A 144,179-nucleotide genomic window follows, 5' to 3' on the forward strand; every position below is an offset into this window, starting at 1 on the left:
GACCTTTCAACTAACAGGCTTCTGCCTTTATTCTTTCAAAATTGTGAGGTGAAAAAAGTAGGTGAATTAGTTCTCTTGGTAACAATCATTCTTATCCTGCTCTGGTTACATGTCTAGAAAATAATTAACAGGTTTTCTCTAATGCTTCCTAAAGATGTTGAAACTATAGAACAAATATTGACTGAGAGGCAGCAAAACTTGCCTGGACAGGAGAAAACAATAATGGTTTATATAACTGAAAACAGTTTGCCAAAAACAGAATAGAAATTCTGGAAGTTCTGATTTAAAATTAACGTCGAAAGGGCTAGATGTTGTGTGTACATGCACTCAAGTATTTGCAGGCCACACATATGTTCTGCCACCTTTGCAGTACCACACAAAAGCACTCTTTTGCCATCCTGAAGATTTGCAGGGCCCCAGTTCCTGCCCCTGGGAGCTGATCATGAGATTGTTTAGCACCCGAGCCAGCCTTTGGGAAGCAAGAGGGAACCAGTTATGAGGACCTGAAGAGGTTCTGGCATGACCAGGCTTTCAGAAACATTAGCAGAAACTTGCAAAGTATGATGTTTGCCATTGTTTATCAGGAGAAGAGAGGAAAGGAATTTGGAGAGGAGGTGGAGGAAACAAGTCTGCACCTTGTAACTGGGTTGAGCACATTGGGTAAGAGGGACTCGGGACTGCAGTGTGTAAAATCACAGAGGAGGTCGAAGCAGCTCACTCTCTCCCATGCAAAGATGGGGTGCCTCTCTTCTCTTTTGTTCTCCCCACACGTGCACACCCCTTTGCCCAGGTGTGAGCTCTGCCTTCGGGTTAGGAAAACCAAAGAGAGACATTTGCTCCTAGCCCCTGCTTGGCTGCAGGTCAGGGTCAAAGACCACCTGAACCCATGGGTGTTACGCAAGAGGCTGTTGTGAAGGGGCCCCAGCCTGCCGCATGCATCAGCCCGCCTCCCTACTCCCCCTCCAATGCTGGCTTTGTACCTCAGGGGGTTGCGAAAGCCCCAGGACTACATAAAGCATTCCCTGTCTGCACGCCCCATCACTGCCATCAACACTTGGGCTCTCAAGAGGCTACAGGGACCGGCACTGTCTGTAAGGGACCCTGCTGCGGTGGGCTGGGGACAACTGGGTGCTTTGCCTGCATATGCATCAGGGAAAGCTGCACGATGCCCTGGGGACGGACCTGTCAGGGCAGCCTTCCTCCCTTCCCCGCTTGTGCGGTAGAGCCTGTTTCTGATGCTATTCTCTGTTTGCTGTTGCTGCAGGGACAGGATGGCCCACACGGAGAGAGCTCTGCCCTGGCTGCTGCTGCTGGCACTGGCCTTGCTAGGCAGCAGCACCGCAGAGCGGGACTGCCGAGTAAGCAGCTTCAAAGTCAAGGAGAACTTCGACAAGACCAGGGTAAATCTTCTTTCTCTCCTGGATCTGTGATGTCTTGCCTAGCTCCTCTTCCCAGGCTACAAAATCTGGCATTCAGTAGCACCAGTGTGTTCATGTTTTCAGTCAAAGTCGCAGACTGCAATACTGAGAAACAGCAGAAGCGTGTGATGTTGCCCACACCTCCACAGATGCTGGATCCTGATGCATCTGGTAAAGGAATACTGCAGAAACTGAGGTTTAGCAGACTGGTCTCAAACTGTATGGTCTAAACAAAAGTGTAGTGACTTGGTTGTTTCTATGAAAAATTAATACTCTGGTGTTTTCAGACATCATTGCAAGGAAAAAACCATTTATACATAGATCCGTCAAGATCTGCCAGCTGTTACCCTCTTCCCACCAAATTTTGTATTCTAAATACTGGAGAACTGCAGATACAAATAAGATACCAAAAAATGTCAATTCTTTCACAAACCCTGGCTGCACTAGGACATATTGGTGGGTTTATGCTGTTGGAACAGCTAGATTTGTTTCTTAGGTACAACTTTAAGGCATGGTGTCAAAGATCTGCATGTCCTCCCCTCTGTCACCTCCCCTAGTTTGTAATGTCTGTTTGTAATTTTTTCCATACTTCTGGGTCTAACTGCAGCCTTTCTTATTTCCTTGCAGTACAGTGGCACCTGGTATGCCATGGCAAAAAAAGATCCTGAGGGGCTGTTTCTGCAGGACAACGTGGTAGCCCAGTTCACCGTAGATGAGAATGGACAAATGAGTGCCACTGCAAAGGGCAGAGTCAGACTCTTCAAGTAAGTTGTTTGCAGTCTTCCTCTTGTTCCATTTCACTAGGCTTCTGCTACGCTTACTGGTGCTCTAATCCTACCTGCTATCCCTGTGCTAGTCACACAGTCACACTGAATCTGTGGTGTTAGGTTTGAATGTGATGTTTTCTTTCTCTCTGGCTACAGTAACTGGGATGTCTGTGCTGACATGATTGGCTCTTTCACTGACACAGAGGATCCTGCCAAGTTCAGGATGAAGTACTGGGGCGTTGCCTCTTTTCTGCAGAAAGGAAGTGAGTACTTAGCTATAGAAGATGCAGAACTACTTGGAGCTTAGTTATGTTCTATGTCTATGCTGGGGAAGGAAAAAGTAGTGTTGGATTTCTTAAACACACTTAAAACACATAAAGCCTTAATGTGAACAAGGTAATCACTATTTTTCATATGGAACAGACGGTTGGCTGTCTTCAAACAAGTGAAGACCAGGCCTTTGTATGTCTTTGTATTTCTTTTGTTTGTTACCCAACAATATAATCAAAGGTCACTGTCTGGAAAGAAATGAAAGGCAGATGAAGTATTTTAAGTCTTGTTTTAGTTCAGAACTCAGTTACTGGATGCTTCTGTTCTCTCTGAAAAGCCTAATGTCAGACTTGGTCGAGCAGGGAAGCGGATTTTGCAATTGTTATTTTGCTTGGTCTCATGTCTGCAAATGTAGAGATTTATCTGTTTTAAGAAACAAATATGATCCAGTATATATATATATATATTCATATTTTCCTGTCATCTGTCACTGCAAAATTAGTTATTGACCCAAGTAGAGATTCAGACACTTGTAGCTCAAGACATTTCCATGGATTATTTCCAAGAGAAGCAGGTGGAATTTGGAAGCGATTGGACCTCCGTTCTCTCCAAAAACACAGTTACAAAGAATGCTTTGACTGCCAATTACTCTTGAATTGTTGCCGAACCTCTGCGCAGCATGCTGCTGAATCATGTTTTCATGGATACTTCAGATTGCTGGCTGACCCCAGACTCTACCCTTCTAAAAACTGTGGTCCCCACCCACAGGAGAGATGGGGAACAGAACATAGTCTTGCCTTCATCAGCGCAGACTTAGTGCAAGGGAGGATCTTTTGCTCCAGGAGAGGAAGGTGCAGAGATGACACGTTTTACTGCAAACACCTAGGTTCACTTCTGTTAGCATAGGGTGTCTGTGTGACCAGATTTTTTATCAGATTACCTGGCTAAATAGTAATTGTAACTGTGAAAAATTGTGAAATTGTAACTGTGTTTTGAGAAGAGGGTTTATGATAGAGCTTGTAGCATATACACTTCTAACACACATGGCAACTGCATGATAATCTTTTTCCTTAAAAATACAGTTTAAGTAACATCCCTGGTAGGAAAATAGTTATGGTTTTGAGTAACCTGGAGCATGACTAGCATGACCAAGAGCACATTTAGCTTCTCTATTTATTTTTTAAACTATTTTCTGTCTGACTGTTCCCCTTTTTTGGTTAAAATAAGAAAACTTTCTTTGTACTTTATGGTAGCTACCGTAATACATGGTTCTTTTTTGTGTTTGTTGCCACATTTTATAATGATATTCAGGCATGGATTTACAAGACATTTATTAAACATTCAAGGTCAGATTTCACGGGGCTCTGAGCAACCTGATCTAGTTGAAGATGTCCCTGCCCGCAGCAGGGGGGTTGGACTAGATGACCTTTAAAGGTCCCTTCTAACCCAAACTATTCTATGATTCTATGACTTCATGCTGCTCTTGTTCTGTGCCCATGTTAGAGGAGAAGCAGTGGTGCCAACCATTTCCTGTTCTCTCCACCACTGTCCCTGATAAATATGCTTATTTTCTTTTTTAAAAAAAAAACCTCCACCAAAGTGTGGAATTAAATACTGGACACAGGAATAAACTAAGAGCTAATCTGTTATCATTTATACCAATCTTCATCGTATTATTTTCTTTGCAGAGTTATGGCAGCAATCTCTTTAGATTTACTAGATTTTACTTGTGTCTCTAACACATTTGCTTCTTTGCTATGGTTTCTTCCAGATGATGATCACTGGGTGGTGGACACAGATTATGATACGTATGCTCTTCATTACTCCTGCCGCCAACTAAATGAAGACGGCACTTGTGCTGATAGCTATTCCTTTGTGTTCTCCCGGGACCCCAAGGGATTGCCTCCAGAGGCACAGAAAATTGTCAGGCAAAGGCAGATAGACCTCTGCTTGGACAGAAAATACAGAGTTATCGTTCATAATGGTAAGAACATTTTTTTCTGAATAATTTTATTTCAGGGTTTAATGACTAAAGCACTGGGAGTCTCTTGCTCATTAAATAGCAAATGCATGAAATCTTTTACTTAGTGGCTATAACATTGTCTTTTGAAAACTGAAACTTGTAGTAAGTTATTTCCAACCTTTACTTCCCTCATCCGAAGGAAAGCTAAGGTGTATAGCTTTTTATGTGGCGTATCACATCAGCTGAAACAATAATTACAGGAAGTTGCAAAACAATTAAATCAATGTAGTATGAGTAAATATAGTAAGGATAAACTTCATAGTTCCTGTAAAGAGAAAATTTGTCTCTTTAATCAGAACTCTTTGCCTTTCTCAACAAAATAGTTGTTGAAGGGAATAGAATGTATTTTCAAAAACTTCTTTGAAAAATTCTTCACAAAACGCTTTTAAGGAAAACCAGAAGTCTTGGAAAGGGTGCCTTATAGCAGACCCTTTCTCACAGGCCCTCATGCCAACCGTTTCATGAAGGGTTGTGGAAGAGGGACATATCCCTCATACTGGAAGTATGACTCTATCTTGAGTCATAAGTCAGGCTGAGCTTGCAACACAGGGAAGGAGACAGATTAGTTCACTTGTGCTCAAGTATATTAGAAAAGGTCAAATTGTAATTTATGCTACTTTAATCAATGATCTGGAAGAAAACGTAATATACTTACTGGTAAAGATTACACCCAGGTGGGGAATAGTAAAGAATGAAGAAGACAGATCAGAATATTTAGAACGAATAAAATAGTAGCGTACTTGTCCCTACCCCGCCTTGCATTCTGGAAGACACGATATCTACAGAAGACTTGACTGGTGAATCAGCTGAATGTGAACTCCCAATGTAATGCTGTAGCCAAAAGAGTTAATGTGATTCTTGGATGCATAAACCAAGGATGCAAAAGATGAATTTACAGACTCATATGAGACTGTTGTGCTTGGCATAGGTCTGCTTGCTATGTCACGTTTGATGATAATCATAACTGGAAAGGGTACCAAGGATGAATTGAAAGTTTCAAAGAAGAGCAGAGAAAATGACTGAAAGTTTGTAAAAATGTGTCCTCTAGTGAGTGCTTCAAAGACCTTGATCTTTTCTCATCAGAAAGAGGTTAAAGGCTGACCTGAGCAAAGTCTGTGCTTGCCCACACAAACAATGGGAATTGGATAATAAAGGACTTGCAAACATAGGAATAATAAATTAAAATGGATGGAACTTTAAACTGGACACATTCAGAGCAGAAATAAATAGCCATTTGTTTAAGTCCAAAGGTCATTAACCTTTGGAACAGTTTACCAAGAGCTGTTGTATGTTCTTCATCACTGAAATCTGTAAATCAAGATTAAAGGCTTTTCTAAATGACATGTTAGAATAAACTGGGATTGACTGAAGGAACTTTTGTGTATTATAAAGAAAGTCAGAACAGATGAGCACAGTCAGCTCTTGTGGCTCTATTACCTGTTCATCTGATTTATAAACAGAGAGTAATATATTGCCATGTTGTAAAGTAGGTATGCTGATAACAGGGTGCCTGAAAGATCTGCTAAGGTGGGTGGTGTTTAGAATACTGATTAGTGACCTGGAAAAAGTGCCTGACAACAATGAAAATAAAGATTTTGTCTTGAATGAGAATTTGGAGACAACATAAGAGACAGTTAAGATTTAAGGTAGTCAAGACTAAGAGACAGCATAAATGCAAATGAAATTGGCTTTTGTGAATGATGTGTATGATTGCATAAAGGGTAGGATAGAAAAGAAACAATGTCATATAAATTGATGATACTTTCTTGGTTTGAATGCTGCATTCACTGCTCTTCAAATGAAGTACAGCAAGAATAAAAATTTCTGAAGATGAGAAAACAAAATAATGAGATGATTAGGGATGTTTTTGTATTAAATCTAAGATAAAGTGTAGATATACAGCTGTTGTGCTGTGACTTTGAGAGGGGTGTGTTACGGTGGTTCCTTGCATTTCTGTCAAACCCAGAGAAAGTACTCTCCCACTGTAAAATCAGGATATTGGGCTAGTCCAAGTACTGGTCTGATTCAGCATGGTGGAACCTGTGTTTCTATTATTTCTACACTATATGAGGCTTGCAAGGTGATAAATGTATTGTCAATCTTTGCAAGAAAGTATAAACCAAAAAGAAAAATTGAATATATTCATTAATTCATAATTTGTGATATAACTTCTTCAAATATCTCAGAACTTCTATATAATAGAATGCTTGTATTTTTTCACAGAACATAGAACCAATAGTGTCATTTAAAAATAAAAGCTTGGAATGTCTTTTGAAAGTTCAGCCTTAAATATTCTTTGACTTCCCAACCTTAATTTAAAAGCTGATCATGCTGCCTCTAGTTTGTTATAGAAATATCAAATCTACCAAGCTGCACCAAGTGCTGCATTCTTTGTCTGCTACCCTAATTTATATTCAGATGTTAGGTGTTGAGTGCAGTGTCTGATAAGACTATGCAAGTTCCATACTGTTTGTAAATGAAAAATAGTGGCCTGGGTCCTGAATGCTGTCTGCTTTTTATTGAGGATTATGCCAGAGTTAATCTTTATGAGCCTAGCACCAAAGTATAAATGAAACTTAAAGCCAGCAATTTGCATTCTCCTCTCACTGTGATCAGGACCTGTAATTACCACAGTGTTAGTTGATTCTGAATTCTCCAGTATCATTAAGCCAAAGTTCCTGCAAAGCAAGTACATTTGGGAATGAGAAAATGATTGTGAGCTGAACTGAAAAAAAACATTTATTGAAAGCTTTATATCAGAAACTCTTAGAAAATTCACTTAATTCCTTATGAGTGGGATTGGAAGCCTTGCTACTTTAGTTTTAATTCTGCTATTAAGAGCTACAGAATTAGTAGCAAAAAAAAAGCCAACTTCAATTGCCTGTACTGACCTGCATTCAGTTGTTATTGTGCTAAAATTCTGACTGATGTTAATAGGTGGCTGCAAGAATAGGCTCTAATTGTGCATACTCTGCCGATGTCTTGAAGCTAATTTTTTCCCCAAAGATTTTTCATTAGCTTTTTAAATTAATACTGTACTCAAATTAAGTTCTCAAAAAAAACCCCTAATAGATGTGCAAAACTTACCTTGATGGAAATAAAAATCTAAAATATCTGTTCTTTTTATACTGGCTCTTTAAGGCAAAAGAGAAGCCTAGGAAATTATGAGGTTTTTGGTTGTAACTTGCATTGCATTTCTGATGGTAGCTCCTTTCCAAATATGGATCAGGCTGTGATACACTTCGTCTCTCAGAGTAATAGCTCAAGTTCCTTTAAGTTATGCAATGTGAGTGTGGATATCACAGTGGGACCGCTTGTAAATACAATACGACATCATGTTAGTAGAGTTGAAAGATGAATCTGCTGTTAGCATTTACTAGAAGCAAAAGTTGTGAATTAAAGAGTGGTATATTCCTTCAGCTAATTTACTATTGCCATTAGAAGTTTTGGAGGTCAGGAGATTCTTATGTTGTTGAAAGACATTCTTAAACTAATAATTTTTAAAAGGCAAATAATTGAAGCTTGTTAAAGTAAATAAGTAACTCTTTATCACTGATCTATGGAGTACCTTGTTTGCCAAAGTATTAAAATGCTCAGGACAGGTGTACCAAATTGGATGAATTCCTGTTTTGTTCCGAGTTGAAAATTTTTTTGAATTATAAACTGCAGAGCAAGGTACTGGCAGTATCATTACAAGTAAGAGACTGCCGGGCTCAAGAGCATTTTAAAGAAATTTGATATGTATGCATTTTAAATTTGGTGAAAGCTTGTGTATTTTAATTTTGTCTAGTGTGGTTGAAAAATGCAATTTTGGTTTTTGTGTGTTTCAGGATTTTGCTCTTAAGGAGATCCAAAACTATGGAAAGAAACCATGTAACAGCACCACGGATGTAAAGTTAACACACTGATCGGGTGTTCTCTTGAAAACCTTTTAAACGGCTTCATTTAGATTTTGAGTATATTTATCTGAGCTGTGTAGCTCACCTTGTTAATAAACCAATGAAACATTTTAATAAACTTGGATTACAGGGGATGCAAATTGTTTGTATGCACTTCTGTACATATGTAGACATTGGTTTTATTAGTAAACCGTTATCTTAATGCACTATTTTGAATTGGTGACAGATGGCGATAATGAAGAATTTAATCTTTCTTTTTTTAGTGGTTTCAATTTCTGACTAAAAGAGTTTTAATTAAAAAAAAACCAAATACATGTATTTGCTTTCTAAAACTTTTAATTTCTTTTCAAATACAATGTCACCTTTTTTCTAGGAAATACTGGAAATCGTTCCAAATGGAATTTCATAAAGGAGGAAGGAATTTCAGTGACCCTATATATCACTGGTTAACTTTGTTATATGACTACTGAAGACATAAAAAATATGCATCTTTTTTAAAGAACTATTTTACACACAAGTAAACATTTATTTATTTATTCTTTATTTATAAATTAACAGGCGTTGTGTCCATATTTTTAATTTGAGATGGAACTAAATTGGTCATTCACTTGGTGATAATACATGTTTATCATCTTGTTTCCTACACGAAATTGGTTAGTCTGCCCAAACCTATGTTCAGGCAGTCAGTTATCTAAGTGTATAATCAAGTGCATTTTTAAAATGGGATTGGAAAAAAGAGCAGATACTTTCTGAGGATGTACATTTTCACTAGAAAGTTGATCTCTCTTACTCAGTAGAAAATAGAGTAAAAGTGGATCAGGTGCCCTCTTGATATAGATTCACTATAACTTTATTAAAGTTAATGACACTTATGCCAACTGAAAATGTACCCTCATAGAAATTAATTCATCTGGTAAATACTTATTTCAACTATTTTACATTCGCCAAGTTCACTACCATATTCCTATTTATTTCAGTTTAAGTGGAGAATTCAATCCATTCGATTAAATTGTCCAGATCTTACTGGGGCAAAGCAGTGAAGTCAAGAGAATTTTACCTGCAGGAATTAAAAATACAGATTTAGGGGGTTTTTTTCCTTCTCTGGCATATAATACTATAACATAGTGACCTATTCCACCTGGGATAGTGTAGACACTAACATCCAATCTGGCACAGCTCAGACTTCAAATAATTATCTGGTAATGAAAGACAAATTTGGTTGTTCATGGTTACTTCTTCTTGCAGTGGTTTCTGTACCAGCCCCATGCCTTACAGGGTTCCCTGTACAACAGAGAAGAATCTCCCGACATTTACGTCTGAAATGGGCAAGGTTATACAAAATTGGATTGACAGCAGAGTTGGCAAAAGTGAATAACACTATCCAGAAGAAAACTGATGGCAAAATATTTAAATCTTTTTTGTAGTTCTGAACTAAAATTAAAAGAATAATTATTATAATTGGGCTCCACATGATGAAGAAAGAGATCATCAACACAAAGAGGGCTCGGAATAGTTTGTAGTCTTGCTGGGAAACACGAATCTGATGATTTTCTGAGTAGGCTAAACCAGCATTTAAACTCTGTCTTGATGCTTTTGTAATCTGCAGTAAAAGAGAAGAAAGTAACTTTCACTGAAACCTAGAAGAATTATTAACACATTTTTACAAGTGCAAAAGTAAATCTTGGCACATGATGTTTCTGTTTTGAAAAGTGACTACAAAAAAGGCATTGCAGAATTAGATTCCTCCTTTTTGTCAGTGGTTCCATTTCAAACATTCACACTTCACTAGCATTTTTTTTCCCTCTCAGCTATGAACTCACCTCAATACTAGTCAAGCTGGTTGTTCTCCTCACGGCTCTCTACCAGCCATAAATACTTTTCAGCATAAAATAGTCTTAATTACTCATGAAACCCCATTAACTTCAAATTATGACCTAATTTGTTCTATCTAAATAAACCCATTGATTTTTTTTCACAAATGCAAACTGGAACATAGTTAACAATCCTGTTGATGCGCAAGAAGGAATGCAATCCAATTCTCTTATGGCCATGCTGATATTGTAAGGTAGGTATTAGAAGGAGCATGAATTTATTACGGTAACTAAATCATGATACATTTTAAATTTGAATGGGATTTTACGTTTTTTTGTGTACACTTTTAGTTTTTCAGTCAGTAATCAGAATTTCTTTCTATGAACTAACCTGAAATCTTACAGATCCTTTTGTCACTATGAAAATCCGTGTCTCGTAAAAGTACTGTCTGATGTAATAAACCAGACTATGGGTAGTTTGGGAATCTAGTATTCATGGGTGTGAATCACGTGTCATTAGGCAGAATACTGAATCCCAAAGGCTTGCAGAAAACTCTCAATCTCATGCTCTACATCCCTGTCTTCACTGAAGTTGGCATAGCACAGTAAGTCTCTTACATTCACATATCTGATGCAAATAAAACAAAATTGAAATATTTAGCAAACAAACATTTAGGCTGAATAATTGGGATGCCATTTTACCCCCTGCGTGGGTAAAGAAGGAGTATTTTCAAAAGCCTCCATCAATTTGGTGTCTAAGTAGGAAAGTCAAAAGGCGTAAGGCTCTTCCTGCGAACACTAGTAATACTTAATAGCTTCCTAGTTCAGGTAAGGATGAAAATGGTTATATATATATCGAGTAACTTGTCATTCTTTCTGCAGTTTTCAGAATTTGTCACAGAGATAGATGTGTCACAGAGACAGATGGCCTAGAATAAATATTCATTAAGAAGCTAGACATCTACCAAAGTTTTCAACAGAATGTAGGTGTATGAATCAAAACCCGTGACCCAAAAATGGGCTTCTCAGCATCTACTGAGCCTGAGAAGGGGACAGTCTCACTAGCTGCTGCCCTGACTTAAAAGGGGCAGAGAATTCTGATGTTTTGAACGTGTAAAACTCTTCCAGCCTGATGATCTTCTGCTGTATCCATTTGGAATCCAGAAACTAGGCTAACTCCTCCAAACAATCCGATCCAAGAGTTGTTCTCAGAGACCACCTAACCTGTCTTAGGAAGAATGAGGGTTTCAGGAAACACAAAGGACTAATGTCCACTTCTAATATAAAAGTGGGAAAACCAAGTTCTGTACCCTCCTCAGCCTCCACTGTTCAAAACGGCTACAGAATGTCCTCATCAGATACCGTTGTATCTGTCCCATATAAGCACCCTCCATCTTTCCTGCTGGAGCTGCACAGCCTAGAACTAAGAATGCGGGAATCACCAGGACTGCAGTAAATAAGACGCAACTGCATCTTAAGGAAGTGCTCAACTGAAATGGGGTGGCAGTGATATGTTTTGGATCTCTTTTTGGTCTGCCTAGTATAAGGAATCTAGATACCCATAGTGGGCATCTGGAGCACGCTCTGAGAACCAGGAACTTAGCAGTCCTGTATATACAAGTACGTAACTTCCAGAACATGAACATCTTTACTAGTTCTAGCCTCTTATCCAAGTCTTGCCTGAGAGGGAGAACAACACAAAAACAAATAACTTAATTACAAATCATGGCTTCTAATCTGTCATTTTTGTCAGGGTTCTGGGAAGTGTTACGTAAAAATAATACTTAGTTTCAGATTAAATTGTAAAGTATACATTTGTAGAGTATATTTGTTAACAAATTTGAGGTCTTATATCTGTAGTGAATCATCACCATCATAGATGCTCTGTTATTTGAATACACGAATGCTTTGAACTGCTTCCAGTAACACTGAGCATTGTACTCTGTGTGCACTGGCATCACGGAGCGTTCTCACGAAGTGAGAGTGAATCAGCTCTTGGGAATGACTCAGGGATTAAGACATTCTCCAGCCGAGTTCTGGTTGCTTCCTGGAGAGCTGCGTGAGAGAGAAGATTCAGTTACAACAGATGGGATCCTGCTATGGGCCTCGTTTCTTTTTCAGTTCAGGAAAAATGCCAACGCATCTTAGCATCTGTGTTTTCCAGCTTATCAAGCTGGAAAAGAAACGTGAGCACGGCAGCATGGGGCTGTCTTGTAATCCAGTATTCCAAACACCTTTTTGGAGCTTGTAGCCCCCAAATACATGCCACTGTGTTTTCTGAATTTACCTGTTGTCATCTGGAGTCTGCATGGACAAGAGGAACGCCATTACTGTCCCGGTCTCTGACCAAGGACTGTGGCATTCCTTGGCCTGCAGCTTTTGTAGTTCTTTCAAAGGGCTCAGGCTCCCCGCCCAGTTACTGCATGTTCTTTGCCTACAGCCAATACGAGGTTGCAAAAGGCAAGTGCTTTACTTCGCTAGAAGATGTTTACCCAATGCATTTACCTCAAGGTTGTAATGAGCTTATAGAGTGTACAGAAACTAAGAGCTGATGATTTTGACTACGAGTTTAAGCCTGATCAATAGGCAAGTACATGTAGAGCCCAGATTCTAGGTCCTAGGTTCATGGAAACATCTATGTGCAGCTCTGGTGCATGCACCCACAGCCCCTTGGTGCTCAGCATTCCATCAGTTAATTCCCTGCTCAATAATCTGTGTATTTTGAAGTTCCTTTCCAAAACCTGTAATTTCCTTATATATGAGAAGTTTAATTACCTAATACAGGAATCAAGAATCTTTTGGGGGCAGTTGCTAAAAACTAGGCATTGCAGCGCCTAGTTTGAAGATTTCTAGCTCTTTCTCACTCTGTTTTTGGAAGAGGAAGGGCTACGAAATCAGATGTTTTAAAAGGAATTTAGATAACTAATATCATGCTTGCTAGAACATAGATTAAAACTCTGTGGTGCCTGGTGTCTTGGCCTATATTTCAGCAGTTAAACCACATCCACTCAGAAAGAAAATGGAAGCAGAGTGTTTAATTTACAGTTTTTGTTCACAAAGTTTGAAATTGTGGAGGAATTAGTGTAATCTAACGAGATCTGTGTACTAAAAATACATGCAGAAAATCAGCAGATCTAAAAGGGGATGGATTTTTTCTAGTCCTGCCTCTCTTTGCTTTCTTACAAATCCCTTGTGACTCTGGAGTTTAGGCTCAAGGAAAGCAAAATCTAGTTTTTAGTTATTTCAAATGCTTGACACTTTTAGCATTTAGCAGATTGACAGACTTTCAATATGAACAGCGCATAAATGGGGAAGTGTATTAAATACTACATATAAATGAAGACAAACTTTGTGTTGGGCTTCTGGTAATGTGCTGTTCAAGCACGTTCTTAGTTGAAACATATAGGCTGTACAGGTTGAAGTACCTCATTTTATATCACATACTTACCATTTACTGAGCAAATGAAGTCTATTCCCTTTAGGTGTATTTGTATTCAGTGACAACATGTTGATGCCTAGTGAGTTACTGTTTACTTCCCTTTGTTCTACAACAAAATGTAAAGGAAAAACATACCTGTAAGATTTTGGAATAACTGATGACAATGACTAAACCTGGTATTAGAAAGAAAACAATGGCAAAGGTCACATCCCAAACTATTTCTCCTGCAATGCTGGGCCAAACCAAGGTGCAAATCTGAATCTCCTGTTTACAAAGAATAAAGAAGAAAATCAACGTTGTACAGTTATTTTTACTACACAGTTGTCCTTATCTCCCTCTATGCCTACGGAGAAAACAGCTGCAGGCTAAATCAAGTCTGTGAAAGCTTTCTACTCAAGCAGAGCAGTCAATTAATGTATTACTCCATGGTTTTAAAAGCCCATACAATTACCAATAGATGTGTTGTCCACAAACTAAATATTGCCATAAATTTCGTATCAAATGCTAATGACAACTTTAAAATTGAAACTTATAGAACTTAATCATGTATTCGAGTGTCATGTTGGGTGTACTTCTGTACGCATTTCAAAATACTAGGCAGAAAAATCCGTGCATGGCCACTTCGTACAGAGGCTGCCGCATGTGCTGGGCAGCTCTCCCAGGATGCTGACCCCTCGGTAAGGGGGAAGTGTGCTGAAAAGGGGACTTCCGAGCCGCGCTGGGGAACGCAAAAAAAATTGCAGCCGATGCGCATTTCGCATCTAATGGGAGGGCCCGCCGGGAGAGCGGGACGGGAGGGGACGGCGCCGTTGCCGACGGCGACAGCGGGCGCGGGCCTGCCGGGCTGCCCTGCCGGGGGGAGCTCCGGCCGCTCCTCGGGGACAACCTCGGCACGTGCCCGGAGCACCGAGCCCTGCCCGCTCCCCAGAAGTAGTCTCCCCTCCGTGACAGAGGCGGACGAGCCTCCCTCGCCGTCCGGCCCCGCGCCCGCCGCCCCCGCCTGACTCCTGCCGCCTCCCGACGCCCGCTCTCCCCCGGCGCCCACCGCCCCGGCCCGGCCCGGCCCCGGCCGCCCAGCGTCCTGCTCCTGCGGGGGCGGCCGCCCTGCGGGCCCTCCCCGGCGGCGCCCGCCCTCACCTCGCCGTCGGCGGCGGGCAGCCGCACCACGGTGAAGAAGCAGCAGAGCGGGAGGGTGGCGAGGGCGGCGAAGCCCCAGATGAGGAGGAGGGCGGCGGCCAGCGCCTTGCGGCGGCGGAAGGCGGCGTGGCGCAGCCGGGCGATGCTGACGACGCGCTCCAGGCTGACGGCCGAGAGGGAGAGGATGACGACGGTGCCGCTGAGGGTCACCACGTAGAAGAACATGTGGCAGACGACGTCGCCCAGCACCCAGGACTCGGTCCAGCGCACGACGGCGATGAAGGGCGCGGCGGTGATGAAGAGCAGGTCAGCGCAGAAGAGGTTGAGGACGAGGCAGTTGGCGGCGCACAGCCGGTGCCGCCGCCGCACCAGCAGGCAGATGCCCCAGACATTTCCCGCCAAGGCCAGCAGGAAGATGGAGGCCAGGGCGGACGACTCACCGATACGCAGGGCCGTCACATTGCGGCCCCTGAAGTCTGAGAAGAAGGGGAAGTAGGTCCTGTTCCCCCCTGGCACGCCCCCAGACCCCGGCATGAGGGTGGCCAGTGGGCATGAGGCACCCACTGCAGGCAATGGCACCAGCCCTAGGGGAAGGGCTCTGCTCCCAACCACCACGGTGGCACCCGAGGTGCCCTCCCGGCACGAAGCAGGGGCCTGGCCGCCATCCCCCTCCCTCCTCTTCCTCCTGCCCGTGCTGCCGAGGGCTCGGCCGTGCCAGCTGGGCGGTTTATGGCCCTCGCACTGGAGTGGAACAAGGAAGTGGGAGGGTAAACACGGCGCAGCTCACACAAAGGCGAGGCCGCCATGCATGGGGAGGCAGCAAGGGGCTGGGGGCGAGCGGGGCCGTCTGGCGCCTCCCCGGGGAGGGTGCGGGTCAGTGCGCTGGCACCTCCATGCTGAGGGTCCCAGGCCCGGCCACCTCCTCCAGGTCTGGCCCTGGTCTGCCCTGCCTTACAGGCAGGCCCCCAGGGCACTGGTGACCCGGGGAGGCCACCCAGGCTGCTCCCCTCAGCTGGGTATGTGTGCATGGCTTAAAACAGAGGGATGGCTGTCAGACTGCTCCGAGAGCTCTTGGGAGCCCGGGATAACCAGCCCGGCTCTAAGGTAAAAAAAGAGGAATTTACCCATCGCCTTGTGTCTTGACAGTGGCATTTGGAAACAGCAGTCCTGTGCCTTGCTTGTGCTAACCATGGTGCTGTGTGAAGTGGAAGTGTCACTGTCGTGATTTTTGGGATCTGTTTACTAAGTTGATCCAGAGTCTTACCCGCTTGTGTTATTCTTCTCCTTGCTGGAGAAGCCTGGTAAATTAAGACATACCTAGAAGATACCATCAGGACTTCAATTTCTGAAAGCAGTTGCTCAAATTGTAAATGAAAGTAGGCCTTTCTACTTATGTTCTTCATTCCAGGTGATTTAGAAATGGACTACGAGTGAAGTGCATAAATCGTCACAGACGAGCAGATAACATCTCATAAAAGAAGATAAAGTATGTAAACAGTTGTATAGCTTTAGATGGCTCTGGATGGATTCGTTTGACTCGGTGGCAGTGTAGGTGCTTGAGGGTGCGGTTTACAGGCTTGTCCGTATGGAGCTACACCTTCTGATCAGGTGAGAGTTACCTGAAACCGGTGTGCCAATGGGACCGGGTGACCGGGCAGTGCTTCCGTGGTACCCTGGCTGTGACCCTGCCATCAACCGCTTACGCAATGGCATTAGTGGGAATTCCAGATTAATGGGGATTCCAGAAACTCAGTCCTTCTAAGGGACGATCTCCTAAGGAGGAATGACAAGACTGAGATCTTTCCTGGACCACTTCCCACGTCTTTGCCAGTGCAGAATTTACATTGATACTAATTAGCGTGTTTTCTCTTGAGCTATAAGTGGTTCCAACTATCTATGCTGTCTCATCAAACAGGGAGTTTGCAGGGCAGCTTAAACAGGTGGATGAGATGCTCCTACTAATTCCTGCTAATTTCTTTGATGGTATGAAATGTGGGCAGATTTGCTGTTAAGTGGGTGGCTGCTATGAACTATGAACTCAAATGAAAACAATAAGAAAACTTGCAAAGATTTTTTTTTTGGCAGCCAGCAACACAAGTGTCTGGCAAGTGTCTCGAAACACATATTTTATTCTACATCATTTGCTGGGAGAAAAAACTGTGCACCCGTATTGCAAAAGTTTCAGCAAATTTATTAGAACTACTGAGGATGATTATTCCTATTTATGATCAAAGCTTGACATATCTAGCTACAATTTATGTTGGCTTTGCTATGGACTGATTCTGTAAAATGCTTAGCAAATCTTGAAATATAGCAAATACCTTCCAGTTGCCAACCTCACAGGTCTGGGATTATACAAGCTGACAAACTAGCCCCGAAGTTTTGGGCAGCTGGCAGTAGTGGTGATGTGGTCAGCTCTGAATAGAGGCTGGGATTTGGGAAAGAGCCATCATTAGAAGTCTGGTTGTACCTGTGTGAAAACTTGGAAGGCATTAACAGGACAGGTGGGAGGCAGCTGGAAATGGTAGCACAGATAAATGCAAATTATGTTATGAATGAAATCTTTAGCCCCTTTGGCATTAGTGGAAGATGAAATCAGAAACTGGTCCTATCAATTCAGGGTAAAGGAAACACATCTGAAACAGAATGGGGGAAGGAAAATAGGGAGACAAACATCCGAAGCAGTATTACTGAAGAAATGGAGATATTTTCAGTCGGGGAGGAAAGGAATGCCATGGAGGAGCAGAACATTTGAAAATGAGACGATGCCTGGAAGTATCTGGGTAGACCCTTGGTCTTCTTTAGAAAGGATCACCTTTAGCTTTGGTCCTTAGGTGTGAATGAGAACCTTACTTACTTGGCATAAGCCTGTTGTTTGCTCAGGAGAACCAAAGCAAAATGCTGCTTTTAGTATGCTATTAGTGAGTGAGCTTCACACTGACCTGTGTACAAAATCCTGTGCCTGGGGACAGCAGAGGTGTGAAGAGACGTGCACATTTCCGTGGGGTTTAATCAAATGAGTGGGAGCTCCTTGCAGGAACAAAACCAGTCTGATTACTCATGGGTCTAATGGATCCATTATCTAAAAAAATAGTTTTCTTTTCCCTCCCATGAAGTACAAAAGCTGTATTTGCTGTCGGGTACAACATGGTTGCTACAATCATAGCAACCGTCACAACGTGCAATCTGAGGAAGGGAGGAATCATAACCTCGATGGAGCTACTCTGGCATTACTGTAATAGGTGGATGCTGTGTGCGGTATATGCTCCGCATGTGCTTATGACAAGGAAGTGATTAACAGAATGCTTGGAAACCTGTTACGGTTGCTTAACCTATATTATTTCTTGAACCTATGTGCTCTTCTATGCTCAGAAGTGGTGAAGCATGCAGTCAACTCAGATTTCATTCTCCTAGGTTAAACGAAAGTTGCGGGGACCTCTGTGGCACTGGTTAGCTAGCCTAGCGGGGAAAAATCGTTTCTTTTTTTGTCGGTTTTTTTCGTCCTCAGTGAAAGCCTGAGTTCTTGCCTTCTCTATGGCAGATAAGGGCTGTATTACCTGATACCGTAAGTCAAGCTCTCTTTTTCAGATTGTTCCCCTGACAATCATGAACTGTCAACGACAGATGGGGATAGTTCAGCTTATTTATTTCTTGGGCATAAAAAATACTCCCAGAGAGAGCGACCTCTTGGGCTAGGTGATTCTGGGAGATGGGGATTCTTGTTCCATTTGGACATGACCTAGTAAAGGTTTTTGCCTTACTTATGCATCCTCTTGCATGTAGATTGGTGTTTAAGTCTTTGGGTCTATTTCCGTGCACCTCTATTACAATAAGTAAATAGTACTGACTTCTGTAACAGATGTATTGCATATTTAATGTTTGCTAAGTGATTTAAATTCATTGCATTAGAAATGTTGACTCTTCGTTCTTCACAGAAGAGGTTCCAAGCTTGTAGGTGACTTAACCTGTGTCTGTGTAATAAGGGTTTTAGCATAAGTTGCAACCAGGGTTAGCTTTCTATTTTCATTTTTGCTTTTACATACCCTACTGCAGTTGTTCTGCTTCTAGAGACTATTAATTCTGTGCTTAGAAGAAGTTATGCCATTTTAAGGTTTGTTTCAAATACAAATCTGTTTTGATTTATTTTGCTTTTTAGGAAGTTTTCTAACTGCTCACCCATTGTATACTTTTGTATCAGTGAGCTGTAGCATTTACACCAATGTGCAAGGGACAATTTTAAACTTGTAGTGCAAATACAAATGCATCTGTTTGTCTTCATACAGTAGCAAGCTCACCCACTCCAGTGTCCACTGAAAATACCAGATGCTTCTATGGATCTGTATGATCATGTCAAGAACTAGTCCCTGTTTCTTTTGGGGAGTGAGCAAGTCACTGTTTCTCCTGGGGAGTCTCATTTTCTTGTGGTCAGTATCCATAGGAAGCTGGCATGCTTCCTGGGATATGTGCCAGTGGCACTGCAGTTTCAAGCTGTAGCAGCAGCATTACTGACCAGTGCCTCAGTCAAAAGCAGAGCTGCTGATAATACTCTCAGTAGATGTGCTTTCTAATAAGAGCTGGATCAGTTTTTTGTCGTCAAGACCACCAGAAGTTTTGCCAACCACAACGTTGAACAATTTCCTCATGACTTGCAGTAAGGGAGGGATTTCTCTCTGAACCAAATGCAAATGTAAGTACATTATCCATGTAACAGAGAATTGCCCTGGAGCGTCATGATCTCTTATGCTGCACGCCAACCAAGTTTCACCAGGGTCACTCAGCTCCACCTAGAAAGTTCTAACTAAATGAGGTTGTTTCTTAACAGTTTTAGATACTGTATTACACTTACTCATCTAGCCCATGGATTTAGGGAGTTTATCAGTGAATATAGGGTATCAGAATGGTTCATTTGGACATTGCAGCATCTGGTGGAACACTCACCAAGGAACTGAGACCCTGAGTGAGATTTACATGGAGAATTATAGTCTGATATTTAAGTGCCACTGGGCCTTTGCTAACTTACAGGTGTGCATAAAGTTACACTCCTGCTGATGAGCTTTGATGCAGAGCCATCAAAGCAAATACTACGGTGTGCCTCTGAAGGATTTACGAACAAAACTTGTCACCAATCTCTCTTGCTCATGAGACGTACTCAGACGTTCCCTGAACACATTGGTCCGCTGGGTTGCACGCAGTGCAGAGGTCACAGATGTCATCGCTTTCCCTCATAGTCAAGAACCCAGTGATTAGAGAATGCTCTTATTCATGAGGTTTAAGGAGAATCGGCTTGCTTTCTTTCCCTTTTGTCACATCTTAGTAAGTGGTTGGGAGCAACAGGGGTTCTTCAGGTCAGAATCGGGATAAAAGCTTTACTTTTAAAAGTCAGGTATTTCTGAAATTAGGTTATAGAGGGCCTGTCTGCTGCAAAGAAAATCTGACCGTGTTGGAAGGCAAGGCTTGTGCTTAGCTAGCATTAACGGGCTGGAGAAACAGAAAAATCATTCTTGCAACACCTATGAGAGAAAGTACAGATAACGCTTTAAATTCTGCTGTAAGCCCTTCTGACTTCCCAAGTGTAATGCTAAATCATGTTATTTCCCACACTGTTCATGTTTTTCATTATCAGTGGCTGTTTGGCGTCTGGTTGCATTATAATTTAATATGAGATGATTAAAGAGATGTGACTTAGAGCTTCTCATAAACCGTGTCCAGAAAGCCTGGATGTCTAAATTAGGCTGTACAGTTTTCTGTCTAGTTGAATGAGATTATACTGACCAGATGACACTTGTTACATTGATAAAACTTGCGCTTTTGCTGATGCAGTGTGCTCGTTCACCAGTTTTGAGTTAGCAGGGAAGTTAAACCTGGTTGCACTTCTGTCAAGAAGCCTGCCGGATATCACTATGATAAGGTCCCAGGCTTGTTTCTTACAGGATATTCTGAGGTACCTTATCTTGCTGTCTCTTTTTTAAACCATTAATTCAGTATGAAATACTTAAACTTTTGGTTGGTCAGAGAGACAGCAAAATGAGTATATGTCCGTGACTACTGGTGGGGAGCTCTGTTCCAGGTCTGAAGGGGGACTGGGTGTAAGGGGAGGTCTCACTTCATGGATACGTGTCCTGTTTGAAATCAGCTTTTTTTGCAAGAAGAGACTCATTTGTCATAGGCAGCCAATACTAGAAGAGAATTTACATCTCTGAATCCTCAACAGCACCTGCTTTCTGCGCACCTAGCCTTTCTTGAGGAGTCATGTTTGTCACTGGCTGGCTTGGGTAGCTCCCATTCAATATGCTGGCTTCTTGAATCCTGTTCCTGGGCACCCAATGGAGGGGAGCCCAAACTCCCCAAATGCCAAAGAACTGGACACCACAGCGCTGTTCGTTAAAACAACGTGGGAACGAGGCACTTCCCAACATGAGGGAATTAAGTGACATCAGGTTGCACTTGTGTTGTTTATCTTGTTTTCCAGCGGGGTTGAGATGCATGAGTGCAAATATTGATTCTAAATTACTTTGTCTGCTCAGACTAAAAGTTTATACAGACATAGGAATGCCAATAATTTTCCAGTTGAGAAACAAGGTGAGGTTAAACTGTTATATTGACTTCTGGTGCGGTAGCTACCAATTTTGCATGGAGTGAAATAACATGAAGAGTCAGTGCAGAACAACCATTGTGTTACCTGCTTTTTTTTAATTTAAATCTTACAGTGTGCTGTTTGCAGGTCTATACATGTCATTAAACATAGGGCTTCAAGGGACTGTGAGAAATCACCTGGCTGATGTCCCTGACTCAAGGCAGACTCACCTGTCAGGAATGGTTTAGACAGTTATATGTGTCGCTGTAAATCTACAATGGTGGAGATTTTGCAGCCTCCGTAAGCGACACGTTTCACTGCTAGTCTATTCCAACCACCGGAAAGATTTTCCTTATCTCAAAATTTCTCCTGTTGCAATTTTAAGCTTGTTACTCTTCTCTCACTGAGCATAGGAAGACTTTATTTCTTTCCTCTGTATGAAATTTTGTCATTTTTCTTCATGGTCTTTTCTAGACTGCATAACCCTGATTCTTTCATGAATTTGACCAGAAATCTGAGAGACTTCTACTACATTCACATTAGTCTAAATTGTTCTTGAGGTACAATACTCAAAACTGGATACAGTATTCCAGCTAAAAGTCTCGTCTGTATTGACTAGAAATGAAAGCTTATGTGTAAAACATGTAAGAGTCTGTTTATTCATCATGTTGTAAAACTGTTGCAAAATCATGCAGGTGGGATATTGAGTCATGATCAAGTTTCTGTTTACTGTAATGCCAAGAAACTTACTGGAGGACCTGATACACTGTCATACTATTTATTTTGGGGTTTGGTAGTTGATTGTTCCTACATGTAATACTTAATCCTATTTATTTCAAATCGTTGGTGTTGATAAATTGAAAATTCCTGCTGTCTTCTAAAGAGCTCTCAGTTCCTACCTTGGAGTGTCTCAGATTTTATGTGTACTCTAGTAGCATCTGCATCACCTATGAAAATATAAATAGTTTTGGAATCAGACTACCATGGAATTGTCTAATACTTTATTCTTAGTTAATCATTTCGTGTTTTAAAATAGGCTTAAGGGGAGGCTAGGAGAGAAATCCATTGAGAGGTACTAACACATGGGAACCACATCTGGCTCTTAAAGCTTGAGATTATTAGAAGGTCCCACATATGCACCCCCTATCCTTAGGCTATACCCTAGGCATCCACTTTAGGCTGCTTGTCAGAAACACTGTATGTTCTGGCCATGTGGGTCAGAACAAAGATCCATTTTTCGCTGCACTTACGTTCTTAGGGCTATAAATTATTGATACTTACTTATGTAATGCCGCTTTTCAGCCAGTTGTGCCACCCATTGTATAGACTAGAGGAAATAATTGTATTTCCCTACATTGTTATGAAACTGGCATTTGAAACAAAAGGTCCACGTTAGCACATCTTTTGCTTTTTCCCTATGCACAGCACTTGCTCAGTTAAGAAAACTGGGGACATGTGACATGATTCCCACTGCCGGTTCTATGCCAGTGGGATTTTTCCAGGAATTGAAGTTAGGTTGGTCTAAAATTCTTTGGCTTCTCTTCTTCCTTGTTAGGCACCACACTTTTATTTCCTTCCCCACCTTTTAAAATCCCACCTACACTGCAGAATTCTCCAACACAATCACTCGCTGTGCAGGTGGCTTCAGAGAGGTCCTGCACTGCCCTTCCGTGGGAGATAAGCAACTGCCTTGCTCCAGATGGCTGCCTTGAAAATAACCCGGACAGACCCCCGTACTGACAATATGGCCATTTTTTTAACACCCGGAGACTTTCAGCAGGACCATCCCTTACTGCAGGGAGTACCACTTGGCTACCTAATTGTGTCAAGTTTTCCAAATTAGAGAAAGGAAAAGATTTAGAAATGCTGCAAGTAGTATTCTGAGTTGCATAATCCCACTGTATGTATGTAGCTTGTATTACTACGTATACTGTATCATTCATGTACGATAGAGATAATTGCTTATCATTTTTAAGGTAAAACTATAGCCACAACTGTTACTGTAATCTTAACAGTTCAATCCAATTACAAGATATGGAAACTAATAGGTTGATTGCCAGATTAAAATGGAAATGCCTAGAGCTCCTCTACTGCTACATTTTCATCGCTTGTAAACTCCCACCTATCTCTGCTTTGTTACGGAGGTAAAACGAGAGCAATATTCCCCCTAGTTTTCCTGAAGACGCTGTACCATTTACGTTAGTGTTCTTTGCCAGGTGAACAGTGACATCCCGTTGTCTCTAAATATTTGTGCTGTTCAGCGTGATTCTTTTACAGCATAACCGGCACTACGCCTCCCTGCCACTTTTTATCTGCATAGTTAAACATAAGCAGTTTATTGTTCAGTTTGCCTAAACGTCTGTAGTACAGTTACTGGCACATGGCAAATAACTGTGTGAAAGGTAGTTATCAAAAACACGAGTAAGAGAGAAAGCTGCACAAGCAAGTAAATGGTTAGAAGTTGATCCATTTGATGTAAGAAAAATAACAGAGCCATCTTTCAATTGTTACTATTTCATAAGAAGCTCTCCTTGTGTAAAAAAAGTCAGTTGTTATGCACAGTTTAGCTGTCACACCACATTGCATCATGTCGTGGTTTAATCTCAGTCGGCAACTAAGCACCACGCAGCCACTCGCTCACTCCCCCCCAGTGGGATGGGGGAGAGAATCGGAAGGGTAAAAGTGAGAAAAACTCGTGGGTTGAGATAAAGACCGTTTAACAGGTAAAGCAAAAGCCGCGCACGCAAGCAAAGCAAAACAAGGAATTCATTCACTCCTTCCCATCGGCAGGCAGGTGTTCAGCCATCTCCAGGAAAGCAGGGCTCCATCACACGTAACGGTTACTTGGGAAGACAAACACCATAACTCTGAACGTCCCCTCCTTCCTTCTTCTTCCTCCAGCTTTATATACTGAGTATGACGTCCCATGGTATGAAATATCCCTTTGGCCAGTTGGGGTCAGCTGTCCTGGCTGTGCCCCCTCCCAGCTTCTTGTGCACCTCCAGCCTTCTCAGTCGGTAGAGCATGGGGAGCTGAAAAGTCCTTGACCAGCGTAAGCACTGCTCAGCAACAACTAAAACATCAGTGTGTTATGGACATTATTCTCACCCTAAATCCAAAACACAGCACTGTACCAGCTCCTAGGAAGGAAATTAACTCTATCCCTGCCGAAACCAGGACACATCAAAACCACTTAATGCACTTGCTGTTTACATAGAACACTGTATGTGAAAGCCAGGATTTATAAATATGCTAGTATTGGTGAACCCTTGTATTAATCCAGAAGCTTCCCTAGACCAACATCTTCAAATGATGCAGACTTCACAGAACTTCTGCTAGGTAGAAATTGAATTACATGAAATGGACATAACTCAGAAAAAGACCACTGAAATTGTAAATAAAAAGTGCTTGAAAGAACAGCTTTTTTTTTTTAATTACTTCCTGCCTTACAAAGAACAAAACTTACAGTTAAATCTTAGCATTAAGATGAGCTCATTAGGCACAAACCTCTCTTCCCTACATTTATCGCGAGAGGAGCAGCAGGCCTTTTTCTTGTTCATTTACTTCTAGGATAAAAAAAATAATTTTCAGTCTTAGACTCTTTCTTAGCTTCTGATGAGTGAAAAAAAGCAGTGATACCATCTGCATGCTTTATGGAGTTGGAGTTTTATGGTTGGTATTAGTCACATGTAAGTGATGAGAATAATATTTGTGGTTCTGCCTTCAAAATAGGTCTTTTGATGCACTAGAATGTCATTTTGGTATTTTTCAACATATACCACACTGATGTGTATAAATTTATTAGTAAGGGTTTTTTTGTGCTTAGGTCTAATATTTAGGAAGCAGGACTAAATACATTGTTAAAGTTCAGAAGAGGTACTGGAATGAACAAAACTTTTTAAAGGTTATCACATTATCAACTTTATGAGTCTCCCTCTACAGTACCAGCTTCTAATGAGAAAGCATTTTATGCTAATTTAAGAAAGGCTCAGAACTGCTGAAGAGAAGACTGGTGCCCTGTAGCAGGCAAATTTATTTCATCTATAATACATAAAAGATCAGAATTTCCTTTTGCAGAAACTGTGCTGAGTATGCAAGTGGGAATAGAATACTAGCTGATTAATGTGGTGTTAAAAGACAACTAACTTAAACTTCCAGAAATAGTTTAATTAGAGATTAAAATTAGGCTGTAATGAAAAGCATAGTTGTTATCCTGAATTTAAAAAATGTTTAGAAAGACAGACATGAAATTAAGACAATTTCCCTCATAGCAAAACCTTGAGATTCTGAAGCATAATTTCTGTTTTACTCATTAGTTCATCATATCTTTGGTCAGAAAACCTGTTGCTACAATTGAGCAAATTGTCAAACACAAAGATTAGCCTAAGACATGGTCAGTGAAATTGAAAAGTGAATAGATAGTGGCTAATACAATAGATTTGGCAAAGACATTTCAGGTATAAAGATAATAGCTTTTAACATTTTCTGTCTCACAAACACTGGATTTGATCAATAACATCACTTAGTATTATAATAGTTATTGAAAACAACTTGGAAAACACACTCATATTTAAGAATAATGTTTAACCACCAGAGATTAGGGTGAACATTATGGAGTAAGTGCATGCAGTTTTGCAGCAAAGCGCCATGGAAAAAGCTGATACTAGCTAGCAATCAGAATCAGTATACCAGAGAAAGATAGACCACTGTCCTCAGCAAACCATAAACTTGTAAAAGCAGCAAATTTATCTTAACTAGTGTATCTTTGTAAAATTTCCTCACTTTAATAATTTTTGTGGAAGGAACTGCTTGTTGGACTTAACTACAGGTGCAAGGAGCAAAATGCTAGCAACAGATCCAGGTTTACAGTAGGTGCTAGTGGAAAATAATGCTGTGATTGCAAATCTATAATTTGTTGCAAGAAATTATTGCTAACTTGTTTTCTGTATTAATACCAAAATACAGCGACACTTCAAATCCACTAGAGCAATTTATTAAAAACCGCACTTTTAAACTGGGACATTTGTCAAATGTAACAGATTGGATAACTGACATTGCCCAACTTTAACCTCTAAAATACAGAAGTGCAAACCAGTTTACTTCAGCATAATTCTATATCCAAACTTCAAAAATGGCCTCTGACATTGTCTGAAATGTAAACTTTTTTCAGTACCAAAGAAGTTTGTATTTGCTAGGAAGTTTGTTTTCTCAATAACATTGTTTTGAGAAGAGATTAAACCTTGGTCAGCATTTCTGTATGAGCTCTAAGTCACCCCTGACTGTGGTTCAGGAAAACGAGCTACTTATGATAGATGTTTTCAACATGCATCTTAAGCAGCAAAGACGTCTTAACATGACCCTCCTGAGTTTTAATATATCAAGATGGTGATACATTACACATGTATGTGATACATATATAATACATGTGTATATATACACACTATACACACTATATATACACACACACACCATGTATACATAAATATATGTAGTGCACCTACTAGGGCCAAAAATCTTTTGCAGCTATTACTGTCAGTTAAGATACAAGCACAATCATCAGGATTCACCAACCGACAACTGGATATGCCAAACATTAAAATAAAGTCTGACACAATAGGCGTGCTTTTACTGTTCTCATTTGTAATAGTGCAAAAAAATAAGTCAGTAGTTTACTATTTTAAGATATTCCTAATTCTAAGAATATTTCCATTTGCAACCAAAAATGCAGTAGCTGGTTTTTTGCAAAATGTCAGGTAAAATACTTGAGGCCAAATAAATTACTATGTTTTTGTGGAACTAAATTATAAAACTAGTAGTCCTTTATACAAGCTTAAGAAAAAAGTTTTAAAAAGATCTTTTGCCTTTGTAGAAGAGCATATTGGCAGTGTGTATAAAGCAAACACAGTAAGTCCATTTAGAGCTCAAGCTGTACAAAAGTCAATATGTGCTAGTAATTCTCTATGCTGGCTTGTTGGATACTGCACTTTACATCTGGGACACTCGAGAAAGCTTTCATCAAGAAGGCTGGAATGTTTCAGGGAAGGACTTCTGTCGTACGTGGTCAGCTTCTCTTCAAATGCAGCTTGCAAATCTTCTTGTGGCTCCGCACGTCCAGATTCCTGGAGTTTCTGGAAAAGGAGAAGCTTTAGTGTAAGATTGGGGCATGAATGCACTGATCAAATACTGTGGAAAAAAAATACTAAGGTTTGAGGGCGCAGAAGCCTTGTGTGTGTTACAGCACTAATGGTACAATTTTAAAGATGGCTAAATGCAGTTATGCTACTTGTGTTAATAACAGAGGGCCTGTCGTACAATTCTACCGCCACATTTAAATTAGATTGCTTTTCTGCAGACTATTTGAGACAGGTTTCCCACAACATCTGACTGGGAATCCTTCCCCAGCCATCCTCCTAGCCACTCACACACTATCTTTCCTTAATAAAATGATGCCTCACTTCCCTCTACGTAGGATGCTGCCTAGTTACCTTCCCAAAAACTCTGCCGTAATCTTCTCTTCTCCTCGTGATCCCACGTGTTTCTGTGCATGAAGGCTGTCGCTAACCATAAAAGGCACCCGGTTGTCTATTTGACAGCTGCTCCTCCAGCTTCTTAGCACAGAGAAACTCAAAGCTGTAACTTCCCTGCTCTGCCCAAACTTCTGCTCTACTCCCAGCAGACAGAAGGTTTTCCACTGGCAGGAGCAGCAACTGCAATCCTAGCAAGCAAGGCTCTCCCCCAGGGGCAACACATGAAGAACTTAAGTATATCAGAATTAATTTTATTCCCTTCCTCATTTGAGAAAATACTTCCAAGTTGCATACAACAAAGAGGGAGAGCAGTCTGGCAGAGTCACAGAGAATTCTTCTCATCTGCAACTTGTTAGGAGCTTTGCATTTATCTTCTCTGTATAAAGCACAGCGGCCCCAGACCTGATCTAACAAAGGACTCGGGTATCTGATTTTCATTTTGAACCTCATTTAAGTAAGTCCAGAAATGCAGTTTTGACAATCCTATCCAGAAGCACCAACAGTCAAAATGCATTTCTGCTCAAGACCAGGGCAATCCTGGATATGACAGAGCAAAACAGATCAACGGCTTGCTTAATACTAAATCCTTCCCTACAAATTTCTCCATTAAGTCCCCCTCAGTACCCTTAGTGCAGAGGATCAAGTGCACCCTCAGTAAGTTTGCAGACGACACCAAGTTGGGCAGGAAGGCTCTGCAGAGGGACCTGGACAGGCTGGATCGATGGGCCCAGGCCAACTGTATGAGGTTCAACAAGGCCAAGTGCCGGGTCCTGCACTTTGGCCACAACAACCCCATGCAGCGCTACAGGCTTGGGGAAGAGTGGCTGGAAAGCTGCCCAGCAGAAAAGGACCTGGGGGTGTTGGTTGACAGCCGGCTGAACATGAGCCGGCAGTGTGCCCAGGCGGCCAAGAAGGCCAATGGCATCCTGGCCTGTATCAGAAATCATGTGGCCAGCAGGAGTAGGGAAGTGATCATGCCCCTGTACTCGGCCCTGGTGAGGCCGCACCTTGAATACTGTGTTCAGTTTTGGGCCCCTCACTACAAGAAGGACACTGAGGTGCTGGAGCATGTCCAGAGAAGGGCAACGAGGCTGGTGAGGGGTCTGGAGAACAAGTCTTATGAGGAGCGGCTGAGGGAACTGGGGTTGTTTAGCCTGGAGAAAAGGAGGCTGAGGGGAGACCTCATCGCTCTCTACAACTACCTGAAAGGAGGCTGTAGCGAGGTGGGTGTCAGTCTCTTCTCCCAAGTAAGAAGCGATAGGACGAGAGGAAACAGCCTCAAGTTGTGCCAGGGGAGGTTTAGATTGGACGTGAGGAAAAATTTCTTTACTCAAAGAGTGGTTAAACATTGGAAGAGGCTGCCCAGGGAAGTGGTTGAGTCCCCATCCCTGGAAGTATTTAAAAGACGTGTAGATGAGGCGCTTAGGGACATGGTTTAGTGGGCATGGTGGTGTTGGGTCGATGGTTGGACTTGATGATCTTAGAGGTCTTTTCCAACCTTAATGATTCTAAGTCTAGGGCTCAAATCTAGATGGCTTTCTTTGGGTTTATATAATAAGCAGCAAACAGACCATGGCCCTCACAATAAAACAGATGTCCTTTTTCATTGTAGTAGGGAGCTTGTCTTTTTGGAAATGAAAAACCCAGGTTTTAATGACCCACCCCATCCTGTATCAGATGGAAGTGGGGGAGGAATTCAACTTCTATTTTAAGGATTGTGACTTGTTCACTAGCAGCAAGTCTGAGTAGAAGCATACTGCAGCTTTGTCATTGTGCAACAGACAAAACTAGATACACATTGTGATACAAAATACAGTTATGTTCCCTGCTCAGGCACCTGACTATTCTGGATCTCCTTCTGCAGTACTAGTTCTCCGTGCATACTGTAGAGAAAAATGATGCCTAGCTAGTTGACATAGGGTTCTGCACCTTGGGGCCACATACCTAAAGGATGTAAGGGCCTACAGTGACTATCTGATGACATTAACAGAAGACTCACTATGCTTGAAATAAGATCCTGAAGTGAAAAGATGTACATTTATGCAAAATCCATGACTAAATTCACCTGCAAGTTATTCAGTACATACCAGAGGTTCCAGGCGGGTTATTTGCTCCCTGGCCTTGCGCAGTTCCTTAAGGACTTTGTTTAACTGATACTGCAACTTCTGGCGATCAAGCTTTTCATTCTCAAAGTCTGTTGTGCATATCTGGATCTGGCAATCCCCCAAAGTGAAAATTAAAGAATCGAAGTCAGAATTATTAAGAATTGAGGGTGGGGCCGTGGGGGAGAGAGAGAGAAATGTTTCCCCTTTATATATTTAAAGTAAGTTTTACTCTGCTATCATATCCTAAAATGGGATTTAAAATAAAAAAAAAAATCACTTGTTGCTTTCACTACAGTGAAATTCATACATGCCCAATTATGAAAACCTTCTCCCTTAGTAGAGGTGGAGTTTGAAGTTATTTTGGTTGGAGGGTATTTCAAACTGTCTTGCAATCTTAAACTGAACATTTTATAGAAAAGCATTAGTGCAAACTCTCATTAAAAATGCCAGTTTCTACTCCAGGATCTTTCTTGTAGCAAGACCATTTGGACAGAAACTATGAGTAACACTGTACACCCAAGCTTAGCAAATAAACATAACTTTTTTTCCAATAACAATTAGATCTGTAAGAATGTACTTGGGAAAAATAAAGCAGATGGAAAACATGGCAATGCAATTATTTGTATAACTATCAAGAATATATTACAAAACTTCAATGAGCTGATTGGTTTTAGGATGTTTCCCATACCTAATCTGAGGCTGTACAGTTGAACAAGTGATTGTGGAGAAAATAGCATCAGGTTTGATCACACCCTCTTATCTGTAAAAGGTTACAAATTTTCCTCTTGACAGATGCGTCAAAATTTTTAGAAGCATCAAGAGATTGTTCACAGTTGAATATTCATGTCTAATATTACTTTATTTAACGTATTACTCATTCTTAAATTTGAAAAGTTAAGTCTAGAAAGCCTTCATGCATAATACAGACTAAGTATCAGCATCTTAGCTTATAATTCGGTACCTGTTGTTCCAACAAAGCTATCCTAGTGTGTTCCTCCTGCTGTTTGAGCAATGATTTACGAAGAAGTTGCACCTACAAGGCAGAAAAACACTTGTAATAAAGAACTTCCATATACAACAGTTAATAAACTTAACAAATAATGAATCTAAAAAGAGATGGAAGTGAACTTTTATATTCCAATGCCAACAGAAAAAATGTATGCTTGTTATGCAACAGCCAAACCCAATTCAAATATCTCTACTTCTCTGGGGAAAACTCTCGGGAAACATTATCATTGCATTGAGCAGGGGGAATGCAGAATGATGTTATAGGTAAAAAAAAAACAAACCTGAACTTTTCTAGGTGATTGCTAGGATGCAGACAAAAATATACACACAAAACCTATGTCTGTACTAACATGCCATGATGTTAAAAAAACCAAGCAATGCAACTTTTTTTTAAATAGAACAAGTTTAAGACTCAGAAAGTACTATACTATAATGGATTAAGTAAACATAAAAAAAGTAAAAACGTCCTCCGTTATCAGCATGTATCAACTTTTACAGTGAATGCTGTTGTTCAGGTGCAAAAAAAACAAGGCCAACACCTTTTCGTCATTATTAACCAGTGAGAACCAGCCTGTGTTTAGAGAGCTAAACCGTTGTTCTGGTTTTAGCCTACTTTGGTGCCTAGTAAGTTTTATTCTCATATTTCAAATTTCAGTTCTACATTGCTTTGTTATTGACCATAAACTTCTCCAAGTAGCAAGTCTATCTTATTTGGATGCCCTGAGGACACTCCTTCAAGGACGACTTTCGAGTTTCTCTTCAGCAGATATGTGGTCATGATTTCATGTCCAGAAGAAGAAACAGATTTTTTTTTTTTTTGTTAGCATCACCATGCTGATAGGAATATTCCAAGACACAACTGTAACTCTCCACGTAGGGGATGTGGCAAAGTCCTCATGAGTATTCCAAACAAAAGGAGGTAAGCACTGAATATTTTTATATACAAACTTATAGCACATACATGTCTTCCCCTGCCTCTGATCAGCCAGAGTGGTTTAAAGTCATTGGGCTCAAAAAAGGAAGGAAGGAACAATTAAGAACTTCAGATATGAACAGAATTATTTCACTGAAGTCATCACAGTACTCTTTGGGAGACGGGCAAGCCCTGCGAACAATTAGAATCTGATGCAAAAGCAACAGAACAGATCTGGCAACAGCGTAAACCACACATATTGAACAGCCTGCTTGACAGGCACTTCTTAGGCTTTATAGGGAATTACAGAACTCTTCTCAGTGGTTTCTGCCATAGCCGCCTTCAAGACGGTGACAACTTAAGGTCCATCCCTCCCCTTGCTTATCTGGCCATTGCTTTCTAGTACTCAGGTGTGCCTGCATAGTTCTTATCCATGGCATCGTATAGATGACCAAATGCAGGAACTCATCTGAATGGAAAAACAAACCAACCCCAGCTGCATGGCCACAATGGTTGGCTGGGGGCGCTATCCAGGCACACAGCTGCTTGTCCAGTAAGTATGAAACTACAAGCCCACATACGTATTTGTAGCAAGCCAGGTGACATCAAATATCAGTGATATTCCATAGTTAGGACCACATGATAAAATAGCCTGTATGGACTTGAATTTTTACCTTTCCTGTTCTGATTTACTATTAACCTTGAGGATTAACTAGATTAGAATCAATTAAGTATTCTCTCACTTCTTCCTCTTGTGTCCCACAAGACCAGGGAAATAAGTGAACAAATAAGTTTTGTTTAAACAAGGAAATTTCACAAAAGTTTGGATTTTGATTCAAACCAATATATTGAAGAAAGAATTCAGTTTTAACCACAAGGACATGAGTCTAGATATATGTAAAGACCAGTTACCAGAGTGAGTGAGTGATGGTCCATGCTCATTAAATATGACTTTTCAGCTCTCTTGATTCTTTGCTAATGATCTTAAACCTCCAAATGCATCCACTTACCTGACATAAAAGATCTTCAGACTTTTTCTTTTCTTCTCTGAGCTGTCCTTTAATAGTTTCATTTTCTTGTTTTAGTCTCTGCACTTTCTCTCCTTTAATTTTATTTTCATTTTCTAGAGTCTTCATTTCAGCAACCTGTTGTGACTGCAGTGAGGCATTTAAACTCGTTATTTCTCGTTGTGTTTCTTCATACTTCTTTTTGAATTCATTAAGTTCAGATCTCAGCTGGGTTATAGTGCGTCTTTCAGTCTCAAGATCACTCTTAGCAGTTAGTAACAGCTGGTCATAATATTTTTGCTTTTCCTCTTGTAGATGACCTTAATGAGGCAGAAATAATTGAGATAGTAAGGGGGGGAATCCCTTAAAAATCAGAACACCAAATCCTTGACAGCATTTTAAGGCATATTGATAGAAATTGACATTCTAGGCTATTACACAGCTCAGACTGGCACCAAACTTTAGTTAAAACAGCTTTCGATACTTCTAATGCAGTAAAGTCTCCTTCCCAATATAGTTACTGGAAAACTGCAACTTGGCTTGCATTAGTATTGTGTGCTAGAGCCACTTCCTTCACTAATCCTTATAGCAATACTATATCCTTTGCTCTGACTGCACAAGCTCCATGACCCACACGTAGTTCTTATATGGCCTCACGCATTATACTGATGCATGGGAGTCAAGGCCCAAAGACACTAGATTCTCACTTCCAGATTTAGGCTCCTTAGCCAAGGTTCTGGCATTACTCCCTCCCCAGAGATACCCTGGGGATCTGTTGGGCTCTACTTCACCATTGCTGACCAAAGCCAGACTATCTTCTTCAAATTGTATGCCATCATTTACTTCTAAATTGCAAATAAAAGGGACTAAGACAGTTTTTTTGATTAAAAAATGCCTGCTTCTTGGCTAGTGACTGTTACTTAAACAAGAGTTTGAAAAATTTCTGCTTGTCAACCCAAGAAAAGTTTAGTAACTAGGGGGAAAAAAAAAAAGGAGGCAGTCTGTAGAAATTCAGTAGTAATACAAAATATACCTAAAAGCAGAACAAGGAATGCAAAATTTCACAGGCCTTGCTGATTTTTGGCACTGTAAATTTCTTGACTTTGATATTTTTCTGTTGAAGACTTCCCCTCAATCTTCAAAGTGTAATTTACTAGGGAAAGTTTCTTGCTTGACTGTTCTCCCTCCCCTCGACTATGAGCTAAGCCTTACCTTCTCATTAGCAATACTCCTTTACAGGGTGGTGAGATCTTCAGAGAGATACCAAGTTTTTCCTTGGAAAAAGTTGTCATATCTACTTTCAACTTGTATAGCTAGGTTCTTAGAAACTTGCATCTCTGCTACTCTCTAGCTGCTTGAAGAGGGGAACTTTCTTACACCCTTACTCCTAGTTTCCTGGCTGCTCCAACAACAAAGCTTTGACTGCAGTAACTCTGAGTTACATTTCCTGGTGAGCTACTTCAGTCTGCCTCCTTCTAAAATACTGTTCATAGATTTCTAAACAGCACCAAAACAAGATTATGATATTTTACCATAACGATTCAAGCAATAATACAGAAACCAAGCCGCTGCACATGAATTACTAAGTGCTAAGTATCTGCGGGCATACTGTTACTCCAGATGATGTTAGTTCTATTTAGTGAATTTACCTTGCAGGTCAGTTGCAGCATATATGAAATTAATAATTTGATAATAAGAAAAGCAAGCCAACTCCTTCTGGTTCTTGTGTCAAACGTGATTTTAATTTTATTCCACATGCTGGTCAAGCACAACTCAAGTCAATCTGAATGCGTGGTGCTGAGAGGGTGCTCATTATTGAGGAACTACGTAGCATGTAAGTGAGCTAGAGGTGGCCAGATCTATATTGCGAAACACTGTTTTGGATAGATGCCAAAACCTACCACAGGTTTTCATGCCCTGCAAGAACTGTTCAGGTGAGTAAAGAATGTGGCAGTCTTGAGTCATTTTTATAATATTTATTTTGAAAAAAAAAAAAACAAAAAACTGATCCACACCTAGCTAATAAATCCTTAATGCTTCCATTATGAAGGTTGAAAGTGTACTTTGAAGGATGGGACACATACATATATTTGCCTCAACACTTTCCGCAAACAGAGGTTGCTAACAGAGTGTCAAGGCTGTTAAAAACTATCTTTGAAGAGATAAGAACATGAAATACTGTCGACCAAGTAATGTAGCTAGATAACAGGAAGCAAAGAAATTTTACCTAACCAAGTTTGACCATTAAGAAACCAAAGCGTTAAGAAGAAAGTTTTGATTTTGTTTAGTTGTGCTATGATTTGTTTTCAGAAAACTTATTCTATAGATAATTATGGTTGGGTCACTTGTGGGGGAAAAAAAAATAAAGTTGATACCTTCTGAATTGAATTCTTTAGATTCTTGTTGGCTAACTATTTCTGACTTCTGTTCAAGTTCAAAGATCCTTCCAAGCAGTCCCCTGACATATGCTTCACGTTGCTGGTCATACAGTAGCCACTGTTGGTTTTTCTCAAGAGCCTTCATGAAAAGGAACAGAACAGCAACAAAAAAGCCTCTGGTAATTTATCAGATTTTAAAAGTATTGGTCATCTTAAAAAATGTTAAAAGTTATATATTATACAATTTAAAAATAAGCTAGTTAATTCTGCTGCAGATTGTAGTAATCATCTCTGTACAATAAATAAAACCCATCTTCATTTGGAAAGATAAGTCAGGTTGTTGAGCATAAGTTAAAATTGCAGCAATATTAAACACTGATTGGCTTATTTCTTGGAATGGGAAAATGACTTAAAAGCAAAGGCTTTCATGAGCCATGCCCAGATTATGAAGAATTAACCGTTCAATCTGAAATAGAAATTAAAATATAAAATAACAGGTCTTAAGAACAGAATAAACTAGAACTGTATCATTGCAACTTAAAGTTTGTAAGAACAAGGACACGGATTTTTTTTTCTGATTGGATCATAGAATTATTCAGGTTGGAAGGGACCTCAGGAGGTTTCTAAGTAACAAGCGATAGGACAAGAGGAAACGGCCTCAAGTTGCGCCAGAGGAGGTTTAGATTGGACATTAGGAAAAGTTTCTTCACCAAAAGGGTTGTCAGGCATTGGAACAGGCTGCCCAGGGAAGTGGTGGAGTCCCCATCCCTGGAGGTATTTAAAAGACGTGTAAATGTGGTGCTTAGGGACATAGTTTAGTGGTGGACTTGGCAGTGCTAGGTTAATGGTTGGACTTGATGATCTTAAAGGTCTTTTCCAGCCTAAATGATTCTATAATCCAACCTCATGCTATCCCAGGCAGTGTCAGCTCAGAGGTCAGACCAGGTTACTTGGGGCTCCTGTTTTGTCAGCAACCACTTTGTTCTGATGTTCCAAGCAAGGTTTTTCAAAGATGATGGAAATAGTCTTTTTTTTTTTGCAAGTCTTTTTATTTAAATTGTCTTGTCACAAAATAATTCTAGATATTATATTTTAGAGGGAAACATACCGCTGAGGTCCCATACTACTCAAAAACACGTATAGTGGCAATTTACATTCTTATGCATCTTGATACAGTTGTATCTTGCAACATTGTACATGAAACTTACATCTTTCAGTTGTTTTTCAACTTCATAAAGATTAGTCAGTGATCCAGTGCTGTTTGTTACAGCTTCCTGCAGACGAAGAACAACCTGTTAGTGTTCTTTAAAATAGATGGCTGAAACAGTAAAGCTAGTCCTGTATAACTATTAATTTCACATAAACAGCATATTTTAAAAATGGAAAACAGATGCATACACATGCCTTTTGTGTTTAAAGATCTTTATAGTCTTTTTTTTTTAAAAAAAGGGATCTAAGTTATGTAGAAAACCATTTCATAAATTTGAAATAAAATCTCCTGGAAGATATAGGACAAAGATTTACACTGAATTTATTCTATAACTCTGCAACTCATAGTTACATTAAAACATTTCCCAAGAAGAATATCATGTGTCCTCTTTGAACTGCTATCTCAGAAGACCTGAAGGGTGCAGGAGAGCTGCTGAAAAATGAAGCTATTTTGGGTATTATTTAAATACATAAAAAAGGTGTTTGTTCTGTTTTTGTATCCTTGTACGTTTGACAATAAGCCAGACCTATAGGAGTTGTTGGGGAAAGCTAAAGACCTTGACAACTTCATTGGGATAACAGGAGGATTATAAACATCCGGGAAACCACGCAAGCCTGTCTGGGACCGTAAGGACATAATGACTGGTTTTCTGAGACCTGATCCACAGTAGATTGCTTACAGTACGAGTTGGAGAGTTCTTTAGACCCATCTAAAACTAAACAGGAGTTAAACAGTTAGACTTCTTTCATAATCTGACATGTTTATTCACTGCATGATAGAAAGCTTTTTGAAATTGTGTAGATATAAGTCAGAGGGAAATTTAAGGAAATAAAAACGTAGATTACTACCCAAATCCAAGCTACATTTTTCCAAAGTTCTCCCATGTTTTTTGGAACATGATTTAGAACAAGCTTTATAGCTGAAAAAATACAGAGGATCTTTGAACGCAATTATTAAACTTTACCACTTCCTAATAAAAATAGGATTTAGAGACACTACAATTGCTCAGACTCCTATTTCTATAAACATTAGAACTCTGTCTCAGTGAAAACTTTCTCAAAATTGTGTCATACAACTGTTGTTTCCATTTCAGAGAACACCTGCTGCTCATATGCCACCTAGCAGTTTCAAGCAGCATTGCTAGACTTTTCAAGTTTTCCAAGACATCCAGTCAAAACAGTCAAATTTTGTTGTCCTCTATGGATAAATCAGTAAGAAATTTAAAAGAAAATTCTGATTTTAAACTAAAAGATATTTTGGTAGTTCATTGGCAAAAATATCATGGAAATCTGTTGACTTAACATACATTTTAAATTCTCTAACAAAGTTCAAAGTCTCTTGAAATTTAAAATAAACACATTGCATTTAAAGTGGTATTTCCCAAGATACTGCATTATTAGAAGTGATACATATATGTATTATCATTGAAAATTAGTAGATTAAGATATTTTGCTATGTATTTGGCTAAAGCTGGATTTCTAGAAATTACTCAACTTCCCTGTAGAGCATGGGGAACCAGCACCATCTGCAGGTCGAAAGCTGGAAAAGACTTAGAGGCACCTCTTGGGCACCAACTTCCCTGGGCCGGTTATTGAGGTACTACTGCATTTTCCATGGAACATGAGAACAGGCAGGGGTGGAAAAACAACTGTAGAAAATTAAATGCATTTGTAAAAGATGGCAAGTACCTGGCACCATACCTATTAACCATTTTAAATGAGAGAAGCAACTCATTATTCCTGTCTTATCTTCTGTCACATTGAAGTATTTAGCATGTGTGATGCCATGTAAAGTACAGGCAACTAGTTTTAACAACTGAAGAGCAAATGAGGATTCGTAAGAGCAGGGAAGAGAGAGATTCTCATAGAATAGTTTGGGTTGGAAGGGACCTCTAAAGGTCATCTAGTTCAACCCCCCTGCAAATGAGCAGGAACATCTTCAACTAGATCAGGTGGCTCAGAGCCCCGTCCAGCCTGATCCTGAATGTTTCCAGGGATGGGGCATCTACCACCTCTCTGGGCAACCTGTGCCAGGGTTTCACCACCCTCAGCGTAAATAATTTCTTCCTTATATCTAGTCTAAATCTGTCCCCCTTTAGTTTAAAGCCATTCCCCCTTGTCCTGTTGCAACAGGCCCTGCTAAAAAGTTTGCCCCCATCTTTTTTATAAGCCCCCTTTAAGTACTGATAGGCTGCAAGAAGATCTCCCCAGAGCCTTCTCCACTCCAGGCTGAACATGTCCAACTCTCTCAGCCTTTCTTCATAGGAGAGGTGTTCCATCCCTCTGACCGTTTTTGTGACCCTCCTCTGGACCCGCTCCAACAGGTCCATGTCTGTCTTATGCTGAGGGCTCCAAAGCTGGATGCAGTACTCCAGGTGGGGTCTCACCAGAGCAGAGTAGAGGGGCAGAATCACCTCCCTTGACCTGCTGGCCACGCTTCTTTTGATGCAGCCCAGGAGACGGTTGGCCTTCTGGGCTGCCAGCGCACATTGCTGGCTCATGTCCAGCTTTTCATCCACCAGTACCCCCAAGTCCTTCTCAGCGGGGCTGCTCTCAATCCCTTCATCCCCCAGCCTGTATTGATACTGGGGGTTGCCCCGACCTTGCACTTGGCCTTGGCCCACTTCTCAAGCTTGTCCAGGTCCCTCTGGATGGCATCCCATCCCTCAGGCAAGTCAACCGCACCACTCAGCTTGGTGTCATCTGCAAACTTGCTGAGGGTGCACTCAATCCCACTGTCTATGTCATTGATGAAGATATTAAACAGTACCAGTCCCAGTATGGACCCCAGAGGGACAGCACTCATCACCAGTCTCCATCTGGACATTGAGCCATTGACCACTACCCTCTGGATGCAACCATCTAACCAATTCCTCACCCACCGGACAGTCCACCCATCAAATCCATACCTCTCCAGTTTAGAGAGAAGGATGTTGTGGGGAACCGTGTCAAAGGCCTTACAGAGGTCCAGATAGACGACATCTGTAGCCCTTCCCGTGTCCACTGATGTAGTCACTCCATCATAGAAGGCCACGAGGGATGCGAGTGATCCATAGTCAGGCAGGACTTGCCTTTGGTGAAGCCATGCTGGCTGTCTTGAATCACCTCCCTGTCCTCCATGTGCCTTAGCATAGCTTCCAGGAGGATCTGTTCCATGATCTTCCCAGGCACAGAGGTGAGGCTGACAGGTTGGTAGTTCCCAAGGTCCTTGTTTCTACCCTTTTTAAAAATGGGTCCAATGTTTCCCTCTTTCCAGTCACCAGGAACTTCACCTGACTGCCATGACTTTTCAAATATCATGGAGAGTAGCTTGGCAACTACATCAGCCAATTCCCTCAGGACTCTGGGATGCATCTTGTCAGGTCCCATAGACTTATGTATGTTCAGGTTCCTCAGGTAGTCACAAACCTGATCTTCTTTTACAGTAGGAGGGAACTTTGTTCCCCCAGTCCCCATCTTGTGGTCCATCCACTTGAGAGGTGTGGGAAGAGAGGTTGCCAGTAAAGACTAAGGCAAAAAAGTTGTTGAGTACCTCAGCCTTCTCCTTGTCCATTGTTACCAGTTTGCCAGTCTTGTTCATTGCAGGGTACACTGCCTTTGACCTTCCTTTTCTGGCTGACATACCTGTAGAAGCCCTTATTCTTTGCATCCCTTGCCAAGTTCAGCTCCAGCCACACCCTGGCCTTCCTGACCCCATCCCTACACAACCAGTCAACATCCCTATACTCTTCCCAGAATACCTGTCCCTGCTTCCACTGCCTGTGCATTTCCGTCTTGCCCTTTAGTTTGACCAGCAGGTCTCGACTCAGCCATGCCGGTCTCTTGCCTTCCTTTCCCAATTTCTTACAACTGGGGATTGAGAGCTCTTGCACTCTGTGAAAAGCATCCTTAAGGATCTGCCAGCTCTGTTCTGCTCCCTTGTCCCTGAGGTCAGTTTCCCAGGGGTCCTATTGACTAACTCCTTGAACAGCTGGAGTTTTGCTTTCCTAAAATTCAGCATCCTGACTTTACTCTTCGCCTGACCCATATCCCTCAGGACTACAAACTCCACCAGTGCATGATCACTGCAGCCCAGGCTGCCTCCAATCTTGAGGCAGATTAGCCTTAGTCACCGATTAGCTCATGACTGAAGCTGAATCAGGTGAGGAGCTTAGTTTGTCTTTATTAATGCCACACGTCTCTTACTGCTGCCTTCTCAGTCTGTTTAATCACTGAGCATACAAACCCGAGAAGGGCATAATATCTGCTTAAGCAACAATGGATCATTACATGTAGTATCACTAGTCATACCACCTGCATGTGAGCTTGAAAAAGGGACCTTGCAGTACACCATTAGAGAATTCCCTCCCCAGCTGCGTTGCCTGAAGCTGTGCTTCCTGACTGTTCTGTAAACAGGTTAGACTTGGAATTTGCAATTACGATGTTTGTTCAGTGCTTACCTGGGATGCCTGAGAAGTACCAGCTCTGTTTTCAAGCTCAGAACATTTTGCAGTAACAGTGGATAAATTACATTTTAACTGGTTCATTTCTTCCGATAGAGAACGAAGTAAGTGTTCTCTCCTTTCTGCTTCCTTTGTTTTTTCCTCTAGTTGACTTTGTAACAAGGAGACTTCACTATTCTTGTTTTTGGATCTAAGCTTGTCTTTCAGATTTTGGATTTCTTTGTCCTTCTCTCCAAGAAGATGGTTGTGTTTTTCTTTTTCTTTTTCAAGGGAAAGTATTTTCTAAATGAAACAGAATAAAACAGTGACAGAAATGAATAAGTGTCAGTCTATGCAACAAATGCATTAGCAAGTTTACAAGAGTTTGATAAGATACTCACTTTGAAAGGTTCTCTCTTAGCCTTTAGTTAGCTGAGAATATTACTTTTTACTCAAAACAGACAATACTACAGTGACCATTGCAATACTACTGTGATCATCTGAAATATATCAAGCGATAGTAAAAAAAGTCTGAAGTAGATGAAACAAGGAAAGAATGCAAAGAACCAAATTTCACAGACTTGGTAGGTACTCAGTTTTGTATATGAATACAGATCACTACAATAGATGAACCTACAAACACAAGCAGTACAAGAACTCTCGAACACTTCCCGTTAAGAGGTTGGCGATACATTTTTTTAGTGTTGGTTAGCACATTTAGTAGCTTTTGAGAAGCAGCAGAGCCTTCTTGCAAACTAAATGACAAAAAGTGAAGTTACAGAAGAGTTACAATAAGGCATTCAGGAGAAGGATCCTGTTTTCCAAGTTATCTGGCCTTTTAGTTTCAAAACGTGCTTTAGTAGATATTTTCAGCAGGCACTCTCTTTTCAGTAGGCCTCCAGCACAGGTAATTGTTACATAGCATTAGTACTGCATTTGAGATACCTTGGGGCTCTACATAAACTTCTGTTATGACAGCATTTCATTTTCCATGAGAAAGGTTGATGGTGAAATCCTACATGTTTATATCAAGTCATTAGAAGATGCCAGAGAAACTGAAAGAAATTGAATTTTAGAGAGCCTCATTTAGGGAGTGGTTGAAGACCACACAGTGCTCACTAGAATTAAAATATTAACACCAAATAATACCTAGTATATCTAAACATGCCTGTGATTTTCCACCTGTAAACTGGGAACCCAATATTAAGTAATCAACACTGAGCAAGCTGCAAACTCCACCAGACACAGCAAATATGCTAAGGAATTTAGCAACAACAGTACATGGGCTGTCTAGCCATAGGGTTAGTACTTCTCAACTGACGATGTAGCACAGACACATGAAAAGCCTTATTGTCAAAAGAAGTAGCCTAGAAACATTAGCGTACCTAGTCTCCATTAGCTGTATCCTTTGAAAGAGTCCATTTAAAGTTTCCCAGTCCTTCTGGGAAGCCTAACAGTATGTGACTTGGTCACATACTAAGTCTTGAACTTCTTCCTCTGCAACCACAGGTTTACCTTGAATGGACTACAAGGCATGGAAATTGCAGTGTCTTAGTTTCTGCTCTTTAGTTGTAAAGGAAGAATAATGGGGTAAACTGATTACAGTTTTATTTGCCTATAGCTGAGTGGGAGCTTGAGAATATAGTTCAAGCAAATACTCAGCACTTTTTGGCATGTTCTGAGGCAACTGTTTGCAAACACAATGTTCTTTGCAGGAAATGCTCAAAATAATTCTCTGGGACCAACTGATCCAAACAGTTGGACATGTAAGGACAGGTCTTAATGGACTAATTGGCACCTCTGGCCTCAAGTCTTAGTATTTAACAGCCTTGTCAGATGATTGCAATTTGATTAGCTCAGCCATCATCGAAAAATATTTGAGAACAAAAACGTCAAACTTAACCAGCAGTGACATCAAAGTAAACTAAGTTTTAAGAGGAAAGACCGGCATCTTGCTTACAAAGTCGGACATACTCAGACTCATGTTAAACACACACAGTTCGGACATCACACACGTTAGCTCGAGTACAAACATCCACCCCACCTCCAGGAGCCCCTTCCTTTCCGGATCAGCCATTTTGCTTTGCCCTTTCACGAGTTCCTCCAGCGATTTTCTCAGGGCTGCGTTCTCCTGCTTATACTTCTCGAGCTCATTCTCCGGTCTGGAGCTACCCGACTTTAAGCCCCACTTGCCAATAATTATATCTTTGGCGGTCTTGGAAGTCATCTTTAAGCACCTATAAAAAAATAAACGCAGCGTTACGGAAGAGCAATCCCTTCCACCAGGCAGGACGTGACTTCTGACACAGGTTTAGTCAAGCGCGGACAGCGCAGGCCTTCCCGGCTCCTGCTGGCGGCTCTCGGACCGGGCCGCGGGGAGCTAAGGGGCCCGTGAGCACCCTGGGTTACGGGTGGGGAAGGGGGGGGGGGGGACGGGGGGGGGGGGGGGGGGGGGGGGGACCCTACCCGGCGGCGGCGGCGGCGGCTCTGGCCGGCCACGGCCCAGCCCCGCTTCCGGGAGTTTGAATCCCGCGGCTCCGGCATCGTCACTTCCGCCCGGGCCGCCTCCCAGTCGAAGCGAGAGCTACGGCGTCTCCGATGGGTCAGCAAAGGCGGGGGGCGGGGTTAAAGAACGCTTCCGCGAAGACGCTGGCTAGAGGGGGCTGGGCGAGCAGGCGTGGGCGGGGCGGGAAGGGCACGAGCTGCCCGGCGATGGGCGGCCATTAACGGCCGGCGGGGCGCTGCCGAGTTCCCCGCGGAATGCCTGAGAGGAGGCTCCCCATTGGCTGGCGTGGGCGGCCGCGTGACCTGTCTGGCCAATGCCACGGGGCCTTTCTCTTCCCCACCTCGCTTTTCTGCCCCAGCGCACGTGCTCGCGACCGGCCGCTTTGAGGGGGGGGGCTCCCTCCTCCCGGCCCGGGGCGGCCGGGCCCTTCTGAGCGGGCTGGGGCGGTGTTTGTTTCCCCTCTGCGAGGCCATAAGTAATTTTCCCTTCGAGGGGATTTCTACTTCGTTGTTAAAGCGCGGTTGTAGGAGGGGTGGTGGCGGGTGAGCGCCCCCTCGTGTTGCTTCCTGGCGGGTGGCTCTGCCCGCCCTGCACGAGGCTCTAGTTCGCTCGCTGTTCGGGCAGAAAGGGCAGTGGCTGCCGGCTGCCTGGGGCAGCAAGCCTGGCCTGCGGCTCTGGCCGTGCGCCAGCTGGGGGGGCTTGTCCGGGACCGGGATGGGCGAGGGTGGAACGACCCACCGTGATGCTTCAGCCAAGTCTTCTGGGTCCTCTCAGGGCTGTGTCTTGCGTGTCTTTATCCTCATTCCTTCCTGAACGTGTTGGCTTTAGTTTACCTTTTCTTCCCCAGAAATCCTCTTCCTCAGCTACCCAAAATCTAATCATTTTAGAAAAGAAGCAAGGTCCATCTTGGCTTGAAAAGTAGTAAGCTAGGATAGTTCTCATGTGACCATATAAAAACTCGGTGGAACTTTGTCTACGTATGACTCATTTTGCTCCATCTTGCTGGCTTCCCCTCTCATCTCTACTTAAAAACATATTTTGCAGCGGTACTGTGCACCACTTGGTTTTTTACATCTGGTCCACAGCTGAGTAAAACCTGCCGTAAAGCTGAACACGGGGTAGCTTAGAGCAAAGAGTTCTTTTTACTTATCGTGTAAATTTTACCTAGTTTCATTTTAGTGGCATCAACTGCATGTATTTATGTTAAGACAAAATATTTATAGGCCTCTAAACAATACAGAGGGTCTTTTAACTTTTTTTTGCTCGTATTTCCTTAATCTTTATTTTTACTTATGCATATATATAAAAATAATTTCTCAGGAGATCTACTAAGTTCAGCGTGTTACATGCAGAACCTGTAGTATTTCTTCTGTGTAAAACGTAGTTGTTCCAGAGCACAACTGAAGGGGGAGCACGTAAATTATTTTTGAAGACCGTAGGTATTTTGTGAGTATATACTGACACGGAGGCAAGCTAAAACCGTTTACAAACAATGCAGTTCTAAAAATTAAGAGGAAAAAAATATAAGCTATTGTGAAATTTAATACCTTGGTATACCACGAGGTAGATGTGATGTATCTTGAGTACTGGAGTTGTGCTTAATGTTTATGTTGCTTATGCTTATTCTTGCCTCGGTTACTTACGAGAGACTTAATCACGCAGCTTAAGAATAAAAGCAACAAAAAAAATCTGCACTCGTTTTTACACAGTGCCCTTTCTGTTACCGGATTTCACTAGCGAGAGCTCTTTTTGTGCAGCAACACTGAACTTGGTGTCAATTTACAGGTACTTTTTTTTTTTCATAGCCTTCAGTAACTAGTCTGTCATAGATCCACCCATAGACCTTCTTTACTGTAAACCAGCTATTCCCTGCCTCCTCTTCCTGCTAGCATTTCAGTCCAGAAGTTAAGGAGTTTGAAACTTAAGACTTCCTTGAATTTCTTTGGTAACAATCGACGTTTAGTCAAGACTGGAAACAATGCTTCGAGTGATTGTGGAATCTGCTACCAATATCCCTAAAACCAAGTTTGGGAAACCAGATCCTATTGTTTCTGTTATTTTTAAAGGTAAGGAAAACTGTCATAAATGTACTCGGTGAGGAGCTTTTCTGAAGGATAGTGCCCTATGTAAGTATTTGAAAATCTGTGAAAATGTGTTTTCCTGAAGTTATATCTGATGTAACTTTAGGGAAGACTTTTTAAATAGAGAGACAGGAGTTACCTGAATGAAGTTTGAACTGGGTGGAGTGCATTGGTCTTTTCTGGCCAGCAGTGCTTCTGTTTCAGGATCCACGTTTTACAAACTTTTGCAAAGGCTTAGCCCTTTGCTTTAAAAGCAAAATCTAACTGCACAGATAAATCCACTTTTAGTTCTGGTATTGAAGATTACCTTGTTGTTTTCCATCTGAAAAAATCATTCCTCTGTCTTGATTACTTTGCACAGCCACTGCTCACTGTTACACCAATTTTTATTGTGACTGGTTTATTGTTATTACCAGCATGTTGAAAAACAGTAGTACCATTATTGAAGGTGTTTTGTTTTGTTTTGTTTTTTACAAACTGAATTGCACTTTAAAATTTTGCCTGTTGAGATTATTCAATTTAAAATATTTAGGGAGGAAACCACATATTACACTTGCATCGCTCATCAGATATGTATGGGAGAAGAAGACAACAGTGTGATAAAATTAGCATTTGTATGTAAAGCTAATTATATTTTACAGTATATTTTACCTGTTGCCATCATTTCCTCACTTGGCTAGACTAAAGGAACTTGATTTCAAGTATTGGTTTATCTTTAAGGTGCAGAAACCTCCAAGCAATTTTGGATCATGTAATACGTTAAACCAAACTGTGACAAACGGTCATCTTAATTCCTGGTGACCTGGTTTCCTAACTGTGCACTGAAATGGAAATGGTATTTCCTAAACTATGAAAAATCATTGCAGGGGTTTGTCACCTTTAGAAACCAAATCTGAAACCATGACATTTTGCTGGAGGCTGGAAAAGGACAAGGCAGTGCATGTCCAGTATCTTAACTTCCAAAATAAAAAGTTTTCGGATACTTTATTTCAATATCAGAAAGATTCAATTTCCTTTCTTTTCCTCCTCTTTTTCAAGTTTGTTTTTTTACCCCCCTGTGTGTTAGGGCAAGTGGCTGAGTCTGTCTCAGTAGCTTTTGGAACTTCCTAATTTTAAAATATTTTATTTGCCCTGCAAAAAGTGCTGTTACTGGTGTACTGTAGTTTCTGTGGTTTGTTCCATTTGTTTCTGCTGCTTATGCATTCATATTTTCTTTTCAGTTTCTTGTCTTTCTCTTTGCTTTCCTGTCACAGTTTTGCCTTTCTGTTAGCTCTGTTCCTGCAGTTTCATAATCCAGAGTTGGTTTATGCCTTTGCTTCTTTATGCCTTAAGTGTCCGTTTAATTCCTCCTTGTAATCTTTTGCTCCTACTGTGTGCTCTAATGCAATTAAGTTTTACCTAGTAAATGTAAGTTACAGATTTTTTTTTTTTTCTCCTGCATTGCTGGATTTGTTTCTCAGGCCTTCAGTTATCCAAACACAGAAATTGGGCAACAGGCGTTCAAGGAATGAGTTTATGTTTATCCTTTATGTGCTATAACTGGGATTTTTAATGTTCACAAACATGCTTAACCATTGTCTTAAATACAACTATATAATTGTGACAGTTTTTTAGTAGGATATTTAATTTCTCATTATACCTGCCACTTCTTTTTATGTGGTTTTACTACTTACCAACAGTCTGATTTTTTGCTTTCTGTCCAGAGTGATTCAAGGGGGCCAGAAAATACCAGGCTTTTGTCAGCTATTGAGCAGGTCTGATTTAGTTTGTAAGTGCAGTACCTGGTGGCCCGGTGCAAGGGCGTAGGGATCATACTTGAAATATGAAAAACTTCTGGCTGTTTATGTTTATAGGTGTTTTTTATATACAGCCTGTTCCCCCTCACGCTGTTAGTGTGTAGAGATAGGAAACCAGTCTTATTTTGGGGAAGGTGTATGTCAAAGGGCAGCAGTCTTTAACAGTAGTACATACCCACCGTAGCTCCTGGGGGACATAAAAAACACAGTTGGGAGTTTGTTTTCCAGACTGGGAAAAACTCCGGCATTTGCGGGACTTTGGCCATAGCCCTGCAGTACATTTTCATGTTCTTGTTTGACTCTGGAGTATTCTTGGAGAAGTCTTAGAGAACAGCACTCATTTGACAGAAAATAGCTGTGGAAGTTGATGTTTCATTAAACAGTGTTTTGTTCGTTAGCCTTTTCAAACTTTAACTTACGTAGCCTTTGCTGATGTCAGGTTCAGTAATTTTAAGATTTCAATGAAAATACACAGTATCTCTCAGGATTAGACCTTTACGGCTCTGCTGTGAAGAAAAAAGCCATGATCCTACAACAATTAGTATGTAAGTGACTCTGCAAACACTGTATATGTTAACACACACGTTACTGTAGTTTCATCTATGTATAGAATAGACTTCATCAGATTTGTATAACTAAGCTAGTTATAGACTATACAGTCAGTACAATTAATACAGTGACAGGTACATATTAGGAGGAAATAGGCAGCTGTTTGTGTTGTGATGGCTTATTTACAATAGAGGGGTTTTGTGCAAGCATTTGACTTTTTTTTACACATTTGTGTTCAGTCCAGTGGGATGGAACTTTTATTTACTTTAAGAACAACTCACTGTTCAAAGAGAACTACACCCTGAGAGTAAACGAGTATTGCTGTCTGGAACTGGGTGCTGTTAATGCAGAATTCTAAGTTCATCATCACTCTACGTGAGACAAATTATTAGTCAAATTAATATGAAAAACTGTTGTCATTTGCTGAAGTGACACTAAGTGGTAATGATTAAACCAGCACAATTCTTTTGGTTTGTCAGATATACCAAACTGGAGAAAAACGTGTCAGATTCTTGTCTTTGGGTGTAAAAATTGACATAATTCCTTATATGTGCAGTCAATACTAGGACATATTTAGTGCTTTGATCATTCCTTTTGACTGCCTCATTCAGCTTTATGCATTAAAAACTGATGTGAAATGGCATTCAGTTTGATTGGGCCAATTTGAATAAAATTTCTTTTTCCATTTGTGCTTAATCTAAGAGCTTTCCAGCAGGCCTGCAGTAGTACATAGCTATATATAGTTTATATTTCAGTGTGTAAAAGAAAAGAGTATTAGAGTGTAATTATTCACTAAATTTATGTTTTCTGTTTTGCAGAGAATTAAATTACCCTAACTAATTTCCTGGGTTTTGGAGGTCTGCCTGTTTGATCCCGCAGTTGCTACCACCATGCAATCTTAATTCTTCATTCACAAAAGTTTTATGGAAAACTTAGTGAACTGAAATGTGATTCTCTTTTGAATCTTAGACTTAAGACCATTCTAAAAGATAATGTTTGCTTCTGCTATTCCCCACCTGCTGAAATTGATAAAAATACTAGTTATAATAGAAGAAAAAAATTAAGATGTAAGCATTGGTTGTTTTGCAGTACTGTAATTATCTTTCTAATGATGGAACAGTTATTATTTAAACAGCTCATCTTGAATGAATTTTTTTGAACACTGTCATCTCATTGACTATCACTAAGTTCTTATTACATTCATTTCCAATTGAGAATATTAAACAATGTGGTAGTATCTATCAAGATAAAGCCTCTATCAAGATAAAGCAAATAATTATTTCTTCTACAATACCAAGGTTATTGTAGTTCGTTGTTAAAGAAACAAATATATAGAGTGTCCTACCTGTATCCATTATCATTTCTTACTCTTATTTCTTGGTAGGGCCAAACTAAAAATGATGACTGCCCTATCTTACAGTTTATCCTGATGTGGTTTACAGTCTTGACTACTGTAGCTGGATTCATTACCAGTAGAGGAAGGCTGCCTGAGGACCTGAAACTTATGTGAGCTTCTGGAATAACTGGGCAGTCCATCTTACCCTGCTCGGCAAAGATTATTTTTGGTGGAAGAAGAAAGGTCTTTGCCAACAGTTTAAAAAAAACAAAACAAAAAACCCCCTGTGCATTAAAAGAATAAAAAGTGTAATAAAAAGAAAGTAAAGTGAAGAAAATACATGAAAAATACATGCTTGAGGAATGTGAATGCTACACTCAGACTGACTAAAATTACAACTAAAACCCAATGTAAGCTGTGTTTCCCAGTGTTTTTCATCCAACTTTCACACAAATGCATAACACACAAAGTTTTTTTCTTAGTATAATCTAGAATATGCATATTGTCAGTAGAATCATAAATCTTACTCTTGTTTTTATGAAAATAGTCCAGAGTGGAAAATTTTAGTCCTTGTCAAGAATTGTCTTGACTGTTGTTCAAGCCAGGGCTTTCCTTACCTTACAGAGTTACATTTGAGCTTAGGCAGGGATCATAGGACACTTATCCATTAGTTCCATCAGGGTCAGGTCTGTGATTCACTACCTCCTTTACAAACAGCTGCAACTGTTCCTTTTTTCACCAGCACTGAGAACATCTTTTCCCTGACTCCCAGCTCCTATTTGTAAGGGGACTTGGAGTACCAGTGCCAAACCCCAGATATTCTGGGATATTCAGTTCTGAAAATGCTTTGTCTCCTATTAGATAACATGAAGTTGAATTTCTCGTACTAGCATGTTAACTAGTTCTTTGTTCTGCAAGATGCGAGCCTACAGCATGGTATGTTATGAATGCTCTTTCCTTTGTGGTACGATGTGAGTCAATATCCTGTATAAATTGTAGACAATTCCTGTTACATAAATGTGAGTCAGTTCTCGCAATTTGCAGTATGGGCTGACTTTTCTTATTTCAGTACATCCCACTCTCACCCAATAAAAAAAGCCACCACAGTCTACTGCTTGAATAGTGGGTATATGAACTTGCCCATGTGGCATATCTTTACTCCTGCTTTCCAGGCCTTTGCAACGTTTTCCTGGCAAAGTATAGCCATAACTCGCGAATAATAGAAATGCTATTACCTTTACTGTAGTCCTTAAATACAAGGAGTGTCTGAAACTTAGCCTTCTTGTGGTGCTGAGCATTTTATAGATCAGCAGTTAGTTTACTGGCCGTACTTAAATATACTCATTTGTTACCACTAATATATGCAATTTCTGTTTAGAGAGCTGTGCGTTTGCCAGTGAGTGTTGTGTCAATACTTGTTCTCCATTGGAGCTGTATACGTATAGTGCAACCAAAAAGTAAAAATAAAGCCATGGCATGTTACTTGCTTTGAACCTGTTGTAAGAACAGAATTTTGTTTCCCTTTTTAATAGGTGAGGGGGGCCTGCAAAGGGCCTCTGCAACACTTGAGTTGTATTATTCCTCTCAGGAGAAGGAATTTGAATTGAAATGCCACACTATATATAATTTACCCCACGCTCCTATGACTTGTAGGTTGACCAAATGCAAATTTTACCATGAAGTATGGAAAATTTGTAATTTTTAGGCTACCGTAAATGTCAGTGAAGTGATCTGCATAACCTCTGGAAACCATTTTTTCAGGAAGGACTCCATTTCCTCTTATATGCATGTGTATTTCTGCTAATAGCTGTTCATTTAAAGCAGAAAGTGCTGACGCTGTAAGCATATCTTCTTAAGATTTTTTTTTTCCAAGTGATTTTATTTCAGAGCTAAACACTTACAAGTATTTTGTAAATCGGATATGGTAAATGTGTAACACATTTTCTTTACTACTGAAGTTCATCACTTTGAGGTTACTGTTTAGTTTGATGTCTCCAAGTCTTTTAGTCTGTCTTCTTTCATCATTACTGAAGTTGCAGTCAAGGGTTATAAAAGGTTGAGAAACCTAAACATTAATTTTGCTTTTTGGGAATACCTCTAGGTATGCTTAAACAAAACAGAAGAAAAAGCTTCAACTACTAAAATTGCCCAGGGGACTTTTTGATTGTAAAATGTGCAGCTACTGGAAGAGGCAAAAGGAATTGGAATGTTTGGTTTAAAGCTCAAGCTTTCTTTTGAAAAGTGAAAGGAAAGATTGTGATATTTGTGTAGCGCTTTAGCAAAAACAGATCATGACACTTTGTTTGTATTTGCAGATGAAAAAAAGAAAACAAAGAAAATTGACAGTGAACTTAATCCTGTTTGGAATGAGGTAACTTTTTTTAATCAATTCTTGGTCTTTTTTAAGAAAAAACGTTTGTAAAATTGGTAAGTCAATTTCTACAGTTGTGAATATTGCTTAGAAACAGGAACTAGTGATATGTGTTCTTTCAAGGTATTAGTAAATGCAGGTGAATGGATTCATCTTGCGCCATGTATTACAATTCATTAAGTAATGTTTTTATGTAAAAGTAGATGGATATCTGGTGAGTTTGTGGCCTGGTTTTGTTCCCTCTTACTTTGGACCAAATGATATTCAGCCATTGCTTAGCCACATGTATGGGAACATAATTGGATCCTTTATTGTATACAAGGAAAAAACCCTACAGAATTAGAATGAATCATGTGTTGAAGTGCCTCAGGGTTTATTTGTAGGACTGGTCCAGTTTTGCATCTTCAGTAATGTTTTTCTTGGGGAAAATGTTTTCTTAGTAGTGTTTTTTCACAACCAGAAATGAAAGTTAAAGATTATTCTTACATTTTGTAATCAGGAATACAAAGAAAGGGAACCTACGAATATTTGTCTAAATTCAACAGCAACTGACTTCAACCAGTATTGCAGGGGAATAGTATCAGATCTTATGAATGATAAGAAAATACTTATGTTAGTGTGAGAAAGTGGAGCTGCAAAAGAGGTTATGGCTCAGTATTAAACAGTTCAGTTCTTTTTCTGTTATTGTTACTAGTAACTAGCAAATCAAGAATGTGCTATGAGCATGTTCCCAGATTTTTAACTTTGCTTTTGCAAATGTAAGCTGGTCTGGTCTGTCTCTCACTAAATGCAAAATTTATTTCTGAATAATTTTGTTGTATACGCTACTCTGCTGTTAATTAATTTACAAATAACTTGTAATTATAATTTGGTTTTGCTCCATTTTTTTGTTCAGATTCTTGAATTTGACTTAAAAGGAATTGCTCTGGATAATTCATCTTCCCTGACAATTATTGTGAAGGATTTCGAAACAATTGGACAAAACAAGTATGTTCTTTTTTTTTTCTGGTATTAAACACAACTTTCAATACAGAAGTCCAGGGAAGAAAATGGAACTGATGGTTGCTGGAGAGAAATGATGGATGCAATTAGATGGTTTCTGATGTAATACCTACTTGTAGCCTATAAGCCAGTAGGCTTTCCATCCCTTACCAGTTGGATTGTTACTCTGAAGCAAAGTGTCAGCTTTCTTTTTATACTTAATTTTAGACATGCTGAAGCTAAATTCAAGGAACATTTTAGACATTTAAGGCAGAATTTGGGTAAAATTTAGATCCCTTCACCTGTTACTGTCACTTGAAAACCACAGCTGCCATATTTCAGTTGGTGCGTACTTGTAATAACGGTCCTTGTGTAACTAGATTTATGCCACTACAGATACCTCATGCAGGTTGTCATCTTGTAGAATGGTGCAGGGCAGTACCCAAGACTACTATACATAATAAATGTCCAGAAAGTAGTTCTGAAGAGCTCTTAATTGGCATTTTCAGAACACAGCTAACACAAACCACCAAAAATTACAAAATGCAGTTAAAGCTCTTAACCATCTTTAAAAATCTCCCCGAGAGGCTATATTTTACGTCACTTATTTAAGTCTTGCCTAGGAAGAGGGTAAGCCTAAGTTCAATTTCCTATCTTGTCTGGAGGGATTGAAGTCCTAGACTCATCTCCTGGGACACTGACTTAGTCATCAGGATAAATATGTTGCATAAAATACAAAAACTGTCTTGGGAATGGAATCTTGGTTTCTGGTTTTTTGAGTGTCTCCTAGCTAGTGGGGTCTATGAAATGTCATGTTCCTACTGTACTCTTCCTGGGCCAATGAATCATGAGTTCTCTGCATGGTTATTAGAAAGCTTGAACTTGAAAACAGAAGTAACTTCACCAAGATCAGATTGCAGAACTCTTTTTTGACAGATGTGAGAGTAAATTCTCTCGCACTGAGTAGGGAAATGAATCCATCTCCAATTGTTGGCTGAGTGTTATAAGCCTCAGGCTCGTTGCATATATGGAAGATTGGCAATGCTGTTGCTACCTCCTCTTCTGGTTATATTTTAAAAACATTGTTTAAAAATGGATTGAGGATTTTTTTCTTTGGTTGGTGGTTTGAGGTTGTTTGTTTTGTTTTGTTGGGTTTTTTAAAAGAAGATATGTAGTTTGATATTAAGAGAGCCTTCTGTGGAAAGTAAATTGAATAATCTCAGCAGAGGGAGAAAATGGATATCTAGCTTCCCATTCCTTAGAGGAGGAGCCTAGACTGTTATAAAAATGGGGTGGGAGGCCACTGAGAATTGCCTTTTCTGACATTGATTTCTTGGAAAGGAAAGGCAGAGACTCCTACTATCAGCAAAGAATTTAGAGTTTAGGTCTTCAGCAGATAGAAATACCTATTTTCATGATGCCCCTAACATGCAGGAATTTAAGGCTCTTCCCCTCCTGCCCCATTTCTGTTTTGGTTAGTGCCGTTAGTGCATGTCAATAGGCTTGAATCCTACTCTAAAAGTCTAAACTCTACCAGTGCAGTATGTACAGCACCTATATACCTAAAACTGGGTTCTGCATTTTTCAGACATCTAAAAATCAAGTATCATGGGATCTAAGGCTGCAGATCTTTTTGTATGGTCCTTTTTTTTTTTTTTCATCTGTGAGAGGCTAAAGGAAAGTTTCATTCGCGCAGTTATTTGTTGAGTCCTCAGTGCTCAGACAAAAACTTCTTCATGTAGTAGTAAGACAGTTTTAATTTTGACAAAATCAGGTTTTGTTATTAATTTTAGAGAACTGAAGATAAACAAACAGTAGCTATATCTACGTGTGCCTGGAAGAATATCGCACAAAACACAAATAGATTTCCTTCAACTAAAAAATGAAAAATATATCTATTTTTTCTACACATGAAGTAATTACAGCAGAAAAGATGCACAGAGTGTATGATTTTCTGGAAATGATTTTTTTTCTTAGTTTAATCTTGCTGTTGAAGACACTGAGAAAGGAGCCACCTTGAATGAGGCTTCTATCTTTGTATGAAAGGAGATGACATCATAAAAAGTTTTAGAGTACTAAAATGCTGTCAGGTGTCCATGTTGGCATTTAAACATTTTTTGTAGGTTTATACTCTTACAGAATAGGAACGTGTAATAAGTAAACATGTAAGTAATTAAAGTGTCTTGTTCAACTAACTTTTAAGAGTAATCTTTGTATTTTTCAAACTTTCTTTTTTTGATAAGAATAGATTTGTTCCTGTGAATTGAGTTGATAGGACCTTTTGACTGTGGCCATTGAAAAAAATTGTTGCCGTGAAGAATTAAAATGGTATATACAGGAACACTAGAATTCAATTAATTCACATTCTATTAAAAAGCATAATATATAAACTTCAGTAAAGTTGGAGGGTACTTTTTGTCATTTTGACCTGGACTTTGAGGTTCCTGCTGTATTTGTGATGAAACAAATACATAATGCAGACTCTAAAAGTTTTATGTGGTTCTGAACATAAAATGATAGAGATTTAAAAAAAAAACTTATCTGGAGTTTTGCAGGATTTAAGCTTTAATTTAGTATCAGAATTGGAGGTGTACAGGATACCTTAAAGCAATGCATGCAGATCATTTCAATGAAGAAGACATAAATTACCGGTTGAAATTGTTAGCAACCTCATGTGTTCTGCTTGCCATTTGTTTTATGACTCGTCACACAGAAATAAACCTGGTCCCTAAAATCAATTGCAGGAAAAGGGTAAGGTCTTGGGTCACGGCAAGCTAATCATAGAATCATAGAATCATTGAGGTTGGAAAAGACCTCTAAGATCATCGAGTCCAACCGTCAACCCAACACCACCATGCCCACTAAACCATGTCCCTAAGCGCCTCATCTACACGTCTTTTAAATACCTCCAGGGATGGGGACTCCACCACTTCCCTGGGCAGCCTGTTCCAATGTTTCACCACTCTTTCAGTAAAGAAATTTTTCCTTACATCCAATCTAAACCTCCCCTGGCACAACTTGAGGCCATTTCCTCTCGTCCTATCGCTTGTTACTTCGGAGAAAAGACCAACACCCACCTCGCTACAACCTCCTTTCAGGGAGTTGTAGAGAGCGATGAGGTCTCCCCTCAGCCTCCTTTTCTCCAGGCTGAACAACCCCAGTTCCCTCAGCCGCTCCTCATAAGACTTGTTCTCCAGACCCCTCACCAGCCTCGTTGCCCTTCTCTGGACACGCTCCAGCACCTCAACGTCCTTCTTGTAGTGAGGGGCCCAAAACTGAACACAGTATTCGAGGTGCGGCCTCACCAGTGCCGAGTACAGGGGCACGATCACTTCCCTACTCCTGCTGGCCACACTATTTCTGATACAGGCCAGGATGCCATTGGCCTTCTTGGCCGCCTGGGCACACTGCCGGCTCAGAAAGCTTTTCTTTTAGATAACCTACAGCAGGGATAGAGTGTATTATTTTGTGTTGAAACATGCTTGTACTCAAAGCTCTGGCAAAGCCTAGTCCTTTCTTAACACACGTAACAAGATAAAGCTTCAACAATGTGTTTAATCTTTAGCTATCCCATAGTGGTTAAGATCTTCTGCCTATCTCTGCTTAAATCATAGGATTTTTGTCTAAAAAGGTAAATATATACATTTGGAGAAGCATCAGATTTTTTTTTTAAAAATCTGTGCAGAAAAAAGAACAGCTTATCCCAAATGAGATGCCAGTTCCCTACTTCTTTGTATAAAGTCCTAGAATTTAAACAGGGATCTATTTCTCTGTTTGCTGTGCTCTCGTACTCTCTTTTCTGTCAATGCCAAGTAGTGTTGGCTGTTGCTCTTTTGAAAGGGAGTATGATAGCACATCATCTTCTTTCCTTTTTTTTTGTGGCAAATTTGGGTATTTTATGACACTGAACTAGGTATACATTCATATTTATTGATAGTAGCCCACTTCCATTGTTAGCTTTTCTTTACTACTATCTGCCTCCTCCCAATATGTGAATTCAGGTTTTCACAATACTCCATCAGCTCTGTCGTAAAATCACTGTGAGTCAAGCCGATGCTCTCAGATCTCTCATTCTTGAGATTCCTGTAGGTCAGTAAATCAGGAATATATTGCATGCCTCTAACTTCAGGGAAATCCCAGAAATCACAGAACTTGATATAGGAAAGCTTGCCAGTAATCAGAATTTTGTAATGGATTTTATAACGTATCGAAAAATAGATTTCTCAATAAGAAGCATGGCCAGCAGGTCGAGGGAGGTGATTCTGCCACTCTCCTCTGCTCTGGTGAGACCCCACCTGGAGTACTGTGTCCAGCTCTGGAGCCCTCAGCATAAGAAAGACACGGACCTGTTGGAGCGGGTCCAGGAGAGGGCCACAAAAATTATCAAGGGGATGGAACACCTTTCCTGTGAAGAAAGGCTGAGAGAGTTGGGGTTGTTCAGCCTAGAGAAGAGAAGGCTTCGGGGAGACCTTCTTGCAGCCTATCAGTACTTAAAGGGGGCTTATAAGAAAAATGGGGACAAACTTTTTAGCAGGGCCTGTTGTGACAGGACAAGGAGTAATGGTTTTAAACTAAAGGGGGGTAGACTGAGACTAGGTATAAGGAAGAAATTATTTACGCTGAGGGTGGTGAAACACTGGAATAGGTTGCCCAGAGAGGTGGTGGATGCCCCATCCCTGGAAACATTCAAGGTCAGGTTGGACGGGGCTCTGAGCAACCTGACCTAGTTGAAGATGTCCCTGCCCACAGCAGGGGGGTTGGACTAGATGACCTTTAGAGGTCCCTTCCAGCCCAAACTATTCTATGATTCTATGATTCTATAAAATAAAGGAAGGTGCTTATCTGAAGCCCCTAAAATGTCTCACTCTGTACGTGGGTTCAAAGTTAAGCAGGCATGTGGGGTTTTTTTTCCTAATCATATTTGTAAGTATGGACTCATATTTGTAGTGCTTAACTCGCAGCTTGTGCAAATGCCTGTTTGTTTTGCTTGGGTTTATACACTGGAAGTTGTCCACCACTTATTCTGTGTACAATTTAAAAAGTAAACCAGTAAGATTCTTTGAGAAAGTGACTTCCATGTATGGAGCTGTGCAAAAATATACATAGTCCATACCAAAGACAGAGCAACACCTTCAAAGTAATGCTCTTTGAAAATAAATCCTCAATAACTGCCACATATTTACAGTGTGTGATGTGTTTGGAAGGGCTATTGGCAGGGAAATAGGATAAGAGGGTGAGAAGTGGGAAACACATGAGCGGGCTTCCTGACTGTAACAAGATAATAGGAAATGTCATCTTGGATTTCTTTTAAAGACACAAAGCACTGTAACAGCAGAAGAGCTTTGGTATTAATGAACATTCACATTTAGACAAAGGAGCATATGAAAGAGGGAATGTGGAATAACTTTCCCACGTATTACTTGCATGTATGCATAACCTGTATTTCTATAGAGCTGCTGATTCTATTTACTGAGTTTGAGAGAGATTTAGGGCTACCATATCATAGTTTTGCCATTCTTTCACAGTATCCTCTTTTAATACTTAAGAAGAAGTCTGTGGTTAGATACATGCCTGCAGTGCTGCAGCATTCCAAAAAGGTGCTCGGTGGAAGCACCGAGTGTGCAAATGACACTCCCTTGCTTTGTCTGCATGCTAGTTCAGGATTGGAAAGATGATGCCTACCTAAGGTCTTTACTACTGAGAGCTATTATAATGACAGTTTAAAAAAAGGGGGGGGTGGGGGAGTGAGGGCTGGACAATATTGTATTAATTTTTACATGTCAATTTGATGTGGTTAACTGAACTGAAGTCTTTCAGAGGTAAAGGCCCATTATTTCAGAAATGCAGTGTTTGCCATGTGCATTTGACATTATTCATGAGTAGACCCATTAACTTGGGAGGTATATCTGGTGTTTAAGCTAAGTGGGATTTGAGTCTAAATCAATAATCTTTCCTTTAGAGGTTCATGTTTTTATATATTTTACTTTAAAGTCTAGATTGAATTGGGATTTAGCTTTTGAGTGTAAAGGGTACATCTAGGGGACTGTGTCACCTGAGAAAGCACTGAGAAGAAACTACACCATGTCTTTGGCTTTATTTTCTTTCTTCTGGAGGAAAATAAGCAGTGGGGATTGCTATTGTTATATTCAAGGTAGAGGCAACTTTTGCTCAAACGTTCTGCCACCATTCTTTGCTGCAGTGTAGGCTAGAAGCAGAACAATGTGTTTCTCAACCCAACTCCCTCTCTCTGGCTGCTCACTCACAAAGCTCCTAGCCAATACACACTCTGCTAATTCCATGCAGTGTTACTCCTGACTAGTTCTGGGCACCTGGTCGGTTGCTGCACCTACGAGGTGACTACAGAACCCGTACTCGCCTCTAAAACAACACAGCAGAAGATTGCAGTATAACCCATGATTTGTTACAGTGCCTAGAAATGTGTAAAGCTGTTCATTCAGCTCATTCTTATACTGATGCAGGAGGAGGAGCACAGTGGATGTTACTCTGTTTTTACACTGTGCCAAAACATTGAGCTTGTTGCTTTGGCGTGTTTCTGTAAATCAAGCCTGAAAGAACATTTGAATATTTTTCCGTTTCTTTTTTCCTGGAGATAGAATTTACTGCTTCATTTACAGGATCACTAAACTTTTGCAGATAGATTAAATGAGTGCTCTTCATGGTAAAAAGGCACAGTCATTGGAAAAGATAAATAAAGCAAACCACACTGACATGTATGCAGACAGACCATCATAGGAACAAACTAGAGAGGGCTCATATGATCCACGCTTAGCTAGATTTTCCAGCATAAAGATGTTTGGAAAGAGAACACATCTGTTTTCTATTATGTCTAATACTGTTAGTAGAAAGATTTCAAACTCTCAGAACACAAATATTTATGCAGTTAAAAAACAAACCAAAACCCCCCAGTAACTTCAGTTGTCCCTGTGAAGTTAAGAAAAAAAATGTTAACAGGAAGTTACAGTCGTGTCTGAATGAAGTGATTTTCATTCTATTTGAAAATTAGTTGGGATTATGTGTTTCCTCATGTTCTTTGCGTAGTTAGTAACCTAGCGACACAGAGGAAAAACAGATTGGGCACACCCTTTTCTCAAGCAGAAAAATGCAGCCACAAATGAACAGTGCAGCAAATTATTTAATCATGTTTAAGTATGTTCCATAGTTAAATAATTTCTAGATTGTTTGAATCCTCCTACAGCTGTGCCCTTTTGTGTGGATTCTTTTCCACGTCAGTGTGGCTGTGCATAGTTGCGGGTTTTCCTTGCATACATTGTATGCAAGATCCAGCCTGGTTAAGATTCAGTTTTGGGGTTTTCTGCCTTGTACAAAATAGTATCCATGCTTTGTTTCTTTTTTTAAAGTTTGTTCTTGCAAAAAGTATTATCAAATAACTAAAGAAGATAAAAATAGTTGGTTTGCTCCTAATAAAATTTTTAAAACGCAGCATGAATAACAGAAGGTGGGTGTTGGATCTTGTAGCATAGAATCTGTAATGGAACGTATACACTGAGAAAGAAAGGTTGAGTGTAGCAATTATAACTGCAGTGTGGGATCAAGTTTGCTGATGAGCATAAGCAATAGAAACCTCTGTCAAAATAGGCCCTTAAAAATAAGTCAAAAGAATTTAAATGCTTGACTCTCAGGGGACTAAAATCACTGGGCTTCCAGTAGAAATAGCATGTAAGCAGCTGGAGGACATGATATGCTAAAGAATTTAGTATGAATGGCTACCTTCAAACAGAGGAGGAGTAATAAAATGGTTGGTACTGTGAGTGAGCATTTCCTGATCCAGGCATGGGTGTGAAGTTTCACTTCTCTTGGTTATTTGGGCAGCTAACAGGAAGTGCTAACCACAGCACTAACGGATTAATTAGCTTTGGCACAAATGCAACACTGTGTTTAATAGTTGGTCATCAGTAATTCATTGCTTTCGTGCTGATAAACTAAGTATTTCCCTTTGATTACTGGGGGGAAAGTATCATAGGCCTAGTACTGATAAGGTGTATTTGAAGTGGTTTAAAATCTGCTTCTAAATGTGGACTTTGCATTTATCTTCGGTGTCTTATCCAGTGGTAGACCAGAATGTTTAAACTGCTTGTGGCAGGACAGGTTTTTTGCTTTACTTCTACAAAGCTGGAAGAAAAGTTTGAGACCTGGCTGACTGAGCACTATACATATGCAAGTCTTAGGGATGGCCAGAAAGGTACTTAAGCAGAGTTAAGAAGCAATACTCATTTGCTGTCTACTGCCAAAACAGCTGATGAACAAAAGGTCAGAGGATGTATTGAGCTATTCTGAAAACTGAAACTATCCCACTTGATGGTGTCAAGATACCAGTGTGATCTGGAATTAAACAGGCAAATGTTGTCTGCCTAGCAAGAGGAAGAAAGCTGAAATAACTCCAGCAAAGAGCAGTGTCCTTTGAGGATGAATAGGTGACAGAAAGTCGTTTTGGCTCTGCTGTCACCTTGAAAGTCATGACTTCAGAGGGAGATTGCATGCAATCCTGCCTGAAGGTAAAAAGTCTTCAGAATTCAGAGGAACACAGCAACTTCACAGTAGTCCTGCAGAGAAGTGGGTGTCTAGTTACATATCAGAAGCGAGTACAGTAGCAGACCTTGCAGCAAAGCATTAAACAGCAATGAACTGTTAATGGATGTGGTGTCACAACAACAGCTGCTGCTATCTGACTTAGCTGACTTGGTCTTACCCGACTTAGCCCAAAGGTTAGAGACCTGAGAGAAGCATCTCAGGAAAAAGACTTTCTCCAAGACCTATACAAGTGACAAAGATGAGACCTAGTGATGACCTTGAGGCATTCCTTGTTACTTTTGAAAATATTACTTCAGCTGTTGAGTAGCTGTATGATCAAAACCAGACTGGACATGGTCCTGGGCAACCTGTTCTAGCTGACTCTGCTTGAGCAGAGGGGTTGGACTTAGATGATCTTGAGTGGTCCCTTCCAACCTCATCAGTTCTGTGGTTCTGCTAAGGGAGGGGTGAAACATCCCAAATCCAGTGAACAGGACCACTTCGGGGAAGGCAAAAGATTAACTGCCTAAAGCTTAGAATTTGGCTAAAGCTTAGAAGTAGGCTAAGGTAGCGTATAGGCTAAATATTAGATTTCTCACTCTGGCTAGAGTGGAAAAAGACTGGACACCATTGTTGCCCAACCTGTTAGAGGAGGGGGAAACAAAGGACTTTAGAGGCAACTAGTAGCAAGCAAGTAGTCTATGTAGCTGACTCCCTCTTCAGTCTTCTGAAGGTGATAAGAATTTTAAAAACAATTACTATGTATTTATATGTGTGCACAGTTATCATTTGCACAGGACAGATGAGGATGTAGAAATGGAAATTTACACTGGAAAATTTCAAAAGCACTACTGTTGAACAGCTGTTCTTGAGTTAATGTCACCAGATAGGAGGGTGTGGTTGCTGAAACAGTCATCCAGATGGTTTGAGACTGGGTGACTTCTGAACTGAGGTTCTTTTTGGAGTTAATGTAAGACACTCCAGCTTATATCAAATCAAAATAGCAAATCTACAAAATTGCACAGGAAAAGATTTTCTTTGCTTTAGAATCAGATTTGGACTAGCTGTTTTTGAGTAGTCTTGTTATTTTTTTCCCTTCTATGGTACCTCAAACTAGGTATGTTTCTCTGTTATTCCCAAATGGGAAGGCATAGTCACGGTTGAAGGATTTGGGGGAAATAAGAATATTTGGAATTGCAAGTTTTTATTGATTAATTTTGCATTGAAGGAAGAAGGGTGACAAGAAGTTGGTTTCTTTCAGTAGCCAGCTGCGTAAATGAAATTCAAGTGTTTGTTCATTCCAACTGTAGGAATAGTTTCCCATTTGCTTATATTATACTTGCTTTCAAACCTATTAACATGTTAGAAGGCTATGTAGTAAAGAGAAAAATGCATTAAGCTACACAGTATTTTTCTCTCTTAACTGCTTTGGGATTTGCAGTCTTAATGGAATGAACCTTTTCTGCTTTTCTTTGACTGTTGAATAGTATCATGTCTGTCTGCATGACACCTGCTCTTTATATAGAAAAGTTTGGTCAAATATAGAGGAAGATGTTCTCTTTGGTGTGTAATGTCAAACTTACTGGACTTCTATATAACACCAATTTTTGGAATGTTGAAGCCACAGGGGAAAAAATAAAGCCTCTTTCTGTTTGAGAGAGACCATCTGCTGTTTTTTCCTGAGCTAGGTAGACATTACTGTTTAGTGACAAGATTTGCTACATTAAATCATAAGCAATGTCAAATAATACTACAGTTGGAGGGATCAATAAGACCACTGCATGTATGTCTGATGTTCCAAATCTAGGTCTGTCTTGTGGGTTGAATGCAATTTTGATTGCATAACAGGAGAAATTGCTTCTTAAGCTTCCTAAAGTTGAGAAATGCGTGGAGTCAGTGTTTCAGCTAACGTCCAGCTTAGTGCAACAATTTGTAAAAAGTGAAAATGTACCTAGGGTTAATCTAATGCTCACTGAAATAACTAGGTGTATTTCCATAGTTTTTTAAAGTACACTGGATAAAGACTACAATACTGAATTGAGGAGTCTGATCAGTAGAGGGAGGAGAGGCAGGTGTTAGAAATGGCATCAGAGTTTCAGTTATGGTCATCTGAAAGTTTAGAACAGCTTCATGCATTTCCTCTGCAGCATGGCCTGATCTTAAACTGCTTTTCACATCTAGCCCATCCACTGTGTGTGATGAATATGTGAGGCATAGCTGGAATATTACTGTGCTCTGGCAATTTGGGGGGCAGAAGTGAAAGGTTTGAGTAGTGAGTCAAAACTGTCAAAAAGGCAACTGGGTTTGGAGGAGTGAGATGAACTGGGAAAGCAGTTGACTGAGGAGGTGACAGCACCAAAGTAATTCTAACAGGTCATTCAAACAGAAAGTGTAGTTATTTTTTGTGCACAGCTAAACAAAAGTTGCAATGTGTAATACCTGGAACGTATATTTGCAGGAAATTTATGTTTTATACTTACCTATCCTAATGTACTTTGCAAAAAGTAAATTATGTTCTCATGACATAGCACCTGAGAGTACCTATAATAATGCTCTTGCTCCATGTTAAAAAATGCCCTTGCATCCTTAGCTTCTCCACGAAAAAGCACTGTAATCTATTCAAAGGGACTTCAGTTAAATTCTCCACGAACAGGTCTTTTTTCTGCTTTGGCAGCAAAGGCTGGTATTTTGTTTGTGAAACGTTCTTTGTAGTATTTACAGGGTGAAATTATCTTGGGTTTTTTTTCATTGGCAAAAGTCCCAGTTATTCCAATAATCCACTTCAGTATAGGAGTAAACAGTTACTACATACTATGGGAATGAAATGCAGTGCCAGATATCATGAGACCAATGCCACACTGTTAGAAACTCTGCCTAAAAGAAGTTTCTCAGGTTAAAAGTGCATGCAGTTTTCACTTTTTTGAAGAGGATGGGGGTGACAAATGCAGTCCCAAAGTAGGCAGAAGTAGCTCAGGAGAGTCTACCACATAATGTGAGATCTCCTGGGCAACTTCCTTTGGTAGGCCTCTCTAGAGCCACATCGAATCATTCTGAGAATTTAGAGGCAAGGAGATGAACCTATCCCAAAATGTAGAGTATGGGCAAGAAGATTAATTTTGTGAAGCCTCTAGTAAGCACATTGATTGCATTTGTTCTGTTTCATTGTTTTCATTAGAGATGTGTGTATGTCTTTTTGTGTCTCTTTCTGTGTAGTACAACAGCTGTCATATCTAGCTTTTATACATTACTTCTCACCTGAGAGTTTGCAAAGCTATATAGGGAAGTAAAGTATTACATCCTTTAGTTTACCAGTGAGAATTCAGTATTGAAACAAGTGACATGGCTGTTGAAATTTATACAGAAGATTATTTTCAAAAATACACATAAAACTTATTTAAATTTAGGCTTTTAACCTCTTTTAGGTTAAAGCTGTCTTCCGTAAAGAACACCAGCACATTTAAGTGCAGCGAAGCAGAAAATACGAATTAGCAGTACACAATCATTAGATAACATTTGCAGTGATCTTTTGTTGTGTCTTGGGTTTTCAAGACATGGCTGGATTTATTTGGTCGACTAACAGACACTAGCAAAAGACAAAAGGGAACTTCTGTTTGATGTATGCTTGCGTTCTAATAATGATTTTTACTTCATTTCAGATTAATTGGCAGTGCATCCGTAGCACTTAAGGATCTTGTAGGTAACCAAAGCAGATCTTTTCCCTTCAAACTCATACCTCTGCTAAATGAAAGGGGACAAGAAACTGGAGTGAGTGGCTTACATTTCCTTATTTTACTGTATTCTTGATCAAAATGCTCCAGCAACAGGGCTAATAGTGAAACAAAAATATTTTCAAGTTATTTTTGCTTTATAAACTAAATGCTTGGAATTTTGTAGCAAAAGCTCCAGACAGAGGAAATTTTTAACAAGGTATAATTATGTCTGTACTCTCTGAGTTTGTTTAATATCCTTTAAGTTAGATAAATTGTCTTCTGTGTATGTATTATGTATTTGTATATATGTGTGATAAATATTATGGGCCACAGAGTATGCATGGAAATCAGCCCCATGTTGAAAAAGAGCATTTTCCTAAGTACCAGATGGAGTTCCCATATGCACTTTTTTCTGTATTCTTTCTAGTATCTACCTGTGTCATAGCACTGATTCTAGAAAGCACATAAGCATGTACATGTTCACTGCCAGCTCAGTTCAGAGAGTTATACAAGAACTTGCTTAACTTGGTTTAGCATGTGTTTAAATTTAACAGTTATTAACTGGTTATTAACTTAGTTATTAATTAAGTAGTTTCTAGAACTGGGACCTTACTGTGTGTGTGCAGTCTAGCTGTTAAGGCACTTCATATTGCATTCTAGTACACTTAATAATAAGAGGCTTTAAGGGTAATTTCAGTATCTCATCAGCTGTAGTTTAATATCATGGTTAGTTGGTCACAGGGTTGGGCTTTTTTTGCTGACTCCTCATGTTACTGTGGCAACTAGGAATAATAACGGTTTGTTCAATAATCCAAAACCGCAGTCAAGCACAAAAAAAGACAATTTTATAATTAGAATGGAAAATGACATAGTGTTTTTCTTCCAGGATGGAGGTATGAACAAGCAATTAGAAGAGCCAGATAGAAAATTTTACTTATCACTCAGACTTGTTACGTTGTTGATCAGACAGTGTTATTTCTCACTGCCTTTGTTTTCCCATCTGCAAACTTAGGATGTCACCTAGTCTGCCATGAATATTGTGGAACTAAATAAATTAACAGTTGTAGAACATCTTATATACTTGTATTGTGACAGATCTCTCTAAATATAAACACAGTGATTCCATTTGTTAGATATTATTTTAGAGCCTATTCCATTAGCTGCAAATTGTGTAATCTTTATTGTTTGTATGTATATATAGTTTAATAACAGTTTATTAATTTAATAATAGCTGAAATTTTATTATAAACTGTGCTGTGACTATGAGTAGTTAACTGTTCATGTACAGTGTTAGAATAACTTCCTGCTTTAAATCAATTGTTGTGAATACTGTGTGCTACATAAAAAAAAAGTGTATTTCTCTGTAGGCAACAATTGATTTGGTAGTAGGATATGAGCCACCAGCTGGACCTGCAAATCCAAATGATCCAGGAGGGACCAATACACAAGAAGGTATTTCAATCTTTTCTCAGAACATTGTTGTTAAAAGATCATGAAGATATTTAAGATAAGGCAAGAAAGTGGTTCAACAGCATTGTTCATCAGAAAAAAATGTAACCAGAAGCAAGCATGTCAAGACTGCCAGATAGTGATTTTAAAGAAATTAAGGATGATTCAGAATGATTCAGTCTCTGGGTTTTTATATGTCTCTTACAAGGATCACTGAGGACTTCATTGTGCAAAGCGATCATCACCCTGTGTTGGCAAACTAATTCATACGGTTAACAAACTTTCTGTTAATGCTAACCATCAGAGACACAGCTTGTTCTTCCTGTAGATTTTACCATAGTCACTGTCCTTCAGTTAAGAAAAGAAGCTGGAAACACAAGGGGAATGACACACTTTTGTGGTCTAGATATTTACGGATCCTGTTTTGCAATACTGGAATCTCACTGTATGATCCAGTATTGTAGCGTCATGTGGTTGTAGAACAGTCTTCCACAGAGGTATTGTGATTTCAGAACTGTCAAAGAGGCTTACTAAGAAACTTTAACTTATTCCACAGTTAAATGTTATGGAGGAGGATTCAGAGTTTTATTTTGCATGGCAGACCCTAAATGTCTCCATGTTTTCAAGATTCTGAAGTAAAAAACAATGCTATGCTCTAGCCTAGTCTTGGTCCTGGGAGACAGCTTCAACTGGAACAAAATTAATCACTTCTGGTGTATTGTCAACTAATCTGGTGACGATTATAGCTGAACTGTACTTTGCTAAAACTTCAATTGGTTGGTTCAAAAAAGTGTATGGGAATTGTATTAGATACTCTGCATCCTGAAGAGGAACAGATCTACAGTTAGTTTGGTTAGGATATAAATTTGTTCTTAAGCAGGCTAAAATGATTAGCTTTCAAAAGGAGTTGGAAGCATGTGGTTAGCAAAAAAAATTGTTGAAATAAGATAATAATACAATTTTAGTGGAACTCTTGGCTACCAGACTCTTACTCCTGTAACTTTAACAACAAGCTGTACTATTTGTTTATTAATTGCACTGTTTTTTTACTGTATGAGATGGAGAAGATGATGGAGATTATGAGGATGGCTTGGATCGTCCAGTTGGTGGTATCACACCAACAGTTCCAAGTGGCACGAAGGAAGCCCAGCTAGCTAAACGCATCACCAAAGGAAGGAAAACACAGAGAATCCTTTCTAACAAACCACAAGATTTCCAGGTAATAGATTTATTAAATGTTGCATGTTCCCTTTTTCTGCCTGGCATGACATTGCTCCTTTCACATAGCCTGAGCATAATTTAATGTCAGATTGTGCAAATCTAAGGCACTGTAGAGACAATTAGCCTCTTCATTTGAAAGCCTGTATTTCAAAAATATTCTTCAAATTTGCCTGTTACGAGATGTCCAATTTTGTACAGTTCTGACTGAAATCTAGATGCACCTTATTTATTGTATAGTTGTATAGATTTCAAACTACAATAGCAGCTTTAAAAATAAGTAGTAAAAGCAAGTAAAAAAAATTTTACTGAAATAATTATCCCTAACATCTTGTAAAATTATGCTTGCTATCGTAATTAAGTTTGAAAAGTCTGTCTAGTCCATATCTGCCAGCTACTTCAGATGTTGGCTAACTTTTTTGGTGGTATAGTAAGAAATTGTTGTCACCAGGATGATAGATAATATAGGGAATGAATTAATACAAATATTTGAATTTTTTTCCCCCCTCCCCCCCACCAGATTCGTGTTAGAGTCATTGAAGGTCGTCAGTTGCCTGGAAATAACATAAAACCAGTAGTCAAAGTTCATGTTTGTGGTCAGACACACCGAACAAGAATCAAAAGAGGAAACAACCCGTATTTTGATGAAGTGAGTGGTGTAGGAACAACTTAGCTGAAATGTTGATGCTATCAAATGTAGGAAATAGTTCTTACAGCTTTCATTATGATCATTATGATTTATTATGAATAAGAATTTGCTAATATTTAACGGTAATTATGGCTAATATGCATTTTGCAGTTCCCAGTCCCTTTCTTTATGTATTCACATCACTAAACACATCTCTATTGCTGGCAGTCTTAGCAGATAAAGCTATCTAGAAGGAAGTCAAACTTCAGCTGAGACATATGGAACATCTTCTTTGATACAGTTGGCCATGTGACATAATAATGACTTCGAATAGTTGTGTGCAGGTTATAAAATCACAGAAAAATTAATTAGAAATCATTGTAGACCTCTATGGTGTGTGCAGATGAGCTTTCAGTGCAATGCTTTGGGTCAATAAGACTGCCACACTGAATCAGGAAATGTCATTGCCTTGCTACCTGTGATTTGTAAAAGCACAACTAGATTTCTTTGTCCAGACAGGGATCTGTACATCAAACACATTGAAATACAGGAGAGAATTCAAAGCTGTATAAGGGACACAAGAATGATCCCACGTCTGCAAGACTAATGTTGCAAAGCTTAAGCTTAATAGGGAGAATGCTGAGGGATAGCTCTCGTTATCTGGATGCGTGTGGAAAATTCAGAAGATTTTGGAACTGGGTGGCAAGCATGTTTAAAACATGCGGGCAAAACCAAGGACATTATAAAACTTTGAGGCTTGAACTAAGCTGGAGGTAGCAGTCAAGATTTATGAAGCAGTGGTAAAAAACAGGGAAGAGAGAAAGCCAGTTGCACCTTGTATTGAATCAACTCCTAGGCAGGCTCAGTATCCAGACTAGGCTAAAAATGGAACAGGAGGGACCATGTTTATGTACCCTTCCCTTTTGTTGGATAAAGTACTGACTGGAGTATAGCTGGCTCAAAGACCAAACTTAGTGAGGCATATACTATTAATAAAACAAGTAAGCTAGTAAATAGTATGTTTATCTTCATGCTGTCAAACTATCAGATTTATTCCTGTGGCCTTGAATTTCAAAGATTCAAATCATTACAATCACTATCACCACTAGCCCTAAACAAGACCTTTTTAACAGCTACAACAGAGGTGGCTAGACTAGGATTGAATGTCCTGGAAAATGAACAACCTTTATAATTCCCGAAGTTGTTCCCCTGAGGAAAATGTGAAGTGCTGAAAGTTTGCAGCACAGATATGCCTACTGCATTCATTCAAATGGAAGTTGTGACTGTCTTTTGTCTATTTTGTACCAAGTTTATTTACTAAATATATATTTTTTTATTCTGTGCTAAATTACCATATAATGTGTCCAGCAAGGAGGCAGGGTAAAAGTACTGTAGCAGGCATGCTTCACAAGCCTCTTAAAATAATGTTTTTGCATTTTCTGTTCAGAGAATTAGGTGTTTGTCATTTTGAGACAGGTTTTTTGTTTGTTTTTACCTTAACAGATATTTTTCTACAATGTCCACATGACTCCTTTAGAGTTGCTTGATGAAACAGTTAGCATTCGGGTAAGAAAAAATGGTGCATGTTCAAAAGGCTGATGGATGCATATAGCATTGTCTGGCCATTTCACTATGTTTGGGAACATTCCTGTTTCATGCTTGTCTGTCTTTTTAGGTGTACGATTCTTATTCTTTACGAGCAGACTGTCTAATGGGAGAATTTAAGGTGGGTATGAAACAACTTCCATATCTGGACTAAATTAAATAAAATGAGAGAAACTTTTTAAGTACTTGTTTTAAATGTTTAAATTTATACTACTTTAGCATGGGGCCAAAGAATTACCTGATGATGTCTTGCTTCTCATGCTAGAGACCATTTGCTCAAAGCACTGGTAAACAGTTTTCTTATTTGAGTAGATTATTGTTAAAGAAAATTTGTTTTGTATGCCAAGTTCTCTAACTTGCATTCAGGAGAAAAAAATATTCACCAAAAGGTAATTTTTTTCCTCTGTCCTGGTTTCAGGTATCAGGGTGATTATTTGGTATGAGGTAGGGTTTGAAGAGGTAATTTTATTAGGTTGCTAATAGGCAGAATAACGATATGTATGGCGGCATAAAGATACACATTCTCAAGTGATGTGGAAAGGTGTTCCTTTGGTCAGAAGTTTGTTAAGTAAAAGAGATGGTGGAAAAGTCTCTTAGTTAAAGTAATTTCTGTGGTTCTGATGGTATTAGTAAGATTGTCTTTATTTGTATTTGTTATGGTCAATATTGGGAGGTGGATATCTGCCTGTTGAAGGTATTCCTAAAGCAATACAGACAAAGAATTCACGTGACAATTGTAATGGCTGCTGGGATCCCCTATTGTAACACTTCCAATATCAGCATTGGCTGTATTTTCTGTTTGCTTATTTTGTACTGCATAAATTCAGTAGGTCTCTAGACCAACTTTTCACAAAAACGTGCAAGTGTGGAAGAGTGCTCTTTTTTAAATGAAGCAGTTTCTGCCACAAAGCTGGTTGCTTTTGCTTCTCACTGCTTATTATCTATGTAATTTCTAGTGATTCAGACAGTGGTATATTGCTCTGTGGAGGATTGATCATTCACTAAGCAGGTGACAGCATGTCATTCAGCTACTTTCTGTTCCTGCAGGCACACATTCCAGGAGAAAACCCCAAGGGTAATTCTCTCTAGAAAAATCACCCTTTCAGACTTTACCTGCAAGGAATACTAGCCCAAATTGCCATGAGCCAACATACTTACCTTCCTGAACATGTTTGAAATCTGATACAATGAATACAGTCGTGGTATATGTGCAATCTTGTCCAGATTTGACGCAGTGGGGGGAAAAATTGCCCATCATCTTCATAAAAGGAAAAGGAAATTATTCATTAAAAAAACAAGCTTCATTTCTGGAACTGAAGGATGAGATGTTGAGCAGGAAATAGAAACAAAAGAGTTCTGAAAAGCATGTCAACATAAAATAATGGGGGAACATAGGGAATTAAAGAAGCAGTAAGCTAGCCCCATCTTCTGTCTCTGATAAATGAAAAAGCTGGGGATCGGAGGAAAGAAGAAAGTAACTACAGCTGTTAGTTCTAATACATCTTTTCTTGCATTTTCTTCTTGGCTGCTGTATCCATTCAAAATCCCTCATTTTTCAATGTAAGGCATTTTCTCTTTCTCCTCCCAAGAATATGCTATGTAAACTTTCTTTTGTTTGTGACAAGAGAACAATGTAGTAGTATTCATGAAAAACTTGAGGGGAGTTGCCCTAGCATTTTTCTGTTTTGGTATTTCTTCAGAGGTAATGCCTTTGATCTTTATTTCAGATTGACATCGGCTATGTTTATGATGAGCCTGGTAAGTAACAGTTACTTCAGAGCTTGAAACTTGAAGTTGAAAAATTTCATTAAATTTCTAAAGTAAAATAAGAAAGTTAATGGAAAGTTATTTGAGATTGCTGCTTTATGTATTAACTTAAAAAAATCCAACAATATATAACTCCTTTCAGTGATTTCAAGATGAAGTACAAGCACCTAAAATTTGTATATTAGTTTTGGTATCAAAGACCTAAATTGTGAAAAAATAATGCAAAAATATTTGATAATTATGTCCCTGAACTAGTATGCCACAACATTTTAATACCACTAGATTTCTTGTTTTGAATGGCACTATTGAGACCTGTCTAGGACAGAGCAAACTTTTAAAATAATTAGTTTTAGGATAAAGCATGCTTTTGGAACAGTTGACTTTGATTTTATGATTTCTGCCATTTTGTAATGGATATTACTGGGGGCGGGTGGTGGTGTTTGTTTTATTTTAGGCCACGCAGTCATGAGAAAATGGCTTTTGCTGAGTGATCCTGAAGATACAAATTCAGGTGCTAAAGGCTATATGAAAGTCAGCATGTTTGTTCTGGGAACTGGAGATGAGCCACCAGTAAGTTTCATTTAAATGTTTTTCGTCTCCTCTCCACCCCACGGATATGTATTCATGTCCCCCCAATATTTCTTGAATACTGTATAATTCACTCTGTGAGCAGTATTTAAAAGTAAGACAAGATTTACAAGTTGTTTCAAGGGCATCCAGTACTAAGTGGCTAACTCAAAGCTTATTTTGTTATCCTGTCCAATTAAGCAACCTCTGGACCAGCTCTGGGTGTGTTGATCTACCATTTGTAGATACTTCTTCACATCCTGGAAGAAGTAGAGATGTGTTAGCCTGGTGTTGCATGCAAGCTAATATGTAATTCTCCTTAGCACAGCTAATCAGGCTGAGCAACATATTGATACCAGTTCCAGGACTAAGTTAGGAATGTCTCCACTACTATGTAATGTAGAGAAGCCCATAGAGAAACCTGAGTACCAGAAAGCGCCAAATATTTGCCAGGTGAAAATCAGACCCATAAATAATTACAAGTTAGGCACAAGTAGTTTGATGCATATGAAAGCAGTAGGTAGTTCTAACAATCCAATCCTTAACTGTCTGCTGTTCTGTCAAGGTAAAAACAGGCCCTTTTTTCTGTGTGACATTTTTCTTACTTGACCATTGTCTGTAGTTTAAGTTCTGCTGTCCTTCCTGCCTGAGATTTTTGCATACTGCTACTCCTTAGTTAAATAAAATATGGTCCCCAGAACCATGGAAGATCTCCTTCTTGTTCCATATTAACTCTTCCTTTCTGCTATCCTCATGATTCTTGAAATCACAAGGATATGTCTAGTTATTTGTGGTGAAATCTTATATTTCCTATTTATTTTTAAAGGAGGAAGCAGTAAGTTCTGGTAAATTATATCAGAGTTGTATGCATTTTCTAATTGCAGTAAGATGCCTTACCACAATGTTCTTCTTGAGATGAGTATGAAAATTGCATGAAGTTGGCATTGTACGAGTGCCAAAATTACCATCATCTGATGATGATGATTTTAAAAGTGTGATTATAATGGGCTCCTGCAATTGAGTACTTTAGAGATAAAAATGTAAGTAAAAAGTTTAGGTAGAATTAATTTTTGTGGCTTGATAATGTGATAAAGTCTCATTCTTTATAATGAAACTGACAACAGTCTTCTATCTGAAGAGTATTGTGGGCACCAGTTTAACTGATCACCTTAATTCTCTACATTACTCTGTCTTTCTTATATACCAAATACTGTGTACCACTGTATGTCCCAACAGGTTGAAAAAAGGGAAAGAGATAATGAAAGTGATGATGTGGAGAGCAATCTGTTATTACCTGCTGGAATTGCCCTTCGATGGGTCACTTTCCTTCTCAAAATCTACAGAGCTGAGGACATTCCACAAAGTATGTTGCTTCTTACTACTTGTCCGTCGGTGTATTTGATTACCATTAGAAATGTTTGTCTTAGCTGTTCAGAAACATTCCTTGAACACAAAATATCTTGAGTGTTTTACATTGTTACTTGAGCCAATAATTCTGTGATGGCTTAAGTAGCCCATTTCAAGTCCTTTGGTAATGCTCAATAAGTCTACTTAATTCTTGTAATGGATAATTTAATATGTTACCCATTAGATTAGTAATGCTCATCTGTTGCTGAGTGGGCCACACAGCTTCTGGTAGTGGGAAAGGGTCATCTTCATTAGCCCTTCTCCAGTCGCAGAAGTTACATGCAAGTAACTAACATTCAAGTACAGTTGATCTGCAGATAAGCTAGATGTTCTGTGCATGTCTAGCTCAAGTATACAGTGCATGTGTCAACTTCCTGTTGGATCCCAATCCCTGCCCACCTTCAAGAGGTTATCAGACTGCTGGTTCCCTGCAGCCCTCTTTTCCAAGGCCATTTAGATCCTAGTAGATAAGTAGTACTGCTGATGGCCCCCTGCACCTTCCTTTTCCTAGCAGTCCATAAATTCTTCTTCATAGGTGCTCATAGCTGCAGCTATTTTGCAACAGGGGAAAGGCCACAGGACTGCTGAAATCAGTCAGCCCCTGCTGTGATGGCCAAGGCAGTCTGTATTGCCAGCAACCTGCTCCTGAGTGGCCACAGGAAATAAGTAACTAGGAACTGGCTGTATCCCAGAAAGCTGCATGCAGTTTCTGGGCTATAAGTTGAGCACCATAAGCTTAAATAAACAGCCTTGGAGGGCAGGGGTGACCTTAATTTGTTTAGTGAGATTTTACTTGTGTCAACCCTATACTGCTGAGACAAAGGCTGTTTCTCTCATTATATGCCGTATGTGTTTTCTGGTAGAATATAGGTGGCTTTTTATCCCTTCCTATCATAATTTTTCACCTATATCTGTGAGAACAAATGACAATGTCTACAAGTACATGCATAATGTTTTTCAAATACAACTGTGCCTCTAAATTCAGGAGCACATCAGCACTCCTTATGATGTTTCAAAAATTTATATTCTTGAAATTGCTCCTAAGCCTAAATTCTCCATTTTTACCAGCAACACTGTTCAGAATTTTGTTTATCAGATTAGACTTTACCCTACCTAGATCTGTAAGCTGTTTGATTTCGGTGGGATTGCTATGGGCAATTTATTATTTAGGCTGAATAAATAAATAAAATAATAATAAAAAAGCATAAACCTTAATTTCTTCTTTGACACCTCTCTAGTGGATGATGCTTTTGCACAGACTGTCAAGGAAATATTTGGAGGAGAAGCAGACAAGAAAAACCTGGTAGATCCATTCGTAGAAGTTTCTTTTGCTGGGAAAAAGGTAATTTAGTAAACATCTGAATCTTTGCATTCTAATCATAGTCCTGAGAACAGATTTCATATGCCAATATAAATTTTTAAGTTTACTGAAATTATGGAAATAGAAAAGCATTAGCCCTAAAGTTCACTTTGTAAAATGAGGACAAACTACAAGGTACAATAGAATGGGTGTAAAGCTGATGACTAGTAAAAGGAATGTATGACTAAATGCTAGGAACAGATGCATGCCAGATTGCTTGCCTACCAGTTGTTCCTGATTGCTTTTTGTAACTGATGGTACACATCTTTCTGGACAGGTTAACAGCATTTGTACATTTTATTACTAATGTGTTCCTTAGAATACCAAATTTGACCTGAAGCACAATTGCACAACCTACATTCATTGCTAGCCAATCTTTTTTCTTTTTTTAAAGAAGAAAATTGTCAGTCCTTTATTATGTTATATAGTCAGGTTGCCACGCCCAGTAATGTAGAGGATCTTCAGTAGACATGACTAGCAAATAATATAGGCTCTCCCATGGAATATATTCTTCATCTACTCTAAAATCTGCATAAAGCAAGCTGGAATCAAGTCATTCTTTTGTCTCGTTTCTGTGCTGTGATTAAAAGACATCAGTACTAGTCTGAAAGCACATTAAATTGTAGCTAGTGGAAATAACAAGCTTTTTTCCTGTAGGGTAACTCCAGTCTCAGGTTTAAACACTGTTTCAAAGTTTTCGTTTCCCTCCAATAGTCATTCATGTTGCAGATGCAGATCGGTTTAGCGGTATTTACCAATTGAAAGCTAATGGCTCATTGCAGCATAAACCACTCAGGATTCATCATTAACTACTACCCCTCATCTTACCAAATATGATTTATCCTAAACCATAGCTAGTCTATGCTTTTTTGTCTGTTTTATCATTGATGTGCTGTATAGTTGATTTCCTTTTTTGCAGGTTTGCACAAATATAATTGAGAAAAATGCTAATCCAGAGTGGAATCAAATTATTTATCTTCAAATCAAGGTCAGGTTTTTTTTGCTTGTTCCTGTAGAAAACAGTTCCATCCTTTTGGAACTTAGGCCATTAACATTACAGAGGTGAAATAAGTAATGGGTTATTTTTTTTAATTGCGTTTTTTTCAGTTTCCCTCGATGTGTGAGAAAATAAAACTTGCAGTTGTTGACTGGTGAGTTATGACTTTTAATCAAAGTACTAGACAAGGTAAATTATATTAAGTGAAGAAAAGTCTGGTTCTATAGATGTCAGGTATTTTTACAGTCTATGAGAGTATTTAAGCAAGTGTTTAAGTATCTTCCTTTATGGTTTCTTTGCAAGAGACCTGATGAGTTTAACATGGGAGTATTGTTAATTTTGTGCCCTGAGCGCTGAGCACTATCGCTATTTAGGTGATAGTGTAAAAGTCAGGTGACTACTTCATGATACAGCCCGCTTTTGTAACTAGCCATTACCATCTGTGTTAGCAATATTAAAGCATGCCAGGTGATATAAAATGTGTGTACACTGTCTTGGAGTGCATTTAGTCACTGGTAGCTTGCTTCTGTGTAGGAAGACCAGCATTATATTTAAATAAAATCTTTCTTTTTTTCTTTTTGTAGGGATCGTCTTACAAAAAATGATGTAGTAGGAACAACATATTTAAGTCTCTCAAAAATTGCTTCTTCTGGAGGAGAAGTTGAAGGTAATTGATTGAGCAGTATGTAACTTACTGTCTTCTCTTGTGTTACGAGGAATAGCAAAGATCAGTGTTCTAAGAAAGTATATTTTCCTATAGTTCCTCAATTCTGTGGCAACAAGATTAGCGGTTTCTGGAGTTTTCAAAACAATGCTCCTAGAAAACATACTGTGGGACTTTTCAAAGTAAAGTATTAAAATTTTAATGTTTAAACCACATCATCATGGAAATAGCAGTAACTAATTCAAAATTCAGTGTTCCTATATATATATAAAAAAACATATATATATATATATAAAGTTTTCATGTAATATCACAATCTATATGCAAATTCACTAAGATACTTAATAAGACATTGAATTTAAAAACAATCTGGAATCACTGTTTCAGAATCACTACTTCATTGGGCACTAGTAGACAAGACTTCTTTTTTCACCTTACAAGTGTGTCTGTTCTTTCTCTGGGAAGAGAACCTAAACGCTGGGGAATGTTCCTGAGTAGTTAGCCTACAGGAACTATCTAGAACCCCCTGCTTATTTCCTGTATACTACTAGGCTGCTTTCAGATGCTGGGGGAACTTGGATCAGTCTCTGCTCTGATCAGTAGCTTACTAGAAATGGGCACTGCATCTCATTGCATGAGTGCTCCAAATTACTACTTAGTAACCCTTATTTTAATAGCTTCAACAAATGAAGGTTTTAATTGCAGTGCTATGATGGCAGACAATTAACTTACATGCTTCGATCAGTATAGGTGACTGGATATGTAATTTCATAAAAACTAAAAACCAAAACTGATTAACTGCAAGAAAACAAACTTAGTTAGGCAGGATATGAAGTTCCTAACATGTTGTCCCTATTGGACAATACCTTTATAATAAAACTCTTCTTTACAATGTTATAAGAAACATATTTTGTGCCAAGATTTTGGGAAATATTAAAAAAAAAAATCCTGTTACATTTATGTTCTAATATAATATTGTGATTATTAATTATTTCTTTGTGATCTATATCTGTAATCTCCTCTTCTTTTTATAGCAAAATCTTTCATACAATTGAGCCAGCTCCATGACAAGGATTCTGTGTTAATTTGCCAGAAAAAACTGTTTATCTTTTTAACGAACATAGTATGGCATGTTAGTTGTCCATACAGAATTGCAAAGTTCATGGCTAAACAGGCTTAACATTTATTTATCTGACTATCTACGCTAGGTTGAAGGACACTGACTCAAAACCATTTCCACCATTGCCACAATAAGAATGTAAATTACTGTTTTTTCTATTGTGTTTATGAAATCTACATGATATGTACTTGTCTGAGACAGACCAGTTTGTTCTTAAGTTGGTAGCTATGTCAGAAGTTTAAAAACAACATTAGTGGCTTGAGCCAAGTATTTATCTTAACCGGATGGAACTCTATTTTCAGTTGCATAACTTCAAGCTTATAACCCGGTCCTCTTAGAAGTACTGCTGTTGAAGTAAGACTTTGTGCAAACGTTCTTCTCATATATCCCAGACACAATTAGAGGCAAAAGAAAGGGTTACAGAAAAAGGCAATGGGAAATCAAAGACAGAAGGGCTGGGCTGCTGGGGAAAATTCAGCTCTGGAGAGATTACTTGTACTACCCACATAAGTGTGCACTGCTGCTGAGTCACAGCTCATTTATGCTTCAAACCCAGGCACTTAGTAACTGAGCAAACCTTATTTGGATTCTCTCTCTACTGAGGTACTGACGTTGGAATAGCCATTTCCATGTAAAATCACAGATTATCTTCCCTTGAGGTCAATGCCATGCCTGAAGCCTGTTGTGGCTTCTAAAGGATTGGAAAACTAAACTAGTCTATGGTCTTCAGTAAATGAAGATATCCTAATGGGCCCTGAAATATAGTGGTTTTCTGAAATGTTCTTAAGATTTGTAAATAATTTTAAAAATAAAATTTTATTTTGTGGGGAGGAGAGCTATACAAAGCTAAAACAGAAACATCAAAACAATATGTTTTGTCAGCTACATGCCTTTTTTTTTTCCTTTGGAATTTGTACAGGAAGAGTAAAACCTTCATGTTTTAATCAGGAACCAAAATTCTAGCCCACATGAACTTTATTTTTTCTCAGGCCTTCAACTTTATTTTAAAAGCAGATTGCTTTGTGGTGTATTTGTTTTTAAAATGCTATTGTCACTTGTCATGTAACTTCTTCTCTTTTCATAATATAGAATTTTCATCTTCGGGAACAGGGGCTTCATCATATGAAGGTTTATATCTTCCTCTGTTACTGATTTTGCTTTCCATTGCCCAAACTGAGAATTATTGCCTAAGAAAACCCATCATCTTAAAAAATATTTTTTGATAATTATTTGTCTAAAAGACTTCACCATTATGATTAAAGAGTATCAAACATAACTAACTGTATAAAACAGTTTTGGCACTGGAACTGGTTTGAAAATATTTCTGTTTGGCTGGTGCTTCAAGCTGTGTTTCAGAGTTGAGCATGCAGTTGCTTCAATTATAAAGTGCTTAGTCTAACAATGGCTTGCAACTTTTAACTTGGCTATAAGAGCGCAACTATATTTGCAGCTGTGGAGCCCTGCAGAAGTAAAAAACTGCCTAAAATAATTAGTGGCTGTTTTGCTTATGCTTAGCTAGCTATATAAATAAAGTCTGAAAAATGAAATCTGATTCTGTTAAAACCTGGAGAGATGGCTTTTTGCATAATTGTCTAGGTTGACATCCAGTTTTGAAAGACTTTGTGGTAAATATTTATATAGTGAGAAATAAATACAAATGGAGTGCAGCTGAAAGGTAACAAACATTCGTCTGCACAAATACTTCATTTACGATCTTTCTTTCTTAATAAAGTAATATTAAGTTAAAGGCTGAAATAATTTTTTGGAATTGCTTTCTGTAGTATGTGATCAGCCGCCTTCTAAATGTAAACAATTGAATTTCAAATGTAAACAAATACAAAAAATATTCTTTTTATTCCAGGTTTGGGAGGGGGGCTTTTGTTTGTTTTTTTGTTTGGTTTGTTTTTTAAATTTTTGTATTCTGTTTAATTTGGTAGCATCAGTAAGTAGTGAATGTATTAATTCAACACAGATCTGTACCATAAATGTAGTCATATTGAGAGCTGATGTGAGCAGTTCAGTGTTAGAATTTTTAAAAAATTGGACGGTATTCCAACAAGAGTCTGAATTCTTTTTCATTCAAATTTTGATCTGTTTCTGATTCACACGTAAGGATGTGGAAGTATCCGAACGCAAAATAGAGAACTGCAAATCTTTATTTTATATTTTGCAGATTTTATGTGACTTCGTGTTGACAGGAAATTACATCAAGACATCACATTCATTTTTGTTATCCATTTGTGTCACTCAGTAGTCACAGTGGCAAAGTCATACAAGGCGTAACCCTTTATTTTCACTTTCTTATCTCAGCCATCCTTTCCTGTGATAAATGCATCCTTCTTTGTGCTGCAGATCACTCTTAAGTGATGTCTGTTGCAAGGTTTAGAACCCAATTCCCATCTTTTTTTATACCAGGATCATTTGTTCAAAAACAAAAGCTGGGATACAAGAAGGAAAAGAATATAGAATCTTTCCTGTTCACTCAAAACTATGCAGTATTTTTCTGCATGTGTGTTGCTTACCTTGTTCTAATTCTCTTTGCACTACGTATCAAATTTATCAATCAATAGCCTTGGCATATGTTTGATTGTTACTGAAAGAACAATTAACTCCCTTAAGTATAGATTTTAACTGGCTCTAAAAAGAGCTTTTTAGAATCTCATTCATCTAATAAATTTGCAAGGCATGAATGCAAACCCAAAAGATAACAGTAGTAATACAACTAAGGCTTCCCTATGTATGTTTTTCTGCTAAAAAACAGAACACTGTTCCAAAATACAATGTTATGACAGTAAGCGCTAGCAATGAAAATACCTTTTCAAGTTCTTAGATATCTTAAATATCTGAAAATAAACAATAGCTTTGGTGTGCAGTTTCCTAGCTTAGCTATTAAAACTGATGAAAATGTCCAAATCCTTATTAATTTTTTTTTTTAAGATAGATGAAAACATTGGGAAATTTTAACTTGTTAGTCATGGAATAAGAATAGTATACGAATTAGAGTTTATATTGGAATTAACTGAGAATTAACTGAGTTTGCAGACTTTCAGCCTTGTATGAATTTTAGCTTACTGGAAAGGGAGTTTGTGAGAAACAATGCACTGTAGCAGTTATGATTAGAGTTTGCAGTAGTCTGTGTTTTACCCCGAAGCATAACCACAGAAAAATTAAACTAAGAATTAGAACAGTAGGATTAACTATGCTAAACAGTAGGGCTTTTTTCCGCTATGGGGTGCATCTTTTTTGTAGCTGTTTAGCTAGAACGATGGCCTATGCATTTAAATGATTGTAAATGTTGTTTTACTCAGTTTCATTTATTTCTAGAAAATACGTTTTCTGCTAACATAAAAATGTATTACTCTTTCACGTAAATGAAAACCTGCTATTTGGAGTGGGGTAGAAGTTGTGTTTATTCTGTGGGGTTTTTACTGTATGAATTAGTATCTAGTAAGCATTGTACAATGAAGAAGGAGGTTAGGAAGAAGTACAGTCACTGGTGTAATTACTTTAAATTCATATAGTATACCCAGAGAATAAAGTGTTCTTACTTTACTAATAACTAATACCTGACTAATATCTAACATTTGTTCTGCTGGGTTTGATAGTAATGTTAATTGTTTTTCTGGCTCTGAATGATAATTAACAAAGATATAATGGTAATGTTTTCTGTTAGTGAACACTGGTGAAACTGAAGTTGGCTTTTTACCAACATTTGGGCCTTGTTACCTAAACTTGTATGGAAGTCCAAGAGAATACACTGGGTTCCCAGACCCATATGATGAATTAAACTTTGGAAAGGTCAGTTTCTGTATTCATTGTTTTTAATAAAAGGATTAACCCCAATTGTTTTTAATCAATGAATTAATTAATTGTTTGTTTGTTTGTTTGTTTCACATTGCACTCCCTTTGGTATTTCTTTCTGAATAATATTTTGTATTTATGATTAATAAGGAAGTATGATAGTATTTTCCATTCTTACCTGGTTTTGTTTTAAAGGTGTTTTTGAAGAAGCAGCAATGTTTTTGATGATTTCCATTATCTGCATCTCTACATGCATTTGTATTTATTTCCTTGGTTTTGTAAATATATTTTTCACTTCTAGCATTAATTAAAGCCAACTGCTTTATTTCATTTGTTCAGATATGTACATCCATGCCTCTGCAGAAGTTTTGAGAACACTTCAGTGAAGCCAGAATCATGTACAGCTAAAGAGAGAGTATGCTACTTTAGGAGAAATATATAAAACTGGATTCAATGTGTGATTATGTTACAGGGAGAAGGAGTTGCTTATAGAGGGAGAATTCTGGTTGAACTATCTACAATACTTGAAAGCAAACCTGATAATAAAAAGTTAGAGATGATTCCTAATGATGACTTACTGGTTGTTGAGGTAAATCCTTTTTTTTTTTATTGTCAGTGTTGGTAATAGAGATGTGCCTTGGCTCGTTATTTTTGGAGAATGATCTAACTTACTAAAATTGAAACAATTGAGTTGACTCTCAGAATTAAGAGAGGTGGTTACTGATGGTGTGGCGACAGCAATGTCATACCCTCGTAGCATGAAATGTTAATTTGAAATATTTTTATAATCTCAAATACAGTAATTTATTATACACACATTATATCTTTTTGGTTGCTTCTCAGAAACTAGTAAAAATATTAACATCATTATTTCCATTAAGAAATTGCTATTGTTTTCTCTAATTGTGGATCCTGTTATACAAATATTGAAATACAACTAAAAAGGTTTTTCTTGTAGAAATACCAGCGCAGGCGAAAGTTCTGCTTGGCTGCTGTGTTTCATTCTGCTACCATGCTGCAAGACACTGGTGAGCCTATCCAGTTTGAAGTTAGCATTGGTAACTATGGTAACAAGTTTGATACCACCTGTAAACCTTTGGCATCAACAACTCAATACAGTCGTGCTGTTTTTGATGGTAAGGATGCTGCTGGTATGGGGATAAAATCATGTAAAATTCTCTTTTCGAGGTGCTATTTTATAGCTTTGGAATGACAGCCCTAACTGCACTAAAAACTTATTGAAAACGTGACAGAAAAGAACGTGTGGCTCTTCACAGGTTTTGAGATGAAGTTACATTTATGGAATATGTGCTGCAAAGCCTACTGAGGTTATTAAAGAAATTTTCATGGAATTTAGTGAAATCTTTTGACCACGTACTAGATGTGCACAGGAAAATTGGCACGAAAAAAATGACATTATTTTACAGGTATTTAAAAACTAGGGATTAAATAGGGAAAATACCCTTTGAATGTTCTGATTTAGAATAAAATAAAAACTTGGTTTTAGACCAGGTGTCTGGCAGCCTAGAAGAAAACAACCTAGCTAGATCACAGGAAAATATATCTTGGCTATAACTTTTTTTATTAACTGCAAACAGTAGGAGTTCTTTTTTTCTGGGTATTAAATGAAGTAATCAAGTTTACTCTGGAAAATAATTATTTGAATATTTTATTTCAGAGATACACATATTAATGTGCTATTTATATCAGTAAGTTATGGGAAAGAATAATGAACATGTTAACAGATAATTTATTGAAAAAAATCCATTGGATTTTGAAACAATTTGAAGTAAAAGTTTACCATCCAACAGATGCTACAGTGGCTGAAAAGTACAAATCCTTTGATAAGTTTGGACTAGCTTGTATGTTCTTAATGAATTGTAGTACATAAATGAAATAAATATAGCAACTTGTGCAGCATACAGTATATATTCCTGCCATGAATTCTAACTCGAATAACGTACAAATGTTTCACACCAGGTAATTATTATTACTACTTGCCATGGTCAAACACAAAGCCAGTTGTAACGCTGACTTCCTTTTGGGAGGACATAAGTCATAGATTAGACCCTGTGAATGTAATCCTAAACATGGCTGAAAGACTGGTAAGACAAGATCTTTCTTTTGCTGATATGCTTTTCATTTTTACTTTTTTTCATTTAGAGTTGTAATCAAAAAGTGACATTTTGGGCACATTATGGGAACAGTTTTCTGACACTTTTCCCTCCTTTTTTCCTATTCAAAATTAAACATAGCTCAGTGTAACGAATGGCACTGCTAATCATAGGTCTGTTTTCTGGCAAGGCCTAACACACTCCTGCTTGAATCTGCAGGGAATCGCCACAGGAAGGAAGACTCCTCAGTGTTGGTTAGGGGCATGTTAAGTCTGTAGAACTGTTATTTTGCTTTGGAAATTAGGTGCAATATCATGTATTGTTAAATACAGTGAGAAAGAACATAGGAATTGTCCTGTTAAATATGAATCAAGTTTGAACATCTGAGTTTTTTGATCTGGGCTTTATACATACAAATAAATAAAATTAAAGTCTTGAAACTCATATTGACCATAAACCACAATGGAAGTTTAGAAGTGCAAATCCTTTTCTTTTAAATTCCTCAGCAATCCAACTTGGCCACCTTAAAATCAGGAATGCAGGCTAAAATTTCTGAAAACCGATTAGCTGAGCTGTGGTTGAAGCTGATTGATGAACTTACAGAAGATGTAAGGTAAAAGTACCTTTTTTTATCTCTTACGTTATCATTCTAGGCCTGCTCAGAATCTTCGCTATTGCCTTTACTAAGTCAGAAAACAAATTCTAAGGACTATAAAACTGATTACCCCTATGAACTGACCTGAGAACTGGAATTCCAAAAGTCTCTGAAAGTAGTAAAACAGCATGGATATTGCCAATGAAGTCATCCATCTAGTTTTGTAATTCTCCTTTATCTTAGTCACTGACAATAATAAAACAGCATCTCTTGAAAAAATCTAAGGCAGGATTGTTCTGAAAATGTGAAATTGTGGATCTCTGCTGCCTTTCTACCACCTTGCCTTCTTTAGAATTCCTCATGTATCTTTTGTTTACCCATGTTTCAATGTTATTTCTGAAACTGAAGAGGGAAGAAATTCCATGATTTACTGGTAAGCCCAGACTAAAAAATTTAATAGCTATTTAGAGCTTAAGGGCCATAAAGATTATATTTTTGAATAAGCCTTTAGTCAGCATGTCTGTATGTATGGGAGTGTTCAGAGAAGGCAGTAGGAGTCAGTACTTAAGGTTTTGAAGGAGAATAAATTCTAAATAGAGAGGAAGGAATTGTATGAGAACGAGACATTCATGGAATGAGACACTGAGGTGGGGAGAGACGCTTGAAAAACATTAAACAAGCGGGTGATGAAACAGCACAGGAAAAGGAAAGGGAAAATGAGAGAACAGTTATTATCCATTAGAGGAAGTAACAGAGAACATGAAACGAGAGAACAAATTCAACAAGCTGTAGAGCCAATATAAAATTGAACAGAGGAAAAAGCAAACAGTGGAGATCAGTATATACTAGCAAAGAATTATATGATAGAAAGCTTATGTCAAAATATAAGCTAGTAACTTCATAGAATACCTGCTGTGATCTGGAAGAAAGCAGAGAGAAAGAACTGACATACTTTAGGAAGGCAAAATGTGAAGGACAACCTATTGTCACATGGAGCCATCTAGTGAGTGTAGGAACTTCAGGTTTTGTATCAGTTATGTCAACCCATCCTCCTGACACACATCTGCACTGTTATTAATTCAGTCCATTATTTTATAAAATTATCTTATCACTCAACAGTTATGGAGCAATAGCACCTAGATATATCAACAAAATGAGGTTCCTGTTGTTCATAGGATACAATGCTCTTTATGGGTTTTTTTGGGCAAACTCATGAAACCTGTGTCAAAGACATAATTCCCTGTGTTGAATTCATAGAACAATTTTCCTTGCCATGCTAAAGTTTAAATGAGTTAGGTTGAGAGAGTTTTCAATGCACTATTCAAACCTAAAATGAGGTGACTTTCTGGAAGCTCTGATCTAGTACATTTGATTCATGTGTAAGTACTTGCACCCAAGGCAGGCAGCACTTGCATTCAGATTAGTAGGACTAACTATAGTGGAAGGCACAATAATCAGTATCAAGGTTTTGCAGAATCAAAGCCCTTAGAAGTGCATGACTTGTCATTAAAAATAGGTCAGAGAAGAGTCAGTCTTTTCAAACTTGGCAGTGTCTTTGGAATATTTTTTTTTAATATCATATTAAAGACCTCTTAATGAACTCTGTTAAAGAGATATAGTCATTGGTCTTTGAAAAGTTGCGTTTTCCTCAAACCTCCACCAACTCAAAAAAGCTCATTTTTCCTGGGCTATACTGTGATGCTTGGTTCCATTGAAAAGTTACTCTGCCCTCTGGTGACTAAGAAGTTGTGTGTCATGGATTTCTTTTAGAATTCTTCGATGTTTTCATGCCAGAGGGTTAGATAACTCTAGTCATAGACACAAGCCGTATTTGTGTACTGAGTTGCTGAGAATTTACAGTTTCCAGTGAAGGAAAGAAACCTAATCTTGGTCTGAAGACACTGTTGTCATCTTTCAGATGTACATTCTGAGACAATAATTTTCTAATTTGAATATATAGGGAAATGGATTTTGCTTGGTTTGGTTAGCAGCAATTACATTACAGCATACACCTCGAGCTATTCTATGTTGGTGCTTGTTATGTAAGCACAGCACTTCCCTTGCTTACTGTAAACACGTTGTCAGGTGGAAATCTCTGCAGAAGTAGATGCTATAGCACCATTCCAGTGGTTTTCAATCACAGGAAATAATAGCACTCAATCTGTTGCCGCTGTATGCATGTCTGCATTTAGTGTGTGGCTAAATAAAATCCACTTAGATTATTAACCATAATAAATACTCTCTTTTCAGTAAACCATTTCCCCTCATAGAAAGCAAATCTAATATTACAGTCCTTGACACTCAGATAGAAAAACTGCGCCTCAAGTCTCTCAAACAGATTGGAGAAGCAGCAGCAAGGATGAGAAATGAAGCTACTGATGTGACAGCCACTCTGGCAGAAATTGAGGATTGGTTGGATAAATTACTGCAACTGAGTGAAGAGGTTAGTACTACACAATACCAGTGGTTCAGTGAGTTTAGAAATAACTGTCTAACACAAACTGGTGTAATGTTCACTGCTGATCAAGCCATATCCACTCTCCTTAGAACAGTAATTTTAGATGCTGTGAAAGTAAACATGTTCCCCTTTGTAATTCGGATTTATTTAAATATAGTGTTCTAGTGTGTTAGCTGTCTTCACTGAGAATGTGTGTTGGGAAATAAACGCTCTGTGATTTGTAGAATAGACTCTATTCTGTTTAAAGTGACAGTATTTTGTCCTTTCTTTTCTTCCAGAATTGCAGGTCACATTGCTGGTTCAGGGACTGCAGGATATATGTTGTACTTCTGCAGCTTGTTAGCCATAGTAATCAACTTCTAACAGAGTTAAATGTTTGCTTCTGTGTTTTTTAAATTTTCAGCAACATCTTAAGTTTTCATCTCTGTTATGTCTTAATTGGTTTTCACAACATTGTAGAAATGTTTTATTTTTTCTTTATCACTTCTGCTTTGAAAAGTTACTGGGGTTTTTTTTTTTTAAAAGAGCAGTTAAATTGGCAGACTTGCAGCTAGCGTACAAAGGTGTGCACAAAGCTGCAAAAAGATAGTAGGCTGTTTCTGTGTTCTGCTAAAAGTCTTATGATGGTCTACCTTTAACGTGCAAGCAGGTCAATCCAAAGCATTAGCATTTGGGATCAGTCACTATAGTCACCATAAAGGAATTGAGATACAAAACGTCTCTAGAAGAATTTGCAAAAGATATAGGAACTGGGTTTTTTAATAAAACTTACTTGCTTTCCAACAATCTCAACTGTATTTTTAATGATTGTTTCAGAACTATATACTGCGTTACTTGCAAAGTAAAACAATTTCCTCTATTTATCATAAATTCATGTTAATTATTGATTCTAAGTGATAAATCCTTTGACATAAATCGTAATTTATGTTTCTGTTGTCTAAGCATTAGATTAGTTTAACATTCTATTAATTACTGTTCTTAACTTTCTTTTCCCCACAAATAATCCACAGCCACAAAACAGTATGCCTGATGTAATCATATGGATGATCCGAGGGGAGAAAAGACTGGCTTACGCTCGTGTTCCTGCACACCAAGTGCTGTATTCCACAACGAGCCCTGAATCATCTGGTAAATATTGTGGAAAGACCCAAACAATCTTCTTAAAGGTACTTCCCCCCCCCCCCCCTTAAAAAATAATTAACTCCCTAAACTGTGATGCCTTCTGACATGAGTATGAAACATGCAAACAAACTATGAACTATGAGGTGTCAAAACTCAGGACAGATTAAAAGCCAACTGCATATAGCTTCTTCAAAATATCACAGAAATTGTGATGTAAAGTTCGTCATAAGCCAGTTCGAACCAGCATCAGCCCCTAACTCTGAGGCTTTTCTGAAAGAGCTCAAAATTGTGATAGGACTTTTAAAGTGTTACTGGGGTTGGTGTTTTGGGGTTGGACGTGAATGGAGACTTTCAGAGGGAATAATTAGTGTAAGTCAGAGAAGTTCCAAAAACCTCTTCAAAGTTTTGGATGGTTTTCTGCAAGTAATATAGAGCATGTCTACACCCAGAAGTTCCCTGGTATGTCTCTCTGCATTGAGTCTTACTCTTGAATAGGAATACCTTTCTCCATTTAAGTTTATATTGTCTTTGATTGGAATAAACTTAACCAGAAAAAAGGCAATCTGACTGTAGAACAATAGAATTTACAGAGCTTGTTAATGTACTAGTAGTTATATTGATGAATGCTTCAATGCAGACAAGCCTATATCTTCATGTTTTTATGCAAGCCCCCTTATGATGCATGATATGATGCATCGTCTCTACATTTAGTGCGCTATTCTGACTAACCTCTGCGTTTCCAGCATCTCCTGACAAGAAACACTAACATCAACACTGAAGTTTTAAGTTATTGTCATAATTAAAAACTCATTGCTGGATGAAACTTGGGAGAGAATATACAGGAACAGGGATGATACTGCTGTTACTGTGTTTGGTTTTTACATGCCCTAGGCAGGTACCATTTAAAGAATGTTTCCTTCCTGAACTATTTATTACTGGCTTTTGAGGAAATGCAGTACAGGAAGAGATAAATAAATCATGTATTATTGCTCATATCTCTATGTTATTGTATATAGTTTACTGAAAGCTACAATACCTGCATAACATAACAAAGAATAACTTTTTGTTCGTGTGCCAGTACCCACAGGACAAGACGAAAGATGTCAAAATGCCTGTGGAGTTGCGAATTAACATTTGGCTTGGGCTCAGTGCAGTTGAAAAGAAGTTTAACAGCTTTGCAGAGGGAACGTTCAGTGTTTTTGCAGAAATGGTATGTCCATCATTGCTTTCGTACTTTAAACTTGGACGTGAGTGTTAGGAATTCAATGAAATTTGAGCTCTTTTGAATTTTTTTTTTTTTTGTATGCCGGGCAGAAAGGGAGAGTAGTACTTACTATACTGAAACAAGTAGACCCCATTCAAGGCAATTAATGATGAAGTCCATTGTGCCTACCAAATGAACTTCAGCAGACCAGATTCTGAACTGGTTAATCAGGTAAAAATCTGGTTAACACGAGTGATTTCAAAGACACTTATTTTAGATTTTTATCAGTGTAATTAAGATTGGGATCTAGACCATTATGTTTTGGCGTGTGAATAACACTTTTATTTTAATTGCTTCTTCACTTCTACAAATGATACTTGGATACAAGTGGTTTTGCTTAATAATGGTTCTTTTGTAGCAGTAGAAAATTTACTGTTACAGGAAAAACTGGTCAAAACCAGTAGATTTTGCTGACAAAAGGCTATAATATGATAACATTTCAATGGTAAGAGTTAACAAATTTGGAATAAAAATGCTTGAAATAGTCCCACAGCATATAATAGACATTTTGAATTATAATGGTAAGCGGCAGGAGTCTTTTATATGCCCCTTCACCTAATGGTGCATATAATCCAGTATCAGTATAATTGCTAATGAAACAAGACATTTTTACAGAGGCTTGTGTCACCATTGCACCTATGCTTAAATACTTAGTAGTGCTGTAGTAAGTCACTTAAAATAGTTAATGGATGTTCAAAGTCATTATTTAAGTATAGAGTTTAAGAGGCTACTGGATATCTCATGTTTTGTTCTTCATACAGCAATCCAACAATTTTACAGGAGTAAGAGCAGAAAACTCAAGACCATCATAAACTATAAATAATTCCATTAGCATAAAGGGAAATAAACTGTATAAACTGGGCTGACATCAGAATCATGCCCCTGGTAGCTTCCATGATAAGACTGTAATTCAGTTTTACATGTTATGAAAGACGAGATTATAAATAGGAGGAGATTTGAGATGGAAAAGAATGAGAGGATCACGCGTTTCGGGAACAGAAGAAACTTGTTTGAATAATGTAATGGAATTTTATTTAATCTGGAGGAAGTTTGACTGTAGTTGTAGAGAGGCATTAAATTGAGAAGATAGTTTAGTTTAGCAGTGGAATCATTGTTTACCAGGCAGCACGGAAGAAAATAAAGAAAGAAATTAATGATGACGTTGCAGAGTAATGTGGTAAGGGAGTACTTAATTTCAGAGAAAAGAAACGTATAGTAGAATGTTTCAGTTGTAACAGTTACATAAATCTCTCTTTTTTTTAATCTTTTCCTCTAAAAGCTTTTTATTATTCCTAAAGTACTGATTTTTTCTTTCTTCTCAAACAGTATGAAAATCAGGCTCTTCTTTTTGGAAAATGGGGTACCTCAGGACTTGTTGGTCGCCACAAGTTTTCCGATGTCACAGGAAAAATCAAACTGAAAAGAGAGCACTTTCTACCCCCAAAGGGCTGGGAGTGGGAAGGAGAATGGATGGTTGATCCTGAAAGAAGGTCAGATTCTTTTTAATTTGATGCAGGCAGGAATAAAGGAGTTTAATCTCAGAGTGTAGAGTAAAAACTCCCCTCTGTTTTCTTGGCTGATAAAGAGATTTTAAGCTGAACTTTCTAGCACAGCAAAAGCCAGCCAATAGTCAAAGCTAGTTAATAACACTAAAATTAACATTACCTTTTTTAAAAAGTAAAATAAAACATACAACAGAAAGAATGCATCCATTTCCTAGGAACCAGCTTACGGTTTAGAAGTCCCCATGTGATGATGGGCATATTGCTTATATCCTCTGTGTCCAAGTGCCTCATCTTTAAAAAAGGGATAATAATAGTTTTCCTTTCCTAGAAAGCTACTGTGAGGATCACTTGTGTCTATGTGAGATTCTCAGATCCTGCTGTGATTGTTTCAGACAAGACCCTTAGATAGCTAGATCTTCCATAGATAAAAACTTAACCCTGACATCCAGTATAAATCTGCAGTTCATGTTGTATCAACACCATTACAGCATTTGCACGATCGTTTGCATACAGTGGATGGGTTTTTGTGCTTATTTCACTAAATGTTGAGAAATTCTATTGCCCTCATTAAACAACTGTCACAGGTTATTTCTCAAACTGACTCAAGGCAGGGGTTGTTTTCAGAGCCTAAGGTTGTGGTGCCATATGACAGTTCCTCTGCTGGCAGACTGAATTCATGAGGTGTCAATCCTCCCCCAGCTCTAGCAGGTTCAGGCTTGCTCTGTCAGAGGTTTTCAACTCCTGAGTTGTGCCAGTTCAGCTATTTGTGTTGCCACACTTTAAACCAGAGTGGGTAAATTATTTGTTTCATAAACAAAAGCCAGCATGAGAAAGAGATGATTTTCTTTTTTCTTAAAAGAAAAGGTTCAGCCCATTTTAAATTATTGTGTTCTGATGGTAAAAAAAATACAGGACTGTTGCTATAGAAAAACTGTGCGGGAAAAATATGTGCTATTATTTGATCCATTTTAAAATCATATCAGTTTATAGGTATGAATGGATGGATTTATTTTCATATTCTATGAATACTTTTATTTCAATGAATCTGACATGAAGAAAAGCAGTAACAGACATGGAGATATTTTCTCAGATAATGGAAAAAAACCCTACTGTTAAAATGCATGAGCATGTTTATGCCTTGCATCTGCTTTTATTGGAAAATATTCTGCATGGCTTTATTTGACCAGCAGATGGCATTTTAGAACATACTTTAATGCTTTCTGAATCACAGTTACTCACAAGTGTAAATCAAGGGTATTTTGTCTGATTTAATGTTCTCTTATTTCTTTTACTTGCAATTTAGAAAAATATTAGCCAACTGATTACTTGCCTTGTCAACAGCATAAAGGGGAACAAAATTAAGTACATTGCCAAATTTTAGTGCATAGCTAGATATGTAAAAATTAGAGGTGCATATAACTGTCATGTTCAGTCTGGGTTTTCCTACACTTAAATATATGATGTTTTTTGTTTTTCCAAGAGGGAAGTGTTGAAAACAGATCCTGAATAACACAGCAGTTAAAACACTCCTGCTAGTCACTCATTCTTATGACTAATGTTCCTCCTATTACTTACTACTACTGGAGTTGCTTCAGTTTTAGAAAGAGACTCTAAGGAAATAAGTATCTATATGAGGGCTACACTGTACTCTATGAATAAATAGACCTTCACAAAGATGGACAATCCAGAATTCCAGTACGTGTGCACATCTGTACGTTGTTTCTATATATTCTCTGTAGTTAACTAAAATACATTTGGTTTAGTATTATATTTGCATTGGACTTGCAGTTTGTTGACTGAAGCTGATGCTGGTCATACTGAGTTTACTGATGAAGTATATGAAAATGAGAGTCGCTATCCTGGAGGGGAATGGAAGGCAGCTGAAGAGAGTTACACAGATGTGGTGAGACATATTTTTCACTGGATAAGTAAAGGTTTAAGAGAAGGAGTTCTAGGATTTGCTACACAGTGTATTTCATCTATTAAAACACAGAACTGTTATGTTTTCCCTACATAAAAGAATGGAGAAAAAGCTCCACCACCACGTGAGTTCACGTGTCCTCTTGGATGGATGTGGGAAGATGATGCTTGGAAATCCGATTTAAATCGAGCAGTGGATGAGCACGGTAATGTTTACTGTTTATCTGCTGATTATTAGGACAATCTGTCATAGTCTATACTGAAGGAGGATGCATGTCAAGACTGTAGCAATGTCCTGAGCACGATGGTTGCCCTATGGAAAAATGTCAAGGAAATATTTGGATAACAGTTGCTTAAGGAATCAGATAAAAAGACATTGAGAAAGTGTTCACTGTCTGCATCTGTTTCTGTTTCCATTTTAATCACTGTTCCATCAAACTCACTGTTCTCATTAAGCCTTTCTTGGATCAAAAGGGACCAGTATTTTGAACAGTATCTGTAATAAATGCATTTATAAGTGCCTACTAGAGAGAGAATCACATAATCTAAGAAGCTGTACATCGGTCTCAACTGCAGCAGCAGATGACAATTTTGAGCCAAAAGCTTTGACAAATTAAAAAAACCGAAGGCTAATGCAAACAACAATCTACTAACATGAGAAGTTCCAGTTGGGAAAACTGTATGTATAAACAGTGTGCTTGGAAATAGAACCCGTCCTTGTTTGAAATAAGTTTCGAACACTTTTTTCCCAGTCCAGTGTTAATGCAGTCCAATGGTTAGTATCGGGCCTGTAAGATGTGGATTAGTAGCAGTAATGGAGGTTTTTTTTAGAGAAGTCAGAAGCTTAAGTTGAGACATGAAGCCTCTTAATTGCACCAAGAATATGTGGCAAAGCCAGGTTTGGGTCTATCTGGTAATTTAACTGGGAGCCTTTAGCCAGGGGATGAGTCACCAAGCAATGCTAAGAGGTGAATCAGATGGTCTGGGGACCAAAGGAAGTCAGGAACCTGTTTGTGTTGGTCACACACCACACAAGTGTGCGAAAGATTCCTATATTCTTGAGAGCAGAGTAACTGCACTGAATTTGTGTGGGAAGGGAGCCATGCAAGACTGATCAGGATGAAATCTCAACAGTGTGCAGCTGATCATTAGGCAATTCTGAAATGAAAGAGACTTCAAACTTTTTCTGTGAAGAATCTGATGCTGCTAGACAGAGTTTTTCAGATTAGATTTACTACTAACCTGATCAGGTTAGAAAATCCTAAGCGCATAGAGCCACCATTTTTCCTGGAGTTGCTTTGACTTTTATATACTTGTTACTCACACTAAATTAAAACTGTTACCGGCTTAGAAAGTTGTGATATAAACAACCTCATGTAAGACCATAATTTGGATTCTAAAGCAATAGGAAAAAGCAGTCAATCTCTCATAGCAAAGTATTTACAGGACATTGATTTGATGGTTCGAAAACAAAATGAATAATAAAAACAAAAGGGAAGGTCGTAGAAGATTCTGGGAAGCCCAGAATTTTGCAAAACTATCATGAATTTTAATTTGTTCTAAAATAGCTGAAAACTCTCAAATAGTTACTGCTTTTAAATCTAAGTGAAATAAATAGCTATTTTAGTAGAAAAAAAGATTTTATTTATCTTAAAGAGTACTGATACCTGTCTTAACTGGAACCTCTGGTAGGAGTCTGCAGCAACTTTTTAATAAGAGATCAATCTAAATAAAAGTCTGAGTCCTAGATACCTGACAACGTAATTATAATATGTAGAGCCAGAATACAGTAACAGGTTTACCAATTCTTAAAGTTTCATGATCAGAGTTCAAATAGTTGGTGTTCCTTTAAAAGCCAAGCTGCTAGAGTTGCAAGAGTACACAGGACGTTCCACTCTTATTTAAAATTAAGGATGAGTTTTCCCTGTGGTGAAGTATAAAAATGTGGTATCAATACACCTAACATTTGAAAAAACAAGAATGCAAAGAAAAGAACTTAAAACGTATTGTATATGTTTTAATGTTGAGATTTTTATTGTCATATATAGTATAACATAGCATCATCATAAAATGTCATCAGTTGCCCCCTAGCTATCGGGCATTTAGGATTTGCAATATCAAATAGTCTTGTGTGACTAACTTCATCCTCTGTAGATACAATAGCTCTATTTCCCATGCCTTTCTTCTTTGTATCTTGCTTGTGTTTCTGGAAATATACCAACTAATCAATTCTGTTTTAGGATGGGAATATGGAATTACTATTCCTCCAGACACTAAACCAAAGTCATGGGTTGCTGCAGAGAAAATGTACCATACACATCGACGACGAAGACTGGTGCGGAAACGTAAGAGGGATCCAGCTCAAGCAGTAACAGCCGGAAGGGTAAGCAGAAGACAGATGCAGTCAGAGACTTGCACATTGTAACAGTTTGAGTTTCTTTTTTTTAAAAAAATCCCCATGAGATTACTCGTTTCCTGAATAAAGAAAAAATTTAATACCAAACAAAAAACCCTAGAACAAACGTGTATGTTTTCATTATATTCCTTTTCTTTGTCTTTTTGTAAATTGATGTTCCCAGCTTTGGTTTATGAGGGGATTATTATGCCTGCCAGAGCAAGTGCCAATTTTTTTCATTACATTTGTACAACACTGTGGATAACAAGGATTTATATCTTTCAGGGAACGTCATCATATGAAGATCAAGAAGGATGGGAATACGCTTCCTTGATTGGCTGGAAATTTCACTGGAAACAACGCAGTTCTGATACTTTCCGTCGAAGACGATGGAGACGAAAAATGGCTCCCTCAGAGACACATGGTGCAGCAGCTATCTTTAAACTTGAAGGTGCTTTGGTAAGGGACAGAGTATCAAAAAAGTCTTTAAGAGTTCAATCTGTTAATTTACAGTAAATAAACAATTAAGTATATCAGCTATTTTAGTCCCTGAACTGTTAGATTGATATATAACTGAGGAACTAATACAGTTTCTATTTAAATTGTTTAAAGTCTGAAAGGGACAATTAAAGTCAGAGTAGAGACTCTTGCGTAACATGCTTATTACTTTATTTTTCAAATTATTTTTATTATTGCATTATGTGACATTTAGAGCAAAAGGCCAAAGTACTAGATGAGCCTTCTGTAAGTAAAGTGAAAAGATAGCTCAAGCTTTTCATGCACATAATTTAGATGTATTAACATCAGCACAAGAAACAACAGGCACTGAAATAGCCACCCCTGATTAATATTTGCCTATATAAACAACCAAACACAAGACAGGATAGCAAAGTGTTGGAGAAGCCAGAATGTCATACGTCACAAATAGATCATCAGAATGTAATTATTCCTCAAGTTTTCAGGTTAACACAGCTTCATAGATAAGCTGTTTTTACCAAAATACAAACTGGAGCAAATAATGTGAGAAGGCTACTTTGTTTTTCTAAAACAATGATTCTGAGTCTGATTGTATAGCATTAACAAAAGTTTGCGCTTTTTTCTTGGTTTGTTTCTCTTTTTTGCACCAAATGTCGACCCATGATTCATTGATAGCATTTTCTTTCTCCACTTAATTTGGTTCCACAGAGTTTAAAAATTCCTGTTTCAGTTTCTCTTCTGACTATACTTCCTGGGCTATTGCTAGGATAAAGCCTTAGAGCAGTTCTCTGCAACAGCGCAGTGCAGAAGAACTGCAACCTCTCCTTCAGTAAGAGCTGATAGGTAGCTAGTGTATCTCCAGAAATAAGACTTTCTGGAAAGAAAGATGAAATGACTGGATCCGATTTCTGCATAGCTTCAATGGCAACAAGAAATGACCTTCGGACATGAGTAAACATCTTTTAAAGTACATTTACTCAGCAAAGTAATTTTCTCCTTGTCCTGGAGGAGAGATTGAAACCCACACACAGTCCGCTTTTATCAGGTTCCTTCTATGTTTTTAAATACGCAGTAACTTTTTTTCTATATGTAACTTCAGGGAGCAGACACTAGTGTCGATGACGGAGAAGGGAAGAGTTCAGACAAAACCAAGGAGTCCACTACGAAGGTGTTTGGTGCCAATACACCACTTGTTTCCTGCTACTTTGACAGTAGGTTCTTTAACAACTCCTTTCTTATAAATCATGTCTGTGTCTCCCTGGTCTCAAACAGAATCATAATTCTTTGTGTTTTACATCTAGGTTTATATACCTTCTGTTATAATTACTATCTGATCCTTGATTGGGCCCTATTTAGGCTACTAAAAGAAAAATTATAGTTAGTCATTTCGATATTTCAGTCCACTGTCATGCAGACATTTTTAAAACCTATATGGGACAGGAATTCTAAAGCTAACTATTGCAGCACCTGAATTTTAGGCTGTCTTAAATGATGCATTTTTAGCATTAGGGTCCCTCCATAACAATGCAGGGAGCTAAGCCAGCAGAGATGTATGTAGAGTTAATTTTTTGCTGGTTTAGCTCACTTAACCAGCTCAATGCAGGGTCAGACAAATTCCTGACCCAGAGGAAGCAGTAAGACCATGTAGTTGAGTTGGCAATGTGAACAAAACTGTAACTTCGCCAACCTGCATTGGGTTTAAATGCCTTGGAATCACTGTAAAGGGATTCACAGAAGCAGGGACACCAAGATGGGAGCCACCAGTGTTAGTTAATAGGAATAGAGGCCAATCCCATCCACTCCTAAGACTCAAAATCCTTTTTGAGGATCTCTGACTGGAACACTTGTCTTTATTTGGACTCTACAGAACTTCATCTCCCTGCTGGGAACAGGTGCCTAAATCTTAAATCTTGGCTTTCAAGAAGCTTAGGAAGATTATTGCGATTTCTTTTAAATAATGACCACAATAGGAGGAAAATGGCACCTTTTCCTGCAGAGTTCAGAGGTTTCAGCTCATTGAGGCTATGAGTGGCTCAGATTTTTCCAAGGGCTGAAAGGGTTAGAGCTGACATCTTTTAAAGAAAAGCTGTAGTAACTTAGCCACATGCTGTCCTGGGTTTGGGCCGCTCTCACATCTTCCTTTTAAGCTATTCTACCTTGCCTGAAGAGATTTTTTTTTTTTTTTCCCCCAATCTTTTAGCCAAAGAGACAGTTGCAATTGGAATAATTTTCTAGAGCTAATAGCTAAAAGTGTGAAACTCCCAGGTTCCTGCAAATGCTGTCATGAATACTTAAATTAAGCACAGGAATGCCCAGTTCTTGATTCTCTTTGGAGGAGCTAGATTATCACACCATTTCAAACAGGAATTTTTTAATAGAAGGATTTTTAGATGATCATACAGTGAAAAAAGCCCAAATAGCAATCGTGGGGTTTTTTTCATTTCTGCTTTAAGTTGTGTTGGAACAAATGGTCTCAGGTGCTAGCTCGTTGGTATTAGTACACTTGTCACTAGAAAAGAAAAGCAGAAATGTTATTACAGAGCTTGTGCTTGAGTTAAAATGTGTAAGACATTTTATAAATTCAAAATATCTTCATTACAGAAAAGAAGCCTGTATAATGCAGTTGAACTCTTTTCATTTATTTGATACAGGAGTATATACTTACCACCTTCGCTGTTACGTCTACCAGGCAAGAAATCTCATGGCTTTAGACAAAGACAGTTTTTCAGGTACGGAAAAATCCTGCTAATGGTACAGAAAACCCACTTCTGCAATGAACTAGTAACTTGATTTAGCTATAGAATATCTTAAATCCTTAAGGTCTGTACATAGGTCCCAGCTACTGAAACTACGCCATAAAGGAAGTCTCAGCTTCATTACATATGATCCAAATTTGGTTAGTACTGCCCCAGAAGCTGCCAAAAAAGAAGTGCTCTGAATGTGCAGCACCTCCTGCTGCCAATGAATTCTCAGTGAGGGAATGGGAATTCAAATAAGGTCTGAATTTCCCATGAGCAATCCCTCCCTATGCCTTATCTTCTCCTAACCAAAGACTACATACGGTTCCTAAGCTGTCCTGCAGGAAGTGTGCACAAAAGCAAGGATGAAGAAAGCTGGATGGCTGTTACGTCACCAACTGCCTCTGAGTGTTCAGTATTTTATATTAATTCATTACTGAGATGAACTTGTAAACTACACTGTGCCTTACTAATAAGCATGGCTTTTGTTTGTTTATACAAGTGTACCTGTTGCCCTTTTATTTCCAGCTCTTAGGTATTCCAACAGTGTTGTATCCATTTGGCATCTTTGTAGTCAAGCTAATTCAATACTCAGGTTATCAAGTATTTAATTTTTGCTAATTAGAATTAAAATTCCACTGGAAAGTCAGAGAGCAAATTGAAATTAGATTCTGTAAGAATATGACTTTACACTCGTTAAATAAGTTCAGCCAAAGATAAAGATGAAATGGGCAGCCTAGAATTTTCTTTCCCCATCAATCTCCATTTGCATCCTTCTTTTTCTCCCTGTTTTAATTAATAATTGAGTAAGTGTAATGCATTTGTTAATTTGTTACAGAAGATACAGAGCTATAGATATTTTAGTGCTGTTTTCTGAAACGAGGGGGGTTTTGTACAGCTGCCTGTGTGTATTTGGTCTTCCTTCAATATGCAGCACTTAAAAGCAATACAAAGAAACAATAATAAATGCCTCTAATTTGCGTACGTAGAATTCAGGATAGGTACCTCAGATGCAGTTACACGTAAACTAGCACATGTACATTTTATTTTCCTCTAAAACTAGTTTGAAGAGTCAGCCAAATTTTGTAAAACTCTGATCAGGTACCTAGCCAGAAGCTGTTGAAATTGACCGAAAGATAACCTTTAAAATAGCCTCTAGTCCTTAGTAATTGCAATTTGTACAGGAAACGTTAATGACCATCATCAGATACCTTCTACAGAGCTCTTGATGATTTAAAGACCTGCCAAACACTGGGCCCAGACCACTTTAATCATTCAGCTGTTTCACAAGAAGAGGTTGCTATAAATAAGCATGTTTGAAACCAAAGCTTGATCTGAGCAATATAGCCTGGGAGAACCTGTTGTTTGGCAACTAGTCAGAACTAGAGTTATTTCTTTGTATTATTTATGAGGCTGTACAGTTGTATATCAATGGAGACAACAAAAAAAAGCTTCTATGGACAATATTTAAGAGATTAGCATAGCCAATGTTTCATTTTAGTTTTCAATTCTCTTTCTGATTTGCAAGATGTTTTATCATTTCAATTATTACTCTGTTAATGAGGACTTGTATAAAGGAAGCTGCTAAGTAAGAAAATGGAATTTGCTCTATTAAATGTAAATTATGTGTATGTGTGGGCTTTAGTTTTACATAGAATGGCTTATAGAACTGGTAATGACAGAAGAAAAATAGCATCCTGTATTTGATAAACATTGTGCTTGTGTGCCTTATGGCTTGATGGTGTTTTGTTTGTCTGTAACTCTGTGCTTTTAATCTTTGTATGATATTTAGATCCGTATGCTCATGTTTCTTTCCTCCATCAAAGCAAAACAACTGAGATCATTCATTCAACTCTAAATCCTACATGGGACCAAACTCTCATATTTAATGAAATTGAGATCTATGGGGACCCACAGACAGTAGCCCAAAACCCACCTAATGTTGTTATTGAACTTTTTGACAGTGACCAAGTGGTAGGTGAATGCATTTTACCCTGATTGCTTTTTTATTTATTTGTATTAATTGAGAATTAAATTAACGGCTATGATTGCTATTTTCGGTTGCAGGGTAAAGATGAATTCCTTGGAAGAAGTGGTTGTTCCCCCATGGTCAAGTTAATCCCAGAAGAGGACATCACACCAAAACTGCTCTGGTATCCTGTAACAAATAATGGCAAAGCTAGTGGAGACATTCTTTTTGCTGCAGAACTTATTTTGAGGGACAAGGTATATATTTCTTATATATTTTTTGTGTGTGTATAATATAATATGATATATTATATAGCCTTTCACAGTGAGTCATAACGTGAAGAATTGTCTTAATGCTTGCAAGGTATTTCATTAAGGAAGATGAGAGAAACTAATACTCATGTTTGTGTCTTAATAGGGTGGCGCCAACCTTCCAATTCTTCCATCACAAAGAGCACCAAAGCTTTACATGGTACCTCAAGGAATCAGACCAGTAGTTCAACTCACTGCTGTTGAGGTATGGTTTATTCTTAAACTAACTGAACACAAGTACAGTCATCTCATCCTCTAGAGAGTAAGTTTGTGTATTTGCTTTAAGAAAAAAATACTTCATAGTGAGAAATACGGGGGATTTTTTTCTTTAAATGTTTTTGAGTTTCATTCTTTCCATTAACTTTCCTGGAACAACCACCTTGAAATATTTTGCCAGTCACATTTTATTATTGAAAAGACTTCATTTCTTCTTTCCTACTTTTTGAGTATCATATAAAGCATATTGATATCTCTCCCACTTTTTCTTATATTGGATTTTATTTTACAGATTCTGGCTTGGGGGTTGCGGAACATGAAAAACTACCAGCTGGCACCTGTTATGTCTCCGAGTCTCATTGTGGAATGTGGGGGTGAAATGGTGGAATCTGTGGTGATCAAAAACCTCAAAAAGACACCAAATTTTCCATCTTCTGTTCTCTTCATGAAAGTCGTACGTTGCAAAAAACTATATACCAGCTATCTATAGCAAAGTCAGTTATCCCATACTTTTAAAGGTCAAGGATTTGTTATGCAAGAATGAACACAAAAACTTGCACATCCTTTTTTGACTTAGCCTAAGCAATTTACTGAGCCTGAAAATTCTAATAAAGATCATGTAAACATGTCTGTACAGTCATTGACCAATTATACAATTTTATATGCACAATCCAGTGCAGTGTAGATATATTTATTTGAAAAGACATCCATTTACCTGTAGATGTGTGGCTACTTTCCTACTGCTAGGATGGGAGCTGTGCAAGAGTCAAGAAAATTCAAGATTTGAGGCAATTAAAATTATTCTTACTGACTTTTATTGAATCATAATATAAGGTTAGAAATTTTCATTTGTCATACAGCCATAGAACATAGTAGTTCAGTATTAAATAAATGAAGTAACAGCTCTGATTTAGGAGGGAAATCTTTATTCTTCATTTTCCGTCTGCTTGCATTGTAATCAAACTCCAACCTTTCATTTTTAGCTTTTGCCAAAAGAGGAGTTATACAGTCCATCTCTTGTTATTAAAGTGATAGACCACAGACCATTTGGACGGAAGCCGATCGTGGGACAGTGTACTATTGATTTACTGGAAAGCTTTCGCTGTGACCCCTACACTACTAAAGAAGACATTGCACCACAACTGAAAGGTAGACAGCTGGAAAATGAAAAGTTCTACTTTCTTATGAGATGCTAGAATAACCTATCTTCAGTGTTTACTCTGCATACTGTACTGAAGAATAGCCATCTCGTGTTGTGTACTTATTTGGAGATAATGTGATCTGAAAGAAAAAAAAAAATCTAAGAGTATTAATTAGTGCAATATTCTGTGGAGCATAAGAGGACAGAGTGCAAAGGCAAGTCCACTCAGACTTAGTGTACTGGTTCCCTGAAGTTCCTCTTTAGTATCAACTTGGAATTTAACTACCTGCAGACTACCCTTGCACTAAGTACCAAAGTAATGATCCAGTATTCCAGCAAGAATGCTCTAAACACAATGCTGACATTTTCCGCTATATTTTTTCCAAGTTTCACTCTTTTTTAATTCTATATATTTGAGAAATGCTTGCGTATCCTGCACAAAAATATATTGTGTATTTTTAGCAAAAATGGCAACTAATTGCTTTCTTTAGAGGATCAAACATACAGCCAGTTATTTTACACCTTCTATAACTGTCTGGATTTCAAATCTGATGAAAATGTTTAGTAAGATATTTTTCCTACACCATGTTGCCTTAATAAAAATCTTTGGCTTACAGTTAGTCTACTCTCTGCTGCACCACGCCAGGATACAGTAATTGAAATGGAAGACACACAGCCACTGCTAGCAGCTCAGGTAATCTTTGAAATTTGATGCTTGACTTTCTTCTTCAGATCTGTGATTTCTGAGAAACTATCTAGACAGCAAAATTGTCAGAAACATATGCAACCTTCTGGAAAGCCAGATGGAACAAAGTTACTTTATGACAGGAAAGCAAAGGAAGTATGTTAATCATTTTAACCTCTGTTTTCATATAGTAAACATCAAACTATACCTTTTTGTGCATGGTAAAGTTCACCCAGTAGCTTAAGAATGAATTCAATTGTTCAATAGACACTGAAAGTATATGATAGACCATTACCCAGTTGTCCACTGGTGATGGTTAGAGCAGCCTGATCTTGCACAGACTGAGCAGTTCTAAATAAAGGAGCTAGAAGTAGGTGTATGCTTTAGTGGGGACAGAATCAAAGCCATGGTAATGCAGACCTTCAGGTGTTCATTTTATCACAGTCATGGCTTTGCCTCTCTTACCATGAAGTCATCCAAAACTGATACCACTGAAACAATTTTTTCTGCACTAAGACTTCCTTTCTTTTCTGTTGTGCCTTGTGAATCTCTCTACTGCTCTGATTCTTTCAGGACCATCACGATACAATTTTACTTTCCAGGTAAAAAATAATTCAGCTTGCAGAATTTTACTCTTGAGTTGAAACATGAGTGAAGACAAATTCCAGACAGTACATTTTCAAGAAAAAATTTTCAATTATTTTAGGACTGTAAAATGTTCCCCTTACACAGAGGTGTTTTCATAAATTTCTTACGGCCTTTTATTTTAAAGGAAGCACAAAAGTTAGGCCCTTTAATATAGTAATTTTGCAGGTTCTTAATCAACAACTTTGATTTTTCAAAAAATGCAGAATTTTTTGTTACAGAGGTCCCAAAGGAAATACTACTGAATTTAAACTTGTGAACTCTCACTGCTATTTGAGTATGTTATTGATTGCATTGGTCTTCCTTCATTTCTTCTTCTGTATCTTAATGTTATGATATTCAGACTCTAATTTAAGTATCTCGTAGACCATGTTCTTGTATTTACTTTCATCATACATATAAATTGTCCTTAATATTTAATTTAGAACAGCCTCTAACTTTTATCTTTATCAGAATTAGGCCTTCTGTTCTAATATGAATGCTTTATAGCTGGTACAGAGCATTTTTATTTCCTTTAAAAATTTTAAGAAAAGAGATTAAAAAAAATAAAGAAAACTTAGCACTTTGAACTCACTGGCAAAATTGATTGAATTCATGTAGTTGAATTCAACTATAAGAGGGAAAATTTTAAATGCTACATAAGGTGAAACACAATTTCTTTTACAGTTTGATATCACCCGAGCCAAATATATTATAACACTAGATACAGTGATAGCATCCATATGAGAGAAGAAAGAATATTCAAAACAATTAAAATTTAAATAAGTACAACTGTGGAAAGTGTAAGTGATATGCAGACAACACCCTGAGGACACAAAATGCCAAAATTTTATCAATTACATTCCAATTTCCAGTGTTTAAGCAGTATGTCAACAGCACTCAGCAAAATGGCTTCTCCAACAACAGTGCATGTATGTATGTACCGAGCTAATGCATGGAGATGACCAGAACAGGGTCAGATGGGGGAAGAATGTCAATGTGATGTGGTCATGAGGCTGTACTTCTCTTGGCAATTATTCCATAGAGAGATTTTGGAGGAGATGATGCTCTTAAGTCTAGTATGATTAGTTACAAATATTAAGGTATCCTTCTTCTGAAAGTCTTACTATCTGTGTACAATATGTATGAACTATTACGCAAAAAAAGTTTTTGTCAGCTTATTTGGAATCTATGTACTAAAAGTACGACAATCAACAGGAATTATTTAATCACACTATTCATATTTAAACTTTGTTTAGAAGTCTACTTTCTGGAGAATGAAATAAGCCTACAGTAAATAAAATTCTAACTCTAACTTCTCTAGGGATCCACTGTATCTCCTAATTTTTTTTCCATAAGTTCAAGATGTTCAAAAAGCTAATAGTTCAGTGTTTGTCTTGAAAAGTTCATGTATAACAATCTACAGTGAAGTCACTGGGTACATTAAAAAAAGGACAGTCACAGTTACATGATCTTTACCATGTGAATATTTCACTCCAAAATCTCAAATTTATCATATGGCATTTTATTCTGTGTTTTGGCATTCTGTGAGCACATCCTGCTTACCAGTTTTAGTAACAATAATACCCAAATATTGAAGACTCATTATTTGCTTTGGGAATTTCTAAAGACGGTCTTAAGGTTTTGATCTATTTTTTTCTTAATCTCTTCTTCACAAAGCTACCAAGTGCATTATTTAAAGAGACATTTGAAGGTATATCAGGGGAAAAAAAAACAACAAACCCACAAACCCTAATTTAAATGGTTCCAACATTATGCTTTGATGAAAGATTCAGAATTCTACACAATATATTTTGTGAAAAGGCTTTAAATTGGGAGTTTAAATTACTATTGCATAATTATGCAAGCTACCCTTCATGTTGTCAACATTACCAGTGTTTAAACCAAGTCAATTTTAAATACGGCAAAGTATTCAAAATTACCTCATGAATTCTGCCTGTAAGTTTTGCGAATCACTAATGATATGGTTTCTGAGAATAATTCACTCCAATTGTCTTTAGAAAATCTGAGAGTCTCATGCAAATAGGAAAAAATTATGCTGTATTTCTGATTTGAAGTTAGACAAGACTACTAAAATACAGTAGACTGGAACATCCCAGCAAGATAATTACTTACAGAATAAATGGGAGTAAATGAGTACGATATACCAGAGTGATGTCCTGACCTACTGATGCATTTGGCTTGTATTCATAAAATGTTTTGCATATTTCTTCTGCTTTGCACAAAAATCTATGGATTATGCCTTTAAATTAAAACACAAGGTATAATATAAAAACACTAGCACAAATCACACTTGCTAATCATGGCCTCCAAATGGGATGCATGATGCTTGCTGTTAATGGACTATCGGGTCATAATTACAGTATCTGTGATTTAACATGTGAAGCATTTTGGATTGTGCAGATTGTTATTACACTTATACGGATGAATCTATAAACACATATACTGGTTTTTACTGTACTTTATAATTCTTAACGTTTTTTTTTCAGACTCCTGAAAATCCACAGCCTGTAAACAATTGAAAAATGGTAGTAGAAGGAAAAGGGAAAAGGCTGTTGAGCATTAGCAAATTGTTTTATAAAGAAGTAAATATTCAAAAAGGGCAAAAAATCACTTGAATTTTATGTATGTGAAATTTGTTTGGAAAAGAATCTGTGGAATAGATTCAGTTTTGTAAGTGCTCTTAAAAACATTTTTCATCTGAAATAAATCAGATCCAGTGCTCTCTGCAACCACACATGAAAGCAGGGAATGATGCTACTGTGGAAATCAATAAATAGAATCCAGATTGTAACACTGCAATGATACAATAAGGAAACCAAGTTTCTCTCAGTTTTGCTCTGTTATGTGAAGATCAAAGCACAGGGTGGTAATGTCTTATGGTCCTGAAAACTTGCTTTTTAAAATTTTTATATATATACACTCCAGTTTAATATCTAGGACATACTGACAGCAGCAAAAAAAAAAAAAGTTAAACACATGGTGTCTTAATATTCTTCAAAAGTATTTATAAATTATTGATGTTAGTAACTTACTTTACATACATACTGTATACAAACCCCTAAACTTTTAAAGCCTATTTAACTGTATAAAATTCTACAAATCACATCCTTACCATTGTTTTTATTTTGCTCTTTTTTATGAATTGATCCTCATGAGCAGCTTACGGAAAAGGTAATGTATACTGCTTTTAAAAATCTACACATTGCTTTCTTGTAAATAAGATCTCCAGCTGAAAATCAGTATATCAATACTGCCTCCTAAATTAGCATTTTAAGCATGTGGATGAGAACAGTAACCTCTGGAAATGTTTGACGTAAAACCTACAATCAACTTGTAAAATGGTGAATTTAGGAAAAATAGGCAAGACTGAAATAATAACCCTTAGACATTAAAAACCCCCAAAACTCACATTTAATGATCTGTATAATACTTTAACACTCTCTTTAAATCCAAACAATCTTAAAAGATTTTTTTCGAATTTACACAGTGAATGAATACTATTCATTACCAATTGAAGTGTGTTTGAAGGGCAAATAATTATATTATGCATTCCCTATGGATAAATACAGAAAATAGCACTCTGTTGAACAAAGTGATTATCAGACTTAAATAAATAAAAATATAAAAAATCCCCACAGAAATACTTAGTGGAACATATAGATTGCTAGCATCTAGGGTTTCATGAAGCTCATTGAACTATTATTTTTAGGAGGGCAAGACTCACTGCTCCTTCTTTTCAACTGCATTTGGCAAACATTAAGGTAGATCTCCAACTGCAAGATTCTGTCACAATACAGACAATCTCCGCTGGTTTTAATGGAATGATGTATAGTTAGAGCAGTTACAGGTCTGTCCCAGTGTTGTTACATGGCAACAGTTTTGAAATAAATGGGAATGCTGAAAGCAAACTAGCACATTTATCCCTCAGGAAAAAGTTTTCAACATGTTCACTGTAGTTTTTACAGTCACGCAATTCCTGGAATGAATACCAGGTATGATGGCTGTTGACTATCAACGCAGCTGCATTATAGACTAGATACCTAAACCTGGGTAATAAGTTTGAGAGTATAATATCTTTTAGTATGCTTAATTGTTCATTGTTTCTGCTGTACAGCATGATATAAAAGAGGCTTTATCTCTCAATAAAAGACTTTATTTGCTTTTCTTTAAGGAGGAAGAAATTGTTGATTGGTGGAGCAAATTTTATGCTTCAGTAGGAGAACATGAAAAATGTGGACAGTATATTAAAAAAGGATATGACACTTTAAAGGTATTGCTCAGGATAAAATAAATTAACATATCTCAATGTTTGTAGGCCCAAAACCCGGTCAGAGCTGTGCCCTTTGGTTTTTTAAATGCTCTTCAAAATTTAACTGTACATGATTTCCTGTAAAGGTCCATTACTAATTCATGTGGTGAAGTGAAGGTTTTCAGAAGATATCTTTGCTTCTTTTCTACTTAACTACACTTATTAAGAGATGTATTAAGAGTTTAATCTAACCTTCAGTCAAATAGAGTTTTACTCTTGACTTCTCTGGGTGCCAGGCAGATCCTAAACATACATACACATTGAGAAAGTCTGAACACAGAGGATCAGTACTTTTACTGTCTGTTGGTTAAAAGTTGAAGCCAGACCACTTTCATTTCTCATCTAGTACACCTAACAAAGTAAAGATAAGCTTGTGAAATGCTGTTTACTCTGTTTTTAACAAGGCCTAAATGAAGCTTGATAGCATGTTCTCCAAACATTGCATTTGCTTCGACGTAAAAGTAAAAATAGTTCCAAATGCTTTGGTTCCTTAAGATATTCCATCAAACATACAATACACTTTGCAATGCCACAATAGTGGAGCTGATATGTATGATAATTTCTAAACTGCACTTTTTTCATTTTCCTTTTCTTTTTTTTAAGGTGTACGACTGTGAATTGGAAAAAGTACCTGAATTTAACAGCTTAACAGACTTCTGTGGTACATTTAAACTATACAGAGGCAAATCTGAGGACAGTGATGATCCGTCAGTGGTTGGGGAATTCAAGGTAAATTTCAAATAATGGGCAACAACCAAATGCAGTCTTTTGTATGTAAGTGGTTATCATTTAAGTAAGTCTACATGCAAGCATTTCGGCCTAAATATGGATGCATGCGTTAATACGGGCAACAGATGCTCGTAACTACTTAGGTACAGGCCCTTCTTTTTCAAAGAAGGTACAGCTACACATTGCTCACGCTAAATGTGATACATGTTAATTTAAAAGAAATATCATTCCTAATGTGATCTTCCCTGGTACCTGTGGAAGAGAACCTTCCCAGACAACCTCTTGAGCAGGGCTAAAGTTTTACCTGCAGGTGTTCTGAACAAAGTACATTTTTAGAATGAATTTGGAAAAGGTATTTTGTACTATTTCTGTGACTCCGTCTATGACTTTTAAAGATTAAAATAATGTTAACATTGTATGTTTAAAAAAAAAAACAACCCACAAACCCACAAAAAAACCAAACAAGAAAACCCAAAAAAACAAACATTAAATGATGCTTTTGGAGAGGGAAACAAATATGAAGTATGTGTTACGTGTTCTCAGCTGGAGCAAACCAAGTAATTGTGTTGAAATCAAAAGAGCTATATTGATTTAAATCGGCTAAGGATATAACCTTGCCTTTGTCGTAAGTCTTATCCAAAATCCACTAAAGTACAACAAAAGACTTCTAAGTGACTGTGGATCAAGCTGTAAGTTTGCTATTCCTATGTAAAACAGTGTGTATGTGTAGGATAAGTAAGACAAACCTAGCAGAGTCACTTTTCTACATTTATCTTGACTGAGTCTTTATATTATTTTTTAGGGATCCTTTAAAATCTATGCATTACCTGACGATCCCACTATTCCAGCTCCTCCTCGCCAGTTCCGTGAGCTACCAGACAGCGGGCCTCAGGAGTGTATTGTGCGAATTTATATTGTTCGAGCTTTGCAGCTTCAACCCCAGGATAATAATGGGCTGGTGAGACTTTTTGCTTTTGGAATGCCTGTGAGCTAACTCTGCTGTAGTGTATTTTAAATAAAGTTAGTTTTGATAACTATTTCTTAACGATATTTTTTTCTTATTTTAAATAGTGCGATCCTTATATAAAAATATCCCTAAGTAAAAAAGTAATTGAAGACAGAGATAATTATGTGCCTAATACTCTCAACCCGATTTTTGGCAGGTAACAAACTTTTTTGTATTTTCAATTTATTGTATTTTAGAATGTTTTCCTATTTTTTAAGATAAACCATTATTTGAAATAGCCAATGCTCTATTCATATTTCTATACTGACAGTTAATTGTGAGTAAAGTTGCATAAGGCATTTCCCTTTGAAATCATTGGTCAACACAGGTGTTTGGCTAGTCTATAGATTTTTCGGTACCACACGGGTAAATTGCACAAAGTCAAAGAATGTATGTATCTTAAAACCGCCCTGTGTTATGCATACAAGAATAACAAAATATGCTTTTAGAATGTGGGAAAACTCTGAAAACTACTTGGATGTCACAATGAGTAACTGGCTTAACATGTATTCCCAGTACACTGGCCTTTCCTTCAAAGCCTAATGATATCTTTGAAATATATGAATAGAAAAATACTAATTAGGAATGGAGAGATTACATCAACTTTATAATTACTAATGAAATTCTGGGTCTGGTTTGGTGTCCAGAGTTAGAGGTGGATTTTCATAAATTAGAAAGTTAGGAGAGGAGGACTAGAAGGAGTATAAAGAGTTTGGAAAGCATACTTTGCAATGACGCGTTACAGGATTTCAATTGTTCAGATTATGCAAAGAAATAGACGGCAAAGAGACTTGATTACAGGTACAAAGTACCCTCAAAATTCCAAGTTTTTCCAGAATGATTCTGGAAGCCAAAGTTAAAAAGTTAGACTAGAAATAAAACAAACAAACAAAAAAAGATGCAGAGAATAATTAACCATCGGATACTTTACCTGAAGGGTAATGGATTCAGCAGCAGTAGAAACCATGAGGCTGCATATCTTGAAAGTAAATCCAGAGAATTAATTTGAGAAAACTCTACAGTCTGTTTTGTGTAGGACAGCTAGATGACAGAATAATCCCTTCTAGTCATAGAAGCCAAACATTTGGACCGTATTTTTTAAGGCTCTAATTGTGTTTGTATTGTGGTGAAAAAAATTAAGAATTTCTAATCATACAGAAACTATGGATTGAACAACCATCCTTTTTACAGAGTGGCTGGCAGAGCCATACTAGTTTCTTTCTCAGTCCCAATTCAAGCTGCCTCACAGAAAACATCTAAGTAATACATTGTGCAGAAAGGAAGGATGTAATATGTATAGGAGTACAAACGGAATTATTAGTAAGTGCAATTAGAAATTGGAGCATGAATGGTAACTACTGCTAGATTTATCAGCATTGGAAGCATCCCTTTAATATCTTGTAAAGGCTGTTGCTCAAAAATAAACTAAAAAGTGGTTTTTTTAAGTTTAAAAAAAGAGCAATAGTGTTAACTGGACATTTTTATGTTTAGAATGTATGAACTCAGCTGCTTCTTGCCTCAAGAAAAGGATCTGAAAATTTCAGTCTATGACTATGACATACTGACTCGTGATGAAAAAGTGGGTGAAACCACAATTGATCTTGAGAACAGATTCCTTTCTCGTTATGGATCTCACTGTGGCATCCCACAGCAGTATTGCATGTAAGTCATTTTGTCTAATGAAAATTTTTATCTCTTAAGATCTAGTACCCAGTCTCTGTAAAAAACCTGGTCTTCCTTCATCTTAATTGTATGGTTAAAAAATAATGCTATGGCTTCTCATGGGTGTTTGTTGTGTTCACTCTATCATCTGAATTCCAAGTTAAGCTGCAAAGTCTTCAGAAAAGCCTTGACTGACAACCATGATGTCAAACATTTCAATATTCTCTTTATGTGGTAACATGTGTTATTTCTGTCCAGAGAACACACACTTAACAGAATTTTCTGACCTACTCAAGGAAATAAATATGAAAGCATCTGTTAGCTTAAATTATTTTGATATATAAAGAAAAAAGCAGTCTCTTGGAAGGTAATTGAGCTGTATCAAACTCAAGTGGCCTCAATCTAGGCAGTTACAGTGCTGCCCTTTCTGAATTAGTTTAATAAATACATTTTACATGATGTGTAAATGCCCTGAATGATGAATAATTTTAGGATGTGTTTCTGTTGCTTTCCTAAAAGTTCAGGTGTGAATACCTGGCGTGATCAACTAAAACCAACCCAGTTATTGCAAAATGTAGCCAGGTTTAAAGGCTATGCTCCTCCTGTCCTCTCTGAGAATGGTAGAAAGATTAACTACGGGGGACGAGACTATACTTTGGAGGAAGCTGGTGAGCTTGTTCACTTATATTTCTGTCTTAAATTCATATTGATACAAATATAAAACTTTTCAGTTATTTATGGAAAATTAGAAAAAATCCTTGATTTTTTTTTTTAATGTTGAGCAGTTTTCTGCTCAATTTTAAATATCTGGTTTTAAATTTTTTTAAAAGTTCAAATGCAAATTCTGGTTCATGAGCCCCGTTCTTTTTCCACTTCTTTTATTTCAGAAGCTAACAAAATTTTGCATCAGCATCTTGGTCCAGGTGAAGAGCGGCTAGCCCTTCATATCCTCAGAACCCAGGGTTTGGTACCCGAACATGTGGAGACGAGGACCTTATATAGCACCTTCCAGCCCAACATCTCCCAGGTACTATGAACTGGTTTACTTCTGGTTTCTTGAATGCAGAAATGGAGCATTCCTGCATTTATATCATGTTGTCAATAGAGTGGTATTACTCAGGGGAAAAGGGCTACAAAGTAATATTACTTGGCTGAGAAACTAAAGCGGGTTAGTCTGGAAACGTAACAAAATGCTGTTATGTTTTGCCATTAAGACCCCCAAATGACACCTTAAACACTGATAGAGTGGAAATTGGGAAAGATTTATTTATTACTTTGTTACTGAAATAAACTGGAATATGTGTTTAATACCTTACAAACAATAAAGGAGACAGCCTGGCTCCCAGCTACATTCAACAAATGAGACCAAACTTGTCATTTCTCTACAAGGTCCAGAAGTACTAGTTTAAACACGAAGTCTTATATTGGATCTCTCTGGCAGAGAGGAACAAAGGCTAACAGTTGTTTTCTAGCATTTAGTAACTCACCAGTGGTTGTTTTTTTAAGAAAAGTTTTCTGGTTGACGCAGAAACTATCTGCAAAAATAAAGGGGCTTGCATTTGAAATAGAGTATAAAATCTGCAGTGGTTGCCTTACTTCAGAGTCTAGTTAAGGGGACTGATCATCTACACTGTAGGCCACCAGCTGCAAACTATCACCCACATGCATGACACTGTACTTAATACCAACTCTGAGAGAACAGAAACTTGGACCTACAGAATGAGAACTATTTAGGCACCTAACTTGCACTGAATTCACTAGGAATTAACGTCCCTACCATCTTCTGAATTCTTGGCATTGTTCATTTGAAGAAGCTTACATAACATGAGGGATTGGGCTTGCTCCTATCTGAAGTCTGTAGAAGTTCTGACATTGGTAACATGAGTGAGCTCTGCTCTGTGGCTAAAATTAGTACTAAGTATGTCAATAAGCAGTTCCATGGAATCACCATGACAAACCTGTATGCAACAAACAATCCCTCATCCATCTTCTCTACTGCTACAGGGAAAGCTCCAGATGTGGGTTGATGTCTTCCCCAAAAGCTTAGGACCTCCAGGCCCTCCCTTCAACATCACTCCCCGAAAAGCCAAGAAGTGAGTATCCGTATATACTACACACCATCTGGCAGCCCTGACAAAGGCAATTCAATTCTCTTTCCCCAAACATCTTCTCTCTTAGGTATATCTTGCGGGTGATTGTCTGGAACACCAAAGATGTCCTTCTGGATGAAAAGAGCATCACAGGGGAAGAAATGAGTGACATTTACGTGAAGGGGTAGGAGCACCCTGTCATGTAACACTTACAAATGAATGACATTCGGAATGTCCTGGGAATGCCTAGACCGTGGGTTCCAAAGTTGATTTGGTTCAGCCAAGTCAATGCACACTAGAGGCTCTAAAATAGTGCTAACCCCAGAAGTTCAGCTCTTGAGATGGGAAGCAACTGAAAAGATAGTGAGTTAGCTTTGGTGCTGCATAACCTGGATTCTTACTTTTTTACATTTCCTATTCTTAATGCAAAACATTCAATAGAAATCAAGAGAAATATACTACTAGGCTATCGATCTAATTTCTCCTAAAAAAGAAATTAAAAAAACCCCATCAACAACTCACCACTGATACAGTACTGGTCTTAGCAGATCAGAAATTCAGTTCAGATGTTCCTATTTACAATGCCGAATTGGAACCAAACTGAGAAAGGGTGTGAAAGACTCTCCAGCCCTCTGTGAGCAACTTTTATGGCTTGTTTGCAACCACTTAATGACATGGTTACAGTACAAACAAGCACCAGTGTAGTCCCACTGCAAACACCAGACACACGTCTCTGTATTTTCAGATGGATGCCTGGTAATGAAGAAAATAAGCAGAAAACCGATGTTCACTATCGATCACTGGATGGTGAAGGGAACTTTAACTGGAGATTTGTTTTTCCTTTTGACTATCTCCCAGCGGAGCAACTCTGTGTAGTTTCCAAAAAGGTAAGTATTTCTAAAGATTTCAATACTTAGAATACAGATTGTAATTAGTCTGATAATTTTGTACCTACGTATTGAAAGAGACAGTCTGGCTCAGTTCTGCTTACTTTCCTCAAACTGCTATTGCGAACAGATTCAATTTTGCCTTTGAGCCAGGAACAACACACTGGCAACAACAGCAGTCTCCGCTTAGCAAGGGCAAGATTAGATCCTTAATACTTCCACCAACCCCAGAATTCACAAGTGCTAACAGACCACAGTTTTGAATTTTCATAAGTAATTTTAAAAAGGTGCTTGGATTTTGTTTTTTAAAATTTTAGGAACATTTTTGGAGTCTTGACAAGACAGAATTCAGAATCCCACCCAAACTGATCATTCAAATATGGGATAATGACAAGTTCTCCTTGGATGACTATCTGGGTAAGGCTTCTGAGAAAAGAATTATTGTTGTCTCAAAGTAAGAGATAAAAATGAACAATTTTAAATTCTCGCATAAGGATTGTGTTTTCAAAGTGAGCCGCTGAGCATGCAAATACACTCCTGCTTTCCCACACAGCACAGGGTTATTTGTGCTCATGAATGAACGAGTGAATATTCACTCAGTAAAGGCCTACTTGCAGGTAAACCAAGACACTTTTGATTCAGGTAAGCCCTATCACAAAGTGCATGAAATGATAACGTGCATGAAAACTTACTTTGCTTCTTTCTTTCAGTAAAATTACTTAAAACAAGAGTACTTAAATTCTAAGTAAGAGTATTGACAAAAGGCTGTAATTTAGGTTAAGCAATCTACTTCACACCATTATTAATTCTACCTCACACCATTATTAATCCCTACTTTTTGTAGAGCTACTGCTCTGCAGAAGATTCTTTGCCCTGTATTAAGACAGCTCCAAAGTCTTTGGCTTACATGCAAACCATATAGGCCTCAAAATCTGAAAACAAATAATTGATTTATAACCATCATTAAAGTCAGCTAAATCATGCATTTAACTCTCAGAAATTCCATTAGTATTACATTGTTGTATTTGGTTATCTTCTGTTTAGGTGTGTGGAGAAAAAAATCCCCTCTATTAAAAATCAAGTGATCTTGCATTAAAAAAGGGGGAGGAGAGCTTGCTAAGTCAAATTTATCCACACCAGCGCTTTCAACACCAGCAAGATGGGCTTAAACACAGCCTGATGTGTCCCACTTCCCTGCCTCACAACATCCTTAGACAAACTAGAATGTAATGTGTATGTTGATTGTTTTTCCTGTATAACATGCTTAGAGATAGGAAAGGTTGCTGTTGAACCACTATGCTGTACGGTTGGTTGTGTTATGCAGTGTTTATTTTTTTTAATCCATCTCCTAGGCTTTGTGGAACTTGATTTACATAAAACAATCATTCCAGCAAAAGTTCCAGAGAAGTGCAATATAGACATGATTCCAGAATACAAGGCAGGCAGTCCTCAGAAGGCTCCCAGGACCGCCTCTCTCTTTGAACAGAAATCCATGAAAGGATGGTGGCCGTGTTATGTTGAAAAGGATGGCTCCCGTATTTTAGCGGTATGATTATTACTTCTTTAAAAAGTACTTAAAACGCGCTCAGCTTGCTTTTCAAATTATAAAGGAAGACTGTAAAGAGTCCCCCGCTGAGCTGTTAGCTTTCAGTGGATAGACAGAGGAGGAGTAAATAGAACATTCCATGCACAAGTTCAGGAATTTTGCTCCATCAACAATTTCTTGTTTTGAAGTATGAGTTTAATACTTAAATTTATTTATTTTGTTTTTAACTCTGTTTAACTTGAAGGACTCTGGCGCCAGGTTGAGTCATGTTATCTCGCCAAAGCAGCCAAGAGAGTTATTGTGTGAATTAATTTATCATGTTATTGCTTAGGAGAAACACGAGACATCCTAAATGCATTAAAGACTAAAGTTTAAATTCAAAGCATTTTTGTACACAGCAAATATAATTTATATGCTGAGAACCCAGACTAGCTTCGTGATTATGAGGGCAGTCAGAAGACCTAAAGCATTTTAACCTGCTCTATGAAGAATATAAATGCATATTTATCACTTGCTAGAATATTAAGCCTTTCAAGTGTGTCTGCTTCTTCTTTCTGATGTTTTTGCCTTTAAACTTTATTACTGGAATTTAATAAATGAGGAAGAATATTCAGAAACATCTATCAGCCACAGCAATATAGAAAATGAGACGCTTAGTCATTTGGAAAAGATGCAGTCCTTGGGTTGTTCTTGAAAGAAGAGAACTGGTTTTGTTTTGCTAAATGGGAAAAAAACAATGTATAGCTTAAAACAGAACTACAAATGAATTAGCGGAACCATTTTATGTCCTGTGATTTTTTTTTTTTTTTTCTATTTGTCATTCTCTGGTACTGTGTTGTGACAGTGTCATAGTGCAGAAATAAGTGTATTTTGAGAAGGAAATGGAAAACGCACAGATGCACACAATGAGCTGATCCCAAACTCTGCCGTATAAGTACCAAACAAGTACTATTAGTGCTGTTTCAATAAGATGCTTGTCTCGTGCCACATGTTTTCTGAAGGGTAAAGTTGAAATGACATTGGAAGTTGTCAATGAAAAAGAAGCTGACGAAAGGCCAGCTGGTAAAGGAAGAGATGAACCCAACATGAACCCCAAACTAGATCTACCAAAGTAAGATATTTTTTCCCTCACTAGCTTGAGAAATACATAATATCTAGCTACTATGATGTTCTTGACAAAGTCTGCATGCAGCAAAGGATCTATTAGACATCAATTATCCTTTGCAAAACTTCATTTATAAAAGCCAGTCTTGTTTCCTTCTGCAAGCATTAGGATAAAATGCAAGGTGGTTTCAGTATTAATGGCACACGTTTTACTGAAAGTGCTATCTTTCTTACATTACTAAACTATCTGTGTTTTCTTCAGCCTCCAAACCAGAGTGTTTTAATGTGTTATACTCTCACGCTTAAGCGTTCCCTGTTTCTATAGTATGAGTAATATTTGTTTCTTTCAAAATGCAGCCGACCAGATACTTCCTTCCTTTGGTTTACAAATCCCTGCAAGACAATGAAATTTATTGTGTGGCGCAGGTTTAAATGGCTCTTTATAGGCCTTATCATCTTGCTGATTTTACTCTTGTTTGTAGCAGTACTCCTCTATTCATTGCCGGTAAGAATTTTTAAATGTTACTGTTCTTCAGCTGTGGTATGACACTAGCTTATATATGAGTCATCAACAAGATACACTCCTTACTCAGACAAGAGATTCTATCAACTCAGTTTTAGCAGGGAGATAGGGATTATATCCTTATAGCTATAAACAATTTCAACTTATTTTTATTGAGAAACAATTAAAATTTATGTTAAAACTAACTTATTAACACTTCTAAAGCACTCATTTGCTCCATCTTTAGTTAATAACCTACACCATTAAAAATAGTTAATAGGTGGTCTAGAGCCTGGATTTCAGTCTACTTTAATCTGAAATATCATACTCATTTTTACTGTACTTTAACTGAAATTACCATACCCTGAATACATTCTGATCCATTTTAATATCTTAAATGTCTTTTACAAAACTACACTGAAGTATTTTGTGTACATCTTTTTAAGTCCTTTGTTTCTTCCCTCCTCCCCCAACAGAACTATTTGTCAATGAAGATTGTGAAACCAATTTAAAGAAGAGTTTTTTACTTCATCTTTTTAAATAGTAATGAGGTTTCGCCTCAGGCTGTGGACCAAATTCAGCAAGGCTCTCCATCCTTTTTCTCTGCTAGTACTTGGAACTGTAAAATAGATAAGTAAGAATTTAACCAAGGTTATCCAAGGTTCAAGGGGTCATGACAGGTGTTTTTAAAAACCAAAAGATAAACGCCCTCATGTTTCACGTACATTTTTTTATTTCGGTAGTATCTACGCATGGTAAAAATGCTATTGCTATCTTTATTTTTTTAATGGATGCTTTGTTTTGAGAATTCCTTTCTATTGGGCACACTTTGAAACTTTGCATTTTAACTTAATGAAAAACAAGCACTACTCATAATTATGTATACCAAAGAAACCTCACAGTGCAATCAAAGAAGGGTCAGACATTGTTTCTAGAGAAGTTTTCAGCATCATGCTGCTTAAAATTCTTAGTTACTGCACTGTAGACTTGACAATGCTATATATGTATCTTGGCAACAACTGCATGCGCATAGAAATAAATAATATACTGCTTACTTAGTATCATTTACAAATGTTTAAATAAACTTATCCACAAGTAAAATGCAAGCTTCCAGTTTTCTTTATCTATTGCAAAACTACAATGCATTAGGTATCGTATAGTGTCTATTGGAGGATGTAATGCCACAAATCTGGAGTTCAAGGTATTTTACTGTTATCTTTACAGTGAAGAATAAGGAAATACTTCTGCATAAAGTTCTAATGAATTTCTTCATTAATTAAGAAATTAGTAAAGAAATGAAATTTGTTGAATAGTTTCACTATACTCCTTGTATTTAGAGATGATCTTGAATCAAAACATAAGAGGATACACAACCCAGATTCATCCCTTGTTTGAAATCTGACCTGCACACGGGAAGTATTTCATTTAGCCTCAGTCTCCTCTCCCTAGGCACAGTAAAATATAATCTGCACTAAAAATCAGGTTATAGTTTGGGATTCCACCTCACTTTTATGGAGGGCCAAAGCAGAAGCATCTCTCTGAACATTCTCTGGTGCTTGAAACGTAGGAAATCTGGAGCAGAACCTGAAATCAGCATTTTGTATGATTGTCACACTCTTGACTGGATAAAGACTTCAGCTGTCTTTAAAGAGATTACAAAAATAACTGCAAGAATGAATTAGTCTTGAAAAATCTCTGTCATTGTATTTAGTGGCACACTTATAACACAGCACTGTAAAATAAGCATGCACTTGTCAGGCACAGTAAGTAAATTATACTGACTTGATTCTGTTGAGCAAGCTAGAGTAAAGGTATTACATGAAATAATTTCCAGAATGTGAAGTCCCATTGGCTAGAGTGGAAGAAGCAGCAGTCATCCTGTCAAAAAGAAAACAACGCCCTTATTTTTCGGTTGTTAAGAAACTCTCAAGCATCTTGACCTATGAACGAGAGCTCAGAGCTGGAACTAATCACCATCCAGATGGATTGTCCCTTCACTAATGACAAAATAGCACTCCAGAAATAACTGGCAATTTGCACGAGCTGATGTTTGATCGTCCACTATTAAAATCTGTCTCAATCAATGCCATAAATCTGACAGATGGTAAAAATCACAGCAGCCTTATTTTCATTGTAAGACAAGAAAGTGTGTTGCTTGTAAGGGTTGTAATTAGAAAGCATTTAACTTGAAAGAGCATTCCCCAGAAAACAATTATGAAACAGAGTAGAGATCTGAGCAAGCCTGTTCACCTAGCGTTTGAAGAGTGGCAGGTACTGCCCTTCTGAGTTGAGTTCACCCTCTTCCAGATGCCTTTTTGCCCAAGCATGCATAGGCTTGATAGTTTCACTACAAATTAGGCAATGCCATTAAAAACATAACTGGGAAGTCTGAGAAGCCATTCTGTCACCCAGCCTGCGCCAGTAACAAAAGAAAACACATGTTCACAAGAAAGAAAATGTGATCATTAATATTTACATACAATGCTGGTCAAATCTGTAATCCCAGGTGTAGCTGCTGTGCATGACTCCAGCATACCGTAGCTTTTTGCCTACTAACATTTGCCAGCAGTTAGCAAACATTGAGCCCTGTGTAGGGAACAACGTTTTGCTTCTCCTGTTCTGTACTGCCTACTGGGATGTTCACTTTGGCCAGGACAGCTCTGTACCGCTCCAGTTGCCAACAACTGAGGCAAACATCCTTTGAGGCCACAGAAAAAAGGGCAGAATGTAGATGTGCCTGATAGTGCTCTTCCTTATAACAGGAAATTACTTAACCCCAGGAATTCCTCCTCCTATGAGTTCGCTTTGCCTAAACTGATAAGCTGACAAATATTTTGGCCTGTGAGCTGATGGGGCCAGTTCAGCTGCACTCCTGTCACTAAGTCCCCAGTATACAGACTCTGCGCTTGACAGAAAATATTATCTGGGTCTAAAATGACTTCTCTGTTCTGAGAGAAGAAAATGTTTGATGAGGCTACCTTCTCTGCACCTGCGTCTCATTCAAACATGAGATGCTAGCCAGCTGAAACAGCCAGGGAAAGGCTAAAGCTAAACAGAAAGTGCTTTTAACAAAAAATGGCTAAATAAAAGCAGTATCTCACTTGCCAGCAGTATGTCAGAGTCCTTCTGTCGCTGACATCATGTAGGTTCAAACAACAGTAGCTGCACTCTTTGATACATTCAGGTATCCAAGCAGCATGTGACTTCCTATTGGTTGCTTGCTGTAGTCACCCCAAACCCTGACTACTGGAATGGGCTGTAAGGAGGTTAACAGCTACTGTCATGTACTTTACAACTAGACAGATTGTACAAGAAAATCATCATGTAGCTCAAGAAGAAAAATTTGCACCTAAACCAGCTCAGTGTGAAATAAAGAGGCAGTAAACTCACCAACACCTACAAGCTGTTCTTGCATTTCTCTGAACAACCACAAGGTGACATCCCAAGTCTCATGTGTTCACAAAGTCCTTCCAGTACTTATTCCTGTCCGAAATACATCTCTCATACGGAGATGAACAACAAGATATATTTAATAGTTAAGGGAAAACACGGTCCCATCGAAGTCCATTGCTTCTAAGTGTATGTGAAAAGCACAGCTGTAAGCATCTTTGGGATCTGCCTAGTATATACAAACAGAAAGTGACTCCAAGTGTGGACCCCACTGACTTCAATGCTGTTGTGTAAGTAGGATTTCCACTCCATGCCACTAGACGCCTAACTACCTATTTAGCAACTTGGAAGCAGTACCAAAGAGTGAGATGGCAGCATTCAGTGCTGAATCTCGTGTCAATGCTAGCTCAGCTAGTAAATACCACTCAGCTTTTTACACAGCGCTTCCCATTGCTCACTTGTGTGTGTCATGTATACAGACAGGGACCTGAATTAGAAAGACAATTCTCTAAAGAAGGAAAACTAGAAAGTTCTTTAAAAATTCATACGCAGAAAAGAAATGGGAATACATGTTATGTCTAAGTCTGACCACGCTCTGACCACAAAGCTACCCTTTGTTCAGTTTGCCTCCTTCGTAACCTTTGCTGTGGCTAAGAGATTAAATCCATTGACAAGTGCACGATGAGGAACGCAGTGGGGGAAAAAACACACTTCCCTGAAGCCACCAAAAAACTCTGAATGCATTATAATTGCTTATGAAGGACTCCCAAGGCAGTTCTGTTCCTTTCGCAGACCTACAAGATGTCAGGACTAGCAGCAAAAAGCACTGGGGCATTCAGAACACAGCAGGAGGTACACAGACCCCCTGAACAGAGCAGCGGGACCGCCAGCCACCTCAAAAGAGATCCACGAGTGCCAGCACAGAGGAGTGAGGTGCTCACTGAATTCCTTTAGGGGAGCTACCTAGAGGTGGTCAGTGAGGGACAATGAGCCTACAGCATGTCTTACACGAGCCTAAGTGCATGCCGTATGCCTCATAGCTCAGGGCTGCAGCAGGGTGCCAGCATCCGCATGGGATCTGCAGACCAAACCACCTCCCCTCCATTCCCTTCTGCAACAGTGCTGCTACCACAACAGCAGTGCTGGAAAGCGTTCCCACCAACACTGCATCAGTAACGGCATGCTCAGCCAGGCAGCAGATTTTGGTTTAAACCTTTCAGGCAGAGAAGTAAACAACCTGTACTTCCAGTCTCCTGTGTAATTCCTGTCACTGTTAAGCAATTACGGTAAAACAACAGAAGACACAATCACCACCATCTTCTAAAAGAAAGTGTGGGCATTCAGTACTGCAACCGGTTGTACTCTCAGACTGCCTACCGCCTCCAGCCCAGGCCTTAGGAGATACTGAAACTTTTGTTCACAACGAAGGTTAGGTGCCAAGCTGCTCAGCTGTAAGACGACACACACGCTTCCAGAAAGGAAGAGATGCAGAACTAGGAGTGACTGGAGAGTTCATATAAACCTTAAGTGCAACTTGCTGTTAGGCAGTACTGGAACAGTTACAGATGTGCACCTAAGCACCTGAACTCCCACCAGTACCTCTTTGCAGGGCTATGTCCTCTATTGGGTCTGCCATTGAGAGCAGCTCAATTAGGAAAACTAATAAAGTTAGAGGCATCATCAAACAGGGAACAATGACTAAACCAGAATATGTTACAGTGTTGTATCAATCCTAATCATCTTGTGTTCAAACTTCGTATTTGATTTTGCTACAGGTCTCAAAAAAGGCACATTATAAATGAATAAAGATTCAGATGTGGACAATGAAAGTAAACAAGACCAAGCAGGAAGGATAAGGCCTCCTGCACAAGAAAAGCTTAAGAGGTCAGCACTAGCCTGGAAAGTGACAGAGTAACAAGAAAGTAACAGATACGTGAAGTAAGAACATACAAATCAGATGCCTGTCTTCAGGGACTATATTAAAACCATGCACATGCATACATGAAGACTCCTTCTTCCCCCTCAAAACCTTCAAACTAAAAGGCAAAAAAATTACAAGAGGTTAAAGGTGACATTTTGGTGCAGATTTTAGATACCTGTTGCAACACACTGGCAGAACATATTATTTGGTTTAATAAGAACAAAGAAAAGCTGTAATAGCTCCCTGCATTTACATATTAGGACAACATTGCAAAATACACTAGTTCTTACACTTCACGGCATCCCACGCTCACTGGCAGGAATCCCCAGGACGGTATTCGCCCACAGATAGCACTGTGCAACTGGGAGCAAGATTATACACTCACAGCTATGAGAGATGCCCTTCCTGGCAGAATTCCCAAGTTTCTTGTCTTGAGTGCATATTCCTTACTACTCAGGTTATCAGATGAAATACCACGAAGAAGTGATCTCTAAAGATCATGGACCAGCTTCAGAGCCACCGTTCCAACGGGGCCATGGCTTCACAATGCATTGGCATTGGTGGCATTACTAACTTTAGATATTTATTCCTATTCACTACCATGCCCTCGACTAACAAAATCAGACTTGGAACAAAAGGAAACACCACCAACCTTTTCCTACACCCTTTCTGAATTTTTTTAGTGTGGGGACTATCCTCTTATTTGCTTCAAACCATAGTACTATAGTGTGTTGAAAGACATCATGGGTTATGGCCTTGAGAAGAATATCTTAAGCTGATGTAGTCATTGAACTAAATATTCTCAAGCTGAGTCATCAGCAAGTTCCTTTGCCCCAAGACTCCGTTTCAGGACTGCAGGCAGACAAGAATACATAAACTGCACAGGAATGACCTTCAGAAGAATTTATTTGCTCATAGGAGGGCAAATATAGTAAGGAAAATAAAAATAAATAACAATAAAAAAATAAAGTAACCAAAAGAAGCACTTAGCCACCGGTCCACATATGTACCAAAAATAGGGATGGACATTGCAAACATGACAACTTATCAGTAGAGATAATTAATTCTTTAAGAAGCCCAACACTTACTCTAAATGTAAGAGACAGATATTAGCATATGCTAAAACAATGAAAGCTCCCGTTAGTAGCAAAATGTTAGACATCACTATCTTGGAGAAAAGCATCAGGCTTTTGCAGCAGAATTCCAGCTTTGTTAACACTCCTTTCCCAGATTTCAAGGGGAAAAACTTTGCAAAAGTATTTTGTATGTGAATCTGCTCAGCTTTTACTCCCGGTTACATGAAGCCTTTGTTTTAATTAACATAGTTAACAAATGTTTTGTTCAGCTAGCTATCTGGCTGAGAACTGACAGCACAGTTAATTAGCGCCTTCACTTCAGCCTTATGCCCTTACTCCTCGCGTGCAAGAAACACACGCTGGCCTCCAAAGGCTACTTGCGGCCTCGGCTCCTCTGGGACTCCAGCGATGAGCTCCTGCTCTGGACCTCTGACACTCCCTGGCCTGGCAGAGGAGATTGATTTCAGTGGGCTTTTTTCAAAGCTAAAGAGTTCCCACTTCAGAGTAGGAGGCGGCCAATTAAACTTTTAAAATTAATCCTGCCAGCATCAGATCAGTCTAGCCCAAAATATACGCCTTCTACCACATAATCCATCTGCCCTCATGCAAAAGCCCGCACTGGATATGCACTATATATGTCTAACTGCTACTGTTAGAATATTAAGAAAGAAGGAAAAAAAAAAAAAAAGAGACCGAGACAGGTATTTATGCAAGAAACAAAGGAACCGGAACACCTAGTGAGATCATCATCTGCTGTTGGCATACAGGGGCTCTGTTATTGGGGACCTGTAGTTTTTTGGTTCTGTTTCTTGCCTTAAAAAATCCTGAAACAAAATGGGATGGTCCCACTGTGCTGTGAGTTTAAACACAAAAAAGTAGACAGGTAGAAGCAATCAGCTCTGAGACAGGATTTACTTTTACTTCAATTGCACAAGTATATGTGGGTATGTTTTTAATTAGAAGTAAGAGGTCTCCACTTATCTTGCTCTGATCCATGCTGTGCCAACTTAAACCCTGCCAATGAATCTGAATAGTCAAACAAACCTCTGTCCCTCCCCAAACATCCACCATTCACATTAAATAAAACACATGACAATGGAGGGAAAATAGACCTGAAAAGAGCTTATTTCCAAATGTAAAGGTCTAACCTGAGGATAGCTATTTTCATGCAAATCTGAATTCTTCTTGCCCCTATACATAGAGCAAGAATTATCTGTTCACTTAACACTCTAAGCTTCTCTTATGCGATTAACAGGGAGGAGCAAATTACAGGAAAATGGAATGGAAATCCCCCAAAGCAATGAAAGAGAAGCGTACCTCCCCTGCTCCCAAACTAGCCAAAGACCCTGAAAACAAAGTTGTGCACTCAGGGCAGTAAGGAGGGAAGAAAAGGGTTGGAACCCCAAATCCATCTTGCACAGCAAAAGCCAGGCCCGCCTTCCAAATCATGGAAGAGTTCTGCTGTTAGCATCAGTTTTGACGACTGATCTGCTCTTTGTCCCTTTTGGAGCACATGAGGAAACATCTTCGATTCAGCCAGCCTCCGAATCAGTCTTACCTTTGCAAAGCTCACGCAGTACAGATGCTGACGTACCTCTGAAACACCTTCCCACAGCAATTGTTCAGCATGTGGCCACCTGCTCCATCAAACCTCAACTATATTATACATATCCACTGCTGCATGTCACTACTAGCTCAAAAGCTGAGTTTCCAGTTTGGAAACTGGAAATACCAAATTTCACCTCCAATATTTTTTTTATCTGAATGCAATGAAAAAAAAAAAAAATTGCTGTGAAAATTTGGTGTGAAGGTAATTAAAAAGGGGTAAAGAAAAAACCCCGTTGCCTATCTGTGAAAATAACATGCTTGTTGGTTTTACCATGAATAGCAGTTTCAACGAAAAGCTGCAGAAAGCTACCAGAATTGCCTGTGGTAGCAGTAGCTACATCTAAACTGGGCAGAGGAACCTACAAGCCCGATACAGTGCTGGAGCTGTTACAAGGTCTCAGGAATACAGGCCAGGCTGTAATAGACCCTCGTCTCTGTATCTGCAAAAGATGAACAAACCCACACCACCTCAACTGAAATTTCAAGCTCAATGAGCTTATGTTTTCTTTTTATGCATAATGAAATAATTACATTAACCCTGCTTATCTGAATTGGAAATGGTCTCTCTACTGGTGGCTCCAACCAAGTAGGCTACTCCAAGCCTTGCACAAGGTAGAAACTGTTTCTATTAATTCACAGAGGCCAAGGCCAGTGAATTAGCTACTAATTTAAGTCCTAGTCCTTTTTAATCTTTTTATTGTTCATGAGTATGCCCAGGATTAAGGCAGGACTACAAATTTTCAATGATATGTATATAAAAGATCTGACCCACACTAACACTCACAAGTTACTGTAATTTTAACCAGAAAATCACCTAGACCTTACGAGAATGAGATGAAACACTAGTCAGAATGTCATTAACTCGTCTATTCTAACATGTCCTGTACTACGCCAGTCCTAAGACAATAGTGAAAAACCATATGGAAATAGCTGGCAGATGCAACACCACAGAATGAACTCTGATGTGAAAGCCAAGCGCTAACATGAAGACACTGGCTCCAGAGACCTCGGTGAACTGTAGTCTTACTGGGTCGGCATTTTTCATATGAGCTATTTGTAAGTGTCTTTCATCTTCATCTGCATTAAATAAGCAAGAGAATGAGTAACAGGGAAGGAATCAAAAGAAGACAAGACACAAATTAGCAGTATACTGAATTATGCCATATGAGCCACTGCCTTGTAACAATGTGGCTTTACAGAATTTTCATGCTTTGTGATGCCAGTAAGAAGAGGTATTAGGAAAAATGCCAATGATTTATGTTCCTGGAGAAAAAAAAAAAACAGTGGAAAGCAGTGATCTGGTGAGAATAACATTATTCAGTGAACATGACTGCTTCTGTGGATTGCTATTAAAGGACTCTTTCTCAGAAATCTTCCTTTCCAAAAATCTACATTACTTATCCATGACTGTAAAACAAGAAAGATCACAGCACACCACGTTTCTCACAGATGTAACACTACTTTGACAGAGTTACACCAAGAAGGAACCTATCTCCTCTTTATGTGCAATGCATTTCTCATTGCAAAGCAGATCTGCCCGCACAGACGTCAGTGTATCTTCTCAGCTACCACTTTTATTGTGGACAATCTGCTATTAACAATATCTGACAGTCAAAAATAAACCCCCAAACCTAAAATTTTGCTTACGTTTCTTAGTTCTTTCAGGTAAGTACATCTCTCTGGAAGATTTATGTCTGACAAAGATGAGTATTTTTAACCAATTTCAGAGCAAAATGGTATGTCTCAAAGGAAACAATTCTAAGCTCATTTGTCTTAACTCGTAACTCAGAATTAGCCCATTAAAATCAATTATTTGGCATAGGACATAGAATCACTAAGCAGCTCAAGGAAGAACGTAGGGTTTGAGGAGGATTTGAGGGAAAGGAAGAGTTTGCGTAACAAAAAGTATCAGTCTGTGATATTACTGAAGAACATTCACAAACAACGGTGCCCTTATGATACCTGAGAAAATAAAGTGAAGTTAGCATCTGTAAAGGCACTATTCATTTCCAATTTTTTTTTTCCCTGTTTATTTCACAGAACAAAATTGCTAACGATACACAAAACTAGGGCAAAAAAGGTCTAGGGAGGACATCGTTATTCCTAAGGATGTTAAGAGAACGCACAGTCAGGGTTAGGAGAATATAAGATCCCATATCCCAGTGTCAAAAATGAAGAGGGGAAGAACGGCTCCTGACCAGGTTCCCTCATGACCGTGCTTGCCTCAGCAGCCTCAGCTCCCATGCAGCTCTTCAGCCATACACTCCTCTGACAATCTGCAGAGCCTCCACTTCCCAACACAGTCTTTGAACAACAATTCCGGTGCATAAGATGCAAAGAATAATGGTCATAGCATGATACATACCTGCTGAGTACAAAGAGCTGCACGGCTAAACTTAATCAGCTTTTCCTCCAAATGTGTCAAACAATCCTACGCTTTTATTGTGTAAACCATCTATAGAAAGAAGTGCCACAGCAGGTAAGGATTTTGTTAAATACGTTTCAAAGTTATTAGTAGATATTACCTTTACTACACTACCTCCCTCTTCCCATGTTATAACAAGCAAGGTTACTTCAAAGTATAGCTGGTTTAGTTCACTTACCTACAGAAATTCTTTCTTCACTTCCCTGCACTCTGACATGATGACTGGAAGGGTCCCCTTCTTAATAAAGACAGCATATGCTAGGTCAACATTCTTGTGTAATACCTCTCAAAAGTTATAAACACCTGAACTGTGAACTTATCTCAAATTATTCAGAAAACAATTTACTCTAAAATAAACCAAAGACAGTGAAATTTTAGAAGACCTACTTTTACTACGGATTATCTTACCTCTTGAAAAGCTTGCAACAAAAGAACTAAAAAGGGTAAACTATGTTCGTTAGTTCTCCTAGGTGGACATCTGTCGAGTTGGAGAGGGACTTTTTATCAATTCAGAATTCTGCCTGTGAAAAGGCCAGAAGGGACTCTTGGGATCCTTTGGTTTTTGTCCTGCACTCAAACCCACAGGGAGACCGTCCCAATATCAAACTGGTATTCAAACATTTTAGCTTTTTGTTCTCAGGGCTCCACTTAGGAGCACAGTTCCTTTGGTCTGGAAGACTGGATCATTGGACTCATTATTATCAGTCAGGTCTTCTCTTATGGTCCAGCTACCTCAAGATAAAAGCCTTAATCAATCCCTTGCTGTTTAAAATCTAATCAGCATCCTGTTTGCGTTATGCATGGTAAATCTCCACTGAGCTCAGCCTGCATGCAGTACAGAGGGTCTGAACTCTAATCAGCACAGAAAGCAGTGTGATACTTACTAATACTTACTATGGCACGTAAGCAAGTACTCAACTCAGAGGATCGATCATTCAGACTGTGCGTGCATCAGTTCCTACCTCCCCTCAGTAAAACTTGGCTGCAGCCTCACCCTTGAGCATGTCATGCAGAGCCCATGATGCTTCACTAAGCTTGGAAGATCCTGGGAAATCCTCATGAACAGTTGCCTATGGCAAGCAAAGGCTCATCTGCTAATTTTGTTCCTTCAACACAAACGTTACCTACGATTTCTGTTACACACACAGTATCCTTCCTGCGCTCTCTGGATTTTAGAAAGCTAACAGTAATTCAATTTTGCCATGAGGGGAAGGAAAGCAAAGCATTATTAGACTGTGCTAAATGCTCTGCTAACAGGTAACTGCAGGCTTGATCTAGCTGTCAGTGGAAACAGGTAAGACCCTTCTAGACAGCGTCAATAAATGCTTTGATACGTGTATTTTAAAACAGTATCTCCAGACTATAAAAGCACTGTTTATCAAATGAAATATATTATGCTTAAAACTTCCATTGTATGCATTTCAAGGGAAAGAAATTTCACTGCAGCAAGTATACTACTAAAATGTTTCTGAGGTACAAATATCTCATCCCCAGTTCTTTCAGAAACTGCAAACAAATAATTAGCCCTTCTGAACTCCAGAGTCTGTAGCCTGTAGTTAATGTGATGTTACTAATGCATTTATAAACACCAGGCTCCAAAGCCAGCAGTGAGATATTCCATCATAATTTACATCTCTCATTAACTTCACCACCCTGACCAACATGCTGTCACTGGCAGAGTGTTTGACAGTTTACATTACCTGCAGACATGAGTTCGTGTCAATTCAATTAAGAAAGATTAATTCCAGAACTGACAATGCATAAATATTTTTAAATTACACCTGGCCTTGTTGGCAGTGCTTACTCCAAGACTGACTTTAGAAGAGAGAACATGTCTTTAGCCTCCTGGGCAGAAAGGGAAACTAGAAGGAAGGTGAAAGAAAGAATTTATTATGAATTCAGTACTCCATCATACTGTCCGAGTCTATCTTTTTTAATCCCCCCCCGCCCTCCCCTCCCAATAATTAAACAAGCTTATCTCTCACTGTCTGTTACAGAATGAAAGGAAACAGGAAAGATTCGATCCAAACAGCCACTGCCAGAAAATTGTCACCGACATCTTTATGATGATCATTTGCTGACTGGTTTAGGTCCAATTTGTGTACATTATTGCTTTGGAAGGCATTCAGATACCATGGTGATAGACACCATATGAGAATGTAGATAGATAACATTTGACATTTATCTTCATGAACAAAGATCTGGGTAACTCCCCACTGATTGCACTTCTGATGAGTGAAGATAAATGTCACATCAGACTAAGCCATCTCGTATTCTAGTGAAACACTCTTACTCTTGGCTCTGGTGTGTAAAAATATCTAGCTTCAGTGCATCTGAACAGGCTTAACTAGGTAAGCATCAAGCACAGGGTGATAAAATGATTTGCTCACTGTCATCAAACAGGTCAGGAGCCAGATTTATTAAATTCTGGTCCAAGGTTTAATCTACTGGAAAAAACTTTCCCTGAGATTTCAATGTAACAGTTACACAGCCATTGCCTGAAAAGAGCATTTTAAAAAGCAAAAACTTTCTACCGCTATAGCCAAATCAGTGCTATACCCAAATAAATAAACTCTGTTGAGAAAGAGTGCAGTCCCATATGAGTATCACTAGTACCCTGCTTTCAGGACCAGAGCCTTATCTTTGTGCTAAATTATGCTGAATTATGCAGATACGCCAACTTCAGCGATACTAACATTGGCTGATGGTAGTATCAGGCAGACGTCCTTAGTGCAGTAGGAGTGGGAATCTCTGCTAAAACATAAACTGGGAGTACAAGAGGGAGCATTCAGCCAGCAACGGGAAAGACAGAGAGAGGTAACACGCTCCTGCCATTTTTAAGCTGATGGCTCATCCCACGGACTGTTTCTTCTGTCCTATTGAGTGAGCTTGGTATTACGGTTAAATGGTACAAAAGCAGTCACAGAATCCAGAACCACCTGACATAAGCATTCAAGATTCGTGATGCTTAGACATGACTTTTCTAATTTTTCTGCACCCACCAGTTGAAAAGATGGATTGAGTGGCTTGCAAGGTACCTTAAACTCATCAAATTGGAGTGCTTCTGTACTAGCCAATATGAGGCAGCATAAAAAACAAATACAGCAAGAAAAACCAAACCCAGAAAGTAACAATGTTTTCAAATCCCTTCTAAGGTACAGGTTTGAGCAGGTATTAAAACACTGGCCCAATTCAGGGTTTTAGCTTGGTTTCCTAAGAAACGAAGGCTTATGCTACTGTATCGTTCAACCATCCCTCTCTCATCAGTCCTTTCCTAATAAGGCTTGAAGCTGCTGGCCAGGCTCCATCTCACACAGACAAGGCTTCTAGATGACCAGCAGCATATAAGAAAATTCAGGATGGATCCAACAAAAGGTGAAAGTGCTTTCATGTTGGACAGCAGGCAGATCTTATTATTAGGTGCCTCTATTCCCTATGAAGTGTACAAAGCGAAGAACATGACACAAAGCCAAAACAGTCAGCACATGGAGCAGCCTACACCTGACCAACAGAGAAGCACTCAGGGCAGGTGTGTCTGAAATTCACCCTCTGCAGGGCTTAGCTTTCTTCATAGACCTGAAGCCTCCTCTGTGGATAGAGAATGACATCAAGACTGATGCTTAGCCCACTCAACATGGAATTTTAGCCTTCAAGGACTGTTGTTCATTTTATCCAATGATTATCTTGTGTAAAGGTGGTGCTCTCTTTGGTTTTTTCTAAATATTTTATTTTTAAATCCTGGATTGTATTTGCAAGATATTAATTGTTCGCCACTACTGTTATCATAAGATATGCAAACAATACATTTCTGGATTCTGTCATCAGCTTATGGGGGAACTTTCAGTTCTGGCTGGAATTTCTTTTTTTTTTTTTTCCCCAAGGTTGATGACTTTTAGGATGTGCCAGGAGAAACAAAATGTTTCAGAGGCTAAACCTTTTTCAAGTCACTTCAGGATTAAAAGTCCAAAGAGAAATGCCAAAACCCAAACAAATAAAAAACCCAAAGAAAATAAAGAAATTGGTCTGAAATGCCACCAAGGCAGCATCTAAGTCTTTTCACATATTCAACCTCGCACACACCCAAAAAAACCTAACACAATGGGGGTGGGGGAGGGAGTACTCCATGTGTGGCTGCAATAGTGGGCCTCTGTATAAACCAGGGATACTTAGAGAGTCTGGAAAACAAGCTATATACACGCACATTACAGTTCTCACTTATCCAATCAAGCTTTACTATAACATACTACATCTGACCTGGTCACCACACATATCAAAGCTACTTTCACCAGACTCTGTTACCCTGCCTGACAAAGGCACCCACCTGTGGGTTTCCTGCTTGTGGTGAACATGGATTTGGCCTTTTGAGCACTGAAATTCATTAATCTTAGCAAAGCGGAGACAACTACAGCTGAATACAATTTCTTTGGAGGTCCTTCATTAGAGCAGGATTTAATGCATTTGTATTCTTAATTCCAGAAGCGCACTAAAGAAACCTGGACTTACTGAAATTTTATCAAAATAAATTTGAAAACAAGACCACCTACACCAATAGATAGTGCCAAGTCATTAGAAATATGTAGCTATATTAGGGAAGAAAAGCAGAATCAGAAACATCATTGCGATCCTAGGAACTGCTGTCGTTCCGTGGAAATGACGTTTCTACGTGCAATGGCAAAAGACAGTCACAAGCCGCAGTGAAGCCATACAGGACAATGCTTCAGCTGCATGGAAGTTATTAGCTGGGGGAGGCACACTCCAGGAGAACAGGTGACATTTCCTGCGAGATTTTTTAGTTCAGCCACCTATTAAGTAATTTCATATTCTTTCATCTAATCTCCTGGTTTACCAGAACAATTACTTCTCAATCAGCACTAAATGATGTTGAATTTCAAATGTCTCTAAATAACCAATTTGTAAACTAATTGTTGCTATTTTCTCCCATCTCAGTTTTGGAGATGTGTTTCAGATTGAATAAAATTTTGATGATACTCATTGATTAAATCTTTTGGCTTAATTTTTAGTGTGGGTGTTCTGGTTTGCTTTGGGGCGTTTTTTGTCTGTTTTGTTTGGTTTTGTGTTTTTGTTTTTTTTTTAAACTAGAGGACTTCATTTTTCTTTTTTTTTTTTTTAAAGCCAGGTTTTCTTCAAACCAACCTCCTCCAGCGGAGGGACAATAAGCTTGGGATCCAATGGAAAAACTGTTGAGGCAACTTTTAGGGGGAAGTCAGAATAAATCTATAAAAATATCTGTATTAAAGTAACAAATTTTATTTTTATATGAGAAGACGTTCTCTATTCTCACTCTTTCTTCCTTTCTAACATAGCCATTTTGAGAGAGCTGACTGGCTTAGCTATGCTATCTTTCCCTGGAATATTGCCTTAGCTGGAGGAGAGCCAGCATCATCACTTGATATCTCAGGAAAGTGAGGGGGGCTTACACTATGATTTCTGTCAAGGAACAACAACAAGGCAAAACTTGCATCTTTAGGTAGTTGAAAACCTGCTGTTCTGAGCTTTGGGCCAGAAGTCTTGACTCACACTAAATTTGCCCTTCTGCTGGTAAAGTAGAATAGCTGATAAATCTCTTCTTTGATTTAAAATCTTCTTAAGGAAGTTTGTTTGTTTGTTTTTTAAGGACTTCTGCGTTCCAAATCCTTTCGCATGCAATTTACACTCACACTGCTCCCTCCACTGCATAATCTGTTTTTTCATACAGAAAATAAGTGATTAAAATAAAAATTAAAAAAACCCCAAACCCAAATAAAAACAAAAGGCAGCACGAGTGCAGTAGCAGAAAACTATGACAAAGCCTTTGGATTTAAGCCAGTTCACAGGTCTTGAACTTAGAGCTGAAATACAACTTTCCCAGCCTAGCTCTTTGGTTCATTTAGTAATTGTTCTGAAAATATTAACGTTCACTTCATTAACAGTTTGATAACTTTCAGAATAGTGTGATTTTTATGAAGTGGGGACAATGAAAAAAAGGTTTTTTTGAGAGTCCATTCAGTGAGATTATGAAATAAACCATGAGTAGCAACTGAAGAACGCTGCAGTGGCTGTTAGCTTTGGGTCCAGCTATCAGTATTTCTTGATACACTGCATTATTTTTTTAAATCAGATTAGCTATAGTGACAAACGGCAGCTAAAATAACAAGAACAGAATGACTTATCTTATGTTTTCCTCCTCTCCAAATAATCTGCCCCGTTAAGATGTCTGAATTGCAAAAACTAGTGTCTGCATTCTTCTTTACCTTCTCTGTAACCACGGAGGAGATAGAAGTCCACTGCGCTTCCCTTCTTAGGGACAACAGCATCCTGATATTGGGAGTAACTGGCTGTGTTTGTGGACACGGGTGTGCAGGTCACATTGTCACTGTTCTTGCAACCAAGTGAAAGATGTTCCAGGCTGCAATATCCCGGGGCTAGCAAGCACAGATTAGACCAGGAGGAGTAAGGACAGTGCAGTTTCATCCTTGCTTTAGGCATATCTTTCATGACCGCAAAGGAGATACCCAGTGGCTCTGGCATAGCAAGATCACTAGCAGTCTAATCAGCATTTTTAACAGGAGCCTAAGTGCTAGAGAGAGATTCCCCCAAAGGCCTGGGACAACCAAACAGTTTGAAGCAGAATACAAACTAATTATGTTTTACAGCTGAAAGAAATGTTTGTACACAAGTGTGAAAACAGAAGAAAGCTAAAAGGAAATGGAAAAACTCATAAAAGTTGCATGATAGATTAAGAAAGGGTTACACAAGAGACAACAAGGCACGTGTGTGCAATTAAAGAAAATACCCAGTAGCTACAGAAAGCAGCTAGAAAATAGAGTAGCTACATAAAGCAGCAGAACTGGCAAAACAAAATAATAAAAAAGGGCAAGCAGAAATAAATATGTCCTTCCTCCCTTTGTATCCCATTTGTTTAACTTGTAAGATCTTTAGGCACAGTGCTACCTCATGTGTCTCTAACACCTATAGCACAAACTTTCAGACGCTACAGAAATAAATAAATACTTCAAGAGAATCAGAGTGTAGCATGTCGCAGATGGTGCAGTATCAGAACAAAGAAGGCACTGAAAAGTTAATACATTTAAGGTATCTTATATTTTGGTTTTGGTCATGGAGGGGTGGTTTTGTTCTGACTCTCTCTGAAAGAGTATAATCTACATTACTACATGAGCAGCCTCGGCATCGGGCAACAGAAGACCTCCCTCTGAGATGTTTAGACCCCTCTATGTTTTCCTGAGTCAATCCAATATGACCACAGGGAAATCTAAGCTCCCTAAAAAAGAGGCCATGAATGACATCAAACAGCATACTTCACTGCTAGCTTTGAAAGCAGCTATTTAAATTCTGTATAGGCTTTATCTTAATACTAGGTTTTGGTACTTTTTTTTTTTTTTCATTTTTTACTATTAACGAATGGCTGTGGATAACTTTTTGCATTTACCAGTTTTTAAAGTCTCAAAATATTAAGAAGTCCCTTAAATTAATACTGTCCCTCACATTTTAAACCAGTTTCTCATCTGCATGAGCCATATCTAAATAGCATGTTCCAAACACAGATGATCTTTGTCATTTTTTTAAAAGTCCATTCTAGGCTATGTGAAGATAACCAGTTGTTGGTTTTTTAAGAATAAGGAGAAAATTAAGTCTACTTTGTTCCTTGTACTTTTCAGTTTTGCATAATTTGCTTTTTAAACTGCAGACATTTTGTGTGTTTCTAAAACATGCTGGAGCAAGAGTCATGTGTCAATAGCTGCATTAAAATATCACACTGATTAAATAACACCAAAAGACCTGGCCTAAAATGAAATAGGCAGGAAATTAAGTTACATCTGACACTTCATCTTTAACTCAAACCACTGAAAAAAGGTTAAAATGACAAAGATTCTTTTATCTATGAAATTCATCTGAGAGACTGAAGAGTGAGACAGAAGGTGGCAGACTGTCTGCAAGTTGTGCCATGACACAGTCACCTAAATATTTTACTGTCAACCTGGACAGACAAGAGAACACACAGGACAATCCAGGATGCTGTAAGCAATGGAAACGGGGGTTTAGCAGGTGGCACTACTCCCACCAGGCGCTCCCTTTGGCTTGGGAGCATTCTGAACCCTACACTCAGCTACAACAGGCACAACAATATTCCTGACCACTTAGATCATTAAACAATTCAGGGCGTTTATAGGGGTAAATATACTGATTCCACTGGACAATTTATTCATTCTTCTACTCTCCTTATAGCTCCACAGAGCCTTCGTTCCCTTTCTTGGAAATGGCATGGCTCCAATTTAGGAGCAGATGAAGTGATTTCAAATGAATTTATAAATCTCTTCCAACTGAAAAACATTGTCCTAATCTATCTCTTCAGTAATTTCTCGGTCTGATGTATTTAAGTGTTGTTGAAAGGTACCTCCAAAAACTGCTGAGTTTTAGCTGTTCTTAGAGAAGCAAAAATAATAAATAGAAAATACAAGAAGATAGGCAGACCTAAGACCTGCTCTGTCTAGAACAGCCCAAGAGAGATTCTGAAATTAGCTAGAGCTCTCTGAAACACCATCAAGTCATCCTTGGATTCAGTGAACTAGAGATTTAGAAAGCAGTGATGACCAAATGAGCTTATGCTTAATGAATATCAAAAAGGTCTGGTAATTATCCGATCACACCAGTACCAAGAGAGATGCTTACTTATCAAAAGCATCTAAGCAATTTGGGTCCCTATCTTTACAGTCAGATTGCTTAGACACTTCTAGCTGAGCAGATATCCTAAAAAGAAACCGGTCTCCCCAGTGGAAAGCCGATACACTTTGCTGACTCATTTCATAGTCAGGTGACAAGAGGATGTAATAAACCACAAGATATTGCCTTGAACCGTAAAAGCTTCATTAAGTGGAAATGCTGCCCTAACAGTTAATGGACCATGAAGAAATATCCAAAAGGTTATGGGTGAGCTCGGCTTTCTCCTTAAGTGGAAGACAGAGATCACTAAGTCCTGCCTTTGCTCTTTTTCTTCTGTAGGAGTTCTTCACCCAGAAATCGAGAATATTACAGACACGTGGCTGACATTAAGCAGCTGCAGTGGATCCAATGGACACATTTCTGTGGGGATGAACAAGGAGGCATGGGGCTGAAATTGAGGGTATCCATAGCTCTTTTTACACTGGTGGCCAGAGGAGCTTGATCATTGCTGGGTATGGTCAGCACTGAACGGTGTCCCGTCTAGCAGGGCCAACAATCATGATGTGATGCTGCTGAGACCCACAGAACTCAGCATGCCTGAGAAGCAGATAATGCCTTTCTGGGCCAGAAATGCATCTACCCTGAAAGCAGAGCATTTGGACTTACCTTCACCAAAAATGAACTAAGACGACTTGAACAGATTACTGATGCAAGAGAAGATTGACAACCAAAGCTATTAACAGAATTTGCCCCAAGTTTTGTGGTCTTTTTTTCCCAGCAGGCATTCACATGGGCTGAAGACTGATGATAAAAGAGCAGCAAACAATAGTAGGACCAAAATCTTCAAGATTTCTCTACATGAGAGAGAGTTCTTCAGTAGAATGTTTTATCCCCCAGGCAGCTGGGAGGAACTGAAATTATGCTAGACATACTCCACCTGCGCTGAACGTGAGGGACAGCAGAGCATGAACACACACCTTCCATGTGAAGGCAACAAATCGGTCAGACTCAGGAGCGACAGCACTGCACACTTGCAGTGTTAATGTACTTGCAGGTTATCACTTCAAAAAAACCCACAGTTGGGTCCAAATATCAGACATGATATATAGGATCCTGTATTACACTCAAGGTGGACACACTTAGCTAATGACCATAATGCCACTTACTAACAATTAAAAAGATGAAATGTAAAATATTACCACTCTTACAGAAAACATGCAATGAGTAATCAGCAACACTGTGACCAGACAGGAAACAAAACCAGAAAGTCTGTCTTGAAAGCAGAGAAGTCAGAAGTTCAAAAGCAGAGAAGAAAAGCCCGTAAGAGTAAAGACCTTTAACACAAGAAAGAAGAGAGGGCACAACTATAAGGAGTGAGAGTCCGGCAGCTAAATGAAAACAGGCCAAGTAAAGACCAGCTGAAAAGAGGATACATGCAACGTGTGAAAGAGATTTGTCCCCAAGAGTCCAGAGAGAGAGAGGAGCAGTCATGTTTTGCAATAGACAGCTATGGTCTGTGTTAAGCATGACTCCATGTCCTACAGTATAGTCACAGCTAAGCAGCTGCCCAGTCTCCCTCCTTTCCTCTTTCTTCTCTGCTTAAGACGATGGCTGAATTTGCACCAGTAGGGCAACAGATTAAGAAGAAAGAGAGGGTTTGTGGTTTTTTTTTTTTAAATCTAGTTTAGTGGGATTCTGACCTTTTCCCTGTGTGACTGCAGGTAAGGCTCCTTGATCCTCTGACGAGCAGGCATGAGTCACCCGACGGAGTCACAGGGTGATGGGATCAAACCAAACAGTGGAATTGGTAAAACTGTGATGTGAGAGTTAGGTGGTCTCTTCCTGGCTTCTTTATAGGAAGGGCAGGGGATAGACCTGGACAAAGATGACACGGAATTCTACTGAGTAGGGAAGAAGTCACTGCATGCAATGCATGTGTTACAAGCAAAGAAAATACAACAAATTTAAGAAAATACTTCTGAGAAATCTAAAGTTTCAGCTTTTCATTACCTTCCCTCAAAATGACACTTCAACAGAAGTGCTCTTTGCTTTCCTAACATTCAAAGATTAGACAGTTTAAACAAACCTCACCTTCGGTAAAAACACCTCTCAAAATCTGTGGGTGAAGGAAATCAACAAATTTTATGCAGATTAATAAATGAGAGTCAAACACCACAAGTGCTTCAATGGTTGAATAAGGCATAAGGAAAACTATCAACGGAAGATAGTATCAGCTTATCTCAAAACAGTATTACACATCTCCAGCCAGCAGATTTCTAAGCAACAGGAAAACAGCTTTTTTCTTTTTTTTCCCCCAGCAATTTCTTAAGACACTTCCATAGCACATTTAAAAAGCCCATTACCAAGCTTTTAACATCCCCACAAGAGAGTTAGGTCAGAATGCAAAAAATACTGTCTGAACACAGTCATAATATGAGGAAGAATTCCATTTTACTGAACAAGTATCATTAATATTGCTACTACTTGATGCCTATTGTATTTCACTCTGACTCAAAGTTTTTTGCCCCAAATCTGTGTAATTAAATGTATCATTGCAAACACACACACATTCATGAAGAATCTGCTATTTGTACTTGATCATGAAATCTTAGGGACTCTGTATAGCACTGCAGTAAACAGTAAAAGATCTTATCTCCAAGTCTCATTATATGGGTCATGAATAATATTAGAAAGGATTGCTGTGTCTCAAAATTGGACAACAAACAAGGGAGCTACAGAAGAGGGATAACAAACACAATAGACCAAAAGAGAGAAACATACATCCAAGGCACTATGACACTGCCCTACTTCATTTATAAAAGAGTGGGCTAGTAATGAGCATAATTTAGTTTACGTTTTTTAATGGTATGACATTATTCTAGACATACATCTCCAGTCAAAACAGAGTAGGGGCACGTTAGCTTACTTTTGTTAGTTTTACATCCAATATAATTCCAGAATTAGCTAAAAAGCAAAACCATTTAGGAAAGAGATGAAACTCAAATAGGACACACACATGGAAAATCTGTTTTAATCACATGATTTACCCAAAAAGAAGTGTAAAACCAACATAAACATGTCCATTTTCATCTTGACTCTCTGTAAATGTTTAATGTGAAAAAATGTGGTAATTAACGTTTCTATTCTCTTATGCTTAAGGAGTCATTACAATCAGCCTTTGTTTGCTACGGAGTTGGCAGCACAGACCTGCTGCATTTGAGAAGGGAATGTTTTAGGGTCATTTAACATTATATCACTCTTGGTGATCCAAGAGCTGCTATAATTCTGCCAAAGAGTATAGAGGGTTTCCCAGTCAAGTTTCATCCTGATTTTGATTATTGTTTATCTCTAGTCCACGTCTGAATAGTTGTAGTAAAATAGAGGAAGTTTTACTCCTGAATTTGAGGTCAGCTTGTAATGAACCATGGTTTCAATCGCATGAACAGCTGCTTCTTTTATAAGCAAAAAGGGTTCACTTACAGTTCAGGGTAACACAGTAATAATTTAAGGAACAAGGAAGCTTCTATTCATTTCTTTATTTTTTATATGTTTTTGAAACATTTTGACATCTGAGTGCCTATAGTGGACTTGTCTGAATAGAATGTAATATTGACGCTATTCTGCTTTACAAAAAAATGAACAAGGTGAATTTTAAAACCAGAAATACAGTAGACCTATCAATCATCATATAAAAGCCTTTTTCACTGAGAACTTCATTTTTCATAGCAAGAAAAACTATTATTGAACTTCTAAAACTTTTAACTCAAGTTAAAAGGGACATAGTAAATCGGGTATGGTCTCTGAAAACCGGACCAAAAATATCTGGAAATTACAACAAACCAAAAGGGGAAAACATCCAAAAACCCAAGACATTACTAAAGTCAGTGGGACATAAAATTTCTTACAATTAACCAAGACCTCAACAGAAATAAAAGGGGGTGGGGTTTTTTGTTGGTTTTTTTCCCCAATGTAATTTGCAAATGTTCTTCTGGATGAGCAGGAATAATGTCTATGAATTAGAGAACTAACTAAATAAAAGATGACTAATGAGGAATTTTACATTTGTTCTCTTTTGCTCATTTGTCCAACTAAGATGTGTTAAAGTACTTGTAAGTTGAATGGTTTTAAGAGGTGAATTTAACAGCCTTTTGGCATTTGTCATCTCAAAGATATTACGGCTTCCCATTTTTGCCAAAATCCATGTTGATGCTTTTTCGTTAATCACCCTGTTTGCTTTTGGCAGTGCACAAGTCACTGAACTGGAAGCCAAGAGACCTAGGCTGTATTCCTGGCACAGCCATTAACTTGTCATATGATCCTAGGTAAATCTTTGTGGGCCAGATTTACTCATAGTGATTCTTAATCATCCAAGTAATCCCCATGGCAGCTCACTGAAGCTCATTCTCAAATAATTTCACATTTTAGCATTGACCGTCCTTTATTAAGGGCTCTGCAGTCAGTCCCAGAACTTCCGTGAGCTCAGTTTCACTATCTGTACACGCAGAGGATGCCCATCTCAGAAAGTCCTTTAAGATAAGACTGCCATCTTTTCACTTTATTTATGTTCCAATAAAGGTCTTATGCACTTTGGTGAATGTATTAGGGTATCTCCCTTGAGCAGGAGACAAACTGATTTGTTGCTCATGATCATGGGCTAAGCATGAAGCTGGAGGTTTTCACTTTTCTTTCCCAGGAGTAAATGAATATCCCTGTTTCCCACTGCACATCCTTCCTTGAAGGTAGCAAGATGGTATTCCAGATACTCAGTAACTGGAATACAGTAGTATCTCAAATTTTAAGCCTAAAATTTAGACAGATTTCTGAAATATTCCTTTATCTGCTTTTTCCTTCTTTAATACTTTCAAATACCCAGCTGTTTCCAAGGAGGGGAAAGAGAAGGGAAAAAAAAAAGTCCCTTTGATCATGAGCATAATGCAATTCAGGAATAAACATCAATCCAGAGGTATCACAAAAGCAAAGAGAATTTTGTAATGAGATTCCCCCACAAGCTCACAGAGATCTTGCCTCAAGTCAGTGCCACTCACTGGATCAAAACAATCTGAGCTGTGCTAAAGCTGCTGCAGGGTCAGCACAGACTGGGCATGGAAACATATCCACTGTCATTGCTGTGAGACTCTCAACACCTGCCTGTTTTCTTCTTCTCATTTTAAGGCAGGATTTTTCTGCTCCCTGGGCTCTGCCTGCTCTGCCAGTGCCTAAGTCACCCCGACTCTCCTAACCTACTGTCAACCATGCCTTCTTGCCTTCAGTCTACTCACTCCACGTCATGCACAGGGATCCTCTGCATCCCACTAGTGTTTGTGTTCTTTATGATAAAGTCCCCATTGGGAAGTGCACCACTGATTATAGGAAACACTGATTATAGAAAGGCAATTAACAAGGGGCAAGGAATAGAAACATAATTGACAACAGAAGTGTATCTGGCATTCAGACCCACTCCAGAGGTCACTGATGACAAGGATGAGGCTGCTGGCCATCAGCCAGTACCACTGGATGTTTCAGAAGTCCAAAACTGGAAATGCATTTGAGATGTTAAGAATTACTGTAGAATATTTAAGATCACCCAGAGCACACCAGAGACATCCCTATAGCAACACAGAAAACACGCTGCCGGGCAGACACAGGATTAAGCCACTACCCCTACTCACAGTTGTCCTGAAGAGAACTTTACCGGTTCTCCTTCCTAACCTTTACAGAAGACCTTACCCTCTCTGTTCCTGCCACTGTGACTTCAATTCAGTTTGGACTTCTCCACGCTATTCCATACCTGCACAACTTTGTCCAGTGGACCTGCTCCTTATTTACAGCAACTGAAAAGGTGAAGACAACCTGGTGCTTTTACTTTACCTGACTCATTCCATTACTCAGCCATATGCACACATTTTTCCAGTGTTATTTTACTGATGCAGCAAGTGTCTTGACTTCCACCAGTCCTTTTGAACAAGATTTTACTTGCCAATACCAGCATACCCACTCACACCAGGCTCTCCCACTTACAGACATTCATTTACATGTACCCAATTGCTTTGCAATGCACTTTAATTTCTGCTTACTTCTCTTCTTTCTTTAGCAAGCAGCCATCATCAAGTACAAACGTTGCTAGCAGTGATTTCACAGATTACTAAAGGTTCACTAAAATTTAGTGGTGTTGGGGTTGGTTTCTTTGTAATGTATTTTAGTGTGGTGATAGCAAGGTGAATCCAAATCCAAGTGTCTGAGAGTTTTGTTTTACCGAGGAGACAAAGGTATGGCAACTTCCAACTCAGCTGAAAGAGGACTGTCACAAGGAATTCTAAAACCTAACCCCAATTCTAAATGGGCCAATGTCCTGAATTTAGAGCTAAATCATTTCTTTACCTCTCGGAAAATACTCAGCTGTTCACAGGGGAACTAGCTGATGGAGAGAGAATCCCAGGAGGAAAGGAATGAGAACATTAAACACATGAAAGGGTACATGACTATCAGGCTGCGCCTTTAGTCCTCTCCCATGGTTGAGCTGTTACTTGTCTGATAACTCAAACAGGCTCTTGGCTCCTTTCTGAAGTAGCTGAGGTAGTGATGAGCTAATTCAGCATTTTATGTGACCTAATTCAGAAAATATGCAGCTATTCCACTACAGCATACACTGTTCTGCAGTTATTTTATTCATCTCTATGTATCTCTAAGGCTTTGGAACACTCGGAAGCTTACATTTCTGAAACCTGCTGCTCTCCACTTATCCTCCTTCCTCCCTAACACTTGCTGTAATTCACCTCTTTACCAGATGAAAAAGTAACTGACTGGTCAGGGTACACTAGCCTCAGATTCCTTGTTGGACTGGCCATTTTTAAAATGTCACAGAAGAATGGCAGGACACACTTCCTACCATACATTCAATGGCACAACACACTACAAAGAATAAATAGCATGATGAAAGCAATCTCTCCAGGTCTCCTATCCTAGCAACAATTCTTGCCAATTCTTGGAGCACACACTTGTGGTCACTGGATTAATGCAAGTTCCATATTTGAAACCTTTTTTATTCCTTCATTTTCAATGGAGAAAAAGCTTTATGGAATCTTGACGTTTCTAACTCGCACCGTTGCTTCTTTTCATGCCCAGTTAGATTTGTTTCCATTACTCTTCTTCCCAGCCTCTCATTTTTCTGTATTTTGATGCTTCCTAAAGTAAGCATGACTTCCTGAAACAGAAGTATGACCAGCAAAGCAATGCTGCTCATAATGCCCCTTCATGTTTCTACTACGCGTTACAAATTTTCTTTCCTTTCTTGCTACACCAAACTAAGATATCTTGGTAAGGCCGACACTCCACCCCGCAGGTCTGTATGTGTCCTTTTATTTAAAATTTAGCTTTGGGATTCTTGTTTTAAACTTCAGCAATATTTGCTTGCAGACATCCACCCTACTCAAACTACAAGGCATACAAATAATCTTTAAGTGCAAATAATGATTTATGTAACAGAAGTTTTTAACCTATTACTTTACCTACCAAAAGAGATTAAGAATTAGAGATATTTTACTTTGTCAGCCTTGAACACACAAAAGTATTTCGTATTCTCAATAAGGTACAGATCCTTTTTCTGAAACTGAAAGTTCTCAAAATGCTTTCTAGTTATTCGAAGTTACTAATTGTTTCAAAAAAAAAAAAAAAAGGAATGCTCTAGCAAAAACAAACAAAAAACCCCATACCTTTAAGAGCAAATTCTCTCTGTTTCTTAAAGCCTGTGGAATATATAATTCCCATTCCCACCTCACATATAGCAATGAAGAGGCTCTTTATATAAAAATAGAATCTTATGGATTATAGTAATGTATTAAATACTAATTTTAAGGTCATACATCACCTTATTTGTACACAAAGAAATCTCCCAAATGTATATTAATATATTAAAACTGATAATATAATTTTAAACAAAACTTTAAAATTGTATAAGAATTGTGTACACTTAAGATCAGTAGGTAGGCTGTGCTACAGGCAACAGTGTTTTTCTGAAATATCCCCCATAAAATTTTGTCCCATACTATGCAGAGCTCCCCAGACTTGATTAAAAGAGGTCTTAAAATTTTTTCCTAGAAGATCTCTGTCTGCCTTCTCTAGTAGCACAACATGGATAAGAACCAAATGCCAGCTTATAGGTAAGCATACACATGAAATGAGTCCATTTTTTCCATGAAGAAAGACCGATATATAACTTGGCCTACAATTCCAGACTAGAACCTTGTGAGGGAGACAGAGAAGGAGGAGGTAGAAGAGAGGAAGGCTGCTCTGAGCCTGCTGGTCCTTTCCAATTCTGGCCA

General features: G+C 38.5%; 4 protein-coding genes across 5 annotated transcripts; 2 read left to right on the plus strand and 2 right to left on the minus strand.

Moving 5' to 3' along the window:
• Window positions 1–1,038: 1,038 nt before the first annotated feature.
• On the plus strand, window positions 1,039–8,538 carry RBP4 (retinol binding protein 4). The gene is made up of 6 exons (XM_076338767.1): window positions 1,039–1,091; window positions 1,265–1,400; window positions 2,046–2,182; window positions 2,342–2,448; window positions 4,227–4,439; window positions 8,309–8,538. The coding sequence occupies exons 2-6, from the start codon at window positions 1,272–1,274 to the stop codon at window positions 8,320–8,322; spliced, it is 600 nt and encodes a 199-aa protein (XP_076194882.1). The 5' UTR covers window positions 1,039–1,091; window positions 1,265–1,271; the 3' UTR covers window positions 8,323–8,538.
• Window positions 8,539–8,702: 164 nt separating this feature from the next.
• Window positions 8,703–15,298, minus strand: FFAR4 (free fatty acid receptor 4). The gene is made up of 3 exons (XM_076338766.1): window positions 14,765–15,298; window positions 13,763–13,891; window positions 8,703–9,977 (listed from the first exon to the last, which is right to left on the minus strand). Exons 1-3 carry the CDS (start codon window positions 15,296–15,298, stop codon window positions 9,570–9,572), a joined length of 1,071 nt encoding a protein of 356 aa, XP_076194881.1. The 3' UTR covers window positions 8,703–9,569.
• Window positions 15,299–27,201: 11,903 nt separating this feature from the next.
• CEP55 (centrosomal protein 55) lies at window positions 27,202–43,428 on the minus strand. The gene is made up of 9 exons (XM_076338090.1): window positions 43,373–43,428; window positions 42,951–43,143; window positions 40,925–41,209; window positions 36,485–36,550; window positions 35,274–35,415; window positions 32,902–33,218; window positions 30,932–31,003; window positions 29,953–30,078; window positions 27,202–27,466 (listed from the first exon to the last, which is right to left on the minus strand). Exons 2-9 carry the CDS (start codon window positions 43,131–43,133, stop codon window positions 27,260–27,262), a joined length of 1,398 nt encoding a protein of 465 aa, XP_076194205.1. The 5' UTR covers window positions 43,134–43,143; window positions 43,373–43,428; the 3' UTR covers window positions 27,202–27,259.
• Window positions 43,429–45,266: 1,838 nt separating this feature from the next.
• MYOF (myoferlin) lies at window positions 45,267–117,853 on the plus strand. 2 transcript variants are annotated; one of them, XM_076338768.1, is made up of 55 exons: window positions 45,267–45,478; window positions 51,490–51,545; window positions 52,441–52,532; window positions 64,733–64,841; window positions 66,154–66,238; window positions 67,294–67,454; window positions 67,974–68,102; window positions 69,585–69,647; window positions 69,757–69,807; window positions 71,414–71,444; window positions 71,908–72,023; window positions 73,257–73,383; window positions 74,666–74,769; window positions 75,707–75,775; window positions 75,895–75,938; window positions 76,369–76,451; window positions 78,658–78,696; window positions 81,242–81,366; window positions 81,842–81,958; window positions 82,328–82,505; window positions 83,350–83,474; window positions 83,990–84,096; window positions 86,329–86,521; window positions 87,547–87,702; window positions 88,737–88,868; window positions 90,249–90,412; window positions 92,216–92,330; window positions 92,448–92,553; window positions 94,588–94,730; window positions 95,028–95,201; window positions 96,319–96,430; window positions 97,871–97,948; window positions 99,750–99,931; window positions 100,025–100,183; window positions 100,344–100,442; window positions 100,746–100,907; window positions 101,437–101,602; window positions 102,212–102,288; window positions 103,779–103,835; window positions 106,087–106,098; window positions 107,099–107,197; window positions 107,840–107,965; window positions 108,768–108,923; window positions 109,037–109,128; window positions 110,463–110,633; window positions 111,153–111,301; window positions 111,521–111,660; window positions 112,638–112,726; window positions 112,812–112,907; window positions 113,469–113,610; window positions 113,928–114,027; window positions 114,963–115,156; window positions 116,158–116,267; window positions 116,618–116,765; window positions 117,239–117,853. In XM_076338768.1, exons 1-55 carry the CDS (start codon window positions 45,391–45,393, stop codon window positions 117,272–117,274), a joined length of 6,234 nt encoding a protein of 2,077 aa, XP_076194883.1. In that variant the 5' UTR covers window positions 45,267–45,390; the 3' UTR covers window positions 117,275–117,853. The 2 variants fall into 2 exon arrangements, with proteins under 2 accessions (XP_076194883.1, XP_076194884.1); XM_076338769.1 differs by lacking the exons at window positions 78,658–78,696; window positions 103,779–103,835.
• Window positions 117,854–144,179: the final 26,326 nt, after the last annotated feature.

This window comes from Aptenodytes patagonicus, chromosome 5, assembly GCF_965638725.1.
Source record: "Aptenodytes patagonicus chromosome 5, bAptPat1.pri.cur, whole genome shotgun sequence".
NCBI classification, from domain to species: Eukaryota; Metazoa; Chordata; class Aves; order Sphenisciformes; family Spheniscidae; genus Aptenodytes; species Aptenodytes patagonicus.

Excerpts from the sequence above, each read along its gene's own strand:
- RBP4 (XM_076338767.1), top strand. The coding sequence starts at position 1,272 with ATGGCCCACACGGAGAGAGCTCTGCCCTGGCTGCTGCTGCTGGCACTG. Across the intron at positions 1,401-2,045 it reads AGAACTTCGACAAGACCAGG|TACAGTGGCACCTGGTATGC; the intron begins GTAAATCTTCTT and ends ATTTCCTTGCAG. Across the intron at positions 2,183-2,341 it reads GGCAGAGTCAGACTCTTCAA|TAACTGGGATGTCTGTGCTG; the intron begins GTAAGTTGTTTG and ends CTCTGGCTACAG.
- FFAR4 (XM_076338766.1), bottom strand. The coding sequence starts at position 15,298 with ATGCCGGGGTCTGGGGGCGTGCCAGGGGGGAACAGGACCTACTTCCCC. Across the intron at positions 13,892-14,764 it reads TGCCCGCCGCCGACGGCGAG|GAGATTCAGATTTGCACCTT; the intron begins GTGAGGGCGGGC and ends CTTTGTAAACAG. Across the intron at positions 9,978-13,762 it reads GTTATTCCAAAATCTTACAG|ATTACAAAAGCATCAAGACA; the intron begins GTATGTTTTTCC and ends CTTTTACTGCAG.
- CEP55 (XM_076338090.1), bottom strand. The coding sequence starts at position 43,133 with ATGACTTCCAAGACCGCCAAAGATATAATTATTGGCAAGTGGGGCTTA. Across the intron at positions 36,551-40,924 it reads GTACTTCTCAGGCATCCCAG|GAAGCTGTAACAAACAGCAC; the intron begins GTAAGCACTGAA and ends CTTCGTCTGCAG. Across the intron at positions 30,079-30,931 it reads TAGCTTTGTTGGAACAACAG|ATCCAGATATGCACAACAGA; the intron begins GTACCGAATTAT and ends GGGGATTGCCAG.
- MYOF (XM_076338768.1), top strand. The coding sequence starts at position 45,391 with ATGCTTCGAGTGATTGTGGAATCTGCTACCAATATCCCTAAAACCAAG. Across the intron at positions 66,239-67,293 it reads AGGGACCAATACACAAGAAG|ATGGAGAAGATGATGGAGAT; the intron begins GTATTTCAATCT and ends TTACTGTATGAG. Across the intron at positions 113,611-113,927 it reads TCTGTGTAGTTTCCAAAAAG|GAACATTTTTGGAGTCTTGA; the intron begins GTAAGTATTTCT and ends TTAAAATTTTAG.